The following is a 144,179-nucleotide window of genomic DNA, read 5'->3' as shown; positions in this document are numbered from 1 at the left end:
CACTTAGTTTTTGGTCAGGCATTAAAACTTAAGCGCTACTTCTATAAATCGATCACACTTATTATCAAGTAACTTTCCAATTTAAACTTTTGATTTTTATTAGTAAACGTCCAGATATATTTAAATTTTCTTGTTTGTTTCATTGTCTCAGTTAGCATTATGAATGTCTCTAAATAATAATATGTAAGGTATTCATTGAAAACTTTTGTAATAAATAATGTTAATTCATATTACTGGACGGAATTATAAATTTACTCAAAGTTTTTACTGCTAGTTAAATTTACTTCTGCCGAAGCTTAACTCTTTACACTCCAATGTCGCCGTCAACAGTCACTGTAATTCTCATAACTTTCTGAAGATTCAGAGTTTTCTTTTTTAGTAATCTTACTTGGTTTGAAACAAATTTTTCTTGATTTTGATTTTTTATTCTGCTGACAACCTTGTATTTCTTCTTCAATCTGTCTTTTAATTGGTGTACTTGTCAACATTTTTGAATAGCCTTTTTTTCTTCCTCGTGATTGTCTCATACTATGAACCGAAACTTTAGGAAATGGTTGTATATCTTCTGGCGTTAATATATTTGGTTCACCTGTAGGTGTGTTACTGCTTGTTGGATTTTGTGGTTGATCTGTAACATAAGATGATAAAAATTCATCTGAGAAAATATTTCTATTCAAAGGATAAATGCCTGTGATTTTAAATCCATTTATTATGTTAGTTGGTGTCATGGCTTTACGATAGGCAATTCCGATTAATTCAGATATTTGATAAATTGTTATCCTTTGAGCAGGATGATTATTCATCCAGTCTTGAGCTGCTACATTAACCCTTTCGGGCCGACTGTCACAAATACGTGCCAGCATGATACCGTATCTATCAGGGTAAAAAGATAAAACTGGTAATCAAAGTAATTCTTTAGCAGTTTATTTGTGGGCGGAGTTATAATTATTAGATTTATTTAATTCACCATTACTTTGTTCAAAATAAAACTATTTAGTTATACTTTGAATTAATATTGATTATATATATGATTAAACTGACAATAATTAAAGTAAAAGCAAAGTAAGTCTGTCAAATTAGCAACGACTACATTTAAGTTACCGTTTTTTATTTAATTACAACTTGATTCTGATTTTGTACGAATGCTTTTCTGAATCAACCGTCCCCAAGGGGTTAAAGTACCTTTTAAGTGGTCCATATACAGTACGATCTAGTGGCTGCAACTTGTGGGATGTATGTGGGGGTATAGTTAATAAAATTATTCCATTCTCTTTTGCATAGTTCAAACTCTCAATGCTTATATGACTGTCATGGTTGTCCATAATGATAAATACTTTGTTGTTTTGATTACATCTTAAATTTTTTACAAAGTGCTGTAAAAAATCTTACAAAATTAACACTATTCATCCAGCCTGTTACATGTGGCACTCCTGTTGTTCCTGGTGGAGCACCTTGTGTCATTCGGTCTTGCCACTTAACTCTGGGAAATATCATATATGGTGGTATTTAATATATATACAGCGGCCTAGGCCAATAGGCCCATACGCCAAATACAATGAATCATTTAAAAGGTCAACAGACCCTTATATAAATAAAATACAAAAATTATATGTATATATACAATACAAAACTTATTAACCCTCATATAAATAGAATACAAAAATTATATATATATATATAATACAAAAATTGTGAACCCTGAGACAACCAGTAAAAACTGAGTGAGCTGTGAGCCAGAGCTGGTGGAACCCTTAATACAAGACAAAAAATCTAACAATTCACCAAAAACAGCCGTAAATACAGCTCATAAAACCGCCAAAAGGTGGAAGGATAAAATGACATAAATGAATATAGTGCTAAAATTGAAAAGTTAAAACTAAGACAAAATCACAGATGTATACACTTGCCAATAGGGCATTGAAAGGATCAAGCCAGCTTGAATCCTGCTGGTGGAACCAAAATAGTGAGGGTGAAGTAGTAACAGGTAGTTAAAATGAAGAACAAGTAAAGCAGAGTAAATTCAATTAAAGTACAAAAAAACAGAGGACAAAATACCAATAGATACTAAAAGGTAAGAGTTAAAAGGGGTGTATAACAATCTAAAAACCATGTATAAAATACAATCGCAATGTAAAATACCAAATGTATTAAAATCCAAAGGTTGTAAACAAACCTAAAGCATGTATAAAATGCAAAGTCAAGTTAAAAGTCAAATTAAAACACTAAAATGGCAATGTGGTCCAAAAAAAAGTTTTGGCAAGGTGGTTAGATTAAGCAGGTTAAAATTTTAGTTATTGTCAATTTTGTTTATTAATTCCATTTGTTCCTCAAGAGTAGTTTTAATGATAATCTTGATAATTTCTCTACAAACCTTGTCTGCAAAAATTTGTTGGTCTGTTTTTTGGAAGAAATAATTCATCATATATGGTGGTATGTGATTCCCAGCTGCGTTTACAGCTGCACAAACTGTTACTAATTCTCCTGAAGTAACAGTTCCAATTTGTTTTTCCCCTTTTATAGCTAATATTTTAGGAGGCTTGTGAACAGTTGTAAAACCAGTTTCATCAATATTCCACACACATTGTGGGTCCAGTTTTTCTTCTTCGTATATTTTTTGCAAATTTGAAAAAAATATATTAACATTATGTTTATTGAAACTAATTGCACGATTAAGACTAGTTGCCTCAGGTGTGCGAAGTGCTAATGTTTTATTACGATCCATAAAGCCTCGATACCAGTCGTATCCAGCACACTTTTCTGGTTTCCAGGATTCTGGAATTTTCTTATCAATATTTATGGCATATTGAAATGCTAATTTTCTCAACTGCATGGGAGTAAGTCCATGGTGTAATTTACTCGATGTTTTTACATATTCACACAAAAGGTCTTCTTCCCTATCAGAAAATATTTGGGAGTGTTTGTAGTTAGATTCGTAGGAAATGCCACATTCTTGAGCTTTCTGTTTATTTACATAACGTTTTGAAGTCATCACATTTATATTATGTGCTTTTGCAGCACCTTTCAAAGTGGCTCCATCTAATACAGCATTTACTGCTGCCTGCAAATCTCCAGCATTGATATTTTTTTCTGGGTTGAACACCCTCTTTACGAATATAAATACGTGGCATATCTGTAGAGAAAATATGAGCATAAAAAGAATAAAATAATATCCCTTTTAAATTTAACTTAATCATTGAAAAAGTATCTAAAACTGTTTATACTATTTTACATTAATCCTAGGGACACATGATCCTAGGGACACACTTTATCCCCATACTATGGGGATAAAGTGTCCCTATATGCATATGTTTTCTAAAAATTATTCTTTAACCAAAAGTAAACAAACTATTTTAGTTTTAAATAGCATTAACTAAGCAGTAAACTATGATAGTCTATTATATCAGTAAGATTATTATTTGAATTATATGTAACAAAAATTAAATGAATCAAACTACTTACTCAAAAAAAGATTTGATTTTAAGAAATCAAAAATTCCATCTTAACAATAAAAATAGAATTGCCAGATTTGTTGATAAAGAATAACTTTATGAGTGTTGCCAGTTTAAAAAATTTAATTACATATCAGTTTTGATTTAAGATCTAGGGATCAACTTTCCCAGGGGATCAAGTCACCCTAATCTCCCCTATATAATTATTCATGTAGCCTACACTATGCCATATCTACAGTAACTTCTCTGTTAGTAGTTTTATGTCTTTTCTGAAACATATGAACTTAAACTTAACAATTTGCATACGGATGTGCACAACAAAATTAGGTTGTCTAAAAATACAATTTACATATTGCAATTTAAAACTTTACGTTTTCGGGACGTAACAAAAATTCGTCACAGCATTACTCAAACCTTTAAATACTGTATTATTGCAAGACACCAGTAACATTTATAATAAGTAATAAAAATCAATACTATTTAAATGTTTAAAAATTTTATCAGTTGCAAACACAGACAAAAGTTTAAAGAAAATGATAAATTACTTACTTCACTCCATTATTGATCCACAGTTTCAAATGTAAACAAAAATGGCTGAAAAGCAGCACAGCGCCACAGGACAGTACACGGCATGTTGCGCGCGCATAATTTCATTCTGACGTCATTGCTTAGAATCTCGTATTCCCGAGGAAGAGGGAAAAAGTTGCATATTCCCTGTCTTAAGGATTGGGAAGGTTATGATTTGGAATCGTGCGATCGGCGCGGAGTGGGTTTAAAACTATTTTGATCACCATTACACATGAAAAAGTTAAACTATATACAATGGAACGTTAGATATATAATGGTGTGTTCTTTCTATAAAAAAATTCTTCCTACGACTATGATTTCAATACCGCTTGGAAATATCATTCTCAGACAGAGTAAAAGTTGACATTAAGTGAATAACAACGGAAATAAGAAAATTGATTTCCAGAAGAAATGCAAGCCAAACGAGGGCAATATCGCTCATTTATCCTACTTCGTCGTTGATTAAAATCATAGCCACCGTTTTTAGATTATAGGCAGCTATTTCTTGCAATTATTGTGAGACTCAATAATTCTACGCAACAAATGGAGCATATCATAATGATAATAAAACGTTACTTCTATAAATATCTCACACTTATTATTAAGTATCTTTCCAATTTAAACTTTTGATTTTATTAGTAAGCGTCCAGATATATTTAAATTTTCTTGTTTGTTTCATTATCTCAGTTAGCATTATAAATGTATTTAAATAATAATATAAAAGGTATTCATAGAAAACTTTTGTAATAAATAATGTTAATTCATATTACAGGACGGAATTATAAATTTACTCAAAGTTTTTACTGCTTGTTAAGTTTACTTCTGCCAAAGTTTAACCCTTTACACTCCAATGTCGCCGTCAACAGCATACCTGCCAACTTTTAATCCTTTCGAGGATATTTTTTCTCAGTGGTATTAAAATAGAATTTGAATTACAATTTTGGTCAGAAACATACGTTGTAATTTGAAGAAGCTTACGTGGAGTACAACATCAATATTGCGTATAAATATATATGCTTAATTTTTGGTAAAATAGTGGTTGTCAAAAATATAATAAATTAGGTTTATAAATGCAAGGAATATATAGAAAGCATACATTTTACTACCACTTTAAATATAGAAATAAAATTTAACGCCAAATGCGTAAAAGTTGGCAGGTATGCCACAGTCACCCCTCTAAATTTAAAATTTTTATACCTTAATAATAGCTTACCACAATAATCTAAGAATTTTAAAAGTTATGTAAAAATACTGTACTGTATATATTAATTGATTTAGAGCTTAAATTTGCTTTAAACAGCTAAGTTCTTGAAGTGGTGAAGGTGAAGTTTTAGATCTGTATTGCGTTCCAACCTTTCGTCCACTTAGCACTTGACACTGATTATTTGAACAAACGTCTTGTGGGCTTCTTTCTGGTGCATTGTGTGTTAATTCATCAAGAAATTTAAAGAAAAAAATATTAAATGCCCCTTTTATATTATTAACCAAACATTTTATTTCATTGATTTAATTTCTACGTAGAATAAAATTTGCGCTAGTTCCTTAAACAAATTTGTCAATGGTCACGTAATAACATATTTTTATTTTTCTAAGTAAATTAAATACAGTTCTTCAGGAATTCTGTGGAAATGATGTTTAATGTTTCATTAGATTTATATATGAAGTTCTGAATGGCAACGCAATTTCAACAAAAGGAATTTCGTCTTTAACTTCCAGAACTATTCATTTCTATTGCGTAAACGATTATTATGTCGGAAAAGATAACTCTTATGTGGAATTCTTTCTTTTTTTTCTCTATTTTCGGAAGAATCTCGAAAGAAATAGGTTGTAGAGAAAATTAGAAACAGCAATTGTTTTATTGTTGACATTTTCTTCCTTGCCGTTTTATATTGCAATAACAAAATTTGCAATTTATTTTCATTTTAATCAGCTGTGAAAAATATTCTATTCCTATTTGTTTCCCTTCTGGTACCACAAATAGATTCTCTTTTTAATTAAATCTACTTCAAATGAAAAAAAATGGTTTTAATTCTATTCTTTTGTGCATCTAGAATATTACACTTACGGTTTGAGAACCGATTTATATTAATGATGTTTCGTGTAACGTCAACCTTTTTTTTTTTTTGGAAAAGCCACAAGTCGTTGAAAAAGTAGCATTTTTAAAATTTGATTTCTAAAGAACTATTCTACCAATTTTGTATTTTGCCATTTAAAATCGCATTCTTTAACCCTTTAATGGGCCCTTTATTTCTAGTAAAGGTAAATTAAAGTATTTTTGGAATTGAAATTGTTTTAAGAACAGTAATTGATATAAGAAAAAAAACTCATTTAGTTTATAAAAATACCATTTTTTTGGTGGTAAATATATTTAACACGACCTATTAGGAACTTACTGACTTTTATTTTTCTTTATTTATAAAATGAATTCCTTAAATGCTACAAACTTCAAAAGGAATTATGTATTTTATAACTTTTATACGTATTTTAAAAGTGACAAATGGTTACCAATTTTATTCAAACTCACTTCAAGAAAGCTGAAGTTATTGAAAAATGGAAACCTAAATTAAAAGTGGTAAAACGTGGTGGTAAGTATACTTACCACAGCCTTCAAAAGGGTTAAAATTATGTAAAAATTTTTTTAGCTCATAATTCAAATTGTTTGTTACTATTATTAAACAAAATAGTAAAATATAATAAATATTTAATAAAAGTTACATTTTGCATGAAATTTTCTTCGGATAAACGAAGTTTATGGCTGGTTGCAGAAAGTTATTGTTGAAAAAGTAGTATTTTTAAAATTTGATTTCTATGGAACTTCAAATTTCCATCTTTAAATTTGGAATACTAATCATGAGCGTTTTTCTCCCTTCTAGCCATGGTCTCCATGTACAGCACAAATATCACGAGCAGTTCTTGTGTCCTTAAACCTTTATTAAGAACAAAAAGTTAAATGTGTTGAAAATAATCGTTTTTCTGAACTTTAATCAGTAAATTAATACAAATTGATGCAAACTGACTTTCATAGCTTGACTCTAATGATGAATTGATGCTAATGTTTTTTCCGCTAAAAGAAAACATTATTGTTCGAATGATCTAAAACGCACTGCTATTATACATACTGTCAGGGTCACGTGATGTAATAACACGCATTTTCTGATGTTGCGAGCTAAAAGCTTGATATTATAGATATGATCATTTTTTTTCTTGTTTTTTTTTTGAACAATGGATGAAAAAGAATAATAAAATGGTGAATTAGTTTTTGTAGAATTTTGCGTTATTTCTTTTGTAAAAGGTTACGACTGACAAATGCGCGGGGAAACCCCAATGGATTTCGAAATAAAAGATTGGTAGTTGTTTGTTCTATGAATTTCAAGTTGTTTGATGGAAGATAGTGAGTTATTTAGATTGTCTTGAAATTGGTTTAGGAAGTGGCATTTTTTTTTGTAAGAAGGTGCAGTTTAGAAAGTAGTAGGTGAAAAATGGTATTTTTAGGAAGAGCTTTAAAAGTAGATTTGAAGTGTTTGGCGGAAGAGTTAGGAGAAACGGCAACGGAAGACATGAGAGTTACCGAATTAAAGAAGATTATATTGGCAAGTACGGAGTACGAAGAGGAGTTTGTGAAGGAATTATTAAAAAGAATAGTTAGTGGAAGAGAAGAAATAAAGCGCCAACAAAAAGAAGATGAAATTAGGCGACAAGAATATGAAATTAAGCAACAGGAAAGGGAAGACGAATTAAAGCGGCGAGAACAGGAAAGGGAAGATGAATTAAAGAGGCGAGAACAGGAAAGGGAAGGTGAATTAAAGCGGCGAGAACAGGAAAGGGAAGATGAATTAAAGCGGCAAGAAAAGGAATATGAATTGGAGAGGTTGAAGATAGAAGCTTCATTGGTACATACTGGTACTATAGGAGAGACGAGCAGCTCTCGAAATGAAGAAACAAGAGAACATGTACCTGGTGGATTGCAAAAATTAATGCGTACTTTTGATCCAAAAGAAGGTGATATAAGTTTTTATCTAATATTGTTTGAAAGACAAGCACGAAGAGTCCATATAAAAGAAGAAGATTGGGTAACGCATCTTGTTGGATTATTGCCTCTAGAAATGGCGAATTTAATTGCAAGGGAGCCTGAAGAAAAAGCAAATGATTATAAACATGTAAAATGTATGTTATTGAAAAGGTTTAAATTGAGCCCAGAAGCATTTAAAATAAAGTTTAAGAGACATTGTAAAGCGGCTGAGAGCACTTGGCGAGATTTTGGATTTGAATTGGCGAACTATTTTAACGAATGGGTTTCGGGACTAAAAATTAATGATTTCGACAGCCTGAAACAACTTGTCATTGTCGAACAGATAAAAGAACGAGTACCTGGAGACATTCAAAATCATTTTATTGATGAGTGGAGTAGAATTTGCTCAGTTGACACACTTGCTGAGAAGTTAGATGAGTACGAGAATGCAAGGAAATATAACCAAACTACTAAATTCATTGCTTCTCAATCATATAGGAACTTATACCGGGAAAAACCAAACATGGTTAGTAGAAGATATCATACATTTGGTGAAGGATATAAACATGAGCATAACAACCATGGCAGAATTGATAAGCGGAGTTCTTCCCAAAATCCAGTCACATGTTTTAATTGTGGACGAGTAGGACACTTGGCACGATTTTGTCGAGATAATAAAGAGAGGAGAAGAAACATTGAAGGCAAAGTGGCCGAGGTTCAAGTATCGGAAGGGCAAGTATCCGAAGTTAAGGTACTCAGAAATGGAAATATCGAAAGCAAAGTAGTCACTGCAAGATTTAACGGTGAAGTCATGATAGGAAACAAAAAATGTAAAGGCGTTCAACCAAAAATAGCTGCCCTTAAGAAAGTTAGAATTTCATATAATGGAAATGAATACGAAGCTGTAGTAGATTCTGGTGCACAAATAAGTGTATTTAAAAACGATATAGTGGGTAAGGAAGTGGATTACAAAGGACATATAATACTACAACCTGCGTTTGGCGAAAGTCTAAAAGCTGAATTAAAAGAAGTGGAAATCGCTTTGGTAACGGAAGGATATATTACGCCTATAATTAAAACGATGATAGCAGCCGTCAATGGGTTAAATGCTGACATTTTGGTGGATGCTGAAACTTATGAGGCATTATTAGAACAAAAAAGAGTATACAATCCCAGTTTTACTGCTGCTATGAAGCTAAGATCAGATTCCCGAAAGGAGCAGTTATATATGAGTGCAAGTGACGGAGAAGAGCAGCAGGAGCCAACAGTAGGTGAATGCGGTGATAAAAAGAATGGAAATGAAACCGAACGATTCAAGATACAACAACAAAGTTGCGATACTCTCCAAGAAGCATGGAAATTGGGGAAGCAAAATAAAGGAGGGTATGTGATACAAAATAATATACTATGCCATGAAGAGCTGTTGGACGGGAATAGAATACAACAATTAGTAATTCCCGAAATTAGAAAAGGTAAAATACTAGAAATTGCCCACGAGTCAGTATTCGGAGCACATCTAGGAGCTCGTAAAACAATTCAAAGAATTAAATTTTCCTTTTATTGGCCAGGGATGGTCAAGGAAATTAAAGCTTATTGTAGCTCATGTCATGGGTGCCAAGGTAGAAGAGTTGTTCGTTCAGTAGACAAAATTCCGATAACACCTGTGTCACGTCCTGAACTTCCATTCCAAGTGGTGAACGTAGATCTAATTGGTCCTCTAGATCCAGTATCAGCACAAGGACATAAATATATCCTTTGTTTGATGGACCAACATTCAAGATGGCCTGAAGCAGTCCCGCTCAAATCGTTAACGGCAAGGAATACATGTGAAGCACTACTCGAAATATTCTGTAGGACAGGAATTCCAGAAGTAATCGTGGTGGATAATGCGACAAATTTTACGGCAAGTTTAACGCAAGAGTTTTTGAAGGTTTTAGGAGCTTGTCCGCGATTTTCAACGCCATACCATCCGGAAGGGAACGGATTGATTGAAAGATGGAACCAAACTTTCAAAAATATGCTACATCACATTATTAGAGAAGTAGGAAGAAATTGGCATCGACATATACCATTTGTACTATGGGCTTATCGAGAAGTTCCAAATGCAACTACAGGAGTACCACCTTTTCTGCTAATGTACGGGAGAGAACCGAAAGGCCCGTTATCTATCTTGAAGTCAATTTGGGCCGGAGATATGTTTTTACCTTTGAATATGAAAGGATCAGCGGAGGAATATTTAAAAGAGTTAAAAGGAAAATTAGAAATAGCAACCGAAAAGGCAAGGTTAACAAGTGATGTGCAACAAAGTAATTATGCCAAATATTACAATAGAAGGAAAAAATACCGGGAATTTGCGCCAGGAGATCAAGTACTTGTGCTAATGCATGATTCATCCAATTCATTATATGCCAGATGGATAGGTCCAGTAAAGGTAATTAGAAGAGTGAAACCGAATTCGTATTATTTGCAAATGCCTGAAGGAAATTTAAGATTATTGCATGTTAACAAAATGAGAGAATACAAAGCGAGAATTCAAACAGTTGGAGTTGTCTATGATATTGATGATGAATTTGGTGAAATATACGAAACACCAACTCTTCCTACAGATGTGGAAAGCTATGAAGCATTGAAAGGATTAAATTTGGATTACTTACCCAAAATGCAACAAAATCAATTGAAAGATCTTTTACATAGACGCAAAACGTTGTTTTCGGGGAAGATAAGGATAGCTAAAGTTGGGAAACATGCGATAAAGCTGAAAGCTGAGGAGGATACGATGAAACCAAAAACGTATAAGATACCAGAAAACTTAAAGGGGAAAGTGGATGCACAGATCAATGAATTGCTAGCGTTAGGACTGATTGAACCGGTGGTAAGTGAGATAGCACACCCGGTAGTATGTGTTCATAAGAAAGACGGAACAATCAGGTTATGCATTGATTTCAGAAGTTTGAATGCTCTTACCGTTCCGGATGCATATCCAATGCAAAATATGATGGAGTTGAATTTCTTAGTAGGAAAGAAGAAATTCATTACTGTGCTAGATATGTTGAAGGGATATTGGGCTATACCGATGGAGAACGGCAGCAAACACCTCACAGCATTCCGAACTCACCGAGGCCAGTACCAATGGAATGTATTACCCTTTGGATTAAGAAATGCTGCTGCAACCTACCAAAGAGCTATGTCTAAAGTGGTTCAGTCCATGTCTGATTTCACTTGTGCTTATATCGATGATTTAGCAGTATTTTCTGATACGTGGGAGGAACATTTGATTCATCTTGAAGAAGTTTTTAAGAGATTGGAATATTTTAATTTCTCCGTGAACTTGAGAAAGTGCGAATTTGCTAGACAAAAGGTTAAATACTTAGGACATATTATTGGTTCAGGTAAACATGCTCCTGACAAAGAACGAATAAGAGTAATACAGAAATTAGAGGCACCCAAAACCAAAAAACAACTGAGAAGTGCTTTGGGATTATGCAACTTTTACAGGCAGTATATTCCAAACTTCGCAAAGATTGCTCTTCCACTAACAGAGCTTACTAAAAAGAAAGTTCCTAATGAGATTCCTTGGAGCGAAGAAGCTGAGAAGGCATTCAAGGAATTGAAGACGTCGCTATGTAAGATCGCAGAGTTACAAGTCCCAGACATAGAGAAACCATACTACTTGCATACGGATGCATCTCAAAATGCGGTCGGATGTTGTTTAGGTCAGTTAGATGAAGAAGGAAATATTCGTCCCATAGCTTTCGGTAGCCAGAAGCTGAATTCAACTCAACAGAAATGGTCTACAATTGAAAGGGAAGCTTATGCTATTATTTGGGCTTTGCAGAGATTTGAAACCTTACTCTGTGGTGCTAAGATTATTTTATTAACTGATCATAATCCCCTAGTATTTCTGACGAGTGCGACACCCCAAAGCCCGAGGTTGCAGAGATGGGCGTTAGCCATTCAACGCCATGATATTGAGGCAAGTCACATCAAAGGATCGAAACTTAGTAATGCAGATGCATTGTCCAGACTGTAAATATAAACTAAAATAAGACTCTGAACATTTTTTTCCTATTATTATTATTAGGTGATTAAAGTAAATACCTAGTGTTAAGTTAAACCTAAGATTCAGTGAATATTTGGGTGAATGTGAAACATAGTTTGTTTATGTGTAAAGTGTGACCCTTAAATTATTTGCCATATTCGATCTTTGGATCTAATATGACTCTGGGGGGAAGGTGTCAGGGTCACGTGATGTAATAACACGCATTTTCTGATGTTGCGAGCTAAAAGCTTGATATTATAGATATGATCATTTTTTTTCTTGTTTTTTTTTTTGAACAATGGATGAAAAAGAATAATAAAATGGTGAATTAGTTTTTGTAGAATTTTGCGTTATTTCTTTTGTAAAAGGTTACGACTGACACATACTATTAAATATATTTATTTGCCAACCTAATATGTAATATTAGGTAAATATGTATATAATTATGTATATAATTATGTAATATTCTTTTCTTTTACTTAAATGCATACATAGCAGGTACATATTGGGCATGCAAAGAAATTTTCTTATTTTTCTTCTTCTTTTTGTTTTACTTCGAACTGTTCATTTCATTTTTTTTTATTTCTCTCTTATTTTTAACTGAATGAACCCAAAATCAAATCGACAGAATTAATAGTTTAGAAGTTTTAAGGGTTTATTATGTATAAAAAGGGTACAATGTTAGACTAATGCTTATTTATGAGTGGCAGACTATAAGCAAGTGAGTATATATGTATGGCTCTATGCAGTTTTTGCGCTGAATAGAAAGAGAGCAAAAACAATTAAAATTTTTAATAGTTAAGAAGCTATTAGTGTTTTTTGAACAGAGAGTATGATATTTGACTTAACACTAGTTTTACGGATATTTCTTATATACCTATCTCTACGGACACACGTCAATTTGACGTATGAAAGAATTATGATTCTTAATTCAATAAATTCAATTTAGTAGATTTTAATCCACCACTATTTCTAAATAATTCGTAGGCCTATATCATTCCCCACTTCCTATTTCAAAATTTGATACCGGTTTTTCACTCCGGTCGATGAGTCGACGAACGTGGATGCTATGTGTCACGGATTAGATGCGGTGATGTCACTTTAAGGAAGAGTTTTTCGAAAAGATGCCATGCGAAAACGCTGCCGATAACTGATGCTGATCATGCTCTACTGACGTTCTCTTCTCCCTTGCGAAGCCGGTTATGCTGAATTGATGCTGATTATCCTGAACGTTACCAGGTGAGTGATACAGATTTTGATCTCGTCAGGTTCCTGAGTCGGGAGAGACAATACTGACAACTGGCAATTTTGATGTCTGGATTTTGAGCCCGCCATTTTGTTTTTTCAAGTCATGCCGTATCATAAAACAGCTCGTGGTGGAAAGGTCTCACTCTCCATTCGTAATTCACCGTCGCATTGCAAAGAATCCACGTCATTAGAAGAAATCATTGCTACCTGTGGGATTTCAAAAAGATATATTCCACCAGTTGAACATGAACATATTGACGATATTGTAGAGTTTTACACTCAGTTTGATACAGAGGAGCTGATTGGTTTAGATAAATTACTTAGCAAACTGCTCATTCAAATAAGATCAAGTTACTCTGGAGACTATGAATACTCCTACTTCCTAAAACTGACAAATGCAGCTTATCACGTCAGGTGGAAGAGGAAAAACTTTCAAGCGGAAGAAAACAAGGAGATGAATAAAAACTCCATTCAACTCGAATCAATAATGACTGAAATTAATCCAAGCACTGAAGACATAACCATGGAAAAAAAAGATGAAAACCTGAATACAACACCGAATACAGAAACAGACACGGACATCAATATTAACAATAGCACAGAACCACCTGCAAAGAAAAGAAAAAAGAAGAAAAAGCAAAATGCAATCAAAACAATTGAAGATAATTCTACACTCATATCTGCAAACAGCTGTCCTTCTTCTAGCCAACATAATTCAACAGATGACGTCACTATCTTGCCGACAACAAAACCTAAGGAGGATACCGACAAAGTACGGGATCCGCCCAGCAAACCTGAAATAACACTGCAAGCCAGATATATTAAGGTTTTGGTTCGGGGCCTGCCAGTGGACTTTGATACAGATGCCATCAATACAGAATTACAGAAAAACAGTATTGAAACCTTTAAAATTGTGCAGTTTAAGAAAAGAATGGGAGAGGCCTGTCGGCTCCTTCCACTTTTTCTCATAATCCTAACATCAACGCGAATCACCAAAGAATATTCGAAGTCAACAACATACAGCAGATCCCGATTAAAATCGAACGATTTCGAGGAGGTCGAGGACCTATACAATGTTACAACTGCCAAAATTATGGACATACACAAAGCCACTGCAATGCACCTGCAAGGTGTGTAAAATGTGCTGAAAACCACAGGTCACATGAATGCAACAAAGACAGAACTACACCTCCAAAATGCTGTAATTGTTACAAAAGCCACACAGCCAACTACACTGGGTGCGAGACCCGTCCCAGCAGAAGGAGCCCTCGAACAACATCATATTCGACGCCTAAACTTGCTCATCGATTAGTGTCATTAATCAAAGAATTACAGGAATTGCTCAAAAATGAAGAAGTGCTCCGTCTTCTGCGGGGGATCATCGGGGAAACATCTCAATCCCAGTGAGTTCTACTTTTATTTTCAAGACTCTCAAGTTAAATTCACTGAACTTTTCACATCAGACTTTTACTTAAGTTAAATTAAATTACATTAAGAATTATTTTCTGATAATATAACCAATTTATGCATACATATATATCAACTTTGCATGTTAAATTCTTTTGAAAATTCTATTGTATTTAATGAGCAATACTTCTCTGATAAAATATATTCACTGCATTTTCACCAAATATGTTATTTCATCATGTATCAAGGTATGATTTATCTATATTCATCAATTATGCCTTTCATTTTTCAAAAATCAATTACTGTACATATCAAATCATGTTTTATCTTTATTTTTAATTTAAGTCTACAATCAATATTTCTAGTGATAAGTCAATTTGTCATATTAAATTTCATTGTTTTATTATTTCACAAGCAAACGGCTTAATTTTTTTTATGGTTACCACAATGTATTCGAATGAACTTCAATGTATGTCACAATTAAATATGTGCTAGTTAAAATATAGAAATTTAATTAGTGAAATATATATCAATTTATGTTATTATTTATTTATGTCAACTTATGTATATATATGTCAAATTATGTTTATATTTATATATATCAACTTAGATTCGATGAATCAGATATTCAAATGTTATATTTACTCAAGCAAAGTGCTTGTTTTTCTATTAGCTACCACATCGACTGCTAAATTCAAAATGTTATTACTATAAATTTTCTGTAAATTTCTAGATGTATGGGATAGGGGCCGCTAAGTGGCCCAGGTGCCCAATTTTTGTAAATAAAGTAAGTAAGTATTTCAAAATTTACTTTGTTGTTATTTACAATTTTTTTAAAATTATTTTCGCGTGTCTGGAGCAATTGGCATGTATACTATAAGAAAAAAAAATGAAGATATGAGATATATATTTATGAAATATTCTAGTATTTTATGTTTCAATACTCGAACTAAGCAACTGAAACCTTCAAAATCTGACACTCTGACATCAATTGACATTCTGCGTTTGTTCTTTCTATTATTGCTTATCGGCAACAGTTGTTTATCACTTGTTTTATTTGAGATAACGAATCGAAGTATTGTCGGTACATTCCTATTTATTATTGATGTGATAATTGCTAGTTTACTTAAACTTTTGCCTAAATTATGATCGCGTCAAATTGACGCATAGGTAATAGAATAGGTATACAACATAGAAACATATAGGTAGAAATAGGTATACAACATAGAGAATTTCAATATTTCAACGCTTTTGAGGTAAATAGCATTTAATATATATTTACTTCGATCAATGGTTAAAAGTCATTACAAGAGATAAAATAAAACTTCAAACGGGTTTTATAATTTTCCTTACGAAAGTCGAAATCCGTCAAAATGACGTGTCCCGTAAACCTAGTGTTAAACAAAATTACGCGTAAATAAATTTAAACTATTAGTTTTAACAATTTCAATTTTCGACTAATATCACCTATATACGCGTCTAATATTCTTATTTAGACAAGTGAGACAGTGTCCCCCATGTTTTCTTATTTTTCTCTTAATCGAAAAAGATCGCGTTGATTGAATGAAAAATTATAAAAAAAGTCAAATGCTTTAAAAAAAACCACCATTACACATGAAAATATATATACATTGGAATGTTAAATATTTAATGGTGCGTTTAAGTTCTTACAATAAAAAAAAACACTCTCTGCAACTGTCATTTCACTACCGATATGGAATATCATTCTCAGATAGAGTAAAAGTTGGCATTCAGTGCATTGTAACTAGAATGGGAAAATTCGTATCCAGAAACAATGCAAGTCATATGCGAGCAATTTTAAAACTTTATTTTAGTCCTTGTTTTTAAAATGATACCTTCATCTTCAGTTCGTTCACCAGGATTTGGCACTTGGCTCCACCTCCTCGGACGCAGAGTTTCATTTCAGCGAGGGAATAAGAAGAGAAACATCTCCGCGCTTGAAATTGAGACAACCTTTAATGAGCGCCAAATACAAACAGTGACTTCTTTCACACTTACTTCGCTTTATCATCTGTTATTATATTTTTAGTTTCTCTAGCTAATTCAGGGCTGAAAGACCATATATATCGAGACAGAAAAGAGTAAAAACTGGTAACAAATAAATTTCATTTTTTAGTTTTTTTTCCCCAGAATAATAAAAATTCATAACTACCAATTGTTTTTAACGGATGCAATTTTTATATTGAATTGCTTCTTCGCTGTGAAAAAATTTCCTTACAGTAAATTGTTATTGTTGAGAATAGATTAACTCCTCCCGAATATATTTTAAATTTAAAAACTGCTGTTTTCCCATCAAAAATTCTCAAAAAGGACAAACTATTCACTCAGTAGAGAGAAATATCATGAAATACTTAATGTTAAAAAAAAAGGAAATAAAATTTGGGAAGTAAATATTTTTGCCATACGATCGCCAAGCAGCAACCTTCTCCCCAAAATAGTATCGTCGCATACCACGAGATGCTTGCGTTACCAAATGCAAACTCCTGATAAACGAGCTGTACCATTAATTCAAATCACAGCCGCCAATATATCTTTTCGGCAACTATACATTAACAATAATTTAGCATTAAACCTATCAGATATATATCCTGAACATATTAATTTTATAAAAAATATGAAACAATAATACCGGTAGCTTAGATTTGCGCATTTATTGAACTGAAACATTTTTGAAAATTTAATTGCTAAAAATACATCATATTCAATGCTTTCTCAATTTTTTGTTATTTACTTTTCACCGTCTGAGTTTTTATGTAATTTTATTTTTATCAAAATATTCTTTTTTTAAAAAAAATATTAAAAACTCTTAATAATCACGCGAAAAAGAATACTGTTTTATACTCATTTGGTTAATAAAAATATAGCCTTATTTTTCTATTTTATTTATAACGCGATAAAAAACAGCAATTTATTACTTTTATTAAATTCTTCTTCTAGAAATTATTAGAGAAACAAAGTCAAAAATTGAAAAACAAAAATTTAAAAAATTCTTTAAGTAGTACCGGTGTTAAATTCTTCGCGTTTTATCTTCTAAAGTTTGATTTAAAAAAGTTTTCAAATTCCAAAGCTTAATTTTGAAATTTTTTAATCAATTTACTTTATTATTATCTAGTTACATAATATTAATAACAAAAATGTGAACAATGTAACAGGAAAATAAAAAGAAGGGGTTAGACCTGGTACCTAAATATCGAAGATTTGTAGGATAGATATTTATTGTTTAGTTGCGTGCATCACGGATGAAAAGTCTGCGAATTGCATTACTTTTTTTATATATATTTTTTTCAATGTACAAAAAGTCAAATCAAAATTACTATCATAAATATTACCATCCAAAATATTTTTCATAAAACTTTCCATCCAGATTATTAATGTATCGATAACTGGCACATCATTTAATTTCTTCAAACATGATACATTTTAACTTAACTTTATTTAACAAAAGCTGGGCACCTGGGCCGCGCAGAACACTCATATCCCATTCATCGTGAAATTACTGACAAATTAAAAAATATGAATAGTTTGTATACAGAGTCTCTGGGGTGACTGATATTGACATGATACATTATGATTATGAAGTTGTTGACCAATTAACCAGGTAGATGTTTTTAAGTGGTAGCTAAATTTTGAAAAATATACATGCTTTGAAGTATTCATATCCATTTCTGCCAACTACTACTACTTTTAGAAAATATTTCATCATCATTTAAAAATCATAGTTATATGACTTTTTGGTCATTTTGTCAACGTTTTAAAAGTTTCACCAAAGCAAAGGCGGAACAATATGGCGTTGCATATGAATTTTTAAATTATTTATAAGTAGTAGAGTGGAAAATAAGTTCAAATAAATAAAATTTAATGCATTAAAAACATAAACTTAGCTACCACTACAATAATTTTTTACAAAAAGCGTCGAAAGTTGACAGCCCTGCATTTCCTCTAATTTTATATTCGTTTCGTTCTGCACGGTGTAAAAACTTTGAAACTTATTATATAAAATTAAATTGTAAGTTAACTTCATGAAAGTCTAAGCAGTATTGAGAAAAGTTTGTCGCCCCTGTTTAACAAAGTACTTTTACTCTTTTTAAACTTGCTTTATGAAACTAAATTGGAAGTTAACTAACTGAAAGTTTAAACAGTATTGAGGAAAGTTACTCACAATTTTACTCAAGAAGTTACTCACGCTTTTACTGCGAGTGAACACCTTAATGTGCCATTTATTTCTAGTAAAGGTAAATTAAAGTATTTTTGGAATTGAAATTGTTTTAAGAATAGTAATTGATATAATAAGGAAAAAAAACTTATTTAATTTATAAAAATGCCTTTTTTTTCGGTGGTAAATATATTTAACACGACCTTTTAGGAACTTATTGACTTTTATTTTTCTTTATTTATAAAATAAATTTTATAAGTACTACCAAAGGAATTATGTATTTTATAACTTTTATGCGTTTTTTTAAACTAACAAATGGTTATAAATTTTATAGAAACGCACTTCAAGAGAGCTGAAGTTATTAGCAAATAGAAATCTAAATTAAAAGTGGTGGTAAGTATACTTCCCACAGCCTTCGAAAGGGCTAAATATAATTCTGCCAGAGCTTAACCCTTTACACTTCACAAACCTTTACCATCAACAGTCACCGTTCTAAAATTAAACATTTTTATATTAGGTGTACAAATGAAATCCCGCTGTTCGTCACTCTTCTCTCTCTTAAACTTGTTTGTTCAATCACAATACTTCATTTTAATTTTCTCTCAGTAAAAGATACTGAACCCCAACTTTCACCTTTCAGTTGCGCTTCGGCTATTTATTATTTATTTCCACTCAGATGAATTAGTTAGAGCCCCTAGCGGGACTGACGCTAAGATAACCAACACATATGAGATGAGCGCTGTTCGTCACAAGATGGTACTACCGGAAGATTATGCAGAAATTGAATGGTGTTAAACATCTGATAGCAAGTTTGCTCATTTGGCAACTACATGATCTTAAAGTTTTAGTGACTCCATATTAGCATTACGTAATTATTTTCGTGCAAAAATGCCAAGTCCTGTGCCAAATAAACGTCATTTGCAGGAACTTTTGATTTACTTCTTCAATTTGAAAAAAATCTGCAACTGAAGGTATACATCGATTGCTTAGAGAAGCATATGGTAAGGCTACTTTAAGTGAAAGAAATTGTGAGTGGTTTCATAAGCTTAGAAACGGTGAGTTTGACGTGGAAAACAAAGAACTCAGTGGAAGGCCGAAATTGTACGAAGACAAGGAATTGTAAGTGTTATTGGAAGAAGATTCGTTCCAAACTCGAAAAGAACTTGCTCTTACATTACAAATGACTCAGCAAGCAATTTAACATTGTTGAGAAGGATTCAAAAACAAAGATGTTGGGTTACATACGAACTGAAGCCGAGAGACATTGAACGTCGATTTTGTATGAAAATTAATTTTTCTATTTGGAAACACTTCAATGGGAAGTTCTACTCCACCCGCCGCATTTGCCAGACCTGTCTCCTGCAGATTATCCTCTATTCCGGTCGATGACACATGGTCTGTTTGAGCATAAATGTGCATCATTCGAAGAAACCAAGGAATGAGTTGATTCGTGGATGTCCTGAAGAGTTCTTCTGTGGTATTCGAATGCTCACAGAAGGATGGGAAAAAGTAGTGGAGAATACTTTGAATAAAAGGTAATGCACCGTTTCTTCGAAACAAACTGCTACATTTTTAATAGAAAACGGCGGAAACATATTTACACTCCCAATACCGTAAAAATAGGTAACCACAATATTTTAAGAATTTTAAAAATTACGCTAAAATACTGTACTTAATACATTAAATGATTAAGTTCGTAATATCTACTTAGAATAAAATTTGTTGTATGCGAAGTTCCTTAAACAAATTGGTATATGGTCACTTCATGATATAATCTTTTTCTAAGTAAAGGTGCTTCAGGAATTCATACAGAACTAATGTTTCCTTAGATTTATATATGTAGTTCTGAATGGCAACGCAATTTCAACAAAAGTAATTTCATCTTTAACTTCCAGAACTATTTATTTGTATGGCGCAAAAGATAATTATGTCGGAAAGGATAACTCTTATGTGGAATTCTTTTTCTTCTCTCTGTTTGGAAGAATCTTGAAGGAAATAGGTGGTAGAGGAAATAATAAACAGCAATTGTGTTTTATTGTTAAAATCTTTCTTCTCCACAGATTTGTGTTGTAATAACAAACTTTACAATTTATATTTATTTAAATCAGTTAAGTATAATAAATATTCCACCAATATTTGTTTCTCTTCTTTCATCACAAATAGATTCTTTCTTAATTTATCTACTTCAAATGAAAATTAAATTTTCACTCTATACATTTGTGCGTGCAGAATATTACCACTTTCAGTTTGAATTGATTGTTTATATTAATAACATTGAGATAATTAAGAAGTAGTGAACCTTATTGGAAAAGCTCGGTTGTTGAAAAAGTCGTATTTTTAAAATTTAATTTCTCAGGAACTATTCTACCGATTTCGCTCAAATTTTGTATTTTGTAAACATTTTGTAAAATCTTATTCTTTAAAATTATGTAAAAAAATTGTTTGCAACTATTATTAATTTAAATAGTAAAAAGCAATAAATGTTTTCTAAAAGTTACATTTCTCATGAAATTATGTTAGAATAAACGAATTTTATGATTGGTTGAGAAAAATGGCAGCTCTAACAAAAATAAATTTGCTAAGTAGGTTCATTAGTTATGCAAGTTTATATACACCAAGACAAAAACCAGTAAGAAAATTATTTCATTATTCCTGGTTTTCGGGAAGAGCGAAATATTCATGTTAACAAAATAATTTTAAACACTTTTATACAATTATAACATACATACATTACTATTTCTTACCTGGAAAAAAGTAAACAGTCGTGGTTAGTTTATAGTAAAGAACAGTAAGATTATAATTTCCTTCTGATATAAATCAAATGGTTTTACTACCAGTATTTCTCTTTTGTAAAATGTGTATCTGATTTCGAACTGAAAATATTTAGACACTCGCCTAAATAAAAAACATATAACTTTGCAAAAAAATTTTCCGTGTTTAGTTATTTAAGAGTTGACCAGGAAGGCACAATCACAATAAATAGACTTCAATAGCACCAAAATCTATAAAATAATATGAGCGAAGAGATAAATATGTTTGCAATACTTTTTTTTTAATGAAACATTTAATTCATTTCCATAAATTCATAGGTCAGAACCAGAAATTTCAGAAAACTAATCGACTTTATGTTGCTGTCAGACCTATTTCTTCAAAAAAAATTAAAAATAGCGAAAACTAATTTTTATTAAGTAAAGAACTTTTGATTAAAAAGTTTAAACCATAGACCATAATCATTGCTAAATTAAAAAAAGTTTGTATTGTATGTCAGATAACAAAGGGGTGAGATCGATATCTAATCTATTCTTTTCCGAACACTGAAGGGTTCTGAATCATTTTCGAATGTTGTCTTCTCCGAAAAGCAATACACTTAAAACTGTCCCTAACATGGATAAGATATAGGTCAAGAGGCTGGGAGTCCCCTTATTTCGTTTTGCCAATCTTTGAGTAATTTCTGGCGAAGTGTCTTCAGTGAAGAATATAAAAGCAAAAAAGCTTATTAAATTACTTCATTCATATCAGCTGATCAATGTAACGAGCTGCTGAGTTAACAGCCAATAACTGTGCAGGCTGTTTTCTTTCTTCGAATTTAAGACTGAGTTGTGATTAGAAATCTTAAGGCTGTAGCAGAGATGCCAACTGCTCCGGACACGCCAAATTAATTAAAAAAAACGGTAAATAAATACAATGTAAAATTTGCAAATATTTGACTATTTTTGCTTGCTTTTTTCAAGTTATAGCATGGCATAAAGTATTATACAGTGGTGAATTATATAAGCCTACGAATTATTTAGAAATAGTGGTGGATTATAATCCACTAAATTGAATTAATTAAACCAAGAATTACAATTGATAAACTACCACTTTAAAATATATATTTGCTGTCCGGAGCAAGTTGGCATCTCTGCTGTAGTGTAATACATACAGGTGTTGGACAAACATATGGAACATTTTTTTAATACTAATTCTGCGTAAAAATTTTTTTTTCTGCAGTAAATGTTATAAAAGATTTTACATGGCAAGTCTGTTGACCCAATTAGAAAGATTAGGCTTGAAACTTTTAGAAATGGGGTTTTTCTTACCCATGCAAAATTTGCTTTGACCCAGATGAGAGCATGGAATCGAAACTTTTATCTTTTTTTCAATATCTCAATAAATAAAAAAGCATTTGTCATGCCTCCATGTTGTGATGGCGCTGTCATCAAGGTAGATGTTGTAAAAAGACAGAGGAGGGAACGCTCTGATGGAGAGCGGAAGCGAATTGTTTAGGTGGATTGGTTATATTAATTTTCTTCAAACTTCATTTTTTTTTCTTTGTTAATAAATATTTGTGTTGTTAACTTGTTACCATTTATTTGGCCAATTGTGATTTTGGGAAGTATCTGAATGAAGAAGGGAAAAGGAGGAAAAATTATACGTTATATCACAGCATTCTAGTAAAAATATTCTAAATTCAATTGCAGTGCTTTAGTATATTTTCAAAATTTGCTGGTATAAAAGCTATACAGAATTTATTAACTTTCTCTTCTCATTTTTGTCGATCCGGATTCTGTTTGAGTAAAAAATGCCATTTCTAAACTCTTTAAGCATTATCGTTCTAAATGTGACATAGTTTTTTCTCCTAACCTTCCAAAACATTTGCAGCTTAAAAATTTTTTGTTTTCTTCACTGTAAGTATAGAAGTGTTTCCACAATTTTCGTCAACATCAGGACTGAAAGTTTATATCGCTCATTTGGTGAAACAATGACGTAACCGCAAAATCAACTTTACGTCATTGTTTCACCAAATGAGCGATATACAGAACACTATTCCCACTAAAATATAGTAAAAGATAATAAAAAATAAAAAAATTAATCCGAATTTATCCTTTTTTAGCCATTGGTAGCTGTTTTTCAAAGGAAAAATAATATTTTTTTGTATCGATCATTTGGTGAAACAATGACGTAACTGCAAAATCAAGTTACGTCATTGTTTCACCAAATGAGCGATATATAAATATCAAGACGGAAAAGAGTAAAAACTGGTAACAAATAAATTTCATTTTTACCCTTTTTTTGGGAATAATAAAAAATATCCTAAATTACCAAATTTTTTAACAGATACAATTTATATATTCAACTGCGTCTACCCCGAGAAAACAGCAGTGAATTGTTTATTGTTAAAAATAGATTTACTCCTCCCGAATATTATCTATTATTGTAACAGTTTTACAACAAGTGTTTACTCTTTTCTGTCTCGCTTCCAGGCCTTGGTTTTACCGTATCCTTTTTCAAACTAAAACAGTGACAGTGAAATAAAAATTAAATTACTCAGATTTTTTATAAGAATCTTTAACACGTTCACGCCGTGGTGACCCACCGGTGGGTCACGCTAGATTGTCTCATCTTGGCAGCGCACCGGAGTAAAAACTGGTAACAATAAATTTCATTTTTTAATTTTTTTCCGGGAATAATAAAATAACTACCAATTGTTTTTAACGGATGTAATTTTTATATAGAATTGCTTCTTCGCTGTGATAAATTTCCTTACAGTGAATTGTTATTGTTGAGAATAGATTAACTCCTCCCGAATATTGTTGAATATTGAAATAGTTCTTCTACCAATATTTTCTCTTATCCCGTACCAGTATTTTCACTTTTCCCGGAGTGAACGTGCTAACCAAAGATCAAAATATAAATGGATAAATCTGCCTATCAAGTGTTAATCTGATTTGCAAGCTAAGAATATCGCTAATCACAATATTTAAATTAGATTACACATTTATCACACTCTCTTATCATAATGTATATAGTTTTATTTCTTTGAATAATATTTTGAATGTACATCCAATATAATAACAGAAAATGTAACGTTCTCTAAGATTCAGTATAATGTATGGAAGACATTTTTATAGATATTGGATACATAAATGAATGTGAAAAAAAACATATGGAAGTTAATATCCGGGATTATAATTTTATGAAACACTCAGAAGAAATAAAATTCAGTTTGTGTCAGAAGTAAGTTTCACTAATATACGTTTTAAGTACCTATATAAACTTTCAATTTTATTTTTACCCATCTCATAAAGTGTTAATAATATTGCAGTCACCAGATAAATTTCATCACATTTTAAAATAACATCTGTGCTCAGAATTTTTTATATATATTTGCTTTTATCTTTACAGGGACAATTTTTCCGAATAATAGTGAAGCAATAATATTTTGCTTATCAAGAATTTTAAATATTTATTAGAAATTGCTATACATTATGACGAACCGAGACAGTATTGAGGTTCAAACACCGTTATGATGATTACGAAGCCCCTTTAGATTTTATTTTATTTTATGACCATCGTCCAACAACGGACCCAATTTTTTTTAGGTTTATATCTACCAATGTTCAACTCCATAACCTTGTAATTTTAAACCCACTCCTGCATACGAGGCAACTTCTGGATTAAATATTGGGAGAAATTTGCCTGCGAGGAAACCTTTTAGATGAAACTAACCCACATTTGTGTTACATAGAGAGGCAAACCACGAAAACCTCCCTTGGTTAGCATGATGAAAAAGGGACTCTAACCCATGATTCGTCTAACACTGAGTATATTTTACGTCAGTACTATGTTCAGTGCAAGCTAGGTGCGTAATTTGATCAACTTCAAATTGATGGGCATCAGCTTGGTTATTTTAAAACACTGTTTTGATCTGACTAGACAAAAAACAATTCAGCAATCACCTTTATTGTCATGCTATTGACCTTCCAAATTGTTAATGCTAGTTCGCTTTTACGAGCGATTTTTTAGAGTCTTACATAAATGGTTAGCTATCGACCTTTTCAATTGTAAGTGCTAGTTCGTTTTGACTAGATATTTTGCTGAGTTTTATGTAAATTGTCATGCCATTGGTCTAATTTTTTAGTCTTACATAAATTATTAGCCATCGACCTTTTTGATTGTTAGTGCTAGTTCGTTTTGACTAGATATTTTGCTGAGTCTTATATAAATTGTCATGCCATTAATCTTCCTGCTAGTTCGTTTTTGACAGCAAATTTTTAGTCTTTCATAAATTGTTAGTCATCGACTTTTTTTATTCTTAATGCTTTTCCGTTTTTACTTCAGATTTTACAGAGTCTTACGTAAACTATCATGCCATTGATCTTCCTTATAGTTAATACTAGTTCGTTTTTTCTAGTTATTTTTTAGAGTCTTACATAAATTGTTATGCATTAACCTTTCAATTATTATTGCTTCTAGCGATTTTACAGAATCGTACAAATGCCATTGACTTTTTCAATTCTTAATACTAGTTCGTTTTTACTAGGGCTTCCATAGAGAGTTACATATATGTTATCATAAGGAGAATTTTTCCATAATGTTCTTTGATATTTTCTACCTTAAAAAAGGGATAAAAAGAAACAATAAAATAAAGCAATTAATGTTATTAATGACACTGATATTGTTGAAGAAAATGCTGTTTAATAAAGATTATTACATAAATTTCTCACAGTGTTTTGTAAGAAAAATATAAAGTCAAAATAGTTCTACATGATATGCACAACATTTTAATGTATAATAATTATACATCTTACAAAGATAATTTCCCAAGGTAAACTTGTAAAATTTGACAAAAATTATGCATTTGTTACAATCAGTAATAGAAATTTCTTTGATATCTAAATTCTGTATTGTATGTTAATTCAATACAGCAGTTAATATAGCAATACAATATGCAATACAGTATATTTTAAGAAAGTAGCAATCCCGTTTTTAAACAGGATTGCCACTTTTTGAAGAAAAAAAATAGAAGCGGTAGACAAATTTAGAAGACTCGAAACAATTTTAAATGGTTACTTCGAGTTAGCTGTTTTTTTTTATTTAAATAAATTGAGCAAGATATAGATGTTTGAAATTCTACGTGTAGACCAAAAACATAATTCAATTTAAAGAAACATAGAATACTGTATAAAAATCTTGGTAATATTTAACAATGCGTAAAAGGAAGCTAAATTATTTAATAACTCTGCAGAAACTTAGCAACCATCTTTCTTAGCTCGTAGCAAACCTGATTTTACGATATTGTAACTACTAAAAATAATATGAAAATTAAGTAAAATATACCTGGAGGACTAAGTTTCGAAAAGAAAGTTTAATGTGTGAAATTAAAACTCTTTAACAGGGAAATATTAACACGTTAACATTAGACACCACTTTTTAATTTTTTTCCAGACCGTTTCAAACTTTATTCAAGAATAAACAAAAATAATGTTTAAAATTAAGTTCAGGTTTCTTCAACTGTTTAGCTAGCAAATGTTGTCTCATAATACAGATTTAAAACAAAATCTCAAACCCGAAACTGAAATTTAGCAAAGTATTCTATTAAAGAATTTTTACAGCTTTTTTTTATCAGACATCATAATAAAAGTTCTTGTAACTAAGCAGTAACTATTTTTAAAGTCATTTTTATTTCTTTAACACTTGTAAACATTTCATTGAATTCTGTTTTCTTAAGAATGTTTTCTAATCAATAAACTTTACTTTTCTTAAACTTTGTTTGGAGGTTTTTTATTTTTAAATATACACATCTGAAAAAGGGATTATCCAAAAGAGTTCAACTAATTGATTAATCTAAGGAGACTCCAAAGATAAGTAGCTATTTTTATTTTTATTATTAGTCCATGTTTAATAGTATTGTGTTCAAAAGCTCTACTTTTAGTTTAATGAAAAAACCATGATTAATTAATGTTTAATGAAACTGACTCTTGAATATTTTTATTTACATTTAACTTTAGTTATTTGAATCAATGCTGTTTGAAAAAATTCGACCGAAAGTAATTGTTAACCTATTTAAATCAAATCTTCACCATTTGATGGTTTATGCTAAATTGTAACCATTTTATGAATTTTTTACTTAAATAGTTACTATTGATTTCGAAATTTCGGAATTTTCGAAAATTCATGTTTCATCAAATTTTTAAATAATATATACTTATAGCATGCCAATACTTTTTTTTATTGACAAACAATACAAATATATTTTTAATGCTCAAACAATCATTTTTTGAGAAACTGCAATTCCAACTACATTTCAGTTTCAACAGTTCCAAATATCATATTTAATTTGTTTACTATATACCCGAGAAAAATAATATTTATAAGGCATATCGATATTTACCCCAAACCTTTCACATGAACGAAAAAATGGTATTTTGAGAAGAAAGTATTTCTTATCTCAGAAAGTATTTTCCCTAGTGGTAGCAATAGTAGTGTATTAATATTTTATTAAATAAAAGAAACACCACTACATATAAATAGTTTAAATACATACAGGAAAGATTAGATAAACAGAAGTTCATATTTTTAAGCTCTGACAAAAAAGTAAAAAATCAATTTGTCTTAAAAATTTCTGTTGTAGTTTACTACCACTGGAAAAATGTTTTTTTTTTACATCAACTTCAAATGTTGTATAGAAATATATTTCCGATAACGATAAAATACTTTTATATGTGTTCAATTTATTAAAAACATATGGAATTGAGGTATCCAAATACATCAATATTAAGTGGTTGCTATATGAAATCAACGATGCAGAATCAATTATCTTACAATTACATAATTGCACAATCTTTTGATGTTTCCTAAATTTAATTTATTTTTGTATAAGAAGCAAGTTATACTGAATAAATAGTATTTAGTAAATGGTTTAAAATGCATGTAGTTTTGCTTTACAAATTTAAAATACTTAAAAATTGAACAAATGTGGCAAGAATGTAGCACACTAAAAAAGTGAAGCTCACAATTTTTAAATTTATTTATAATAGTCTTTATCTAATTTATTATAGTATTTAATACTGAAGTACATAAATCTTTAGAAAAACATTTAAATATACATTACATTAAAAAAGCCTTCAGCGATTTTCATTTGCAGAAAAATTGTTGTCCTCAAATTTTTTTAACTAGTATTATAAAAAACCTAGATTTATTGAGTACATTTTATATATTTAGTTTCAAAAAGGTATAAAATGTTAAAAAATAAACACTGCAAAATATTTTAATTAATTTTTAAATGGTTAAAAAAAGTGCTAACATGAAGAAGAAGAAAAATGTCAACAGATCGAAAATTAAAACCTGAATAATATCGAAATAACTCTTTTGCTGAGCAATCTGTAACCATCAATAATAAAACCATCTATCTTCCAAAGTGGCAGAATCGATTAAGATAGACTGAACTTTAATCTTTCTCACTGTTAAGCTTATCGCAAATTGAAAAAAAAAGAATTCCTCCAACAATTTCTCTTTAAAAATTGTTTATTCAAGGACGCTAGCATTAAAAATTACTCTTTGCGATGTCGGATAGAGAGAGGAAAAATAACTATTAACTTTAGTTTAAGACCCAATACTTTTATGTCATTTTATAGTTATGACAAATTATGTATTTATTTTGAACAGCAAAGAGAGTATAAATTTTCTATTTCCTACACGAAAAATCTTAGCTGCCATACTTCCGATAATGGTGAATTTTCGCATCTTATTTAAAAAATTTATAATATCCATAATCACCATTTTAATCCCGTAAACACCAAAAACAATTTGATACAGTGAAACCTCCAGAAAAGACCACCTCTATTTATGACCACACACGGAATTTTATTCCATTAATTTTGTATTGAAGAAAATCTTTAAGAGAAAACATTAAAACCTCTCCCAGCGATAGGGCAAACATCTGCACCAAATGCAAAAAAGGTCAAATAAGGAAACACGAAAAAATTCAAAACAAACTATTTAACAAAACAAATAAGTAGGTCAAAATGTATTCTAAATATTTGTGTGAGGCTCTTCTTTAGAGAGTTCTTTGTCATAGTGCACTAAAAACGGTGATTTACTTTTGGAGTTGAATGTTAAATTAAAAAAGTTCTTTTAGAAATAAACAAGCATCTCAAACGAGCCTCTGCTCATCTTTTAAAGCTAACTGATATAAAATTAAATGCAAACTTAAACAAAAAGACAAAATTGTTTATTTCTTTAAAATAGCTTTACCGTTCATAATTGGTAAATTTGTTTTTGCACATAATTATATCAAAAGGGATCAATTTAGAGACGCTAAATTTTAATTCACAAATCTATCTTTTCATGACGCCAACAGAAGTGGCATTTCTATACTAAGAAAATAACACTGACTAAAAATAAATTCGTTAGCGAAAAATCATGAACCTCCAATAGCAATTTTGAAGACACCGCAGGTAATCTGTAAGAACGATCTACCTATATCAACGACTATTTCACTGTAGAGTGGAAAGTGGTAGCTCCCGAGTGGTTTCACTGTAGTAGAATTTATTTTCAAGAGCTTGACTTTTATCCTTTTATAGTAATCCTGGGTTAAGCACAGAAGCATTTATAAAGGCGAACTGCTTCCAACATACACGATTAGCTAAAAAAAAACTTCTTTTATAACGTATTTTTATGTAGCTTGTATCAAAAAGTAGATAAAATCACTGATAACATTAAATAATGTAATAAGCGAAGAAAACGATCATTTTAATATACAAATGAATAAGGAAAATCAAAACCGAGTAACTTTGATTACATTTAGCGATTGAAAACAATAACTGCAATTACATTGAATGGAGACAACTGATCTTAAATCTGATTGATGTCTTGATTTTTGAAATTTCACAAAAAATATTTTATCCACATGATAGATTAACAAATTCAAAGATGTATCTATTAGTTACGCAAATATGCTCTTTGGAGTTGAGTAGCTTGCTAATATTTTTAAAAAATCTTCCTATTCTAATTTTTATTTTACAACCTTTTTGTAAAAACTTTTCCAGCAAACAAGTTGGCAGCTGTGCCGCCGTATCAAGTCAAAATGAGTTATTATGGGTCGGTGGATTTCTGTAATTTACTACACCAAATTCTACTACGTGATGGTTGTGTGTGATATAGTTAAACAAAAGGCTCTTAAAGCAGCCTAATGAAGACCAAAATCGTGAAGTTTTTAAATATACTTATATGTTTTTTTCTCTCCTTATTTTAAATTTATTTGCTGATATTTCGAATTTGATCTACGCCACCGAGTATTTTTCTTATTCAGATCTCGATCTTCCGATGTTGTTTTATGGTTAAAATTTCAAAAAACTGGTTTGACAAAATTTCATCACTTTTAAGTCTCTTTAGCTTTAATGGCACTGAATCTTTGACTTGGAATATTATTAATTATCCCAACTCAAGGTATAGGTTGCAAAATTTGTTTAAAAATAGTAGCCTATCTGGATTAAAATGTTAAAAAAGTTTTTTTTTTCTTAATAAGTGGAAGGCATTTCACTTTTAGCAGGCATAATGCATTTTTTGGAACATGGTGTAAAAATTGCTTCTTTTTTATACTTTTAAGAAATTAATATCTTCTGAATGTAAAGTTTTGTGTTTACATTTAATCAAAGAACAATACTTGATTAAGAATATAAAATATAGTGAATATATATGTATATATAGTGTCCACTTCCAATAAAACAATTTTTCACTTAAGTATATGTACATGATATATTTATACGAAACTACTTAAACATTGCTGTGTAATAAATGGAAAATACATTATTTGGACCGTTATCCTATAACAATGTGTAGTTTCACAAGGTAAGCAAGACTAGAGTCTATCAAAAGTCGAAAACTACAGACTCAAGCTTTAACCATTTCGAAATGGTTAAAACTAGAACCTGGGCGTAAAGTCAAAAACTTCTATGTCAAATAACTTGAACTTTACTTTGAATTTCTCCAGATCAGTGGTAAATAACATTGTTCATTGCTCTCATATACAGTATTATATAAGATAGTAAATATCAATAACCTTCTGGAAAACTTCTAACAATTATATTCATTTAAAACTTTATAGATGAAAATTGACTCTGAAATTTAAACAATCCGTTTACAGTTACAATGCAGTGAAAATTGTTATAAAATGTGTTGATAAATTCATTTTGAAGTGCTTGGTGCAGAAAAGGATACCGAAACTGCCTCCTTTTTGCACTGATACCTCCTTAGATACCTCATTTTGCTACTTTTCCTTCCTTTTTTTGCTGATTATAACAGGTTCCGGATTCATTAAAAAACACACAAGTACATTTACCACCACAAATGTGGAGCAACGATGTTTGCGCAATACTATCAACAATTTGCACTTGTGATAGAATCCGTTGGAACCGGTTTGTACCATCAAATTAACATGTTTTTTTCTTCTTGTGTTTGTTGGCATATGTTATGGTGGCAAAAAGTGCTCTAGAACTTTATTCAAAGGGCCGTAGGCTGCTGGAAATTCCTGTCACCAACCTGAATTACTAATGATTTAATGTCCTCAGCACTTTTTACTTTTCGGGGCATTCGGGGTTCTGAAAGCATGGAGCCGCTTCTACTTCTATAAGGACTGCCAACAAACACCGAATTTTGCCTGGATCGCATCCTGTTTATGTAGTACGGAGTAGATGCTGTGCCAAATTCCATGTTGAATCGTTCAAGAGGAGCCAAAGCATCATTGAGTGGCAATCGAGTGGGTTTAGCTATAACCGGATGCGAGTGGTACTGTGGTTGATAGGGTTCCAGCATGCGGATTTTTCCCCACTTGTTGAAGAAAAGTACTATGACGAATACCCAGACTGCTAGTACAAGCACTATGATGACCACTTCTTCTTCTCGAAATGTGAATGGAGTTGAAGATTTAGCTTCCATGTGTGCTTTTTGATTCCAGTTATCATTTTCTGTAAATATATAACAATCCATATATTGTTATTAAAATATAACATACAAGTGTTCTAACTACTGTATCGATTTCATACTTTCAAGTGCCACATATTATTGTTTTTTTAGTGTAACATGTGAGGTCACATTTTGCGGTAATGATAGAACAGATATATTGTATAAAAACTGTAATCAGTAACTCTTTATTTACAGGTGTCTCTAGCGGCTAGCCAGCAGCGTCAATTTGATTCACCTTAGTTCATGCAGAGCTCGGATAATAATCATCAGGAACAAACTGTGATATGCATAATGGAATTCAAATTTTTAACTGTTACTAATTACATAAAATTCATTCCACACATACAATAATTGCTTAAAAATAACTCCAAGAATGAGTAGTTTTTCTTAAATTTTGAAAATTGGAAAAAAGGATTCGCTTTATCAAATTTACGTCTTTACTGTCTAAGTCTTCCCAAAGTGCCACTCTTAGGCTTAATATATTATAGAATTCTGCTTGAAGAAAACCAGCCAAATTCAAAACTGGTAGTAAGTTTTTGATTAACTCTTTGACACAGATGGAATACCGGTGTCCCTTTTATATATGTTTTGCACCATCGAATTACAAGCAAAAAAATATACTTAATGTTACTAAAATATAAAATGCAAAAAAAGTAGTTATAATTTTTTTTTGCATTTCTATTCAAAAATTTATCAATAAATGGTTTTGTAAATTAGAGAAATTTTAACGATGAATCACGATTTTTTTTAATTATCTAAATAACTGCAGATTTTGAAAATTATTGGTTGGAAGTGAGCCGTGTGTGAAACATTTTTACCCCGAATGCAGAAAAGGACACCGGTGCTGCGGAAATTATAAAAATGTTAAATATATTTTCCACTAAATTAATAAAAAATGCCAAACAGTATGTTTAATAAACATTCTGAATCAAAGGATTAAGGATGATTGAAAATTTTTTCAGTTGATTATTTACCTTAACTAACTTTCATACTAAATTCTTTGTCATCAGGGATGCCAACTGCTCCGCTTTCTGGAATAGTTTAATAAAGTGGTAGCGAATTATATCTTAAAATTCATTAGAGAAGGATAGTTACGTTTTTCTTTTAATTTAGTAACCAGTAGATTAATGCTTTAACACGTTGCGTTTTATATGATACTTTTAATTTTTGATATTTAGTGGTGAAAAAATTGCTTAAAATGAAAAATACTAAACTAAATTTAACTTATACTTCGCTATATCACTAGAAAATACTATTTTACAACACGGAGCAAGTTGGCATCCCTGTGACATTTATAACAAATAGTAGTTATCAATGCATTATGCATTCGGGTTAAAGTACACTTAAAAAAAAGTGGTAGCAAAAAAAATGTTTCATTATCACAAAGGTTTTGAGTAAACTTTTTATAAAAATAATTGCTTACGTTTAATTTTTTAATTAAAATATATCCGTTGTATTTATTTATTTGATCATTTATTAATGTACAAACATAGTATTGAATAATAAAATTCAAACAATATAAAATAAATACTACGGATCCATTTTAATTCAATTAAATAATACGGAGTTTTTGATCCCAAGCTAAAACTTACGTGTAACATCAGGGGATACGAAGTGTACCTTGCCACTGATGTTGGTAGGATTTTCGGAGAGATCGAATGCCACTATGTGCAATTGATACTCTGTACCCGGTTGTAGCCTCTCCAGTATAAGTGATCTTTGCTCTCTCGGAATATCATACACCACCCGATACCTATTAGTGAGATTAAAGTTAAATAATGCAGTTGCTTAACAGATTACGAACAGCACTGAAGGTTTAATATAAAATGCAATTGTACAGTTTTATTGCGTATAAAGGATCAGCCATACCTGCCAACTTTTACGCATTTGGCTTAAAATTTTATTTTTATATTTAAAGTAGTAGTAAAATTTATGTTTTCTACATATTCGTTGCATTTATAAACTTAATTTATAATCTTTTTGACATTCTCTCTATTCTTTAAAAAAAATTAAGCTCATATATTAATATATAATTCTATCGTGGTGGTAACGCTCTTCTAAACACAGCGCATATTTCTACTTAAAATTATAATTCCATTTTACTACCACTATTGAAAATCATCCTCGAAAGGATTTAAAGTTGGTAGGTATGGTTATCCTTAGTTATAACTAGAGCCCGGATTTTGATGACCTAAAAAATCTCAACTAATGCCCTTAAAAAGGGCAAAAAATGCCCTTAAAAATTGCGCAAAAAATGCCTTAAATAAAGTAAAAATATTGAATTAAAAATATGTTTTGCTCTTTAAAATTATTATGACTCATTTAAAAGATATAAAGCAATGCAATACTTGTTCTACGCTTATTAAAGTTTGAAAAATATGTTTTATATCCTAAAATAACAAAAAAAGGAAAATATATTGACACCAAAATATTTTTATTTTGAATAGAAACTTTAATGGATATAACAACTTCCATCTCATAATATTACTAAATATCAGAATTACATTGGATTATTAAATGTTTTTTGATAATTTGAAATGTAAACGAGCGTCTCTTGTCTGAAAGTAAATTTTCATTCCTGCAAAAGCTTCTTTCAACGTCTACTGATGTTATAGGTTATATATTCTTTGGTTATAGGTGCGTACTTGAAAAAGACGGTCTCACTTACTGACAATTCTTCTTCAATTTGAAAAGATGTTGCTTCAACTGTTAATATCCTATAGATTTTCTTTATTGTTTGGAAGCCAGTGTAATAATGAAAATTGATAAAAAATAATAACAATTGTAAAAAATTAACAGAAAACTTTAAAAAATGCAAAATACGCCCCAAAATTTCAAGAAATATGCCCTATAAATCTAAAAAAATGCTCTAAATGACAAAAACAGTCCTAAAATGCAAATTTAAATATCATTTAAAATATCTAATTAATAAAGTGGTAAATATAAAACCATATAAACGTATTATCTTTAATTAGAATTTTCAATATACTCTAATATATAGCCTTGCAACAATTTTACCTTGGCTCCAGTTGGGCTCAATATAGGTCGTATAAGAACCGAACTGTAATGCACCAACATTAAGATGCCTAGATTTTTTAATATTGGTTCCAGAATGGCTTTTTTAATAGTGGGGAATAACAATTCCAAATAGGGCCGATATTGGTTGAAAAGTGCAATATAATATTGGACAGTAAAACAGCAGGTCGTGAGAAAGACAATTCTATACAGGGTCGATATTGACTGAATAGTGGATATGAAATATTAGGTTAATCTAACAATTCTACATTAGAAATATCGGTCCTTTTTTTCTTAAGTCAAGAGAAATGAATATTAGTCTAATGAGGGTCCAAGTTAATTTGCTGCTAAGGTAATGTAGATATTTTTCTAAATAATAATACGTATATCTAAATTTCTTTCCTAAGCAGGGCTGAAAGTTTATATAAATCAAGACGGAAAAGAGAAGAAACTGGTAAGAAAACTAGTTCATTCCAGCTTATCTTCCAAAAAAGTAAAATATACTCATTATTATCGAAATTTTTTAAACAGTTATACGCCTTTCATATATAGATATATGATTATTATGCGATGGTTGTATGATATATATACGACTTAAAGTGAAAAAGTAAATATAGGCTGTTACTTAGATTTAAGAATAGTAAAAAGTTATTTAACTCGTCCCGAAAACTACTTATAATTGAAGTCAACTACTTAATTTGACTTTGATTTGTTACTACTACGTCCCGAAAACTACTTATAATTCCTGCCAGTTTTATCTCTTTTTCCGTCTCACTTTCAGGGTTGATTACGAACTAGCTTTTTTTTTAAATTTGTTAACTGAAAAAAATCAGGTTGTCATATAACCTGCCAACTTTCCACGCTTTTTTCAAAAAATGTATTCTAGTGTTAGTTAAGTTTATGTTTCAGGTATGTTGTTTTATAAATTTTATTTAACGTTATTTTCCACACTTGTAAATGATTCAAAAGTTTAAATGAAAATCCACTTTGTTCCAGCTCTGTCGTGGTTCTTCGCAGATTTTCAATACACATTCGAATTCTCCAAAAAAAAGTAACCTTATTTGATCATAGGTTTATACACTTTGGTTCACAGATTTGCGTTTAGTACCTACATCCACTGCAATCTGCGAAATTTAAAAACTTGTCCAAATAAATTGGCGTCGTGTAATTAAGTAAGATTGACATAAGATCTTCTTCCCAGAACACACATTTTTCGAAAATATCACATAGAAGTTTCTTCTACGAAGTTTTTTGTCTGCGACAGATTTAATTGTACTTTACTTTTGTTTTTATTGAATCTAGTTTCCACCAGTTAAGTCTTGCGGATTTAAAATGCTACATTTAAATTTTCTAAACTCTCTCTCTTAAAAATTTTTTTTGTAGTGAAAGTGAAATATCGATGAAATTGACGAATGTAACAAAAATTGAGTGTAGTTGTTTTAAAACTTTTTTACATAAATTGTTTAGAAACTTTGTCAAATATTAAAGGCAAAAGATTTGCTACTATATTCAACAAAAAGAAATTCGCTCTTGAAATTCAGTAGAGTGTTACTTGCAGGCAAAAAAAGCCTTCGCTGCTACATTTACTCGGGTTGGATTCATCTGTGCACTGTGGGTCTCAGTTCAGTATAGCTGCCAAGTTAATCGAATTTCATTAGAACACTTTTATTACATATTTGAAATGTTCCTTAGAAAGCAATAAAAGTTATCTTTTTACTTTCTTTGACAATTTATTTAGCCCTTAACACATAAACCATTTGTCAAATCTTTATACCTATATCTGTTAAAATTATTTTAATGCAGTGTCGGACGAAATCTGTGAGTCAATTTTAAACGCAAACATAGGCCTTAAAAGATTTAATAGTGATAGTAAATATGTTAAAGCTAATAGAAATTTCATTTGAAGGCACCATCTGTGGATCAATTTTAAACGCAAACATAGGCCTTAAATTATTTAATAGTGGTAGTAAATATGTTAAAGCTAATAGGAATTTCTTTTGAAGGCACCACTTTAACATTTAGAGGTCTAGTAGGACAGAGTTCTTCTACAAACGTAATAAATTATCGAGATTAGTCTCATTTTGTTACAGCTTATTAAAACTTTTAAGGTTCTTGGAAACATTGTTTAAATATTTAATTAATAGGTTATTAGGGATTAGTTAAAAACTCTGTTTCCCTGATATTTTTCTACCAATTTTTAAATTTTTTCAGATTGTGGCCACCCTGAACCTTTGCGTTTCCTATATTTCTTTGCAGTGGTGTATTTAAGCATAGTATCAAATTTTAATTCGAAATTTTTTAGATCTGAGAAACTGTTAATAAGAGAAAAAAACTGCATACCTAGCGTTCAGTGGACGGTATGTTAACTCAAATCTTGCGACTGAGAAATTTGTGGGATTTAAATGCCATCGAACACGAACAGCTGGGGGTCTCCAAGAGATCAGGACGACAGAAACATTCCAGGATACTTTGCATCCATCGTTAACACCCCCTATGGGAAACGTATATAATTACCATATTTTATGATAGAGTGCAGCTGCAATTACAGAGAACAAATTGACAAAAATCAAATTAGGAAATATAACAAGGGAGAAAACAAGTACAATACCCATATTTCATTATAGAATTCCGTTGTTCTCACGATCAATTGAAAGATAAAAAACAATAGATTAGGAAATACAGCAATAAGGAAAAACATATACAAGGGTTGATCAAATGAAAAGGTACGAAACGACATAGAAACGTAACAGTTAAATATTTGCATATTCCGCCATGGGAAAACGTAGCGAGACATCTCGGGATGCGATTGGAGTCTCTGACTGAGATCGGAGCATGCGCGGGCGCCCGCATGCGCAGGAGAGAGCAGAGGCTCTTATCAAAAGAAGCGTCCAAATAATGCGGCAGTCCGCTGCTCACGGAGGATGTGGTTCTGCTCCATGATAACGCGCGTCCACACGTCTCCAGAGTCACACGCATGGAACTGGCCAAGTTCAAGTGGGAGACGTTAGACCATCCGCCCTACAGTCCGGACATGTCGCCCTGCGATTTCCATGTGTTTGATCCACTGAAGAAACACCTGAAAGGGAAGCGCTTCAACTCGGACGACGTACTCAAGTACGCTGTGAAGGACTGGGTCTCGTCACGGCCACAGGAATTCTGGGACAAAGGAATCCTGCGGCTTGTTCATCAGTGGGATCGTTGTGCTCAGGCCTATGGTGTATATTTTGAATAAAGTCTGCATTTGTATCCACCGTGTCGTTTCGTACCTTTTCATTTGATCACCCCTTGTACAATACCCACATTTTATTATTGATTTTCGTCGCTTTTCCAAACGCACAAAATACAATAAATTAAACAAGACAACAAATAAAACAAATTCAATATTCGCATTTCTTTAATTTTTACCAAAAATGTAAAAAATGCTTACTACGAATTAGTTTTACCATGCAGCAATAGAATTCACATTTTCGAAATCAAGAATCATAAACACACCTAATTATATTTCTTTCATCTGTATAGTGGTCTAAAGCAGGTCAGAGCCCTCCTAAATCGTGTTCATTTGGCTCGATCAGACGCTAGGTTTCTCGATCTATTGATGTTCATGGTTTTTACGATCTTTTTCCACAGAATCAATTTGGTTTTTTAATCCATCTGGTGCTTGGTCTTTCTCTTTTTCGGTTGCCAGTAAACATTCCAAAAGTCAGCTTTTTAACTGGGTCAGCAAGATTTCTATAGATGTGACCCAGTCATCTTAATATATAGGATTTAATAACACAGATTATGTTTGGTTGATGTATAATTAAATCATAACTGTACTGTATGTACCAAACAAATTATGAAATATATTTGTTTTTTAGCAGCTCCGAAGGCGACTCTGAATATTTTTCTTTTAAAAATTAGTAGTTCATTCTCATCAGTTTCATTTAAATTCCATCATTCGCTGGCATGGTGTAATAATACAGGTTTAATCAGAGTTTTATATAAATTAATTTTAATTTTAATGATAATAAGCTTCGATTTCAGTTGGTTTCTCAATCCAAAATAACACCTATTAGCCACCGTTATCCTGTTATCAGTTTACGTCTTGATCTCATTATTAACTATAACAATTGTCTCGAGGCACTTAAACTTACTAACACAGACAAATATATAATCATTAGTCACGAGAGATAAGACCTCACAAATTCGAATACTGACTGCCATAAATTAGTTTTTTTTCCTGATTAATAGTTAAACCCAATGTTTAAGCAGGTGCCTCAAGCATTGCAAAAGCCTCTGAAGCAGCCTGGTACAATTGCCCTATTAAATCAATGTCATTTGCATGAACCAATATTTGAACAAACTTTCGAATAATTCTATACCTTAGTATTTATAATGAGATAACTAATTGTTTTTTCCGGTGCAATATTAAATAGCATGCGAGAGAGTGTGTCCTCGTCTTGAAACTCTCTGCGTGTAAAATAGATTTGATAGTTGTGACATAAATTTCACTCTGAATTTGACATCTTTTAGAGCAATTTTTTTAATTTTTTGTACAATGCATTTGACATCTCTAATAATACATCACTAGAAATAACAAGAAAAGATACGACTAAATACCGCTATGAAAAAAAATTTTGCTTATAAAGCGGAGCAAAATTTCCTTACATTAACTATCAATGGTAAGCTGATAGAAATATGTTAGAAAAAACTGCTAATTTCAATCTATTTTAATAGATATTTGCTTTTTTCTAGGCACTACTTTTTACGATTTCGGGTGCGCGTACTCTCCTTGTGATTTATTTTATTTATACAAAGATAATAATGGGTTTTGTTGGCTTTCGTGTTAAGATATATATAAATGCGATTAGTTATAAATTCCTTTATTATATTATACTATGGTAGACAAAATTATCTTGTTTCTGCAAAAATAATCTTAAGAAGAAAAAAAAACTTAAGCAGATACTTCTTGTACATTTTGAGAAAAAAAAGGTATCGTTTATTTAATAATGGAGTAGACATAAATAAATAAACCAAATGTAAATTAACTACACAGAAAATAAAAATTTAGTACAATTTTCATAATCTTAATTATTTTTGAGGCACGAGACGACTGGAAAACGAAATACAGAGAACAAATAATCTTCTTATTCTTATTGCTAGCATATGGTTGTTGTTAGTTACCAAATCATTAGCCCATTTTCGATCGCTCCCTGTTTACTTACCAAACACATTATATTGAACCAATATTGATTTACCCTAAGTTATTGCTTCATTCGGGAAACATTTAAACAGAATGGGCAAACAGATATGAGTTGCCTTTTCTTAAACCTGGTTGCTTAATATTTATCTAATTATAAATATAAATCAAGGAAACAAACATAGCTCTTATATATTTTAAATATTTAATAGTGATTGATACTATTAAATTGATTTATGGAATTTAATTACTTGTTCAAATTGTTTAATAGTAATTAATAGCATTTAAATAATCATATCAAAGGGATTATTTTATTTAAGAGAAAAATTCAACATCCCTTGAAGTACATTAACCCCTTGGGGACGGGTGATTCAGAAAAGCATTCGTACAAAATCAGAATCAAGTTGTAATTAAATAAAAAGCGGTAACTTAAATGTAGTCGTTGCTAATTTGACAGACTTACTTTGCTTTTTCTTTAATTATTGTTAGTTTAATCATATATATAATCAATGTTAGTTCAAAGTATAACTAAATAGTTTTATTTTGAACAAAGTAATGGTGAATTAAATAAATCAAACAATTATAACTCCGCCCACAAATAAACTGCTAAAGAATTAATTTGATTACCAGTTTTATCTTTTTATCCTGATTGATACAGTTTCATGCTGGCACGTATTTGTGACAGTCGGCGCGAAAGGGTTAAGAGTTGCAGATAAATTTTAATCAAAGTTAACTATCATATCTAAATACAAGTTATAAACGCTTGTTTCAGACTTCGAAAATAATTACTAAGTCTTAATTTGTGTTATAAATGCAATTGCTACTCGTTTTATTCCCTTTCTACTTTCAAATTTCTTTAAAATAGCAAATACCCTGAGATATGGGCATAGCCTTTTAAATCTTTTGCTTAGTATTTAATATTATTGCACGATTTAATTTTTTTTTATTACCGATTACACTTACAAAGCGGATACACGATTTATTATCGTACTGGCCTCTCATATGCATGTTTTCTACTATTTTTGACAAAAAATTAATTTCATAAAAGTCACAAACGTTTTTGTTTCGAATATAAATGTTTCTGATGACTACTTAATAATGGTGAGAATGCGAATATCTCTGGTTTTTCAAATAAATGCTTAAAAGGAAATAATTTTTGCTACTATCTTACTTTTGTTCTAGTCATGAAATTGGTACTTCGAAGTACCGTCAATACGTAAAATGTTTAACATAACAGTCCGGAAATGAAAATTTTTTTATGAAAAAATTATTCAATTGTGATTTTTATACATTGATTTTCAGCTCTTCTTTCAAAAGACAAAAACTGGTAGCACAAATATATCACTTTTAAATTTTTCTCGAAATAAATTATGTCTATCTATCGTGAAATATTAGTAACAAAAATCTTCTAATACTGATTTGTAATAATGGAATTGTGATTTTCTTAACAGCTCCCCAATCATAATCTTAAATAAAACTAGTAAAAAACCAGTTTGGGAATGTAATATTTAAACAACACAATCTCGAAATTTGTTTTTAAATAAATTTATAAAAAAAACCTAGAGAACTGTAAATTGAAATAAAAAAAAGTAAATTAAAGTAGACCAATTTATTACAAATGCTCAGAAGATTGGCTATGAGTTATTAGTTCTCTTGGTCGCGAACTTTGAATTTTACAGCTTAAAAACACCCAAGTTCAGAGCACGTGTCAAGTTATGATTAAATAAATCAGATAGCCAGAAATAGATAAAAAGAAACATGAATGCAACAGAGGACTTCGCCCTACATGCATTCATATGGAATCTTTTCTGCGAGTAACTGTATTTGTATTCCGATGCCTCATATGAAAAAAAACATAGAAGATAATAAAATCAGATTTAATAAATGTAATACAATGCAAGACAATTTCTCAATCAAAAAGGAACAGAGTGCGAGATAAAACAATCAATAAAAACTCACCAAAAATCAAAATACTATTCCAAGGCCTGCTTTAGATTAGACGGACATATCGAATTAGCAGTCATGTAAATACCGTTGCCAGCAGAGAAAGGAATTTTAGAGAAATTAAAACAGAAAGATTATAAAATATAAATTACTATAGAACCGACTAAAATCTTATCCCCCAGTGTTTCTATTTGCACAACAGACTTCAGGTAATACAAATAAGAAAACTTCATCATAAATAAATCAAGCAATTAGGTCTGCTTACTTGGTCTTAAACATCGACCGAATTGGAACATTCGGCTAAAACATGATTGATCAATAGTAATTAAATGTAAAATAATCATTTAAGTTTAGTTTAACACGGTAAATAACTACTAACTAAATTTGCAAATATAGACAGATTATGCTAGTTTATAATAGTTTTAACATGACATTACTAAAACAGTGGTGAATTATCTATACCTACGAATTTTTTAAAAATAGTGGGGAATAAAAATCTACTAAATTAAATTTATTAAACCAAGAATCACAATAATTAAGTAAATTTTGAATAAATTTTCTGCAATTCCATAAAAGAGTGTAAATTTTATAGTTCTATATCATGTTATATGCTGTCAGCCAGCTGTTTTTCGCGGCCTATGTAAAAGGCGAGTGTCAGCAAGCGTGGTTGACGCAGCCTAAATGTAACTTCAGTGTCAGCCACCGGTGGTTGAGGCAGCCTAAATGTAATTTCAGTGTTAGCCACCAATGGCTGAAGCGGAGCTCAACGTGTTTAACTTATATTTGCTTTAATTATTTTAGAATTTTTTATTGTTTAACAGAGTTAATTTAAGCAAAAAGAACATTTTATGACAAGACGTCTTTATTTAGGACAACTTCTCTCCCATCTATGACAAAACGAAATAAAAAAATTTTAAAATCCCGTTCTCTTTTTTATTTAATTTATTTTCTTAAAAAAAATATTAAATGTTGTATTACCATCTCAGATAATGATCTATTCTAATTTTGTTTTACATTAAAAAAAATACATTTTCGTAAGCTGAGAGAAATGTTGGGGAACGAAATTGCCGTTTTCACCGCAAAGAGACGCAGATGCAACCATGGCTGCTTTTATTTTCAATTCTTTTTTATTGTACCCTTGATAATATATTTGCAAGAATAGATACTGACCTTCTGTAGCAGCTGTTAGAAGGTGAAGCATGGCCCATTGAAAGATAAGGAATACGCTCAACAGATGTTTTTGAAATAAGAAGATTCTAAAAGATGTTCTTCTCCCTCTTATGGCGAGGATCATCTTGCTTCTTTGCCATCCATTGTATACATTGGCAGTATTATTCCTAAGATATCGAATAACCTACAATAAGAAAACATATCTTTATTAGGTTCTCTTTAATTGCTCGTTCCACTTTATACAGTATAACGTAAAGTTGGTATTCAATACAGAGTTTATTATTAGACCCACTATAAGATTCTATTTAAAATCTTAATTATCAGGTGATACTATGCAACTTTATTGTTTTAACGGGACTGAAACCGGTTTGCACTTGTTTACGTTCGTGTATCAATAGGCTAAATGAAACGATATATAATATAAATTCGACGATATATCGTATGAAAATAGAATATTTATTATATCAGGTATTACGTTAGTATATTATAATAATTCGACGCACTGTAATTTCTTCATAATTTTATGTTTTGCACGAGTTTATATGCAATACTTTTATGTTAAACATACATGTAATGGGTTTTTATACAGGAGATTTTTTATATACTTCCTATTTGAATTTATTTTTAACGCATTGCATTGCAATGTTAACCAATATATACTCAAACTTAAACAAGTGCAAGCCGGTATCAAAAACAATAATGCTGCATAGGATCACCTAATAATTAGGATTTTACATAGAATCTTATAGTGCATCTAATATTTGGCGAGGGACTGTGCATTAGCAGTACTATGTCCTAGTATATTAAACACTCTAGAACTGAAAAAAAATGGATAAGTTTTAAATCATTTTAAGTCCTATTAAATATTTCACTTGCAAGGAAAAGTTATATTTAATTGAAATGAAATGTTTTCAAACTGTTAAACATTATTTCAACAAATTTAGAAGATATTCGAACTCTGTTAGCATTAAATATAACTTCTGTATTTGCAAATTTAAAAGGTATTCGAATTTTGTAAAGTAGACAATGCGATCTCTATCATGAAAATAACATATCTAAGTTACACTATCTACTACTCTTTCCAGGGTTCAATTTATAGTAAACATTCGACAACGTCATATACAAAACTGTTTTGATAAAGGACAAGTAGTGTTTTCTTGTTGATTTTGTTTCCTCGCCGTACCAAAACCATAACACCAATAGAGTCGCCTAAAGAAAAGCAGTTGGAACTTATTGAGATAATTTTAGTTTTCCAAAACGAGTCACCTTGCTGAAATATGTGGTAGATAAGAATTTCTCATAACTTTCTTCAATGAGGTAATTAAATTTATCACCTGTAACTTAATTAGACCACTGATGGTTACTGTAGGGATAGTTATGCTGAGTTCTCTCCTAATTTCGTTAACTGATTGCAATGAATCAGATGCTTCTCTGAGAATTTAATAATATATCTCCCTATTGGAATGCGCTAGTAGTTGCCCCTGACAACCTAATTACCTCCTGTTTTCCATATTACTTTGGAAGGAGTTCTTAGCACCATTTTTAGATTTTTTAATTTAACTTTAGTTTATGTTTTTATGCAACTATTAACACTCAAACTTTTACACTTCTTGCGGAACATATCTTCACTGTAAAAGTAATTAATTTTTTTAAATGTATTACTGCATAGGTGGTTTTTCTATAGATGTTTTTTATTTAATTTCATAACCGTCATTGAACAACTGAAATTAGTTTATCTGTCATTCAAAATGTGAATAAACGTTTAAGTTTTAGCGAAAAAAATGCAAGATCTGTTCAAAATAATGATTGTTAAGTTTCTAGGTTAATTTATGAATACTATCTACATTAGCTACTTTCTTCCCTACATAATTTTAAAATGTTGTCTGTTGAAGATTTATTGTTGATGCAGTTATTCTACAAACAAGTTAAATAATTAGTAAAATATTTTGTTTCGTAATTTTTCGGTAATTTTAGTTCGTCACAGAATGTTAGCCGGATGTAATAATTTTCAAAATTATTTTTAGATATATGTGTTCTACTATAGATATTAAAGAAATTAGGCCGGGATGGTCTGATTGGCAGAGAGTTGGACTCACGTTCTTGGGAACTGGAGTTCTAATCCAGACCACCGAAGACTCCCCATGTAGTAAATGGTGACTAGTGCATGTTAAATCTGTCGGGTCACGTCTTCCATGTTCCCATAACAAGTTATACCTTTGGAGGTACTGAATAGGAGATTGATCGTTCTTTGTTTAAGCTTAAAACTACGATTTCTGAATGGATGCATAAATGGGTCCGTCCTACAAATGGATATGACGTATGGCTGTGGCAGAAGTCGAATTCTCCGCCATAGATGGCGCCACTGGAAAAACAAGAACAATCTCACCCCCTCTGTTTTAATGGCCGACAACAACAACTATACACATAAGAAAAATATTTTTGTTTTAAATAGTTGGCATAAAACTACAAATTGGTCTGCGTTCTGAAAAACTAATAAAATGTGTTTTAAGTCTAGCACGATGAAAGTGGAATTAAAAATACATAATTAAAATCGTCAATTAAAAAAGTAAGTAGATTTTTGTTAAAGAATTTTAGGAAAATGGATTAATTGCCATCCATTTTTTAAATCCAATGTTAATTTAATTCGAGTTATTATAATTTCCGAATTGTGATCTGTTATTCATTTTATTTTACTTGCATAATTGTTCGATAAGTTTGGGTCTTAGCCAATCACAGACTGTGAGCCGGATATAGTAATTTCCATTTTTAACTATTTTTAGATATATGTATTCTACAATGCTATTGTAGAGTACAATACTAATGTAGAATACAATAGTATTTTTAGATATATGTATTCTACAATGCTATTGTAGAGTACAATACTAATGTAGAATACAATAGTATTTTTAGATATATGTATTCTTCAATATTATTTTACAATACTATTGTAGAGTACAATACTATTGCAGAATACAGTAGTATTTTTAGATATATGTATTCTACAATATTATTGTACAATACTATTGTAGAGTACAATACTATTGCAAAGTACAATACTATTGCAGAATACAATAGTATTTTTAGATATATGTTTTCTAAAATATTATTCTACAATACTATTGTAGAGTACAATACTATTGTAGAATACACTAGTATTTTTAGATATATGTATTCTACAATAGTATGTATTCTACAATTCTAGATATAAAGAAAATAAATTTAAATATTGCAAGCATCAAATTGTAAATTGTCCTCGTTCTGAAAAACTGATAAGTTTTTTCTTAGGTCTATCATGATGAAAATGGAAAAAAAAATACATACTGTTGTTGTTGAAAAACAAAAGTAAAAAAGGTTTTTTTTTTTTTTTAAAAAAAGAAATTTATTATTATTATTTTTTTTTTAAGAATGTGAAGACAATGGATCATATAGTGCACAGTTTTAAAATCTAATGTTAATTTAATTCGAGTTATTGCAGTTTCCGAATTGTGATCCGTTGTTTATTTATTTGTCATTTGCTTTGAGTTTTCAATTTCGCTATCTGGTTCTGTAACTTTTACAACTTGCCATTCTGTGGTTTATAATTGAAAAATATCTGCTTACTCTACGATTACGTGAGAAAATGCACTTCTAACAACACCCATCTTTTGCCTTTAATTAGGTTTTCAGAAACCTCGCATTCCCAATTAAAAGCAGAGACGATAGTTAAATCCTGTGGTTTTAGTTTCAGAAAATCATCGCCTTCAATTTAATTCAGTCCAAACAACTTAGAAATGCCTTCAAAGATGAGCGGAAGAAAGAGTCTTTTGCGAGCGGAATTTTAATTCCTACTTGTCAAATATTTAACAATCGGTATAGAGACGAGAAAAGCTCATTATTATCTTAGATAGCTTTTATTGGATGGGGAAAAAAAGAAAGCAATGGGGGAAAAGTGAAAAGGGACTTTCTATTTGAGTGATCAGTAATGAGGAATCAATAATGATGAATGGACAAAAGGAAGAACCAATAGTTCGACTTTTTTAGGATTTTGAATTAGCCCATTGATTTATTCATATTTTTCTCGAAGTTCCACTAGTCTTAGTTGCAAATTTATCGGGTTACATTAGCAACTGCGACCTCTCTCTGTGTAATCTCATCAAAGAGGCATACTTTGTGTATTTGTTATTTAAAGAATAGTAGAGTCTCGATGATTCAAGGTAAAGGGGGACAAGCTCATCTCGAACTTACGAAAACTAGAATTATCGAAAACTTAAATTAAAGAAATGTTTAAAGAGCTAAAAAAAATTTCAAAATGAGCAACCAATATTTTGAAAATCAGCAGCATTAGGTATTATTAAAATCAAAAGTATAACGGAAAATAAATTGTGATTGCTATTACGATCACCAGTCATGGTCAAACGCTTTTTTCTCTCTGGTTTGACTCCGATAAACGCCACAACGTTTCAAATCATGGCTTGCAAAAACTGTCTCAATTGATGTTTGTCGTCGGATTGGTTTTCAAATCCTGCCTCTGTACGTGTTTCAAGACGTCACAAAATACTTTTCCTTCTTCAATATTCATATTTATATTAAAATCACAGTCAAGACAGTAATTATAAGTTAATAGTAAAAAGAATATAAAAATACTTTAAATTATTATTATGTAAATACATTAAGAATGGCTGCTGGTAAAAAATTTAAAAAAAAGAATTCTAAAAAAATTATCAAACAGCAGCGGTAGCCATAGCAACGCATGCAATAACGGCGCATGCGCACTGTTTACTATTACTCTTGAACACAGTTGAAAAGTGTGATGATGTCCAAATAGAGTGCACACGCCATAAAACCCAAAACAAGACCCATTTTCGCCTTTTTGTTAGTCACCATTTTTTGAAATTTTTTAGTTGTCCTGATACTATGATCATTTAATACATTTGTGACCACCACTTAATGTTATTTAGTGGAGAAAATATGTCTGTAGAGAAACTCTACTCCACCAGGTATTATAATATTAAAGAGGTAGTCTATAAAAAAAAAAGCAATTTACACTAACATTTTAAAACTAATGTTGACCTAGCGTGACATGTACGTCTCAATCCCTCTTATCTGAAACAGAACTCTGTTTACATCAAGTAAATGTTTTTTATTCCTATCAAAAATAAAGTAAATAGTAGCTAACAAAAAAAATTCATTTAGTTAAAAAAAAAACACTTTTTTTATAGGAGTTTTTTTTTTTAGGAGGAGTCACAAAAAATTCAAGCTCTAATAGGTTAACATCATAAACTGCCCACAACTATTTTAATTTTTAAAAAAAATTATTTTTCTCTCTAAATAATATTTTTCTATTGTAAATAATTATTTTATTTTCCAGTATTTTTCTCTCTTTTTGGGGGGTTTAAACAGCTCTTTTTCTTTTACAAATGAGTTTAATCTATTAACAAAATAGACAACATTTTCATCTGATTCTTTATCCTGTCCTTTTTACCGTTAAATTTGTAAATCTCAAATCTATAGAAAACGTCCATTAAATATTCATCACCGCAACACTAAAATCAAAACACTAGGATTAGGCATCACCGCAACAAATGCAAGAGTTTTAAGTTTCGTGGTTCTGCAGTGAATTATAATAGTGAAACACAATTTCTCTCGTATTTAATCTAATTAAAAGATATTTGAATGCAGAATAAAATTCTTTTGGCATAACTGTCTCCAAATCCCTATCTTGTTTGATTTTTTACCTTCTTTTTATTATTTCGTATTCTACGAAAAGCGAATTCGCTTGGAGCTATTCCATTTAGTTAGATTAAATCGATGTTATTTGGAGATTCCGGTCCTCACGTGACTTGGATAAACTTTTTCGTAAACAACGATTGCTGCTTCAAGCAAAACTAAATATTTCCATCGCATCATAGGATTATTTTATGTCTACGCTAGAAAAATACTTTGCAATAATGTGTCAAATGGATTAGAATATTCTCATATGGCTTTTTGCCACTAGAGATATTTGATTTGATTTTACCGACAATATTTGATTTTCTGCTACGCATTGGCTGCCTTTTTGCTTCAAAATATCGCATTTGGATAATTTCAGCTCAAGCTGGTGAAGTTTTTATTCACATTGTGAACACCAAACGTTTCAAAGGTAGATCTCTAGAATGAAAAAATTACGATACTATAATTCTTTAACTTTGAGAAGTTGTTATTTATTACGAAACTCGTTTATACTAATTCAACAGATGTTACAAGCCACAAAAAATGTATAAGCAAATGTTTTTAAACGTTTATTAACTATTATTCTTTAACCCTTTCGCGCCGACTGTCACAAATACGTGCCAGCATAAAACCGTATCAACCAGGGAAAAAGGATAAAACTGGTAATCAAAGTAATTCTTTAGCAGTTTATTTGTGGGCGGAGTTATAAGTGTTTGATTTATTTAATTCACCAATACTTTGTTCAAAATAAAACTGTTTAGTTACACTTTGAATTATTATTGATTATATATATATGATTAAACTAACAATAATTAAAGTAAAAGCAAAGTAAGTCTGTCAAATTAGAAACGGCTACATTTAAGTTACCGTTTTTTATTTAATTACGTGCTGATCCTGATTTTGTACGAATGCTTTTCTGAATCACCCGTCCCCAAGGGGTTAAACAACTAAGGACTAAAGTATTTCACTTTAATTGAAATTGTTCTGTACAGCGACGCCATCTTGAAAAGTTGTTAGATATTACGAAACTCGTTTATATTAATTCAACAGATGTTACAAACCACAAAAAATGTATAAGCAAATGTTTTTAAACGTTCATTAACTATTATTCTTTAGTCAACTAAGGGCTAAAGTATTTCACTGTAACTGAAATTGTACTGTACAGCGACGCCATCTTGAAAAATTGTTATTTAATACGAAACTCGTTTACACTAATTCAACAGATGTTATAAACCACCATACCCTCCAACTGCTACGGAAATTCCGTAGTTTCAGAAATCTTCTTTTCAGACGGTAGCAAAATTAATGTCTTAATGTTTAAAAAAAAATAATTTTAGCGTAACTAGTCCACTATTACTTATAAAAGTGCAGGCCATATGGCTAGATTCTTAAGTTCTGATAAAAGTTTTATGAGAGATCCATTTGCTTTAAAAATTTCTACTTTGGTTCGCTACCACTAGAAAGAATTATTTTTAAAATCCTCATAAGTTGGAGGGTATGTAAACCACAAAAAATTTATAAGTAAATGTTTTTAAATGTTTATTAACTATACCCCCAACAGCTACCACATTGTCTGCTGATCTCAAAGAACTTATACCAATGATAAATAATACACGATGGATGGGATAGGGGACGCTGCGAAGGCCAGCTCATAAAACAAGTTCAGTTCAGTATATTAACTACCATTCTTTAAACAACTAAGGGCTTTAAAGTATTTCACTTTAACTGAAATTGTACTGTAAGAGATGTCAACTTACCACCCCGCTTCGTAAATAAATATTTTCTAATGGTTGCGAAATTGAAGTTAGTTTTAGTTTAGTATATTTCATTTTATGTAATTTTTCGTATACTGCCTATCAAAAATTCAAATTATCATATGTCTCACTGGTGAAACCGGGAAGCAACCCATCAGAAGCTGCGAGCAGACGCGGAGGAGTTGGGTCCACCAGCCGTGCACCAACATTTTATTATTTTAATGTTGGTGCCGTCCATATATTAGACTAAAGGCCTAGAGCAATGTCATTATATTATCTCTTTGAGTCATATTAGATCCGATGAATAAGTGAGAGCCCAGCCATGTCTGAAAGCGGTTATATAGCAAGACGGAAAAGAGAAAAAACTGGTACGTTAGACATTTCATTCCAGCATTTTTTTCGAGAAAAATAAAATATCTGTAACTATCAAGATTTCTTTTATAATTTTAGCATATATATAAAACTGCTTCTTTTCCAAGTTTAAGAAGATATTGTTGAATAGTTTTAAAAAAGAATAAGTAAACTCCTCCCCAAAACTAGCTATAACTGAAAAGGTTTAACTACCAGCCTTTCCTCTTTTCCGTCTCGCTTTCACCCCTGCCCCTTACTCATGCTAAATAAATTTAAGTTCAGTCTGAGTTAGGTTGTCTTAATTCTTTTTCATAGCGGCCATGATGCAATCACGGCTGCTATTTCATCTAAACTTTTAAAGATGAATAGAGATCGTAATTTGAATGACTTGAAAACAACTGCGCATTATATTTAATATTTCGTTTTTATCTTTAAAGTGGTAAGAGTTCTTATAACTTTCTTTTTAATTCTAATATTTATAAATTTCATTTAATATGATTTAGTCTACATCGAAATGCAAATAAATCAATTTTATTTATAAGAGCTAGTTATAGAAGCGAAAATGATACCTACGAAATTCATGAAAATGATGATGAATGAATGAAAATGAATTAAGTCATAGCAATTATGAAAAGATAATTTTATCTGCAATAGCATTTCAATTAGTCTTTACTATCATTTTGGAAATATCATTTACGAAAGAGTGTAGGTGGGAAGGCTTGTAAGTGAACACACACACACAGATAAGCTACTACTATAAATTAATAAAAGAACGTTATTAATGATAATGTATTATATTTATTACATTAAAAACTTTTGTTTCTAAAGTGATAAAATGACACAATCTATTTATTCAGTTCTAAGTAAATGAAATTGCTAATAAAACAATTATTTTCAGAAAATGTAAACATTTAATGATTTGCATGTTTATAAGAACTGAATTATAATTTGCTTTGAAATTCAGAAATTATATTCGAAAATTCTTGGAAAGGAAATGCTTGCATTTCCTCGTTGCTGGCAACTTTTCAAAAATGTTGCATGGAAATTATTTTTACATAAAAATAATCGATACTTATAAAAATAATCGATACTACATAAAAATAATCGATAATTTAAACGGTAGACTCTAAGAATACGAAATTCAACATGAAACTGAATGAGTACAATTGCAAACTTATTACGAAGTTCGATTCTCGATTATTAAATTCAGAGAATGGAATTTTCTCATTGGCTTAGTGGAGGCATAGCGTTTATAATTTTTAAAGTAAACTATAAACGATTAAGTTTTGTCAAATATTTTTAAAATAGCATCTATGATGTTAGCTAGCTTATAGCTCTAATTAAAAAAATTAGTTATTGTTGCATATTCCTGTTGTTTTGCTACGCTACATCAGGTCTAAGAAATCTGTCACTCTAAGAAAGTATAATAGTAGAATTAGTAAAAATAAATATGAATTTAATGCCCATTGCAAAATGGGTGTTGTTTTGGGTTTGACGTCATCACACGTTTCAACTGTGTTCGAGAGTGTAATAATAAACAGCTCGCATGCGTTGCTAGGGCGACCGATGCTGCTTGAAAATATTTTTTAGAATTCCTTTTTATTCATTTTTAATTTTGTTATGCATTAAGTTGGTGAGTTTATTTTTGAGACATGTGACCAGAGAGATTCCATAAATATTTCTTGAGCTTAAAATAAAAGGGAATTCCATCATTTAAACGATATTTTTTTGCTTTGTTTTTGTTTTAATTAAGAATCAGAAATTCTAACCTGCAGTACTAACTGGATCTTTTTCAATACTAATTCAGGTGGATATCACAAATAAAGAGGATCCCAATGCGTCAAGACGAAGCAAAATTTTAGACAACAATAATTTTGCCAATGGGGTGCGTTTTTTTTTAAATCATTACTTATGAATACCTTTCCTCTTTTCCGTCTCGCTTTCACCCCTGAGCCCACCAGGTCCTTCACCCCCTACATCATAAAGCTTGCACATGTAATTTCATAAGTAGTCTGCGCAGATTATTTAAAAAGCGAACCAGTTGTGCACATAAACCCAAATTCTCTTTTAAAAGTATTTGGGAGAAATTTATCATGTATACTTGAGAATGGAATCAGTAGTGGTTGACAAGTGTATTGACAAAAGACAAACCAAACATATTAATAAATTAAACAATTTTTTAGAGATATATTTGCTACCACTTTCTAATTTTTAATACATTTATTATTGAATGGCTCTTTCTCAAACTAATTTACCTTCATGGGACTACCTGTAAGAAACCGCGTGGAGGTTTTAGTTATAGGAAGTATTGAGAGTAAAAAATCTAAGTATAATGCAGTTAACTCGTGATGACACTTTAATTTATTTTATAACCGTCGTTGAACAGCCGACCCAATTTTGGGTTTACGGCTACTAATGTTCAACTTCGTAGCCTTGTAATTTTGAACCGATCCAGAAGAGGAGGAAACTCCTGGATCAGTACCCCCAGATGTATTGATTTGTTATGGGAACATGGAGGACTTTGCGACTCGACAGATTTTACGTACACCAATCACCATTTACTGTACGGGCCGAAGACAATCACCATTGTCTTCGGCCGTCTGGGATCGAACCCACGAGGTCTTGGACATGGGGCCAGTGCCCTACCAACCAGGCTGTCCCGGCCGTGATGACACTTTAAAAGAGTATGCGTAATTATTGCAGCAGTTGGCGTCCCTGTGCTTACTGGGTCCTTACTGAAAATTATCTCCAAAAGATAAACGCCGCATGAACATAACATACATTAGACCGAAAATAGCATATGTATCCCCAGGCTGGTGCAATCCAAATAAAACACAATTTAAAAAACTTAACACGTTTCTTAATAAATTACTCAGAAGAATGAGTGGTCTTCCGTATTTCATCAGAAATAAAGTCATACACAATGATTTCAAATTAAACACCTTAACAGAAAATCTAATGACTCTAAATATTCAATTCTACAAGAATTCTCTCAAATGTAAGGCAGCAAATTAATATAAAATATTTGAAGCCGAAATGCTCAGTGAAGATGCTAACATGCGGTCTCTTGCACACTTTTTAACAAGCAACACAATTTAATCTAATTAAATGAAATAATCGATATTTTTAATTCCCAATTCCGTCTACTAACCGGACATGATCGCCTTGCAGATCACCTTTGCCGTATTCGGATCTTCTCAAGCCCTTACGGCCCCCACTGTAACTCTAATATCCCTATGGATAGACACCACCTCCACTACTGTGCAGTCCTTAGGGGCGATTCCGAGACCGGGCTATATTGGAAGGCCAGAGAACTTATGAGGCAATGGCTTCGGTCAATTTATTGTTGTGTTATCTTTACTTTTGTTCCTGTTCATTTATTTTTATTTTTGTCTTGCCATTAGAAATAAATAAAATAAATTTTTTATTAATTCCTTGATTTTTTACCAAAAGGTCAGTTTTAGGACCAATTACTTCAATTTTTTAACTCTACAAGAGCTGCGTTCGATTAAAATTAAATTTATAAGCACTGCAGTCACATTGATTGACACTGCAGTCGTTATTTATTTGCGCTGTAATCGTTGCACTTTCAAGAAATGTATCCTGCTTCAACTTAATGTTTTTAAGAGTTTAATTTTCTTTCTTCCTTGTTAAAGCTCTGCCAGACTTCCAAAAGGGGTAAATGCTCATTTTTCTTGCATAAATAGCTCAAAACGTTCTATGAACATTAATCTAAGAAATTAAAGATAATCCATGATCACTAAAATACTTTATGAAATTTATGATCTAATTTTGTGCTTGTAATAATTCTAATGTTTGCAATAACTAAACTGTAATGTTAAGAGCTATTTCCTCCGTATTTCACGTATTCCTGGTTATGTACATAGGTTCTTAAGGAGTTAAGTTTATTTGTTTTAAAACTTCCTGCATAAGTTCAAACACACAAAAAAAACAAAATTTGCTGAGACATCAAATGTCAGAGGATTTGAACAAAACTAATATTTTTTTCTTTTAGAGCAGGGGTTTTCAACTTACATGAGGCCGAGGGCCGCAATTATGGCAACCATTCAGATGGATGGCTGCAACTTTATCAAAATTTTATATAGGACTCTCTTATGTTTGAAGGAACATTAAATATTACTGCCAGATTTTTATCAAGTTGTGCAAAGCAAAAGTATTGAATTACAAATTTAAATAGGAAGTAGATTTTTACCTGAGAAATAAATTTTTTTGCACCGTTGGTACGTTAAATTTCACAAGAAACGAAGAAATTAGTTTTTTTTTAACGAAAGAAAAATATTTTAAACCCATATAGATTTTTCACGAAAATTGTCCCCAAAAAATGACAACTAATATATTTTAGTTCACGAACCGCAAAAATAGGTTTCGCGGGCCGCCATTTGGAAACCACTGTTTCAGAGGTTAAAGTTTTATTGCCAAGAACACACATTTGCCGGGTGTTCTTAATACTGTAGTTTTTCTTAAAGCGTAAGGGCCATTACACAGTATTATATACACTGACATTTGTTTCTAATCTTAACTGCATGAAATTAGTTGTCACCCCCAGAAATAATTATACCAACTACTGAAAAAATTTAATGTATACAATAATTCAAAATGTAAATTAATATAAGGTGGCAAAAGAGACATCTGCAAGAAATATTAAAAATGTATTTTACTTGGTAAGAAAAAAAATTTTTGTTAATATTTTTTTGTTTCATTTAATGAAAATTTAAGACGCGTTTTTTAAGGAAATAAACTGCAGTAAATTATTAGAAACGTTTCATTATGTAGATTTATTCAAAATTATTTAGCTTATCAAACTATGCATTTTGACAAAAATACTGCACAAAAAGTCTTTTGTTTTCCATGAAAAAAAATGCAATAAAGATTTAAAAATTGTAGTCCCTAAACAATTCTTTTACGAGTCCATAAAAAATTTTTTTAAAAAAAGAAATAACTTGTATCCAATTTCCTGAGCTCGGTCTCTCAGTTTTTGTATTTTATTTCGTAGGAAAATTACATCAAAGGATGCCGGAACTTCAATTAAATTCCTTTACAATATTTTAAGAGCCTTCAAGAAAGTTAGGCAGAAAATAAAATTACCGGACTAGTTTTAAGAAGACAGCTTCATTGTTTATAAAAAAGAGAGGGTTATTTCTCTCTCTTTGTAATGATGTAGTAAGCTTCTGTTTAATGTAGTCTAAGTTTTTATTTTACGAATAAAACTTGATGAAACGTTAAGTGTTTTAGATCCGAAAAATTAACACATTATTATTATTTTATTTTAATATGGTACAAAAAAATCAAACTTTAAAGTTTAATATGATCGTAAACTTTGCAACGCTAGTTCTTCATAATTATAATTAAAACGTTAAATTAAAAATAATGAACAATGTATAAATGTATTCGTTTTTCTTTTTTAATTAAGTGCATTTTATGTTAAAGATTTTAAAAGTATAACCATTGTCAGAAGTTGTAATATAGCAGTACAATAACTGTTTAAAAAAATAAGCTCAATTTGTATTTTAATATGTAATTTTAACAGTACGGGAAATTTATAGCACAAGTAGCAGCTTTTATATACATATTTATATATTTGTTTAAACTGTTTATATATTGGGGAAGAAAATAACCCTTTATTGAAACAAAAACAAATTTATAAATCATTAAATTTGTGACTACTTTAAACATTACCTCGATATGCGAGCCACATTTTGGGTCGCTGTCGTGGCACTATTCAATTACTATTTTCCAGTAGAAATGACAAACTCCGCAGTGGACTGGAAGCCTACATATATACCAAGACGGAAAAGAGCAGAAAGTGGTAGGAACGACATTTCATTCTAGAATATTTTTTTTCTGAGAAAAATTAAATTTCTGTATCTACTGAGACTTCTTTACAATTATAGCATATAAATAAAGTTACGCTGGCATACTACTACGTATGCTGCCAATCCCTCACTACTATAGGCAACAACCTGAAAAAGAAGCTATCTACAACTGAAGGTAAATTTTTCCGCACAATGACTGGCTCCCCAAGGGCGATTAGTAATAGATTACTCAGAAAAGACTTAAACATGGATGATATAAATTGCTTTATAGATAATTAATTTGACCCCAAAATTTTTTGGCGACGCAAAAACATGCACCGCGTCAGATTTTAATAAGTTGTTCGATAATTATATAATACCATAACTGCCAACTCTTCCGGATTTTCCGGAAGATTTTATTTTCATATGTAAAGTGGTAGCAATACTCAGGTTATTCCAATTAACTTTTTGAATTATAATGATAATTATAAATGAGTTTGACCACCACTACATATAAATAATTACAATAAATATATCAAAGCATAATAATCCTTGCACATGCCCTCCAACTTATGAAGATTTTGAAAATAATTCTTTCTAGTGGTAGCGAACCAAAGTAGAAATTTTTAAAGCAAATGGATCTCTCATAAAACTTTTATCAGAACTTAAGAATCTAGCCATATGGCCTACACTTTTATAAGTAATAGTGGACAAGTTACGCTAAAATTAATTTTTTTTTAAATATTAAGACATTAATTTTGCTACCGTCTGAAAAGAAGATTTCTGAAACTACGGAAATTCCGTAGCAGTTGGAGGGTATGCTTGCGCAAGCGAATTTCAACGGGATCAAAATATAAATATATTTTTGAGTCAGATTGTTTTTCGTTTATTGTTTTGCAACCACTCTGAAAATCCATTTTCGGAAAGAGTGAAAGTTGGCAGGTATGTAAATCCGTGATAATTCGAATTTCAGCCCAATTACAGCCTTTTTATGCTCAGACTGCATACTATCAAAATACTATTAATTTTATCATACAACTCTACGCAAGGGGATCTCCCCATCCCAATGATGATTTTCACTTCTGAATTCAATATTTACTTCTTTAAGGACTTGATTAGCTGTTACAACATACTACAACTTCAATGATATTTAGGACCTCCTAGAATACGACAAAAAAGATTCGATGAATCGGTTAGTGGCTCTTCGCGCCAAACGCCGAGATAACCCCTATATCCAGCAGGCATACTAATAATAGGCATAAATTTATTAATTTACATGACTTTGCACCCTTATTGTAAGACATTGTTCTAGTGGTAGCTATGTTAATGATTAAATGTATTGTTTTGTATTCATTTAACACTTTGAAAGCCATGGGGTGACCGGTACTGAGTTTGTTCGTAGCGCCACGGGGATTACCGGTGAAGTCAAGATTATTAGAAACACAATTCCAGTAGATTTTAAATTTTTTTACATTATTATCTTTACTAAAATGGTGTGAGGAAATTAATGCAATATACTACGCACAAAAATAGTTTTATTTATATACACAGAGATGCCAACTTGCTCCGGACAGCGAATAAATATTTTCAAGTGGTAGTTTATTTATTGTGATTCTTGGTTTAATAAATTCAATTTAATAGATTTTTATCCACCACTTTCTTTAAACAATTTCTAGGCTTACATGATTCACCACTTTTTACGTATATGTCATGCTAAACCTTTTAAAAAACTAGCAAATGTAGTTTGTAGTTATTTGCCGTTAGGCAAGGACGGGCAAGCCATGTTAAATTTTCGTGGCATTCAACGTGTAAAACTTGTTTCCACGACACTACATATAAATGAAATGATTTAAAAGTTCATATGCAACGCCATTTTTTTTTCAGCCCTTTCGTGGCGAGACTTTAAAAATGTTAGCAAATTGACCATAAATTCGGACAGCTTTGATTTTTGAATGTCTACCACTCTATAAAATACTTTACAAAAAGCGTAGTAGATTGCAGACCTGCATTAATACAAAGATGCCAACCTGCTCCGGACAGCAAATATATATTTTAAAGTGGTAGTTTATCAATTGTGATTCTTGGGTTAATAAATTCAATTTAGTCGATTTTTATCCACCACTATTTCTAAATAATTCGTAGGCTTATATAATTCACCACTTTATAGTAATTATTTCATGCTATACCAGGGGTAGCAAACTGTCATGCACCAGCGTGCCATTTTTTTCTAAAATATATTTTAATGCGGTCAGAGACGTGCCGACAAATAGTTTTTACTTGGGTAAATAATAATAATGCTAAATACTATCAACTCAAAACTCTTTATTTACTACGAAAAACTGCAATTCTCAACTTTTGCAATGTCTCAGTTATACGCGTAATTCAACTTAAAGTAACATTAGTGTGACTTCTGTTGTTGCAGATTAGATGACAAATAACTTATATTAGGGTTATAAGATGTTAGTTTAAGTAGAACTGTTATTTTTTGCCAGTTATTTATTGTTCGCTTGTTTTTTTTATGGTTATTAATTGCTTTTTTGGCATTAATTGTTCTTTTTCTCGTGAATTTTAATTGAATTGTTATTATGCTTCATTGTAAACTTTGTGATCGGTGGCGTGCCCAAAATATTGTGTCGCGTGCCATAAGTGGCACGCTTGCCACTGGTTCGCCATCCCTGTGCTATACCTTTTAAAAAGCTAGCAAAAATAGTCAAATATTTGCAAAATTTACTTTGTAGTTATTTACCGTTTTTTTTAATTATTTTGACGTGTCCGGAGCAGTTGGTATCTCTGTTAATACCCAGCATCCAAGTAAAACTAGATATTGTTGAATAGTTCAATTTACTATCAGTTTTTTCTCTTTTCCGTCTTGCTTTCACCTATGACCCAGAAACGAGTGGTAATCACCAGGACCAATCTTATTCAAAAATTAAACAAATATTTAGACATATATTATTTGCTACCACTTTTTTATTTTTACTAGATTTTATATTATATAAATCTTTCATTAATTGTTTGACCTTGGTAATGGTTTGATCAGATTACCTATAAGATATTGTGTGGAGGCTTTCAGTAATTTCATTCAATCGATTTGAGAGAAAATGTAATTTCTGGAATTAGTTCTAGTTTATGGAACTGATATTTGGAGTTCAGATGCATTTTCATTTTATTTCTTTTTCTGTAACCGAGTTAACCTTGCTCACCAGATATTTCTTTTCATATCAACCAGGAAAATCTACTCTTCGGAAATGTTACTTCAGCAGGGAACAAAATGGTCAAAAATAATATAAATTATAGAGTAAAAAATAAATAAATTTGGGTTAATAAACGCTACTTAATCATACACCGACACATATGATTGAACTTTTTTTTTCTAATGGCAGATACTGAACATTTGTTCTGCTCCTTGGAAGATGCCAGAAGTGTTACTTATTTAACGTTACTCAGTGGGCAACCGTGAACCGAAGTCACGGAAGCGAGCAACATTACCCACGCCACACTGCCGCAGATACCCGTTCATAGGGTGGGCCTCATTCACACACAACAGAGGACAGCACTGAGAGATAAACATCCATGCCCACAGTGGGATTCGACCCTGCAGCCATTGACTTCGCAGTCAGGCACGCTAACTGCTCGGCTACCTGGCCGGCTATATGATTAAACTAAAACAACTCATTTTTATTTATTATTATTTGTTTCCCTTTTTATTGATTTGACGTTAATAGATTAAGCAAAACATGGTTTTAGAGCTTCCACTCATAGAAATCTAGTCATTTTGCTCAGCAACCATTGGAATTCTATCCCCTAGTTTTTCCTAGTCATATTTTTTTCACAATTTTTCGTTCCCATAGCAGATGAATTAGTCGTAACCTTTGGATTGGTAAAAAGATGTAAATGAAAAGGTAAATAAAGAAAAATGGCGATCATAAATTTTAGAGTAGCGCAAAAACGACTTATCGTTATATTACTTTCAAATATTAGAAAGAAACACCACTTTTAATAAGCAGTAAATAATGTTTAGAATGGTTGGTAAATAAATATTACATTGATCAATATGTGATATATAAATAACTTACAGGGCGATATCTATATATAAGTTATATCGATTTTATATACTGATGATAACCGAAGATATCTAAATCTTTTTTGCTTATTAACAGTCACATCATATTATTATTCTGACTAATGAAAATACACTAACTGGTAGCTAATTTACAATCAAGCAGCCTTTAACAACTCATTTTTGGAGGTTTTACTTCTTGGATGTAGTTGGTCAAAATTATAATGTAAGCTTTTATTTTTATTAAAAATTGTTACTTGCACTGATTAAGTCAAATATTAACTATTTTTTAGTTAAGAAATTGTCAAAGAGGATAGCGGGTCGCTATAGACTACTAGATATAAAAATAACGAACCGGTTATGGTTATTTTTTATGATGCATAAAGAAATTGTCAGTGTGGGAAACATATTTCTCATTTCCTGATAACGGTTGTTTAGAACTAAATCACGTAAAATGTTTTTATTTTATTTGTACCATATTTCAATTCCGATTTAGCACGTGAAAATAATTTAATGAGCATTTACTTGTCGCCCAGAGCGTCTCGTTAAATGAGGTACTGCAGTATTAAAAATGAATTTCGTTGCATGTAATATTTTACTTAGAATTTGTACACTACGAAATTTACAGACAACTTAACCATTAGTGAAAAAAATATATTTGTTACCTTAAAATATAAATAATGTTCTTTTTATACAAATTGAGACCATTTTAATTCACATTTCATATTTGAAATGCAAATAATAAACTGCTATAACCGTTATCGTTACTTTTATTCAATAAGAAAATCTTTTCGAAACGACATTCACTGTGTAAGTAAAAGAATAGTGGAGCGAAATACAATTTACGAACGATACTAAATTTCTATTTATACGGTTACGCTCCAACAACTTTTATCAATGTAATGCCATTTTTTTCCCTCGAAAAAGACATACTCTTGATCTTTCCAAACGATTTTTTAGAAGGTGCCCGGACTCTGAAAAAGAAAAATAATGTCATAGGAAAGTGATTTAGTGTGTTTCCAAATATTTTCTTTTGAAGAAAAAAAAGAACATTTGTGAGACAAACAATTATTTTCCTCGAAAATCCGCTTTGGTAAAAAGGATTTTATTTGCAGATTCACACTTCGTTTCGACACAATGTTTATTTCGTTATGTGCGGAAAGAATAATAAAATATTCGCTCGACTCTATGTAACATAGAACCATTATGGTTTAAAACTATTTTTCATTCAAGCAAACTTACTTGTCAGAAAATTAGATAGTATGATTCTTTAAAGAACAAAGAACATCCATATTTCTTTGATTTTCAGCAGCAGAAAATTAATAAAAGTTATAAAGGTATTGTTACCCCTGAAATATTTTTTTTTATTGTGCAATATTTTTTTATGTTATTTCACAGGTAAAAATACCTTTTATACCTAATTTATTTATTATTGAATGGTATTTTCCTGTAATATTTATTTTTCATCAGTTTTTAGAAGCATTCTCGGCTTTTATAGAATTATTAATTTTGATTAATTATTCCTCTAAAAAATAAAGGTTTAAAACTAAAAGCACTCTCCCTCTATTATAAGTTAATTCTATAATATTATCGAATTATCCAATATTTTATGATAAATATATTTTTAACAGTATCTAACATAAAAACCGTTTATTTCTCATTAAGTAATAATCACATTGTATTTACTATTTTAATAAGCTTGATGTAAATTTGTGTCAAGTCAACCTATACAATTAAAAAAATATGTATGTCGTTATTAGGTATTAATATTTGTATTATCATCGCTGCCAACTTTCTATGCTTTTTTGAAAAATTTCTTTTAGTGGTACTTAAGCTTATGTTTTAATGTGCACGCACTATCATTTGTTTTTAAAATTTGATTCCAAGTCATTTTCCACACCACTGCGTGTATATGATTCAAATGTAGCCAACTTTTCCTCCATTACTTTTGCGTCAACTCAAATGTGCTCATTACCCACTCAAATGAATGAGTTAAACCCGCCGTAAGGCTGGGGCTTAGATAAACAATGCACATAGGCATAGGCCATTACTTTTACGGTGAAGCTTGTAAAATTTTGGGTAATTCGGATAAAATTTTTGGCAAAAGTTGTAAAAGTTCTGAAAACTTTAGTTTTTAATTGCCAACTACTCTGTAAAACATTTTACAAAAAGGGTAGTAGTTGGCTGCCCTGTATTAGTAAGTAGTCTCTAAATCAAAAAAAAAAATATATTGTGACCAAAAATTAAATAAGTATTTAAAATACAGAACTGCAGATAAATCTGAAGTGATAATCAAGAAAAATGATTAACTTAGAGATATCATCACCATATAATCTAGAAATAAATTTCAAATCTGTGTTTATGCAACGAGTACATATATATATATATATATATATATATATATATATATATATATATATATATATATATATATATATATATATATATATATTCTGTTTTGTGTATAAAATCGTGTGGGCTGATGAAAAGATTATGTCTTTTTTTTCTCGTTCGTTTTTTGAAATAAAATTTCATCCCTTTTTTTTTAAAACTGTTGTTTGTTATTTTTTTACTTATTATTCCCCCCCCTTTTTTTTTCATATGTCTATAATTTTTCTTTATTTTATCTTCATTTTGAAATTACGACGATTATATCCGCCCACACGATTACATCCGTAAAAAAGAGTGCTTTCTGATATTGTATCAATATAGCCAAAGCAAAATATATTAATACAACAGTGTAAGGAGCACTGAAAAATTTTTTTTACAAAAATTACAACAAGTAAAATAGAACACAAGTAAAAATAACTCGTAAAAACAGAAAATAAAATTAAAATTGTTGTATATATATATATATATATATATATATATATATATATATATATATATATATATATATATATATATATATAAATATATATATATATATATATATATATATATATATATATATATATATATATATATATATATATATATATATATATATAAATATATATATATATATATATATATATATATATATATATATATATATATATATATATATATATATATATATATATATATATATATGATGTTACATTCTGTTTACCATCAGTAAACAACTACAAAATAATGAATGCTTCGGTTGGAAAACGAGGCGAACAGCCTAGGGGCCGTTCAAAAAGTACGTACACAAAAATGGAGAAATTTCAAACCCCTCCCCCCCTTCGTACATTACCGTACATAAGGTCTTACTCCCCCCCCCGTTAGAGTACGTACATTTTATTAGTCTACCCCCCTTTTTCATAAAAATTAAAATAATTATGTTTTAAATAAAATTAAATACTTACTTAAGGAGTGTGTAGGATAAAGTCAAATTTAAATTTGGTGTATGTTTATAAAGTACGTACTTTGTATAATACCTCCCCCCCTCCCCATCGTACAAAACCGTACATAATAGCAAATCCCCTCCCCCCCCCCTTCGGGATGTACGTACTTTTTGAACGGCCCCCTAGTAACAAATAAAAAGTAACTACTCTACCACTTTTTTATAAACAACGAAATTAATGTTTTACAAAAAAACAAGACACTAATTGGAAAGATTAACTATTTTGATGCCGATATGACTGGATACAAAGTGCGTGTCCGCGTCAGCGGACATACACTTTTTTATGTCTGGTAAGCCATTCACTATATCAGAAAATTTCAACACTGTTTTTGTAAGTAATCTGCGCAGATTATTACATTAGATAAGTGAACCAGTTTTGAACATGAATCAAACTTTTATAAAAATTCTTGTAAAAATGTATCTCACGTTAAAATTTGTGTATTTGATGAATTAACCGGTTAACGCCCAGTTTCATATATTTAGGACAGTTCCTTTTTTCAAAGACATTCATTGTGATGGGAAACTTTTTTCAGTATTTTCATTTATCTGAGTGAATTAAAAGATTATCAGATACCACAATGATTTAGTTATTTCTGATTAGATCTAGAATTATAAGGAGCAAGTACTTTTTGATCTATCAAAGACTTTTTGAATGCTCTAACAGTAGAAAAACCAATTAATTTTGATAATGTAGTATACCACTTTTTCCATAAAACCACTTTTTGTATCATTTCAATATATAAAAAATAGGGACAAAACGGGTTAATGCGTGGTGGGACAGAATTAATGTATGGAGTGCATCAGGGGAATAAGACAATATATATTGTATTATTTAATCAAAGAGATTTTAAAACATATATTTGCTACCACTTTCTTGTTTTTATTGAATTTTCTATTTCTATACTGTCAATTGATTTAATTGCATAGTAGTCTGAATGAAATACATTAAAAATATTTCGTGGAGGCTTGCAATTATAGAAAGCGGCAGTTCAGCCTTTGAGAAACTGTACTATGTGGCATTTAGTGATCAACAAATACGAGACAAATATTGTCAGGAAATTATTTTTAAAATAAAGAAAGGCTAGTTTTTAATTACTTCATATTTGAAATTTATCTTGGAAAAACATAGATTTATGTTCAATATAATGAATCAATAACATAATTGCATATTTTTTTTATCTTGTGAACATTTACTTGTTCAGATGATGAATTATACAATTGCATACCTGCCAACTTTTGATCCCTTCCATTATGATTTTTCCCAGTGGTAGTGAAATGGAATTAAAATTTCAGTTGAAAGCAAAAAAATGCATTGTATTTGAAGAAACGTTAGCTGACAAACATGAAAGTAACGCTTAATTATCTATATGCTTAATTTTTTTAAGAATAGTGGTGATCAAAATTATTTAAAAATTTGTTTATAAAAGAAAAAGTTGTATATGTTTACTGCCACTTTAAATATAAAAATAAAATTTTACGCCAAATGCGTGAAAGTTGGCAGGTATGCATTTGGTCATGAAAAGATACACTTTTTATTTACAAAAGCTTTTAACAAGCTTGTGCTATTTATTAACTGCAATTGAAAAGGGTCAATTGCAATTTTTTTTTTTTTTTATTTACAAAAATTGGGCACCTGGGCCTCTAGCGGCCCCTATCCCATACATCTAGAAATTTACAGAAAATTTATAGTAATAACAATTTGAATTTAGCAGTCGATGTGGTAGCTAATAGAAAAACAAGCACTTTGCTTGAGTAAATATAACATTTGAATATCTGATTCATCGAATCTAAGTTGACATATATAAATATAAACATAATTTGACATATATATACGTAAGTTGACATAAATAAATCAATTGCAATTGATATCATTTAAATGACTTTTCATTTATTTATTTATATTTAGTGGTGGTGAAAATCATTTTAAATTAAATTAAAAAAAACGATTATTAAAAAGAAATTTATAAATTCTATTATCTCTTTAAGTATAAAATTTAATATGATAAATCCATGTCGACAAATTTAGTGTTCAGATAAATTTTTCAAGTCACAATCCTATATAATGACAGTATGTCATGAATTAGTTTTAAATATACAATTTCTTTCTTTTTTACATAAAGCTACTTTCTACATGACTAAAAATTTTGTACATAATGCATACCTGCCAACTCTTCCGGATTTCCCGGAAGATTTTATTTTCATATTTAAAGTGGTAGCAATACTCAGGTTATTCCAAGTAACTTTTTGAATTATAATGATAATTATAGATGAGTCTGACCACCACTACATATAAATAATTACAATAAATATATGAAACCATAATAATCTGTACGCAAGTAAATTTCAACGGGATCAAAATATAAATACATTTTTGAATCTGATTGATTTTCGGTTATTGTTTTACAACCACTCTGAAAATCCATTATCGGAAGGAGTGAAAGTTGGCAGGTATGCTTTATGGAACTGTAGTCTTTATACCGTAAGTCCATAAAGAGCGATGTCATCTCGTCAGTGCTTTTTTTTTATGTTGAACTTCGGACTGGGCCAGGAATATCGCTTACTTTCTTAAACATTATGTAAGCATAATCATTGCCGATCAAAGGAAGGGGGGGGGGTCTAAGATCGACATGGGTGAATATATTACAAATTTTTCATACTTAAATTTCGAAACGACAAAATGGTAAAACATAGGAAAGGAATTATTAGCATATATTTACATATACTAATATATTCATTTATAAAAACCGTGGCAACCGTTTAAAAAGAAATTTCTTCCTTTAAAGTTTTTATGAGAAAAGATAAAATGAAAAAAAAAAAAAACGATTCATGCAAGTGAATGACTTTACATATTACCAATTTATTTTTACTCATTTGTTAATTCTTAAAAAAAATAATACTCATGAGATAGTTTGAAAAGTGGAATAAAACTATGTCCATTTTTTAATCACGCATTTTGTGCTGTTGTTTCTTAAATGCCATACCTGGCAACTTTTAAGCCTCTCGAGAATGATTTTTCCCAGTGGTAGTAAATTGGAATTTAAATTGCATTTTTATGCAGAATATATACTGTATGTTAAAACAGCTTCAGCAGCCTACCATGATAATATTAAATATTAGTATATATACTTAATTTATTTAAAAATAGTGGTGGTTAAAAAGATTATAAATTAAGTTTATAAATGCAAAGAATATATAGAAAGCATACATTTTACTACCACTTTAAATATAGAAATAAAATTTCATGCCAAATGCATATTTCGAGCTATTTTCCTTTGCTTAAGTAAACATTTTGAGCAATGTTTTTTTTTTAAAAAGTTATGCCCATATTCATTCGTAACACGTTCACGCCGGGAAAAGTGAAAATACTGGTAGCAGAACTATTTCAATATTATATAATATTCGGGAGGAGTTAATCTATTCTCAACAATCACAATTCACTGTAAGGAAATTTATCACGGCGAAGAAGCAATTCAATATAAAAATTGCATCCGTTAAAAACAATTGGTAGTTATGGATTTTTATTATTCCCGGAAAAAAACAAAAAAATGAAATTTATTTGTTACCAGTCTTTATTCCGGTGCGCTGCCAAGATGAGACAATCTAGCGTGACCCACCGGTGGGTCACCTCGGTGTGAACGTGTTAAAAATATAGTTTGAGGTAAGTGCTAAATATGACGCTCACCTATGTAATGTGTACTTCCTTCAAAAAATAACTTAATCATATTAATAAAAGTGATTTGAAATTTCTTTCATCAGCATAACGTATAAGTAATCCAATGCTTCAGCTTATTCATGTAAGGACGTTAATCTTTTTTTTAATAATTTTTTTAACGACAGGCTCTGAATTTATTGTTCTTCGCAATGGAAGTGCCGTAAGAGTTGATCATTTTGCTTTGCATGGCGAGCATCTTGAGACCAAAGTCACGAAGGCGAGCAACATTACCCACTCCACAGTACCCGTTCATAAGGTGGGCAACATTCACACATCTAAGCACAACACACAGATTCGAACCCACAGCCATTGGCTTCTTTCCTTTTCTCTTTTTTTTTAGTATTCTTCAAAATTTGACACAATGAAAATTTAAAAAAGGAAAAATTACGTTTCTTCTTGTCAACAACTACATATGCTGTTTTTCATATCCATTTGCTGTTTGCTGTTCACCTATATGTACTGGTGTACTCACTATTGTTCTTGCTTTATTTGTTGTTTCCTCTTTTTTTTATTTTTTTTTTTTATTTTTTTTATTAACTAATGTGATACGCATTATTGTCATCTGCATTACGCAATTGTGCTTTGTAATCGTGGTGCAGTTATGAATTTTGTAATTGTTTGCTTATGTGCTGTGTATTGTGCGAGCTAGACTGTCGGCCAGACGTGGACTATACGGTTAAGGGTTTTGCAAACCTAGGTACGTGTCCACGTCTGGAAGAAAAAAAAAAAAAAAAAAAAAAAGCCATTGGCTTCGTAGTCAGGCACGCTAACCGCTCGGTGACCTGGCCTTCAAAGACGTTAATCTCTCTCTTTTATTCTCTTATGTTTAATTTTCTGCTCTAAGTGAAACCAAATGAATTTGTGTTGCACATACTGTTTAAATATGTGTCGCTTATGACGGTATTCAATGCAATTATTGCGGTTCAAGTTCTTTTAAATCTTGTAAAGTTCTTTTAAATCTAACTTAAAAAATATTTCTCTAATTTTATTTCTCTTTCAATGCTACTTAAAATAGTGACAAAGATAATAAATGCACCTAAAAGTGAAGAAAAAACAGGCAAAAGTACAGTTCGTAATTCGTTTTTAGTAACTTATGTTTATTAACAACATCAAAATCAGTTTTATTTTTGCTAGTCTAAATAACAAATGAGTAAAAAATTTTGCACTTCTAAAAATCTAAATACAGACCTAAGTTAAATGCGAATAATTAAAATAATATCACCTTAATGACTTTTGATCTTATCATCACGTTCTAAGGCTTAATCTTAACGGTTAGATGAGCCCGCCTTAATTATGCTGATTAATGGTTCAGAAGATATTTTAAATTAAAAAATGTGTGTACAAAAATATCATTTCTCTGCATGCAAACTAATTTTCCGAGTAATTTCGATTCCTGGCCCTCAAAGTAAGGGGAAGGGGATAGCCGTAATCTTGAAAATTTGGTCTTCATAGTTTAAATAGGAGGGCAGCGAAAAATTAATGTTAATTCATTATTTGCGTTTCTTGTCATAATCAAAAGATTCTTTCAGATTTAGTTATTAGTAATATTATATTTAGTTGTTTAAAGTAATATTAGATTTAGTTGTTTAAAATTACACAGATTTATTTGGATTAATCTTACTGATCTGAGAGTATATCTTACTATTCAAAAATTTTTCAACAATAAGTAACTTAAGTAATAAACCATTATGGAAAATAATTTTTTGCATGGAATTATTTTGGGATAAACAATATTTATGATTGTGTGCTAAATTTTTTGATTCCCTTCATTAGTTCCGGAGATATGGCGAAGAGTTATCAAAATTTCCGACTTAATTAAGTGAGTGAATTAAGAGTACGTTATCCAATTTCCTACTCTGTCTTAACCAAACTATTAGGACCGTATTTCCTAAATCACGTCTAACCCGTAGATCTTTAAGGTTTAGAATTGAAACCTGTCCAAATAAAGGTCTGGTTTTTTAGAGAGATTTTTTTAATTACAAATATCATTATTACGACTTAATTAACTAAATTATGATTTCGAATTCATTAAATTGTATGAATGTTATGATATGATTTCGAATTATTTAAATTGTATCTTATTATGTTAAAATCTGGTCTTAGTACAGAGGTTATTAAGGTGTTTAGTCTTCTGTTTTTGCGCAGTGTATATTATTAAGTTATCCGACCGGAAAAACAAACAGCACAATTCCGTCGCATTAAATATTAAAAGAGAAACATTCGTAGAATATGAAACAAATTTGGCGAACCGACATGCCAAAAACTTTATAGCATTGAATTAGTGGAGTCGAATTCGTAACCCTGGAATCATGTCTTATTTATTTTTCTCATTTTTTCAACGGTTTATAAACCGTACTTGTAATGATCACACAAGCCTGTGTGTGTATTTATATATATATATATATATATATATATATATATATATATATATATATATATATATATATATATATATATATATATATATATATATATATATATATATATATATATATATATAAATAAATAAATACAAGAAAACACTAAGAAAGTTAAGAAAAACAATAAGTAACATTTATTGCGCTTAAGCTGCAAGTAAACAGCACTCATTAGATAAGTTCAAAATGAAGAATAAAACAAAGAAAAATTATTATTAGGCAAATTTTGCCTAATAATAAGAAAAGTTTAGATAATTTATATTTCGTTATTAACTTTCAAAATCCTATTTTCGATAAGATCAGGTTTCACAACATTTTTGAAAATTTTAAAGCTTTATTTCCATTAAAAGATTTTAACATTATTAAAAGTTTTAAATATAACAAATCACTTGGTAGAACCATTTTTAACTATAATGATATAAGCAAAAATTTAGGGAGTATTAATATATCCGATTATGAATGTCACTGTGAGGAGGATAAATATTTTGATTTTGTTGATAAACATCATAAACATATTATCACTGGTAATTTAAATATTATAGAAAACTTGGAACTTAGGAATTTAATGATAAAAGGCAAAAATTTAGACCCATTTACCATATATCAATCAATAAGATTCTAAAATACTTTCTTAATGATCTCATAGTTTTTGTTTAAAAATATCAATAGATTCTCTTTACCTTTAGGTATGCTAACAGAATGGAAATGGGAAGTTTATTATTACTTTAAAAACTTTATTTTCAATAATAAGGATAATTTAAATAAGAATAACAATTCAACAAATTTTCTAATATTGTTCAATCAATTAAGCAACTTCAAAAAAATTTTGTAATTACTCCCATAGACAAAGCTAACAATAATTATGCTATATTCTGTAAAAAATTCTATGCTGAACTTTTAAATACGGAATTAAAAAATAGTAAAAATTTTGAACTTAGTAATTTCAATAATAATATTGCCATTAAAAAAATTTTAGCTTTTTACAAGAGATTAAAAATTAAAATTAGCAATATACAATTTCCTTACTTAATTATCAGTCCTAAATTTCATAAAATTCCAGTAAAATTTAGAACTATCACATGTGGGTCTAATACTTATTTAACTAAACCTGGCACCATTTTCTCTAACTACTTAAATAAGATTATTAACTATATTACTAAAGAAGGTTTCTCTTGGATAATCACTAATAATCAACCGATTTTAGATTTCATTAAACATAATAAAATTAATTCTATTGCGACTTTTGATTTCCAGGATCTTTTCAATAGCATTCCCCTTTCTAAACTAAAAGATGTCCTTTTGAATTATTACCATGATTTTAAAAATATCCTTTGTTGCGATTTTGATTATTGGGAAATTCTGATTAATTTTTGTCTTTTTAGTAATTATCTTTACAATGGAAGGGATATCTTTCTTCAAATTAATGGAATACCACAGGGATCTAATTATTCATCTCTCTTAGCTAACTTATTTTTGCATTATTATGAAAAAAATTTTAATCTGAGTATTAAATTTCTTTTTAGATATATTGATGACTTAATTATCTTTAATTTCCAAGATTTTACTGTTTTATTGAGTGATATATACCCTGAGGATTAATCTTACTTCGTAATCATGATGATAATATTAATTTCAGTTTTTGGATTTGGGTATTATGAAAGTTGAAAATATCTGCTTTGTTGATTTATATGATAAAAGAAATGATTTTAATTTTAATATTAATAAACTAGTTACTTGGAATTCTAATGTTTCTAGGAGCATCTATTTAAATACCACTTTTAATGAAATGAACAGAATTAAAAGAATATGTAGTAATATTTATTATCCAAAATACAAATCGATAAACTCTTTCAAAATCTGATAAAAAACAATGGATACCCAACTAATGTAATAAAATTTATATAAAATCATTGAATTAATCGTATATTTTGGTGGATATATTTTCTAAACATTTTTTTTGTTAATTTTTATGATTTTCCCATGTGCAAATCCATTTCAGGCCAAAATTCATTGCCAAAATTATTCACTAAATAATTTCTTTGTTATTTATGTAATTTTTCCATGTGCAAATCCATTTCGGGCAAATCCGTGGCTATAATTATGTACTAAAAATTTTTTCTTTGTTATTCTTTCCATGTGCAAATCCATTCCGGGCAAATCCGTGGTTAGAATTATTTACTAAAAATTCCTTTGCTAAATAATTTCCCTTGTTAATCTATACAGTTTTTCCATGTGCAAATCCATTTCGGGCAAATCCGTGGATAAATTTGTTTGCTAAAAATTTCTTTATTAATTTATACAATTCCATGTGCAAATCCATTTCGGGCAAATCCGTGGTTAAAATTATCTGCTAAAATTTTTTCTTTGTTAATTTTTCCATGTGCAAATCCATTTCGGGCAAATCCGTGTTAAAAATTATCTATTGAAAATAATTTTTTCTTTGATAATTTAAATAATTTTTCTATGTGCTAATCCATATCGTGCAAATCCGCGGCTAAAATTATTTGCAAAGCAGGCAATTTATGTTTCTCTTTTCTATTTTATATTTTTTCTTAAATAAACATCTATCTTCTAAAACTATTTATGATCAATTTTTAAAATTATCCAGTATAATATTACCTTGTGCACATCCATTTCGGGCCCATCCTTGGTAACTAACAAATCAAAACTCAGAATAACAAATCACTTCAGCAGTGCAGTAAGAACGACACTTTAGAACCCTTTTGTTACACTCGATTTGCACTTTTGTTTTCATATTTTGTAATCTGGCAATCTTTCTGCGAAAAAATTTTTAAATCATTCTTGAAAAATAACTGTCCATGTAAGTTGTTATGATTTTGCTACTCGCTTTATAGTCCCCCCTTTTTAATGTTTTTTCTTTTTATTTTATTTTTTCTTTTTATTTATTTTATTATCTGTTTTTACATGTTATATTTACTTTTTATGATCTATTTTTATGTAGTTATTTTATAAAAAAATTTTTTTGAGTGCTCCTCACACTATTGTATTAATATATTTTGCTTTGGCTTTATTGATACAATATCAGAAAGCACTCTGTTTAGCGGATATAATTGTGTGGGCTGAAGAAAAGATTATATCTTTTTTTTTCCGGTTTTTTAATTAACATTTCTCTTTTTTTTTTTTTTTTTTTTTTTTTTAATAAAATGTTGTTTGTTGTTTATTTACTTATTATTTCCCACCCATTTTCTTCATATGCCTATAATTTTTCTTTGTTTTATTCTTCATTTTGAACTTATATATATATATATATATATATATATATATATATATATATATATATATATATATATATATATATAACAATAAACAAATAAAACCATGCCTTGATCAACCTTTTCTATAAAGGACACTTTACTATCGAGTTCGACTGTAACAAAAGCTTGTGAAGGGCACATAACAATTTGATAAAAAAATTCAATCAAAAATTTTACCTCACCAAATCAAGATTGTGAGAGAAGAATGTTTTTAAGAGTAATTCGAGCACAGAGAGGCCAACTTGCTCCGGACAGCAAATAAATATTTGAAAGTGGTAGTTTATCAATTGTGATTCTTGGTTCAATAAATTCCAACAATTATTTCTAAATAATGCGTAGGCTTATATAATTCATCACTTTATAGTAGTTATGTCATGCTATACGTTTTAATAAGCAAGCAAAAATAGTCAAATATTTGCAAAATTTAATTTGTAGTTATTTACCGTTTTTTTAAAAAATTATTTTGGCGTGTCCGGAGCAGTTGGCATCTCTGCAATTAACTTTAACAGCATTTGTCCTCTTCTACAATGAATCTGAATCTAAGAAACTATAAATGAGTTGCAGTTTTTTTATTTGTATATTTTATTTTTATATTTCGGTTTCTCTAAAAAATAATTCATTCCCCTCTCTCTTTGCAATAGTTTTAAGAACAATGGATAAGATTTTCATATCCCCTAACTGTCATGTGCATTCCCTGCTTTTCAATGGAAACATGATTTTAAAAACGATCTCTTTTGTTTGAGAGAAAGGAAAAGGCAAATAATCTTTATCTAAAAAATTAATTAAACGCATCAAAAGATTGAAACTAGAGTTCATAGAAATAAAAGTTAAAGCAAAAGAAACTGTTTGTCCATTAAACAAAACAAAATTTACAAACAGATTTACTGTGAAAGAATACATTATGATGAAAATTACTTGGAAAAGAAATGAGATTGGGTTGAGTTGAATAGTTTTTGACACCGTGAGTTAAAAATTTATTGAAAAGAAGCATAGCCGTGCTGATGTAGGCAGGCATAACGCACAATGTTAGAACAACACTACACATCTTTAAGCGAGGAAGCGCTACATCCTAGCGGTATTAAAGAAATTTTATTCTGGATGTCTTTTTAAGGGTGTGGTTGGTTCAGAGTTTCTGTTTATAAACGACAAAGAGCAGCCGCACAATAGAGTTTTGGTATCGGACACACTATAAAGTATTGTCCGTTTGCAATGGCCTGCCTAATCCTCGGACCTGAATCCTATGGAGCCAGCTCTTTGCAGACGTGTTTCACAAAAAACACGCTCTCCCTGAACTGTGTCAGAGCTGATAACCGCCTTGAGAGAGATGTGGGACAATATTCCCTAAGACACTCACATAGTTTAGTGAACAGCATAAATAAAAGATGCAAAACATCCATTATTATCCAAGGTAATCATATATCTTACTGAGATTCTCATACCTGTTTCATTCTGGCAAGAAGACAAATTTTTCATTTTTTTTGTTGATGTGACAATATTTGTACCATTTTGCATTATTAAAAATACACATATTTTCCATATAATGTGTACTTACAAGGGAAACTAGGGAAGTGTGACTCGCCAATTTTGAAATAAACTAGTGGGATGTATGCCTTATGAGGAATAATTTTAGGGGGCAACATTCGTTTCGGCCCATAGAAGATCCTGTGAGAGATAAAAAATAATTCAATATATAGAAAAATAGGTATTTTATTACTTCAATGCAGACTATTAGTTATTGTAATTGTCACATAATCCAATTAATTTGTAATTAATTGGATAATTAACTGATTTGTTAATTAATAAATTAATCAGAAAATTAATTAATTATTAATTTATTAATTGATTTGCAATTACATACTCCAATTCATTTGGAAAGTTTCTTGGAAAAAAAAAATTTAAAAATTTGATGTAATTTTTTTTATTTTTAAATTAGCCTAACAGGTTTTTCTGAAAAACTACAGATATATAAAATTTTCGAAATCAATTTTGACAATCAATGTGCATTATATAACTAGTACATGAAAGTACCACAAAATTAATCGGAGTATGAGACAATTACAATAATTAATAGTCTGCACTGAAGTTATAAAATACCGATTTTTCCATATATTGAATTATTTTTAATCTCTCATAGGACCTTCTATGGGCCGAAACGAATGTTGCCCCCTAAAATTATTCCTCATAAGGCATACATACCACTAGTTTATTTCAAAATTGCCGAGTCACCCTTCCCTAGTTTCCCTTGTTAGTTTCATTTCTTCAAAACTAAGTCTATTATTTATTCCGGGAAATGTAACTGTTATTATCAACAATTATCAAGCTATATATGTATAAATATATATATATTCGTCTGATTCTTCTCCCTAACTTTGCGCTGTTCCCCGAGTCAAGATGAAACTCGGCAAGTTCATTATTCAAACTACTAATAGCCATTCTAGAAAATTAAGTTATGTGAAATGCGAAAGGAATTCTGGACGTCAAAGAAGATTTAAAATCCATCGTTAATAGAACGAAGTTGTTTAAAGCTTTGCCTTTATCTATTGATTGTTTTCCACTTCTTGAAAGGCCGCCCTCAGTTCAATAATTGTGCAGATGGCTTTGAAATGCAATGATAAATTAGTCGCGATCTACAAGCAGACGGAACGGAACTGCTGTGGTTATCTTAGGTTTAAACGAAAAATAATGAGCAAATTCTAATTGGAGAAATAATTGCACAACTCTGGCTAATAGGTTATGGAAAATAGGTTATGGGAATTATAATTTTGTATAATATAGATTTAGCTACAAATAAATGTTCTGTTTATGTTAAATGCCGTTAACTTTCTATTTTTTTAAAAAACTCTAATGGTATACTGTTTGATTTGAGAAACGGTAAAAAAAGGTTTTTTTCTCCAAAAAAATGCCTCATGTAAAAAAAAAAAAAAAAAAAAAAATTCTGTTACAAAGTTTGGATCATTTTATGATTTGAAGGTCTTATATTGGAATATTTAAATTAATATATTAACACGTTGAATGCTACGCTAATTTAAGAAAATAAAAGATGTAAATAATAAAAGATAAAAAAATTAAAAGCATTAAAAATTTACTTGAATTATGTGTTTCGAATAATCTCGGCTTCGCAACCGTTTCAAAGAAAGGTTTTTTTTAAAATTTCCCCTCAAGTTATGATGTCCTGTTTTCAAAAATGTTTTAGTTCAAAAATAATTCATTTGCATTCATGCTGAAAATTGTTAAAGAAACCGGAAAAATTGTTTTTCATTTGATTTCCAGCCAGCAGTCTTCAAAAGTTAACTATTAGAGCATTTGTTTTCCCCAAATTCAACAATAAATAAATCAATAAATAAATAAAACTAACTGCATCACGGTTTAAAATTTAAGAATGAAAAATTAGGCAAAGAGGTTGCAAATTCTTTTATTATGCCTTTCTCCAGCAAAAAATACATTAGATCTAGAGGCTTTTAATTCTGATTTATAATGCAATATCAATTTAATAACAAGACTGCGTGCATTCAAATTAAAATCAATTCAGTCAGAATATATTATATAAACTTTCGAAGGAGGTTCGAGAAGCTTCTTATTCTGCATTATAGTGAAATAAAAAAAATAAAACTAAGACTGCGTGCATTCAAATCAAAACTCAATCAGAAAATACTAAATTAAACTAGAGACCATCAAATAAAATGGTTACTAAAAATGTAAAAACTTTAACTTCAGATTACTTATGGTGCCAAAGAGAAACTCTCGAATTTAAATTAAGTATTTTAAATGACTTACTCCAAAAAAAGGGAAAAAACTCAGTTTAATAACGATTTTTATAATGCAAAATTCATATTATATAAGATAACAAAACTTAAGTGACATTTTACTTTAAATATAGTTCAGGTCTTAAACATTTCTAAGCTCGAGATAATAAAAAAAATTTGAATAAAGGCTTTTTAATGAGCTTTGTGTTGACTGAGGCATAGCTTTAACGAGAACAGGCTTCTAATGACTTTCTAAAAGTCCTTATGACTTCCTAATGACCTTAAGCTCATTAAATAGAACAGAATTTAAAAGAGGGAGCTAATTAAAGTAATTATTTTAAATTTGAATGCTTAGCGAAGAACCATGTTTTTATGGTATTGGCGATAAACTGCCAAGAAAATGATTTACTTATGTTTTGCTCAGAAGTTAAGCATGATATGTTTATTTAGTTTACATATTAAAAATAATAGTTTTCAACTAAGATTTAAAACTTGTGAGGAAATTGTCGATAAATTTTAACATGTTTGATACAATTATTTATAACCTGAATAAAAAATCAACAAAAGTCGAAGAAAAGCACTTAAAAAGGAAAAAAAAACTAAACTTTTTTTATTTTATTCCTATCTCAATAATTAAGTAGATATTAAATACAAATTATCAATATTTTCCTCTTATAAGCAATGAAAAGGTCTTGACATTTTAATAAATAACAAGAAATATTTTCTTTTAATCAATTAAGGTGGATTCTATTTGTTCTTGCGGTGGTGATTTAGTTTTTCAATAACCAAAAGTACCCAAGTTAATCAAAACAAAAATAATTTGAATGAATAAATCAACAAATAAAAACTACATCACAAATCAAAATTCTTGATGGTCCCATCAAAAAACTTTGATAATTTATGTTGGTTTCAGTGCGCTTCATGATGGTCCAATATCATTTGATGGTCGCCATCATCCAACATTTTTACTTATGTGTGCATGGTTTTTGATATGTCAACAGACTTTCATCATTCTGTGATGGAAAATGTTACTTTAATACTATGATGGTTAACCATCAAGAGAAGTTTGACTCTCATGGACCAAGAATACGTGATGGTTCCAACTAAAGATTTCTATGATGTTTTAATGGGAATTCCTATTGGTTCTCAGGATTATACCATCAAAACCATCATAAATCAGTCCGTATTCCTATATTGGGATGATGGTTGTTCATGATCGTTCCAACATTTGATTTCTAAGATGCTATGATGAAAATTAGTGAAGGACCATATTGGTACAACAATGCATTTCCACGATGGCTTAATAATAATTCTTGTTGGTTCAGCAGGAATATACTATCAAAACAATTAGACTATTTTTTTTATGTTCGTCTATCATAAACCAGTCTGAATTCTTACATTGAGGTGATGGTTGGTGATTCATGATCGTCCCAAAATTTGATTTCTAAGACAATATGATGGGAATTTCTGATGGTTTCACATGAACAAACCATCGAAATAAGTTGTTATTTTTATGTTGGACCATCATAAATCAGTCCAAATTCCTACAGTGAGAGGTGATGGTTACTTATGTTGGTCCATCAATGGAAAACCATCAAAAATTTTGACTTGGGATAACATGCTGAGGCTAGTAATCTTAAGCCTTCCTTTCATTTTCGAGCAAAAGATACACTTTTATATAACACATTAGCACTCACTGTCAGTGAGGAATAAAAGTGTAAAAAAAAAAAATCATTTCTGACTTTGTTTAAATCTTGGTAATAAAATTGTCATTGGAAAATTAGCTTTTAAGTTCATGCTTTCATACATAAATATTGACCTGATAAACGTTGATCAACATGCATTGCAGGAAAACATTTAATATTTAATTTTCTTCACTTCAATGAAATTATTTATCCTGAACTGATTTTATTCAACAACAAAAAAATCTGTGTGAAATTATTTTTTTTAAATAACGTATATTCAAACTTATTTTATTCATATTTGCTTTCTACAGAAATGCCTTATCTCTTCTGTTGATATTTAAGCAATTATTCTCGCTTTATTTAAAATATTTCTCTACCGAATCTTAATTAGTATCGAATAATCGAATATAAAATAGTTTAATCTACGGAGAGTTAATAATTGGCTGCTTAACATATGTTTTAATTATCATGATGCCAATAATTATATCAACTTTCAAAACTAAAACATTGAATCGACCCAGGGAATATAATTTTTTTAGGATATAGAAAAGAAAAAAGATTAAAAATATTTTTTTAACTTTATTGCTTATTTTTTCCCCTCAACATGTAAATACGTTTGATTTTATAGATAAAAACTTCAAGCATAATCTGCTATGCTTTTTGAAGAATAATAAGTTTTCCGAGGAAAAACAAATTTATTTTATAATTATTTATACTGTAAGCTGATTATTATTCAAGATAAATTATGCAGTTTTTTTTAAGTTCTGAGATAAATTATTAAATGTTTGAGGAAAAGAGAATATTTTGCTAAGAATATTTGGGTGGGTGTGTGATTATTAATTTAATGAAAAAATTTTAATAATAACGTATCACAAATGATTCGAACATATAAAGATTAGATGAAGATAGCTTGCATACTTTGTGCTACTTATAAATTAAGTTAAGCAATGTGAAAAAAGTACAAACAATGGCACAAAAAATGAACTAACCCTTGTTTCGTTTTTATAAACATGAAACTTCTACAGCTAATTAAATAGGGTCAAGCTTGAATACAGAAGAATACATAAGAAACAGGTGAGGGGATGGTGTGAGAAACCCAGGTCTGCAAGATGTAAAGATTAAATTAATGAGTTAGTTTTATTATTAGAGTTTTTAAAAATATTGCAAGTCCAACAAGTCAATATCAGAAGCTGAAAAGCATTCATGAATATCCCCCCTCACTTGTTTCCTATCTCCCTTCTTTTATGATCTAGTTCAAATTTCCCTATTAATTAAACTACTTTTTGCAACGTCAAACGTTTTCTTTAGTAATTTTAGACACTGAGAAAGATTCTTACTCGTAAGCCTTAGCATGTTCATTTGTGTGCTTTTTTTCATGCTGTTTTATTGCTTTATTCGCGTGTTCAAAGATTGCCCGAATGAGAAGTGTGCTGTAGCTTCAAAATACAGCAGCATTAACAGCGCGCATGGTGCGGACAAATTACCTCAAAAGAAGTAAGACGCAGATTGCGTACAATTAAATTTTTCAGATAACATGAGAACATAAAAAGTGAATGTAAATGACAAATTAATGTGAATTTAAATAATAATGTCAATGTAAGAAATCAAGCTTAAAATGGCTGAATCGAGAACAGAACAATGTACAGAGGGAGCATCAGTTAAGACTCTTATATCTTCGATTATCAAAACTTACAGATATAATGAATTCACAGGAGATCCTGATGTTTATTTGTCCTGATCTTGACAGATCATATTTAAGAAACTTTTATTTATATAATTTACTCACTGCAGTTCACCCTAGACAATGATCATCACAAGCACCCACCATTTGACTATAAATAATCGCTGCACACTCCGTTACTTCAACTAAACATTGCACTGCTGTGCGTTATTCTGCAATGAAAGCGCGCATCATGACATGACTTTACATTCACTTTCAATGCACTCAGAGAAGTGGTTAATAAACTTTATGAAATATAGGGACCATTCTTCCTACCTTCCCTTACAATCCTTAATCATGCCTTCATATACTCTACTGTATTTTAATCTTTTATAGAGACAATTATTTTATAGTAGTATTATGTCGAAATATATATGAGATTGAGTTGTAAAAAGGAATTCATTTAGCTTATTACCCAAAATTAATTAGAATTTTAATAGCATGTGTTTGTTGGGAGAAGGCGGGATTTTTAAAAATTTTATTTATTGTACAAAATTGCTCATAAACTTGAATTTACGTGCTTATAAATAATCAAGTTTATAAATTCCATAATCTTTTTTAACCTTTGAAAATTTTAATTCCTGCTTGGTCAACCTATTATAAATAAACTCAGTTAAAACGCTCAAATAAACCTCCTTATAACACACAAGTGAAAAAAGCTCCTTAATGTTGTCCTCTCCTCTTGAATCAAAGCAAATCGTTTAATGTTGTCTAAGTTTACGCAAATGAAGCCATTCTTAGGTATTTTTTCTTTTGTATTTTCTGAAGTTATCAGCAGATGACCGAATAAATCATAGGTGGGAAAATAGAACCCCTTCAATACACAAAAGTTCATAAAGTGGGTGGCACACATACTTCCCATGGCCTTAAAAAAATAACGTATTTTTGAGGTTAACAGATTTAAAAAAATACACCTGATGTAAAAAATGAGGTTATAATTTTTTTACCAAAAATAACCTTTATAATAATAATAACGAAAATTGAAGAGAAAAAGTATAAAATACATAACTACAAATTGCGACAGCGCTAAACTGCTAAGGTCACAACTGGACGAATATTTGGAAAAAAATATTGATGAAATAAACCTCATAAGAGAACTTAAAGAAGCACCACAACAAGAGAAAACCGTAAAATATTAACACGGAATAACAAACTAAATATCACCTTTGAAAAACCACAACAGGAGAAGCCGGAAAGTTTGAAAGAGGAAACAACATCCTGAAAATCAAGAAGGAAAAATACTAAAAGGAAATTAAAGTGGAAGCACTAACATACAAGGCAGCTTCGTCTGGGAAGCATTATCATGCAGTCAGTAGGGAGCAGTTTCTGCGTTTGGCGATAAATTACCACAAACAACCGTAGACAGGTCTCAAGAAAAACGGAAAAAACCAAGAGCGGGTCAAACGATGACTATATACCGTAATCTGGAAAGTAGAAGTGGAAATGCAGAAATTACCAGGAAACATAATTTTTCTGATGAGCTTAAAAAGTTGCATATTTGAGTACCAAATGAGTAAGTGGGTTCGAGTATTAAACTAGTATGTGTATAAAGATTTAGATTTTAAGTCTAAGAATGAAATTTTTATTAAAGATATAGATGAGAAAAAATAATAAACTTTATAAACATTAAACTTAATAAATAAATATACACTATAAATTCAATATACTCCCTAAAAATTGAGCTTGATAAATCGATTGTAAATACAGACTGTAACCCTATTAATACAGACAGTAACAATGTTGATATCATAAAGTTATGTATTACTTCGCCTCAAAAGGCGTTTCTCCTCTGAATTAGGTACCTGTCCATTAATCTATTAAGGATACCATTATCCAAGAGAAATTTACGTAGAGATTTACAGTTTTTTTAAAACTATTATTGCAAATAAACTTAATTAGTTTAATATGAGGTATATTAATATTTCTATAGATACTGATAGATATATGGCTAAACTAAACTCAGTTACACGACAGCCCACAAAGGGTCTGATCAGTCTATTGTGTCCATTTCAGTTTTCTTGACCTTAGGACTCTAGGGTGCAAGAACAGATGTTCTGGTTGGGTGGTCAGCCCAACGTGGAACACCCCCCCCTTCCCAGAGTTTAGTTCCCAAGCATGCTTGGTACTCATTTTATCGAACCACTGAAGAGATGAAAGGCTAAATCAATCTTGCCCGGATGAAAATAAAATTCTTCCCCAATTATTGTTCAAAATATATAAAAAAACTATAGTTAAATAATAATAATAATTTAAAAAATATATCTCTTAAAATAACAGTATTCACAAATGATTTCTGATTTTTGTTATTTCTTAAATATAACTTACATTTCTTTTCCTAATAAAATACGCTTTATAAATAATTTCAGAACAAATTTTCGATTACTCAATATGTTTTTAAGAAAGAAATGAGTATAAACATCTAACTTAAATATAGCAAGCAAGAGCATTTACAAAAATATATATGCACATCTTTTTTTTTTTTTTTTTTACTTTTAACTAACTCTATTGTCGAAAAGCGTGTTTTTTCCCCACTTACTTGAAACGAAACAATCTTAAAACACAAACCTTTCAGTAAGAAAAAAAAAAATATAGATTCTAAAAGCAGTTACAACTTCCTCTATCACTCTCTCTCTCTCTCTCTTGCGAAAGATGAATGACTTTAAAACACTTTTTAACGAGAAGAACACTAAAAAAGTCATTCAAGAGGAAGTCTATTAATACGATATTTCCATGTAAAACAATTAGTAGTCTCAAGTCTATTGATAGAAACAACTCCTTCGCTTCTGGTAATCGAGATGCCATAAAAATACTTGAAATTGCTTTTCCATAATGCTAAAAACGTAGGAGGTTTAAATTACATGGCTGCCAATTTTTACGGTTTTTTCTAAAAGTAATTCACATTGACATAGATTTGACAGAGTAATAGCATCAATATAATTTAGCTTTTTATTTAAATTTTTGTGAATATTCTCAACTGCAGAGATGCCAACTTGCTCCGCTTTGTAAAATAGAATTTTCTAGTGGTAGCGAAATTTAAGTTACTTTTAATTTCGTATTTTTCATTTTAAGTAATTTTTTCACCGCTAAACATCAAAAATTATAAGTACCATATAAAATGCAACGTTTAAGCATTAATCTATTGGTTACCCTTATTAAAAAGTAGGCGTAACTATCCTTCTTTACTAGATTTTACTACATAACATGCTACCACTTTATCGAACTATTCCAGAGAGCGAAGGAGCTTCATCATTCGTTATTGCAGAACGGGGCATTTAATGCATACCTGCCAACTCTTCCGGGAGATTTTATTTTTATATTTAAAGTGGTAGTAAATATATACTATTTTTTCTTTTATAAACTCAATTTTTAAATGATTTTGATCACCACTATTCTTACAAAAATTAAGTACATATATTAATATGCGTTACTACCATGGTTGTCAACTTAAGATTTTTCAATTGCAACGTATTTGTTTGCTTACAATTGAAGTTTTAATTCCATTTTAATACCACTGGGAAAAATGATAATGGAAAGGATTAAAAGTTGGCAGGTATGTTAATGTATAAACAGCTCTTACCGTTCAACTAAAGCTATAGTATTTTATTTGTACATTTTTATTTATTTTTTTACTTGGTAGTTATTATAATTTTAAATCAAAATTACTTAGTAATTATTATTTAGTATTTATTATTATTTCAATTATTTTATCTATGCAAACGTTTAATAATTTTGAAGAATATTTCATGCATTTTTCATAGTTATTATTACACATATTTATGCATGTTTGTGCTCGCTCTGAATACAAAAACGGCTTGTAAGGCCTTGTCAAATTGCAGCACAGATTGCACAAATTCGAGAAGACTTTCACAATGATGCAATCATGGTTACCGCGGGATTCGAACGCGGTACCTCCACTCTACAAACCATTTGGTCAATCGGTGATATCGCTCCGCCAGAAAAGGTCACTATTTTTAAAGAGTGTTTTTTTTTCTTCAGAAAATTTACATATTGATTTAAATTAATTATATGTAATAAAAGAAATAAGTATAAATCAATTTTGTTCCCGAAAGATAAAAGTACTAACGGATATAGCTAGTTCTTACTTTATAATTAAAAGTAAAGATTAAACGAAAAGTAAACCAGAAGATGCTACAGCTTGTGTCATTTGCCCTTATCAAGATGGAGCACAATTGATTTTCTTGGCAACATGCTTATTGTTTACTTTTTAACACGTTGAATGCCATGGGGGTCACCGGTGACCGGCGAAGCCAAGATTATTAGAAACACACAATTAGAGTAAATTTCTAATATTATTATCGTTACTGAAAGGGTTTGAAAAAATTTATGCAATATAGAACACACAAAAATAGTTCTATTTATATACACAGAAATGCCAACTTTGCTCCAGACAGCGAATAAATATTTTCAAGTGATAGTTTATTACTTGCGATTCTTGGTTTAATAAACTTTTATCCACCACTATTTCTAAACAATTCGTAGGCTTATGTAATTCACCATTTTGCTCATTAACGTCTTGCTAAACCTTTTAAAATACTAGCAAAATCTGTCTAATGTTTGCAAATTTAGTTTGTAGGTATTTACTGTTTGGCCACAGACGGGCAAGCCGCGTAAAATTAACGTGGCATTCAACGTGTTAACTATAATCTATATTTTTAACAAGGTAGTTATTGACCATTTCAAGGCAATGAAATAAAAACTGCTCCTCTGATTTTTGATAACATTATAAACCTCTAAAATTGAAATAGTTTTTATATCTTACACTAGGACTTTATGACTCACTTTAAGTTTTGAAAAGTGAAGCAAAAAACTTATTTTTAAAATGCATAGGGTCATAGTTTTTATTTCTTTTCTTAATTAAAATTTCGGTTCAAATTTTTCTCCTCTTCCTCGTTTGTAGAGTTTTGATCCATTATACAAAATCAAGGATTTTGTTGGATCTGTAGTTATTTTGACAATAACTAGGGACAAATAGTACTGGGAAACAATTTTGTTTCCAGTTGTATGAGAGTTTTTGAAGCGATGACTAGTTTATGTTTTGAAAAAAGTTCATCAGAATCTTGGCGCATAATTATTGCTTCCAATTTCAGAAAGCCTCTACACTGTTTTTTGAGTAATTTGGTTAGTTGGTGTCGTATCCACTATTGAATCATAACTCATGGTGTCTTTGCTATCTCTATGGCATTAAATGAATATAAATCTTCCTCTGTAGGGTAGTTTAAGAGGTGAAGGCCTGCAGTGCTGTTAAAAACATGATATGGAGTAAGTTCCACATTAAGACAGTTGCCACAGTTTTGATATTTACTAGACCCATCTGCAGAGATTTTCATGTTCTTATGATGTTTTGTTCTTAGTCTGATGAGAGTGGTGGCTGTCTTCCTGTCGATGTCAAGATTAGTTATTTGATCGTGGGCCTTGATTTTTAAGGGGGTGAATAGTCTTGTCTTTGCAAAAGTATTTGCATCTGCCAGCGTAGTGGGGATTGTATTTTGATTTGAGTAATTTGCGCAGACTATATAAAAAGTGAGCCAGTTATGCGCGTGAACCTAACTTCCATTATAAAAATACATGACATAAATTTATCTTAATTTAAAATTCATTTATTGGAGCAATTGTGGTAGTTGACAAATAACTATAAGGCAAACAGATCATATTCATAAATTAAATAGATTTTTAGACATATATTTGCTAGTATATTTTTTACCAGATTTTCTATTAAATGGCCATGGTATCAACTGGTTTACTAGCATGATATTTCCGATCAGACTGCATTTAAGAAACCGTGTGGGGAGGGGGCTTGCAGCTACAGGATGCGTTGTTTCAACGAATGCCTTACCACGAAACGAATAATAATGTTTTAATGAATAATTTCTCTTTTTGGATTTGTCTTATTTTAAACGTTTTGTGAAGATATAATAACAATTAGTGACAACAGTTTAATTTTGGCATTATTTTATTTGTGTAGAAGCAAAATCTGCGCCATATACTCGGTATATAATTATCCCGAACTCAAAGTATTTCTTTTCCCGTAATTTATTATGTTACATGAAATAGAAATTAACTTTAACCGCTGTTTGGCGCAGCATGCCTTTTTTTTACTTTTGTACAGTTAAATCCTTCATTTATTTCAATTCACTTCATTCTAATTGAAGAGATCAATGTTTTGAGCAGATAGCACATAGATTTGTTTTCCATGTCTGGGGAGATGTTTGCATATTTGTGTTTTTATGTGAAAAAGCAATTTCACAGAAGCGACATACGACTTACATAAGTAGTTTTAACTAGTAAAAAGTAATAACCAGGGTATTATTTATATTGTAGAGAATACTAGTAGATAACCAAGTTTGAGAAGAGTTGGTTTAAGTTTCGTTCTTTAACTCCATTATTTCTTGAAGTAAGATAAGAGAAATTTTCCTTTACATTTATCTTTCGTAAATTTATATATTCAAGAAATATAAATTAGTTTATATATATATATATATATATATATATATATATATATATATATATATATATATTTAACCCCTTTTCTGTAATCGCAAATTTTGATTGAAAATTTTAGGTTAGACAGGACATTTGCAAGCCGGGACCTTAGGCAGTAAATTCTAATAAGTAAAGTAAACAGTGGTTGCTTAACGTTTAAAAACAATTAGTTTTACATTTCTAGTGGTTGGAAACGAACTAGTTTTATAAATAAAAATAGCTCTTTAAACTTTCCGCTCTACTTAAGATTTTGTTTGACAATAGAAAAATCCATGCTTTTAATGATTGTTTCTTGGTCCAATACATTTTATTTAATAATGATTCTGACCACCTCAATTTAAGGTGGAGTTATTTTTAAGTACTAGGAAAACTAAAAAATACTTCTTTTCTGAACTTACTTTTAAAAATGCTTTCTTACTACTACTTAATATTTTTATCGAAATATAACAGTATTAGCTGTTTTTAGTTTGAAACTTAAGGCTCCTCCCACTTTTTCTCATAACTCTCAGAGAAACACCGTCAAATCTTCGCCATCACCAACATACAAAGCATCCCGGTCGGAATTGAAAGGTTTCTCCGCGGGCGAGGTCCGATTCAGTGTTATAATTACCAAGAATTTGGCCACACTCAAAGAGTATGCAACGCACCTTCTAGATGTGTGAAATGCTCCGCCAAACATCGATCATACGAGTGTCACAAGGATATCCACACACTGCCTAAGTGTTGCAACTGTGGAGAAACTCATACTGCTAACTACACGGGGTGCAAAGCTCGTCCCTACAGGACTCTCATGCTATTCCATCCACAACAACTGGACTAGCTCACAGATTGGTAACAATAGTAAAAGAACTACAAGAACTCTTAAAAAATTAAGAAGTGCTCCGACTATTGCAGAAGATCATGGGGGAGACCACTCTTGTACAGTAACATTTTATTGCCTAAATTTGGACTTTTCATTGTAACTCAGAACTCTAATTCGTATTACTATTACTACACTGCTTAATATAACAAATATAGAAAATAATTAAGTTCAATAAAATTGAAGTTGTTTACACTAGATGTCGCCACTAAGGTTTGGCAAAATTTCTGAAATATATTCATGATTATAGATTACGACTTATGTTTATATTTTTATCAACATGTTCAATTTTACTTAATGCTCAATATCAATATCACTATTCATATATCTATGACAATTAATGCATATTTTTCTTATCAAATTTGTATATAATGACGAATGTATATTTCTTCAATCATGGTTGTATATAATGACTAATGTATTTCTCTAATCATGTTTGTATATAATGACTAATGTATATTGCTCTAATCATGCTTGTATATAATGACTAAATTCAAATTGATTGTACTTTTTAAATGTTTTTAATTTATCAAGCAAAGAGCTTGACCCCTAGAATTAGCTACCACAATGTTGCAAAACAAAATGTCTGTAATCCAACTATAACTATATATATTTTTATGATGTATGGGATAGGGACCGCTGCGCGGCCAGATGACCAGTTTCTTGTAAATAAAGAAAGAAAAAAAATTGAAATTTAGTTATTCTAATTTGGGACAAATTTACCGAGGAAAAAATTTAAAAGTACCTTCCAAAAATGTAGCATTATATTTTTGCTAAATTTGTATGTTTCCTGGTTTAAATTCGATTGGTATTAGGTTTTTACTCACCACTTCTGAGTAATTCAAAGCCTTATGTAGTTGCGGCTTTACTTTGTTACAGCTATGCCTTATTGAAAATTTTAAAAACTACAGTTACAAGCTCAAGATGGAAAAGTGTTTGATGGAAAATCTTATTGGGTAAGAAAGTATTTGTGCTGATTTGTCCATATCTCATAATTGAAAGAATCCTCAATTCAATTTGCAAATAATTATTTGTTGTAACATCTGGTCATAAAAACACTATTTTTTTTCGAATTCAGACAATTTAGGTCAACTGTTCACACAGAATCCTGTTTTAACAAAGACAGGAGTTTAAAACTGACGGAAGAAGATTCTATACATTCGACAACTTCCTACAGAAAGAACTTACAGCCTCGTCCTGACTATCAAAAAGTTGCTGAATTGATGGTTTTTATTTCTGACTGAGACACCTGAAAGAGGAATGCACTGGCTCAAATCCGGTGCAACGCATCGTTGGATGTCTTCCATTTTGAATCTTGCTAGTAAGTTTGCTTTCAGTGCTTAAGCAGGATATGATAAAATCATGGTCAGTAAATTAGAAGCTAAAAACTGTTCTAAGTTAAAAACTGGCTCTCTTTATCCGGTGGGATTGTGCATCGTACAATCATCTTAATCTTCGGCATAACTTGAACAAATATTGCAGGCATGATCCACTTATTTCAAATGCATCTATTAAAGCTTGGAAAAGTACTGAAGTACTTTACCGAAGAATGCGTCGTGTTCGTGCAATTTTCAAACTGACTTTCTTCCTTCGAAAGAACCGATTGCTGAAACATTGCTCTTAATTATTCTTAATCACAGAACTAAACTACGATCTCTTATTAGGCCTAAATCCCGGTTTTGAATCACAGCATGGAAATTGGCCCCAAGTGACTAGTTAAACATGTCTGCGAATGGAATAATGATCCCATTTCCCAAGAAGGATTTGTTCGACGCGAAAAATAGAGATTAATTTGTCAGAAAGGTATGTGAAGCTAATTCAGACCTTTGAAACTAGTGTTACGAATGATGAAACGTAAAAACAGCTTTTATTGCAAGTGGTCGATTGTCATCGGAAACAGATTTACAATTTTCAAAAATCCACATTGGATAGAGTTTAAAATGATTGTGATAAAATTTCATTTAATTAAATGTATAATGCACTATCTAAACTAATGTCAGTACAACTATATATATTTATCTTGCTTCTCTCTATAAAAGAACTGTTTTCGATTTAAAAACATTTTGTGCTGATTTTATTGTGTATGAAAATGATATGGCTTACAGACAAAATCAGCAAAATCAGTGCTGTGCAATGGTCCAAACATCAACAAATGACTTAAAATGTTATATATATTCATATTTTACCAATCGAAACATGGGAAGGGTAAATTCATCTACATTCAAGCAACGATTTCCTGGATTAGTTATGTTAAAATTAAAGAGGAAGTAATAACAATTCTGTTATATTAAAATATCAATATTGAGGCGAACACTTTACGTTATTTGCCCTGATTAATAAATAATTTCAGTTATCTGCTTAGTAAGAGCTATTAATCTCTTTAAATGCGTCTTACAACTGTTTATTAATTATTGTAGTCATAAATATTTTACTGATTCAGAAAATAAGCTAGAAGTACAACTTGAACTACTAGTTTTTTAAAAACTTCTTTTCTGTATACAGTGACTTACAAAAGTGTTCGTACGCTTATAACTTTCAATGAAATAAGGCTTTATTCGTTAATTAAAATTAATATTTCAGAATGGTTATTTAATATTAAGATATTTAATATATTCTTAGCAAAATTGCATTGGAATATTTTTAAAACAAAGCAAAAGTAAATAAAATGTGGAATAATATTGAAAAATATGCAATATTGAAAAAAATATTTTAAAAGTAAAAGAAAAAATTATAAAAAAAAAATGTATTAAATTTTTTTTTTAAATATTTAAAAATGAAAACCTGAAAACAAATAAAGAAAAGATAAAATCTCGTTATCATCTCACACAATTATAAAAAAAAATACTTATATATATATATATATATATATATATACACTTTGATTTTCTCACTTAGGTTATTTAGATTTCTCAATTGTAGCTAATGTGATAAAACAATTGGGGAAAAAACTACCACAAAATGCGTAAAACTTTGAAACTATGTAAACTGTTTAAAAGTTGTTGATTTATTTACAAAAAGAGAAGAAAAAATCAATTTTATAATTTATATTTGTGAATAAGTATATCCCATATACTATATCCCTATCCTATAACAAGTGGTTGAATGCAGAGTCGAATTCCTTGGGTTATGCTGCCGTGGAATTGAAAAAAAAAAAAAAAAGTATAAGTGCTTCACGATTGATTTTGAGAAGAATGGTTTAACAACTATCTTCCTTCTGTTGCTAATGCTATGAACGTTTAAACAGAATGTCAATAAACTGTTAAAACAAAATTTATTTTTGAATAAAATTTTCTTGCCAATATGTAGCTTATCGTACAAAGATGCCAAATATATAAAAATCTCAATTTTGAATTTTCTGTCGCTTATGTTGATTTTTCAATTGCACGGCAGGCTTCGCCAAACTCAAACACTGTTTTCTGCTCTACGAACAATGCGACTAAATCAAACGGTGTTATAAACTGAGTTAGGTAAAAATAAAAAAGGCAAAGTGTAAAGAAAAAGTGTCACTTAGTGCCCGCGATTGCAGAACTGGTATTTACATAAATATTGTAATTCTTTGTGTGTTTTAAAACTTGAAAAAATTTGGAAAATTATCCCATCATCATGGCTTTGAGTGAATATGTTATAGTAATAGTAATGTAATAATTATAGTAATGTAATAGTTATAGTAATGTAAAAACATTACTATAACTATGCTCCCTATATTAGGAATTAAACAGATTTTAAATCCCAGAATTATTTCAGCGTTAATCGTCTCCTTTGACGAGTGAGACACGTTATGTAAATTATGCCATGAATACGCTTCCAGTTATTATGATACTATATTCTCATTTCTATGTTTCCTATGAAAAGATTTTCGCGAAATTTTAATTTAATAATTCTTTTATCTTAACACCTTCGTTTAGCGAGTTAGAAACTTTATGCATTTATTACAAATGGATAAAAAGTGATTTGAAAAATATGTGCTGTCAGTCTATTTCAGAGATAAATAATGCATTGATAACTACTATATTATATAAATGGCAATGTATTTAGTGCAGGCATCGGTTTAGATTTAATAACTCATCCACTAAAAAAATTTCGTTTATCATTCATTAAAAACTCAGTATAAGTTTCTAAATTTGCTGTTCCCTCCGGTATTTAAAATAATAAATAAAGTGGGTGTTGAATATTTATAGCGCATTTATTTTTATTGCGGTCAGATGTAGTTCTAAAAATTAAATTTACGAACTATGGAAGAAACGATAAAAACTGTTTTAAGTGCATAGCATTTTGTTAAGTGCAAATCATATTGTTTTAATTTAGTATCGAATCTTACCTATTTTGAAAAAGATTCGATAATGACAACCCTTTGCTTTAACAAGAGCTTGTGTTCATAGCATAGTTCACGCAATCAATAAACACCAAACGATAATCCATCCAGGAGCACAAAACAACTCAGTGTAACTCCGAGCATTATTATAACTGTCCGGTTTCGGGAGATGCATTTTCAGTTCTGAGGAGAACCTTTAAGTCGCGCGGGAAACACATGCTCTTAAAGGTATCCATGGAAACAGTCTCGTGACGTCACAGACCAGATAGAATATAAATGTATTCTCGTAATTCTATTCTTTTTTTCCCCCCAAGACTCCTCCAGAGACGATAACAAAAACAAGAATTTCTACGGATTGAACACCTTATCTATTTTTTAAAAAGTATACATCCTCCTTTAACTTTTCAGATAAAAGAACAACAAGTCTGGGATTTCATTCCTTGAAGAAAAAAAAAAGTTCTATTTTCAGTTCTTTGTTTGCGAAAAAAATATTGGAATATTTTATTCATTTTCGATTTCAGAAACATGAGAATTCAGGACCTCAAGACAGGTGGCAAAAGGGACAATAGCATTGGGGTCCTTAACTCCAGTAGGGTTCTTGCACATAATAATTAACACAAAAATTTAACTTCATTAAAACAAATCTTCAACTTCGAATTAGGAATTTCGAAAACATAAATCGTTTAATGGAGTTAAATTACTAATTTTCAATATCTTTTTAAAATTTTTTTCTTTAGAAAAGAGTAAAGTGAATTGTTTACACAAATCTTAGAATTTTTTTTACACAATGAAAACTTTTAATATTCGTAAATGCATTTTGCAACGAGTAAGAACTTAATCTTCTTCTACAGCTGAAAGTCTCCACACAGTTTCTTCAAGATAGTCCGATCAAAACATCTTGCAAACAAACCAGTTAACACAATAGCCATTTTATAGAAAATCAAGTAAAAACAAGAGAACTCTAGTAAATATATGTTTTAAAACCTGTTTAATTAATATATTTGACTGGTTTGGTTTATTTACTTGTCAACTACCACAGATTAATTCCTCTAATATATGAATATTTAAGCAAGATATTTCCTTTTTCAGAAGGAACGAGTTCTCTTTTTAAATAGTCTGCGCGGACTACTTATAAAAAAACACGTGGAGGCTTTCGAATGTAGGAAACAATGTCTGAAGTCGCTTTTTGTGACAATAAATAAAGCACTTTTCGGGAAAAAGTGGTGGCACATTTGAAATTAAACTAAGTAAACATTTTCTTTATTTAGCTACCAATATGGTTCGGAAATGTATCAACAGGGACATTTAAAAATCAAATATAGATTTAAGTATTTTTAAAATTATAATTTGATTAATACTATTGTCAACGATTCTTTTAGATTTTGAAAAAGGGACACGTTTCGAAAATGGAAATAAGGTGCTTAAATGGACATATTTAGTTTTCAAACTAATTATTATTTAAAGTGAAGATTTAAGTTACGTTATTTTATAAATTTTAAATATAAATAAATTTCAGTTAATGAATTTTCTATAAGACGCTGCGACCATTGCTATAATCTCCGCAATATTTGTATAACTCCAAGTAAATAAGAGCGTTAAAGTGAAAGATAATTTCATCGTAGCTTTCCAAATAAATTAAGACCCTTTTAACATTGATAATTATTACAGAGAAGCATCAGGATAAAGCACAGTTGCTAGTACAACTTATTTATATACCATATACAGTTACTTCCAGTTATCACAACTTCAACCAAAAGCTAATAGCTGACCTGTGTAATGCAATTATCTTTGAATACTTGTTACCACTTTCTTTATTGAAACCGTCATCTTGATTGATCAGATCAAAACTGCAATGTTTACTATATAAAAAACCTTTACATTGAAATTGATACAAATAACCAGTTATTTGAAATTTTCACACTTGAAGTATTCTGTTATACAATTTATTTACATTATTTTCTCCTTTCAGTAGTTTAGAACTATAGAAATTTCTGGAAAAAATAAGACCGCAACCCATTGATGCAAAATTGTGCAAAGTATTTTTATGAAATCTAAATGATACTCCCTCTGTCCAAAATTAGTTAATACATTAGAACAATAATGAATTGATTGTTGATACTGATGATTTTATGATTTTGTTAGAGTAATTTTCAGAGATTTCAGGATGCCATGCTATCAACCAGCAAAACATTTTCGTCCTAAATGCAGCAACTAATCTGAAAAAAAAATGTTCATCCTAAATGTGGCTACTAGTGAGGAACAAAATTTTCGTCTTCTATATGCCAACTGATTTGAAACAAAATTTTCGTCCAATGTATGGCAAACTAATTTGGAACAAAATTTTAGTCTTTAACCCTTTCGAGTCGACTGTCACAAATACGTGACATTAAAAAACCGTATCAATCAGGGAAAGAAGATAAAACTGGTAATCAAAGTATTTCTTTAGCAGTTTATTTGTGGGCGGAGTTATAATTTTTTGATTTATTTAATTCACCATTACTTTGTTCAAAATAAAACTATTTAGTTATACTTTGAATTAACATTGATTATATATATGATTAAACTAACAATAATTAAAATAAAAGCAAAGTAAGTCTGTCAAATTAGTAACGACTACATTTAAGTTACCGTTTTTTATTTAATTGCAACTTGATTCTGATTTTGTACGAATGCTTTTCTGAATCACCCGTCCCCAAGGGGTTAATGTAACTATTAATTTGGGATGAAGGGAGTGCTTCATTTACGTTTAAACTGATTGCATATTTTCAACTAAGGCACAAAATGTATAAACTTAAAAATATCACCCTTGCTTGATTTCAAACTGAAATAAAGATATTTATATTAATAATTAATTTATTGTATTTGGTCATGAATAAATAGGGCTAACAATGATAAACAGCTACAAGTCTTTATTTATTTTTCGAATAAAAAAGGATCTTCTTTCCCTCAATATAGAAAGATTCACACCTAATGAATTAATGGCAAGTAAACCAGACCATAAAAAATACAATCATACAACAACCACGTTTATAAATCCCAAAATAAGCCATAAAAACAAGCTGTAAACATAATGATCCGAAAACTATCACTTGGTTTAAAGATAAAAAATATATTTTTTCTAGTTTCAGTAAAAGTATTATTTTTAAGGCAAAATGGAGGGGAAAAAACATTCCTTTATTACTGCTCCTTCATCGACTAAGGTTGAAAGTAACAACAGTTTTAGAATTAGATTGTGTAAACTTTCTTTCTTGATGGGCCAATCAGGTTTGGGATGAAGTGCTCTCTTGAAAGCATCTGCGGCTTGGTTGACTGGAAAACTCAATTTCGGGGCTTTCTTTTTCGAACAAACATTACAAATCCAATAACGAAAAATCTAATTTTCTCTTTTCATGATTCTAATGCTACTTTTTCTATGATGACGGTTGTTTCTTTCAACTTGTAAAAAAACGGGATATGAAGCAGCTCGTTATTATTGATTTCTCATGCATAAGATATGCTTTGCAGGTGTAAAAAAAGTAAAGTGGAATTGTGTTTTTTTTACTAATATTTCTTAATAAAATGGCAACAAAAATATATATAAATCTGTTTTGGTGTGAAATAAAACAGATTTACGAAAAGGATAAAAATTTCATGCAAACCTTTTTCATTTTAGCGTTTTTTTTATGACTATATTTTCTTGAACATTTGAAGTGTTTTTTAGAAAGCCAGCATTTTATTTATGATTAAATAAATTTGTTATTGAATGGTTTTCACCAATACTTTATTTAACACGTTCACTCCGGGTGTTGCGCCTGAAAGCGGGACGGAAAAGAGAAAATACTGGTAGAAGAACTATTTCAATATAAGATAATATTCGGGAGGAGTTAATCTATTCTCAACAATAACAATTCACTGCAAGGAAATTTATCACGGCGAAGAAACAATTCAATATAAAAATTGCATCTGTTAAAAACAATTGGTAGTTATGGATTTTTATTATTCCCGGAAAAAAAACTAAAAAATAAAATTTATTTGTTACCAGTTTTTACTTCGGTGCGCCGCCCCATGAGACGATCTAGCGTGACCCACCGGTGGGTCACCCCGGCGTGAACGTGTTAAACCATATAAACAAATATATTCGAACTCTTAACTGACAAAATTGAACAAATTAAGTTAATGTTAATTGTTTTCCTGAGCAGTGTTGTATGCCTGAAAGTGTAAAAAAAAAGAACCTACCATAACACGAAAAATCTATTAAAATTTAAAAAAAGAAATCTTTAACACTTTCTAACATACTTTTTTCAGTTTATAATTAAAAATGAAAACAAAAATGATTGGCGGGGTTGCTTGTGTTCTTAAAGAAAGAAAGAAACTTGTAGTAAAATTATTGCATATCTTGTTTATGGTAGTATCTAAATGGTAGTAATAACTAACGATGGGAACCGAGATAGCCTGTTGATTGAGCGTAAGGGCCCATGTCCAAGAGGTCGTAGGTTCGATCTCCGCCGGTCGAAGACTCCCCGTGTAGTAAATGGTGACTGATGCACGTTAAATCTGTCGAGTCACAAAGTCTTCCATGTCCCCGTAACAAATCATCCCTCTGAGAGTACTAATCCAGAAGTTTTCTTGTCTTTTGGGTTGGTTAAAAATTACAAATCTACGGAGTTTAACAATAGTAGTCGTAAACCCGAAATTGGGTCAGCCTTTCAACGACGGTTATAAAATTATGAAAAAAAGTAACTTACGATAAATACGAACATTTATTCATTGCGAAAACAAGCTAGAAAGGGAATGGTTGTTTAACCAGTTTCAACATTTTTTTCTGGAGTACTAACAGACCTGTCATGGTGGAAATTACGAATGCCTAGTTAAGTTAATTGAGACATTAAGTATTAATAAGTTATGTTTCTATTACTCTTATGACACACGTTTCATAACTGTTTACCACGCATTTTAATAATCTAGGGAGCTAGAGCTTTCAACTCGGTATCTGTAGAGCAAAACATTTGCCGACAATTTATGGCACGCTTGCTTACATTTTTAAAATTTGGGAATGGCTTGTATTTGGATTCAGTGCAGACAATGCTGAAAAGTTAGACGGAAAAGAGTTATAGCTGATTTTAGAGAGGAATTAAACGAACTCTTATTTTCCTTAATTATTAAACATTAACCACTCTATACTTTGTCTCGTGTAAGAACATTACTTTTGAAATAAATTCTAAAAAAATTGTGGTTGTCCTGGACATTTTACTCTTCCCGAAACCAAGCTAGTTTCGTGCAAGTTTGATTCACTTTTCTACCTTGATATATGTTTTTAGCTCTGAGTGCAGGTGAACTAAGTGCAGAAGCAGATGCAACTGGAATAAAATGTTTTAAAAAGTTTATTAGCTTCATGTTTCCGTTTAGAAACGAGTTATTATTTTTTTAATAAATAAAGATTGATAGTTTGATCATTCAATTCTTACTATTTATTCTCCAAAATTCAGACGTGTTTACTTTAATATGTTATAAATGTAAATACTTTTATGTAAATATAATTGTATTTTTTGCATTTTTTTATATTTACAAGTGGAAGCTAATTATAAAAATACCCACTTTGTTTGTAAAAAATGTTTTTTTACAATCACAAAATATTTTATTTATTCCTCTTTGACAGGAAATGGGTTATTGGCTTTAAAGTTTCGGGGTTACCTGAAATATTGTTACAAATGATAATGACATCCAAATTTTAATTAATTTTGATAAGGCATAAGCTCGAACTGTTGAAAGTTAAAGATAAGCTCGCGTAGTATAGAGCTTGAGGCCAACTTCTGCAGTAAAAGTGATTTTTTTATTTTCTATAAAAATCTTTAACACTTATGAATGAATATTGCCACATTTGTGTCGATATAAAAATTTCAAAATTGAATTTTGCCTTGGATTTCATTCGGTGGTAAAAATTACAAATTGAATATCTCTATTATTGCAAAGAATCTTAAGTTCTTTTTAATATTAGTTTTCTTCGCTGTCTTTATAAAATTTTATAAACTGGTGGAGAAATGAAGAGTTATATTAATTAAACCAGCACTTTGGAAATTTAACCCCCATTTTACGGAATTTACGAAGTATATTATATGAGCTCATCAATTATTATTTTTATGTAGTTGTTGTTTAAATAACTTTGAATCAAATTTATTAAATAAAGAAGCATGTATTTTAAAGTAAATTGTTCCACCGCTATAAAAATATTGCCTTCACAATTGAGCATTTCGGCATCTGCGTATTTGAATTAAATGGCTCTTTCGTATGCTGGTTTGCTTTCATTGTGGTCGAATCGGACTACCTATAAGAAACTGTATTGTAGAAGGCGTTGAAAAATAAGCTTAAAGATATAAAGAAATCATGAAATTCATATGTTAAAGACTGCGAGTAGGAAAAAAAAAGGTGAAGGAATACAAAAAAAATTAAAAATTTCTGCAAAATATTTATTGATTTTTTAAAGTTCCTAAAATGTTAAAATGATTCTTAATTTGTTTTTTTTTATTTGAAAAATTCAAAAAATGCGTGGTGCAAATGCGTTATAAATTAAAAGTTGTATTTCTAAGAGATGTCTCAGGCACTAAAGTTATTGCTGGTTTCGTTTAAATGCGAAAATTTCCAGGAACGTGTGCCCTGGGCAATATCTCTTAGAAGAGAAAACTTCCCAACTTCACACCTCCTTATCGAAGTAAACTTTACAAACTACTTTGAAAGTTAACTCATTTGTGTAATCTCCATCTTTTATTGGGAAGTGAGTAAACATAGGAATATATAAATTTATGGCAAAGTATGTATCTTAAAAACTATTCTAATGTTTTATATTTGAATATTTCTAAATAATCAATATTTCTGAATAATATCTTTGGCGAAAAATATATATAATGGGTTTTTTACAGTTATCAAATATAAAATAAGACTTTTAAAAAAATATTTTTTGGATGAAATTACACTGAGAACAAATTATTAAATTTTAAATTTATTAAAATTATTAAATTTATCTTAATAACTAATTACTTTGGAAATAAAGTCTGCGAAACCATATTTTGTTTGAATACAGTAAAAAATTATAGTATTTTTAAGTTGAATATATATTTTTCTTAAGTTTGAGGCCACAGTTTGTTTGAAGTAACAAAAATGATTACCAATTGGTGCCCAGTTAGTCTAATTTTGATTAAATTGCCGAATTTGAATAACAATTATCTGTTGAATCTGACACTCAGAAATATAAATTAGTTTTAAAAAAAATTCACCCACAAAATGAGGCTTTTGTTTAAGACGGAAGATAATATGAGGAAGGCTACGGCTATCAATTGCAGCAAAGTGTTTTTTTTTTTTTTTTTGCATCATACATTTGAGATACTTGCTAAATATTTTTCCCACCACTTGTTGAAACATATTTAATAGAGTGGTAGACAACTAAAATCTAAAGCTTTCAGAATATAATTGGTAACTATGACAACATTATAAAAGCCACAGCACGAGACAGCAGGAGAAAAAAGTGGCGTTTCCTATAAATGTTTGAAACATATACATATAGTGATGAGAAAAATGACTTAAAATCAAATTTTCAAAGCAAAGAATAATACATTAAAACATAAAATTAGCAACCACTAGAAAACACTTTCTCCAAAAGCGTAGAAGGTATACCCTGACAACAACATAATCTTTAAAATGAACAGAAGTGAAATAAATTGAAGAATATAAAATGCATGCATGCCAACTTTCTACGCTTTTTGTAAAAACTTATTCCAGTGGTAGGTGTGTGTATATTTTAATATATTATTTGTTATTCATTTAAACTCATTTTCCCCACCATTGTAGGGCAAATGGTTTAAGAGTTCATATGCTACGCCTCTTTGTTTCGCTCGTTCGTGATGAGGCTTTTAAAATATTGGCAATGTTGCCAAAAATTCTAAAAGCTTTGGTTTTTAAATGTCTACTCCTCAATAAAATATTTTGCAAAAGGCGTAGTTGTTGCAGACCTGCAACTACTACGCTTTTTGCAAAATATTTTATAGAGGAGTAGACATTTTAAAACCGAAGGTTTCAGAATATTTTTAAATTATGACAACATTATAAGAGCCTCACCACATGAAACCAAAAACAAAGTGGCGTTGCATATTAACTTTTAATTCATTTATATGTAGTGGTGTGGAAAATAAGTTTAAATGAATAAAAAAATAAAACCTTAACATAGCTACCACTAGAGTAAAATTTGATAAAAGGCGTAGAAAGTAGGCAGCCCTGTAAATTTTATCTGTCTGCATTTTCATACATTTTTATTACATAGATGGCACAGGTGACTGTAAATGTAAAAAGAGTGGTAGAAACTCAATTCTTTTTTATTTATTTATCTCTTTAATTATTCAATAATAATTATCGCAATGCCTTTTCAAATTAATCGTATTTAAAACAAAAGCATACACTTTCCATTGTAAATTTAATCTCTGTTAATAAAATGATGAATATTATTAGTCACCGCTTTTTCCATTTTTAATCGCCCATGGCAACCCAGTTAATAGTACCGGTGGACACGGTTTTGTTCATTCTAATTTATTAACTTAATGAAATATTACATTTTTTAACAGAAAGAAAAATATTTTCTGAAACTACAGAAATCCCCAAGTATTTGAAAGGAATATGAATTCATTTAATCCTTAACCGTATAAACAACGTCTCTCCGCCCCCTCAAGACCAATTCACTATATCAGATTTATTCAATTAATAACAGATTCTACTACCAGCTTTCCGATTTTGCGACTCTAATCAATCATTTCAATCGGATTGAGAAATCCGCATTGACATTTAGAGGAGGATGAAATTATAACTATAGGTCCTTTGATGCTCCATTTTCATCTACGGCATTATCTTTTATCCCATCTACACAATAGAGATAAAATGTAGTTTATTTGGGATTAAAACCAGGTTGAAAGCCAACTAAGCGGAATAAATGGCAGTGATTAGACTGATCAACTAGTCTTTTAATTTGATCGCCAAAGCCTTAAAGCTAAATCGCCAAGCTCATTGAAAGTTATGGAAATAATGAGTGTAAATTGTTCTGAATGTTAATTCTATCTCCATAAATCAGATAATAATCTTTTTCATCAAATGGGCAGTCAATTTGTATGCATATTTAGAACTTCGTAAATGGACTATTAAGGATTGTCATTTATCTATCAGTAAAGTGCTTAAAATAAGGATTCATTATATTTAAGTATTCCAAACGTAACTTTAATTTATGTCTTCAAATTAGCCTTTTGATCTGATTAAAGGTCTACTGCGATAACGAACTTTGACTCGCAGCACAAATTTAAACGTAATCGAGTTTTTGATAATGGAGCAATGGAGTAATTAAGTAGTTAACAATTAAATAGTTGCCAACTTTTCCATTTAAGCTGTAATTTTTTCTATACTTTGCAAATAATTACAGAACAATGAAAAACGGGAAAAAGAAAAATAATAATAATAAAAATCCAAAAAAAAGGAAAAAATTAGTAAAAATCCAGAAAATAAAAGATATAATCTTTTCAACAGCTGATACGATTATATCCGCAAAAAGGAGTGCTTTCATATATATATATATATATATATATATATATATATATATATATATATATATATATATATATATATATATATATATATATATATATATATATATATATATATATATATATATATATATATATATATATATATATATATATATATATATACAGGGTGACTCTAAAAGATGGGCAAAATTTTAGGAAGTGATAGTACACACCCAAGCAAACAATTTTTATCAAAGAATGCATGGTCGAAAACAAAACGCAAAACCACTAGAGAACGTCAAAGTTTATGTTCTAATATGAGGCAAAAACACACAAAGAACGATGAAGTTAAGTTATAAAAGCAAATTTAATGGCATGTGATTACAATAAGTGTTCAAAACGATGGCCGGCAGCGGCTATGCACACAGTACAACGGCGAAGAAAAGATAGGCGAACATTCTGAAACACTAACTTTTCCCTGCAGCGGCCGAAAGCTTGGCGACAAGTAACGCAGCGCAGTAACTCGCAACAGGAATGGAGCTTTCACGTTTGCATCAAACAACTTTCCAAATGCGCCAGCACCTTTGCATTTTGTTTTCGACCATGAATTCTTCGATAAAAATTGTTTGCTTTGGTGTGTACTATCACTTCCTAAAATTTTGCCCATCTTTTCAGAATCACCCTGTATATATATATATATATATATATATATATATATATATATATATATATATATATATATATATATATATATATATATATATATATATATATATATATATATATATATATATATATATATATATATATATATATATGAGAAAAAAGGGACGGGAAACATTAGAACCAGTTTAATTACCTTACGAAAAATGAAAGCGTGTCTCAATTCTATTATAAGTGATCAATTCGCTTATATTTCGTCAAGTAATGAAACAGGCTTTGACGATTCTAGTCTAGCTTTTTTCTTTAATTTTTTTACTGAAACATGACCCTTCATGTGTATTCCTGGGCTGCTAATTTTTTATACTTCTTGAAAAAAATAATTGTAGCGGTAGCTAAATTTATTAATTATTTTTATCAATAGGATATATTACATTTATGAATCAGAATGCTTATTAGAAATTTTAGTGGATACTTTAGATATATGCATCTTTCATTAACTAACAATGAGTTGAAAGAAATAAAAGACTTCTTAAGCCTAGCGTGGACATGCAGTCAGATGTGTGCATGTTCTCTCTGTTCTTGCAGAATTTCAATTTCGGAAGTAAATTTCCGATACTGATAGCAGAAATTTTCTTTCTGAAAATATAACCTAAACGTGTAGAGATATAGTTAGGCAAGTTTATAAACATATATTAAAATATAGTGTAAATGCCTATTTTTGAACTAAAAACTGGATTCAATCGTTATTAAATTTAGATTGTAATGAAAAACTAAACTCATTATTTTGTGAATGGAATAATCATATCTTAAACATTTTTTTTATTAATTCTTAAGTTTGTAAGTTTTTTTTCAGCAGCAGCAACCCCCCCCCCCGCGCCAGTAATCAAAAAATTCATAAATCTAATTCTATGAGTCCTTAGGGGTTCCAACTTTAATCAAAAACATCACGTTGAAATTTTATATCTGCAACTAATTTATATATCATATGCCATCGGACAACGCTGTGCCAAGTAAATTGCTGCTGAATAAAAATATATTTTAACGACAGAAACTCGATTTTGAATATTATTTCTCTTTCCAATTTTCCTAAGAGGAATTAAACTCTTTAAGCACGTTCGTAATTGCTAAAATATTTTATAAATTTAAAGAGCAAAAACTTCAATGCAATATCCCTTTTTTGAAATTTTTTTATTCGGGAGTTGAGACTAATAATGTTAAAATTTTAATAATGAAATATACTTAAAATAAATACATAAAATCGATGAAAATGTTTTATTCTAAACCCATATCGAAGTACTGCTAACAAAACGCAACATAAATGTATAAAGTATTTTTATGAAAAAAAGTTTACTTAACAATTACGTTTAGATATCTTTGGTATTTTCTAGAATTAGCTACCACTAAAACAAAGTAATACCATGATGTTTTGATAAAAATATTATTACCTGATTCAGTGTTACATCTTCTTTTAGAAAATGAGATATATGTCCTGAAAAAACGTTGCTGTATTTCCTCACTGACTATAGCCACCACACGGTTTTTTACAGGTATTCCGATCAGACCACTATGTTGGTAAACCAGTTTACGAAAAAGCCCTTTAATAGAAAATATGGCAAAAATTAGTAAGTGGTAGCAAATATATGACTAAAATTTTTTCAATTTATGAATATTATTGGTTTGTCTTATTTACTTGTCTACCACTACATATTCAATTATCAGATAAATATGATAAATTTCTCTCAGGTACTTTTAACCGGTTAACGCCTAGCGTCATATATATTTAGGACAGTTCCTTTTTTCAAAGACATTCATTGTGATGAGAAACTTTTTTCAGCATTTTCATATATCTGGGTGAATTAAACGATTCTCATATACCACAACAATTTAGTTCTTTTTGATTAGATCTAGAATTATAAGGAACAAGTACTTTTTGATCTATCAAAGACTTCTTGCATGTCCTAACAGTGGAATAACCAAATAATTTCAATAATATATTATACCACTTATTCCTTAAAACCACTTTTTGTATCATTTCAATATTTGATTTCGGGACAAAACGGGTTAATACAGAATTTGGGTACATGTGCACAACCGGTTCACTTTTCAAATCGTCTGCGCAGACTACTTTTAACCCCTTAGGGACGGATGATTCATAAAAGCATTCGTACAAAATCAGAATCAGGATGTGAATAAATAAAAAACGGTAACTTAAATGTTGGCGTTGCTAATTTAATATACTTTCTATGCTTTTACTTTAATTATTGTTGGTTTAATCATATATATAACCAATGTTAGTTCAAAGTATAACTAAATAGTTTTATTTTGAACTAAAGTAGTGGTGAATTAAATAAATCAAACTATTATAACCCCGCCCACAAATAAACTGCTAAAGAACTACTTGGGTTACCAGTTTTATCTTTTTACCCTGATTGATACGGTTTTATGCTGGCACGTATTTGTGACAGTCGGCGCGAAAGGGTTAAAAACCCGTATGGAGACTTTCTGATGTAGGAGGTGATTTGGTCATCACCTCCTACCAAGTTCCAAAAGCTTTCGGTCTAGTTAGATATCCGATCCGAACTAGATTGGATCAGATCGTGAAACTGGATCAGGATCTTGATAAATATGTTACTATGACAACAGTGCTGTTTCTATTAACTTATCAGACGAGACAAATGCTTTCTCTAAATAAATTTCAAGAATGACACGACTGAGTTACTAGTCTTTATTATTTTTAAAATGCTTATGCGTGCACCAGAGTTTAATAGTGTTGCGTAATCTTCATCCCACAAAGAATATAACAGTAATCAACTTAAAGAAGTTATATGCGTAATTAAATATTAGATTTTTGTATATTTATTAAATCTTTCATAAATTTGGTTGACGACTCATGAAATTATTCACAAAAAATCGCTTAAAAATCTTCTACTGCAGACCACTGTCTTGGAGAAAAAAAACACAACAAAAGTTTAAAACAATATGCAATGATCTATAGTAAAAGTTCATGGTTTAAGCAATCTAACCCATATTAAAATATACAATAATGGTTATAGACATCACGACGCCAATTTTATAAGATATATACTTAAGGTACTTTCATGCCAAATAAGGTATATAAAATAAGGTACTTTCATATCAAGTAAGTTATTTATAGTGCAGCACTTTCATAACAAGGTTTTTGATGTTAGGATACTTCCATACCAAATAAGGTATGTATATTAAGATATTTTCATGCCTAACATACTTTCATATCAAATAAAGACACATTCCTTAACGTACTTTCAAACTTAATAATTTGAAAATTCTGTAAGCTTTGGTTTTTAAATGTGTACCACTATATAAAATATTTTACAAAAAGTATAGTAGTTCGAAGGCGTAAATAGGAAGCTAAAAAGACAAAACAGAATCGATGAATCGGTTAGTGGCGCTTCGCGCCAAACGCCGAGATAACCCCAATATCCAGCATCCAATAGGAAGCTAAACAGATAAAAAATAATTTTAATTGCTGTAGTTTTGAAAATTGGCAAAGTCAATTATTTTTTAAATCTGAACTTATCGAATACTTTGAGTGAAAAATCTTACTCGCTTAGTAATATATGCGTAGGAAACTCTACGGTTAAACAAGAAATTATGTTCTAAACAATAGAATTACTTAACTTTATATGGCAGAACATCACTGTGAAATCAAAATAACTGACATTTAAAAAAAATAATTCATTATAATTTAAATACACTCCGATAACACCAACAGATTCTTATCAATTGAGTCATCTTGTCAAATTGAATCACCGAATCAATTTAATGATTAATTCGAATCACCAAATAATGACCGAGTTCTAGTATATACCCTAATGTAATTTTTTGAAATGCAATCCTTCTCAAACTAGCATGAACAGTTCCTTGTAAGTGACGTATAGGCGATCGGAGCGCTCAAATTTGCCATCTGGAGAAAAGATCAATTCCATGCTTTTGGTCCTTCTCTCTTCCCTCTCCTCCTCTTTTCATTTGTATAGGAATGTACTACGATATTTTTCCTTTTCTTAATATTTTTCGTTTTTAATTATTAAAAATATTTTCTAAATTTCTATGATGCCTTCTTTTAGAACTATGTTTAATGTAGTTTTCAGTTCCATATAGTTTCCCAACTTAAAAGATTTTAATCTATATAAAAATGAAGACAGCAACTAAAGTACTTCCTTCTTCTATGACTCTCCACACGCTATGGTGAAAGTATGAGAAATGTTGCCATGGGTAGAGAGTTCTGCTCAACGCCACCTGTCGCCCATTTCGATCACCAATTGATCCTCAGCATCAAAAAATTACTGAAAGAAAGGTATCAGTACTACGGATAATATCAAAAAAAGTTTAAATACATTTGAATACTTACACTATTGAAGCAGTTAAGCAATACTGGTCGATACTTCTTTATTGATACTAAATTTCGATTTATGATTTAATTTAATGGCATTGATACCAATTTGTTTCAATAATGTTCCATTCTTGATAATTATGTAAGTAACATTATATGAATACCATATTCTACTGTTAAATTATAATAAAAGTAAAGTTATAATTTTTTGATACTAGTGATACTACTCAATACTATAAAAGAGATAATTTATCGATACTTTTTTCCAGGTATATTATAGATACCCGATAGTGTAGATACTTTTTCAATGTCAATACTTCTGGAAACTTCCAATATAGATATAATTCATCCCTATCTAATATTTTTCAGTAAAATTCTATATAAATATTTTATGCATTTTTTTAAAAAAATATTTTATCTGAATATTTTTGGATTATTATTTTTTCAAAAAAAAAGCGTCTTTCTGTGGAGTTCGTGTTTCCCAGAATGGTTATTTTTTTTCTTTCTTTAGTTTTGATTCACGCATATCGATATCCGATAATCTTGCCTGAAATTCTTGAAAACTTTCTTTATGACGTATACTATATATGGAAATCCGATAGGATAAAAAAAACTGTGGGATATATTTAAATAAAGGTCTGCATCTGGCAGAACAGTAAACCTTCAGATGAATGCAGGGTTATTCGATCTTATTTGAATTATATTATTTCATATGTTTGGAAATATCAATTGCAAACTGTACTTTTTTTTTGTCATCGTAAAAGAAAAGAAGTCTTCCTTAGAATTTCTACTGTTTTTAATATATTACTTAAATGAAGGTAGCCAGCTAAAAAGATAGAATAAACAAAGATTTCAACTCTTTCGCTTTTCCCAAAACTTCTTAAACTATGATATAGAACTAAATTCTAAAACTTACAGAAATTTAGTCTTATTTGCTATTATTGGCAAAGGCTCATAACTGGAACAATATAACGTTAATATGAATTATAGTATTATTTATGGGTACTGGCGGACAAACAAATTTTTTAATCAGATTGTAACCAATAATTATGCAGTAAAATGTGAATTTTGGTATGTCTGGGAAAAAAATTCCGCTGTTATGATTGTAACACCTACAACAGCTGTTCCCAATTTTTTTCCCCGCCTGTGGAACCTTAAACGATCGACCATATTTCGGCGGAATCCCGAGACTGAATTACGTAATATTGGCGATAACGCGGTTTTTCGAAGCTCTGTCGCCAAAGAAAATAAATAAAGCCATATTTTCAGTGCCTTACAATTGAAGCAATGCGATGATATTAAATTTTATATATAATTTTGCCCTGAAGAATCATCTCGGCAAAAAAACGGAAAAATAACTTAAATATTTTAAAAGTCATAAAACTTTTTTAAAAATCACCAATTTAGAGACATTTTTCCACCTTGATGTAAATTATCAAAAATCACTCTGCCTCATTCTCAGTTTTTGCAAATTTTTATGAGCCCAGGTAATGCAAAATTGGAGTTAGTTCTTAAGTATGAAAAAAAAATTAGACCACAAACGCTTTTCATTTTCACAAAACTGTGGTTTCTTCCTATTTTGACGTTTTGTGCCATTTTCAAAATAAGCATATTAGATGGGCTGAACTTGACCTAACAATCATGAGTAACAGTTGCAAACTCACTGCAGTTATAAAAATACCATATTATTCCCCCCCAAAAAGCATAATTTTATATTACGACGGAGCCTTAGAAAAACAGCAGTAATTTACGAAAGAATATAAATTTTTTTGAAAATATGTGATGATTAATTATTTTTTCGTTTATTTTTAATGAATTAATAGAGAACGAAGGTTCTTTTAGATCACATCGTTTTTATTTGTCCTAAAATTTATTTTTATGTCAGACAGTTGAATTCAGAGGTCTAGAGCGGTATCTAGTCTAGTTCTTAATTTAATTCTATTGCATGCATAAATTGAAAATAAATTATCTGAAATATAACCATATTTCATCCATATATAACTATATAACCACCTAACCATATTTTAACAATATTTCCGCTCAAATAAATACGAAAAAGTACGGAAAGAAACTTAGAGAATGTTTTACCAGAGAAAAAAATTTCTTTGCTGTTGAGTTTGGTTATTTTTATTCTATGTCAAAATACTAATGCAATTTTTAAAAATGTATATCCAGGTCATTATATTGTTAATAGACAAAAAGCATTACTTTGAATTTAGATTTCCTTCTCATAAGAATTTCAAATAAATATAATTTTATAAAATTAACGGAAATATTAAATGAATGGTTTATTATTTCGATACAAATTTAGTTACAACTAACTTGTTAAAAAAATGTCGTAACTATCAGAACCTTTTATGAGTCTTCCACTGAAGGCTAGGCTCCCGCAGAACACCTTTTGGGAGCCCTTCTACATTTTGATACACAGGAAACAACAAAAAATACAATACAAAAATAAGCAGCTGTTCGGCTGCTTATTTTTGTTAAGTGTAGAAATTAGGGAATCTAAAGAAAGTAAGAGTGAAAATAGATTTTAGATTCGTTTTATCATGGCATACATAAGTTAAGTTATACTCTTGTGTTGAATAAAAAGTTGCATTTTACGCAGACGTTACCTTTATTGTTAAAAAAATATAACTATTTATAATTGCTTTTAAGAAATGGAATAAATTAAGTACATAATTTGTTTTATTAGAGCGGGTTTAGTACTTAGAGCTGTAATGCAAATAAAGCAAGCTCGCTGTTATACCTCCCGATCTCTCTTTGTCCTAAACTTCAGAATACCTAATGTCACGTGCTCGGTGATTTTATGATTCGGTGATTTTAGAGAAGAGCTACTTTGTGCAGGGATAGGAATTCAGTTTAATAATCATGTTTTTAGTAAAATATTGATATAAAATTGTTAAAAAAGTTAATTGTTGACATTTTTAATAACAAAAACATCAAGATATGTAAAGATATTAGTTTGAAAATAATTTTCAGCGTTAAAAAACCATTTTTTATAAAGAATTTTTTTCTTAAAAGGAATGTTTATTTCAAAACATTTGAGTTTAAACAAAAGGAAACCATATACATTTTTGCACATTGAAATGGATAAAATTTCAAAAATAATAATTATTACATATTCATTAACATTTATAATATTGATAAATTTGAACATAACATGCTTGAATGAACATGACAGAACTTGCTCTTCAGTTTCTGTTAAAATCACCTGATGTCCTATAAAATATATTTTTATGTGTTAAATCGTTTGATTAATTCATTAGAAAAATCCTTGTAGAAGAAAAATAATAGTTTATCAGCACGTTTCACGTGTTTCTTATGAATCTTAGAGATAGTATTTCTGTGGATTTTGTACCCTCCAGAAGCTTCTGCAATCGACATACCACCAGCAACTGCTTGAAAACATTGTTGCAGATTTTCTAAAGTGTAATCACGGTAGTTTCTCGTTCCAGGTATTTTTTTATAACGTCTGACAATTTTTCTGTCGAAAAAAAAAACGAATGAAACTTTGCACAAAGTAGCCCCACAGTGCGTTTTTCTTCATTTTCCGTTTATTTGTTATTAATTTTCAAATTTTATTTTTCATTTGTTATTAATTTTCAAATTTGCTAACATGATATAATTGTTTATTAATATATGAATAAAAATTTTTGCACTTACGACAATTGTTTTATCAACGTCTTTGCATTTCACAGCTAAAATTTCCAAGCACACTTTTCGACATCCGATGCTCTCGGAAAGTTGTTGGCATTTGATAAACAAAACGCACTCTGAGATTGTTTTAAAATTCGAAAAAATGTTTGTAGTAATAGAGGAGACTTCTATCTTCAAATTCCACACATTTTTAACGTGAAAAAAACATAATACTGAATAGCAGCACTTGAAAAGTGCCTATTTCGAATTTGCACGAAATAGCCCCCGCTGCACAAAGTAGCCCCACATGACGGTATACATCTGTAATGATAAACACCTTAAGTACTTCTGAGAGTATTCTCGATTTCTTTTGTCATGTTATATTGTAATTAATGAAGAACTGACTCAATTTTTTTTAAAAAAAAAAAACCTGATTGTATTTTTAAATAACTAATAAACTTTTAAAATTTTTGATCTATTTAACAAATTGTTTTGTATAAATATTTCATAACCATTATTTTGTATGAGCCAAGGTGTCTTATAAACAAAACTATTCAAACAGCAATTTTATTTTCGTGTAATGGTGAAAAATAAACTCCTAAAAAATAATATCAAATGGAAATGGGCAATGAAAAAGATGTAATCCCTTCATTAAAAACCATATTACTTTTAAATTTTTTAAATTACCACTACATATATCAAATATGAAATTAAATAAATTTAAAATTTTTTTCAGTGGTCGATAGTTTGCGAAATATTTCGTCGTATTTAAATAGCATAATCCTTTGTTGATCTTGGGATGTGCTTTGCTCCTGAAAAGTAAAACCTTTGTTCCGATGGCAAGGATCGTTTTATGTTTTTCCATACTGATTCCAAAATTAACTACTTACTACTAAGTCTTAAAAGAAGTGGTGATCTTTATATCTGAGAGTCTCGTAAAAAGAAGACACACTGTATAAATTACTTTGCCTTTGAATGCTGATAAAAGATATTATTCATGGTTATCTTTATAAGTTTTTCATAACAAACTAACATCATTCCTTAATTACTATTTAAAGGTGCTGTAATTAACACGTTTACGCCGGGGTGACCCACCGGTGAGTCACGCTAGATTGTCTCATCGGGCGGCGCACCGGAGTAAAAACTGGTAACAAATAAATTTCCATTTTTAATTTTTTTCCGGGAATAATAAAAATTCATAACTACCAATTGTTTTTAACGGATGCAATTTTTATATTGAATTGCTTCTATTGTTATTGTTGAGAATAGATTAATTCTTCCCGAATATTATCTAATATTGAAATAGTTCTTCTACCAGTATATTCTCTTTTCCGTCCCGCTTTGAGGCGCAACACCCGGCGAGAACATGTTAAAGTAGTTAGCTTTTTCAAATAACCCATAATTGCTATAAGTATAAGATACAAGCAGCAGCTTGCTTTTTCCTTTGATTTACTTTGGCTGTAAGAAAAATATTTTTTGTATATATATATATTAATAAACGGTCTGCTTCTTTTGGTAAAAGTGAGAAATAAATATGGGAAATTTCCGTTTTAAGATGTGTGGCAGAATAAAATCGTCAAGTCTTGATACCTTCCAGGCAGCTGCCCTAGAGAAACTAAAAAAAAAAAAGCATCACAGAAAGGAACTAATTCGAGGAGTATAAGTCATAGCCACCCCCGGGCAAAAATCTACATTTTTTTTTTAAATTTAATTTTTCCATTTTAAAATCAGCTTGGCGACAGTAGTTGGCGCTGCAGATCACGATACGGAAATATCCCCAATAAAAACGCGAAGAATGACATTGACCAAACTTCATTGGTTATTATTAATATTTACGAGTTAGTATTAATGTATATATATAGTTCAAAATGAAGATAAAACAAAGGAAAATAATAGACATATGAAAAAAGGGTGGGGAAATAATAATGAAAAAAAAAATAACGAACAACTGATTAAAAAAAAGAAAAGAAAAAAAGGATGAATTTTTTTAAAAATACAGGGGAAAAAAGTAGTGCGTGGAGTCCCTCCGCGCGGAAGAAGTTAAACTTCGCAACCTGCGATGTTGATTGTAGAAAAATCAGCAGTCGTAGAAGGATCACTAGTTCTATTCAACGACTCTTTTTCCTGCTCCGCTCGCTTCCGTGCTCTGTAATCACGGTAATATTGTGCACTTTTCCCTCCTGGACCTCTTGAACCAGTGGCAGTGTTTGTGGTTCGTCTCGCCCTCGAAAATGTATTGGTATTAATAATGTATGTGAATGCGTCATAATGTAATTTCAAAAGAGAAAACGTAACAATCAATTGATATTCACAAGAGACAAACCTTGACATACGTACCTTGACATAACCTTAAATCCGTCGCATTGTCCGTGGGATTGTTTTACAATAGTTATCCACTAAATTTGAAAATAAAAAATACTACCCTATTAAATTATATGTGTATCAAAACAAACTAAAAAAATATTTATAGAAAAACAATACTTTTATGACTTTTATTATTTTTATGCTAGTGAGAACCAAAACAATATGGAAATGAATGAGGGAAAACTGGATCCTACCACGTGATTTCCCGGCCAATAAAAATGTAGCGCTAAACGTTTAACGCAACCTTTTTTGAAGTCGCATAAGAAGTATAACTTCAATAAAAGATATAATCTTTTCATCAGCCCACACGATTATATCCGCTTCGTGTTTTCTTGTATTTATTTATTTTGTTACACACACACACACACACACACACACACATATATATATATATATATATATATATATATATATATATATATATATATATATATATATCAGAAAAGGCAAATACTGAAAATTTGATTTTTTAGAGACTATTCAACTTATTTTGCCCAAATTTTGAATTTTCTATATAAATTACATTCTTTAAAATGATGCAAAAAATTCCTTTCAGTTCAAATTTTTTCGTTTATTTTTAAATAAAATAATAGAAAGTAATAAATATTTACTAAAAAATATTTTTTGCTTGGTGTTATCTTAAAAGTTCTCGAGGCAGTACGCCAAAAACAAAATTAACATTAAGGGGTCCAAACTTTGGAGCACTCGTCTAACCAAACTATTCGGACTAAATTTCGCAGTTTGCGGCTACTCCTGTATTTTGGGGGTCAGAAATTTGAATCCATTCAAAAAAAGTTATGTTTATTTAGAAAAAGTACGTTTTTGTGTCTGATTTTGTAGCGTAATATATCGACTGCAATTATTTTTTAGCATATTTAAAATCACCATCTCATAGCATTACGAAAGAGTCCTAGAGCGTGGAGATCCGATCATGAATCCGATCAAAATGCTTGCTTAATTAAAAAAAAAGTTTTTTTTTTTTTTTAATTTTTGCTCTCCTTGATGTTTAAGATATATTAATTATATGCATCCTTTATCTTAATGTATATCTTTTTACATTAGATTACATAAGATTTTATGACTTATGATTTTTATGACTACAATAAGAGCTCAACTATGCTACTTTAAACACCGAATCAAAGTCACCATATAATTTAGCGTAAACTATTGCATGATATTTTTTTTTAACATAGCGGATCTTAATTTCTGTTCTACTAGTCATCTTTACAAAATTTGCAGTTTAGCAAAATCCAAAACATTCATGAAACTTCAAAAATGACCGTTTTTTGTACGGGGGTAAAAAATAACACCTCTTGGTTGTTTTAAAAACTGCTACGATTTTTTATTTTAATGATCATAAAAGATGAAATTTTGATATAGAAAACTTGAAAAATTTAGAAAATAAAAAGATCAAAATCACCCCAACAGCGCTTCCATCATTAAACAAGCATTTGAGATATGTCTTTTTTTTTTTTTAATACGCATTTTGATTTGTTTCCAAAACAAAAAGCTCGCCAAGACATAAAGCATATAAAGATATCATACCTGCCAACTCTTCCGGATTTTCCGGAAGATTTTATTTTCATATTTAAAGTGGTAGCAATACTCAGGTTATTCCAATTAACTTTATGAATTATAATGATAATTATAAATGAGTTTGACCACCACTACATATAATTGATTATAATAAATATATGAAAGCATAATAATACTTGCGCAAGCGAATTTCAACGGGATCAAAATATAAATATATTTTTGAGTCAGATTGTTTTTCGTTTATTGTTTTACAACCACTCTGAAAATCCATTCTCGCAAAGAGTGAAAGTTGGCAGGTATGATATATATATACATATATATATACCAAATGGAAATGGACAATACATACCTGCCAACTCTTCCGGAAGATTTTATTTTCATATTTAAAGTGGTAGCAATATTCAGGTTATTCCAATTAACTTTTTGAATTATAATGATAATTATAAATGAGTTTGACTACCACTACATATAAATAATTACAATAAATATATAAAAGCATAATAATCTTTGCGCAAGCGAATTTCAATGGGATCAAAATATAAACATATTTTTGAGTCAGATTGTTTTTCGCTTATTGTTTTACAACCACTCTGAAAGTTGGCAGGTATGATAATAAAAAGAAGAAATCACTAACCATTAAATATGAATTTTATTAGTTACCACTATTTATATTAAATATAAGTTTTTAAATATTTGAAAATTTAAATCATTACTACGTATTTATTTTACCATAGTTGAGCTAAAAACAGCATAATCCAATCTAATTATTAGTGGACTGTGCAACAATTTGAAAACTATGAATTATGTATGAGAATTAACTGAACCCCCAAAGAGAACTATATTTGAAGGTCTCGTAAAAGGGTAAGCTTATTATATACATTGCGTTGTCTTTGTATGATGATGAAAGAAATAATTCATAGTTATCATTTAAACTAACGAATCCTTAACATCCCTTAATTACTATTTAAAGTGCTGTAATTAAAAAAAAAAAACTTCATAAAATTTCACGTTACAGCTGTTATTGTCAATTCTGCAGAACTAGAATCAATTTAAATGTTCTTAAATGTTAATACAACATGTGAAACGCTTCAATATTGTGTGGCTACTGTGATAACGGCCTTGCACCGAGTCGGCATAGAAAATATCAAATTTTAGATATGATCCTGTGTCATTTCAGTATGCCAAACAATATGAATAACTTTCTGTAACTCACGAGGCTTCAGTGCAGAAATACAAAGATTTCTGCACTGAAGCCTAGACAAAAGTTTTCAAATCGATGCCCATTAAATGTCAATAATTTTTAATGGGACTTCAATACAGGTACAACTTATACAGGCCAGTCTAAAACCTTAATACCAGGTTCTTTTTAGTTAAGCCTGCATATAAAAATGAGAAAATTTATTTGGAATATCTGTATCGTTGTGGAGATGAAAATATAGCAACAAAACTAGGCATGAATTAGTTTGTGGGGGAAAACTAACATGCGCCATCGAGTAATGAAATAAAACTAAATTGCCAAAATAAACTATTTATTAAAAACTTTAAATTAAAAACAGACCTAGAACATACTTTAACTTCCAAAATAGCTTGGAAAAGGAATTATACTCCTGGAAGCTCGTATAAAGGTTAAAGTAATAAAAATAAAATAAAACCTTGAAAAATTTGACGATTGAATTCTAAGGTAAACACACTATACGGAATCGCTAATCCAACTGACCAGCAGACAAAATATTCCAGTTGGCAAGAGTTTCAGAGCGCATGCGTTACAAAGCAACAAAAAGGAAAAAAAATTCTTCTAACAAGTTATTGTTGAATTATCCATCTACGGCGAAACATAGTTAGATCCTATTTACCGATTTCTCTATATGGCATAGCGCAGAGCCTTGTTGCAAAAAGCAATTTTTATTATGTTTAAAATCATCTGCTTTAAACATTCCTTCGAGATGTTTATAAAAACGGAAGCATCAACATTTCCAGTAAAGCATTTCAGGCGTCCAACACCTATGCTCGATATACTTCGCTCCTAGCCATTTGGCTTACTGAGAACTTTACAGTATGGGATATACAATCTGGAAGATACATACCTGCCAACTCTTCCGGATTTTCCGGAAGATTTTATTTTCAAATTTAAAGTGATAGTAGTTATATACTATTTTTTCTTTTATAATCTTAATTTTTAAATGATATTGATCACCACTATTCTTACAAAAATTAAGCACATATAATAATATGCGTTACTGTCATGGTTGTCAACTTAAGTTTTCTCAAATACAACGCATTTGTTTGCTTAAAATTGAAACTTTAATTCCATTTTAATACCACTGGGAAAAATAATAATGGAAGGGATTAAAAGTTGGCAGGTATGAAGATAAGCTTCTTCGCCTTCTTATACATACCACTTACCATCAAATCCATGTTAATGAGATTTGGATTCGCCCGGAAAAATTGCTGAGCTCTACCGAGCCACTGTCCATGAAACATGCATACCTGCCAACTCTTCCGGAGGATTTTATTTCCATATTTAAAGTGGTAGCAATACTCAGGTTATTCCAATTAACTTTTTGAATTATAATGATAATTATAGATGAGTCTAACCACCACTACATATAAATAATTACAACAAATATATGAAAGCATAATAATCTTTACGCAAGCAAATTTCAACGGGATCAAAATATAAATATATTTTTTAATTAGATTGATTTTCGGATATTGTTTTACAACCACTCTGAAAATCCATTCTCGGAAGGAGTGAAAGTTGGCAAGTATGAAGGGGGTTATTAAGTCCAACTCAACCCCTTGGGGACGGGTGATTCAGAAAAGCATTCGTATAAAATCAGAATCAAGCTGTAATGGAATAAAAAACGGTAACTTAAATGTAGTCGTTGCTAATTTGACAGACTTACTTTGCTTTAACTTTAATTATTGTTAGTTTAATCATATATATAATCAATGTTAATTCAAAGTATAACTAAATAGTTTTATTTTGAACAAAGTAATGGTGAATTAAATAAATCAAACAATTATAACTCCGCCCACAAATAAACTGCTAAAGAAATACTTTGATTACCAGTTTTATCTTTTTACCCTGATTGATACGGTTTTATGCTGGCACGTATTTGTGACAGTCGGCGCGAAAGGGTTAATCGTTAATTTAGGAAAACACCATTTTAGTATTAAGCCTATTTTTGACCTTTTCAGATACAACCTAATTTGGATATGAATTGGGGACATTTATCAAAGAAAAATGAATAAAATTGTTAACAAAAATTTGATTTATTAAGTAAATATTAAACATAATATGGCCACATTCACAAATACAAAAATGGAGAAAAGAAGTCTCTTAAAGTGTTTAAGGAAATTAGTCTCTTAACATCAAGAACTTTTGTTAAGATTATGTATTCAACGGTTGGGACTGAGATTCACATAAGCCCCCCAGTTCAAATGCCAATAATTCAAAATTGAATAGTTCCCAACGAACAGTTAGGAGCATGAGAAGAGATCCATGGTTGGCTATTTATCAAAAGTTAACAAAAATAGAGCCAACCCCTATAATCAACATTAAATTTGAAAATAATTTGTCGAAGCGAATCACCGAAAAAGTCGTGAGAATTAGTATAAACATGTAACTGAAACATTTTTGTGGTAAGAAACAATGAGTTATAAATAGATTTTTTGTTCGATTTCGTCACGACAGTGAATTAATGAGTCTTACATTAGTATTGAAATAAAAAGTTAGCAGTTACATTGTTTGTTAAGAAAAAAATAAAATATTTCCTCTTCGCTTTTTTAGAAAATGTAATAAAAATTAAATATTTGGTTTAATTTAATTAAAATTCGGTTAAGAATGATTTAAAAAATAAGTTAAAAAAATTTTAAAAAGTAGGAAATATGTAATGTCTATTGTAGTATCAAACATGTTTTCTTGCCCAAGAAAGTCGCTTTAGAATCATTTTTATTTAAGTAAAGGCTTTTCTTGGGGGGTTATGTATGCAGACCGCTTTTGTACAAGTCATTGTTTGATTGATTGTTCGTGTGTTTACATTAACACACCACGGGCTTCTCAAATTCAATTTTTAAATTAGGTTCCCAAGAGGGACGATAACAGAGAGACATTTATTTCAGATATCTATGATCAAACTATTTCGTCGCCCTCCTTCAGCCTGATTAGGCCTATCTCTCAATAACACCTGTTTAGTGCTTTGTTTATATCAATCTCGAGAATGCCGATTGATGACATCAAATTTTTTTTTAGCAATCACACTCATCGAATATCCTTCTTTTGATAAAGCAAGTACCACACATTTATTTCTTGGCGTCATTTGAACATAGAGAGCCATCTTTTCACATCATCAAGGAATAGATAAATAATGACTATATTTAAAAAATAGTTAGCTAGCTAAATCACTAGAAAAATTTAATATCCTAAAATTTAGCTTAATATATATACTCATTGTCTAAGTGCAGAAGTAAAGCTTGCAAGAAACAAAAATGCAGGCTTACATAAATGATCGAAAGTTGATGAAATAGTGTTAAACATACATACGCTTATTCCTATTTGCCCAAAAGGTATTTCGATTTAAAGATTTGTAAACTTATTACTAGAGCCCGGATTTTGATGACCTAATAAATCTTAATTAATGCCCTTAAAAAGTGCAAAAAATGCCCTTACAAACTGCAAAAAATGCCCTTAAAAGTGCAAAAAATGCCCTTAAAATGCGAAAATTGCGCTAAAAATGCCTTATGGCATGACTTAAATAGAAGTAAAAATATTGAACTAAAACAATGTTTTACTCTTTAAAATTATTATGAGTCGTTTCAAAAAATATAAAACAATGCAACACTTGTTCTACGTTCATTAAAGTTTGAAAAATATGTTTTATATCCTAAAATAACAACAAAAAAAAGGAAAATATATTGACTCCAAAACATTTTCATTTTGTATAGAAACTTAAATGAATATAACAACTTCCATTTCATAATATTACTAAATATCAGAATTACAGTGGATTATTAAATTTTTTTTTAATATTTTTAAATGTAAACGAGCGTCTCTTGTCTGAAAGCAAATTTTTATACCAGGAGAAGCTTTTTCAACGTCTACTGATGTTATTGGTGCGTACTTGCAAAGGACGGTCACATTTACTGACAATTTTTCTTCAATTTGAAAAGATGCTGCTTCACCTTTTAATATCCTAGAGATTTTCTTCATTATTTGGAAGCCAGTGTAATAATAAAAAATAATAAAAATTCGAAAAAAATTAACAAAAAATTTAAAAAATGCCTTAAAATGCAAAATACACCCCAAAATTTAAAGAAAATGCCCTATAAATCTCAAAAAATGCTCAAAAGGACAAAAAATGTCCAAAAATGCAAATGTCATCAAAATCCGGGCCTTACTTATTACTAATGCTAAAACATTTTAATACCCGCTATTAATAATAATAATCAATTCTTCGCATCTTTTTTGAGCATGAAATTTAAATTCTTACACTTCATGTTATTATCCTTTAAATGAAAATATCATAAATTTTATTTAAAAAAATCAGCATTTATCTGTTATTGGTACCATAAAGTCAACAAGTAGAACAATTCCTGATTCTGATTTATACAGGGCACCGATAATACACATAGGTGTGCATAGAATGTGGCAATATCGTGAATATTATACATGTGAATGTTGCTTAGTGTTATTTATGTAAAAAAAAAAAATATTGACACCAATGTGGAAATTAGATTAATTGAGAAAATTTTGACATATTTTTGAAAATGCATCAAATTTTAATTTGAAATCATTACTCATGGACGTTAATGTTGGTGTGTCTGATAATTTGAAAAACAGTTGCCGATTAATGGTCCTTTTAACCGATAAGTAGAAGATGAGACGTTGGGTACATACAGCAAACGTACATAAAATATACATTTCTGAAAAAATTTCGAGTGGAAATGGACAATAAAGGGATGTAATCACTAAAGTAATAATTGTATTACTTTTAAATTTATTGAACTACCGCTTAATATATTAAATATGAAGTTTTTAATAAATATTTTAAATATTGGAAATTAATTTTATGATATGAATTTCTAAGAAATTTAATAGAGCATAAACCTTTGTTGAAATTCATTGGTATGTGCTGTGTACCTAAAACATCCAACCTATGTTGAGGCAATCGTGTATTTTGGACGTAATTTCTTTAGCTAAGAAGAAATTTTTCTATCGGAATGAGAATATGATAGAAGTGGTGATTAACAGAACCACTAATGAGATATTTGTGAGTCGCGTAAAAGATAGCGGCTCTTTTTTAACGCCTCCTATAACTGAAAGCCACCACGCGGTTTTTTGTAGGTAATCCGATCGGACCAAAATGTAGATGAACAAGTTTACGAAAGAGAAAGAAGCGTTTAATGGAAAATCTAGTAAACATAAGAAAGTGGTAGCAAATGTATGTCTTAAATTTTTAAATTTATGAATATGATTGGTACATCTTACATGCTTGTTAACCACTACAGATTCAATTCTAAAATATATGTGATAAATTTCTCTCAAGCGCACAACTGGTTCACTTTTTAACACGTTGAATGCCATGGTAGTCACCGGTGATCGGCACTGAGTTTGTTCGTAGCTCTTTGGGGGTGACCGGCGAAGCCAAGATTATTAGAAACGCATAATTTGAGTAATTTCTTTATATTATTATCGTTATTAAAATGGCTTGAAGAAATTAATGCAATGTAGAACACACAAAAATAGTTTTATTAATATACAAAGAGATGCCAACTTGCTCCGGACAGCGAATAAATGTCCGTCAATGTCAAGTGGTAGTTTATTAATATTGATTCTTGGAGTAATAAATTCAATTTGGTAGATTTTTATTCACCACTATTTCTAAACAATTCGTAGGCTTATAAAATTCACCACTTTTTTAGAAATGTTATGCTAAACCTTTTAAAAATTGGGAAAAATCTGTCTTTGATTTGCAAATTTAGTTTGTAATCAATTACCGTTTGGCCAGACGGGCAAGCCATGTCAAATAGTCTGCGCAGACTATGAAAAACAGTGTGGAGGCTTTCTGATGCAGGAGGTAATGTCAGTATACACTGCGTTGTCTTTGGATGCTGATAAGAGAAATATTTCAAAATTTTTCATATGAATTAACACATCTCATTGTTACATCCATTAATTACTATTTGTAGGTGATGTAATTAAAGTTAGCTTTTTCCTAATAGCACGTTACAACTGTAGCTATGCAAAACAAAAATTATTATAAATATCAGTTTCAATAAATCAAACGAATTTGTAGCAGAAGCTTCCTTTGATTGGCTTTTCTGTATTGAAAAAAAACTTTTGACATGCTATAGTTTAGATAATAATTTCATTCAGATGTTAATTAACCATTTTTATCAAACATGTTTGAATCATATAAAACATTACTTCTCTTAGCAAACATTTTAATTTTAAAAACATTAATGACAAACATAAACCAAGATTTTTACAAATTACGAATATATTCTAGTGGGAATAACTTATCTTTCTTCTCTTGGATTAATCCTAGTAACGAAATAGCTTTCACAATTATTTTTTTTCGATTTACGCTTTTTTACACGAGAAAAATAAGTACTTTCAAATTACATCCGGTCTCCCTGGATGCATGTCCGTTAATAACTCGAGAACGGAAGCAGAGATTTGGATCGTGTTATTTTCCGTAGTTTTCAAATGTGGTTTATAAACAATCGTCTCCTTACAGTGCTTTGTAGTTCGGCCACAGTATTGAAAATATAAACTTTCATTGATGAATATCATAGTTGTAGATTTTATCATGAGTGGAAACAACTTTCTGACAGAATATTTGAAACATAGGCTCTCGAAACCATCACAAATCCTTAAATCTAACTAAACTCATAGTTTAAATGCAATAGTAAAGGGTGCTAGAAACAAAAATATAGGCTGAAAATTAAAAAAGTGGTAAGAGAGTTATGACATTTTTCGTTTATCTTTGGATAAAACAAGATATTTTAAATACCTTGTTATGTTAACAATATAAGTAAGGATATTTAATTCTAAAAATGAGTGCTTTGCTAATTCACCAGTCAACTAAGTGCAAGCCTTTTCAACAATGCCAGAAATAGCACCACTGCAGACTTCAATTTAATATTAGATACGGAACTTATCCAAGATACTAGACATTACAACCCTATCGTTAATTTCCTGTTATCAGATGGGATAATATCAAGTAGATATAATAGATAACCCCCTCTCCTTTTTACTCACATACTCCGGAGAAGAGGAAAGGAACAAAGGTGATTCCCGGCTCGGGAGTATACCACCCCTATATCCCCCCCCCTCAGATAATTAAATTGCTTATAAACTTCAATACGCATTATTTGATATCTATTAAGTTTTTCTATATATTTTATCTCATTCTATATCCTTACTTAAAATTCATTTCTTGAGCTTGTACAAAGCAGGCTATTGCAGCCGCCAACTGCGTCATTTTCCACCGAATATCTATGCTATTTAGTCTCAGTTGTCCTAGGGCAAATTTCAGATTTAGAAGTTTGGTGCCCACTACCGAGGGCAAGTACTTCGCCAATTACCAGATCAAGTCAAGTCAAAGGACTTTGCTAGTTTACGGTGTTGACATTGTCTAATAGTTTAAAGCAAATCAGCTTGCTTGCAACATGCTTTCGGCATGCCACATTGTGGGCCCCCTAATAAGTTGGATATTTTATCCGCTGTTATAAAAAGGGGCTTGACCCCTGGTGGTTAACTTGAAGCTGCTAAAGAAACAAATGTAATTTTCGAGCTTATTTTATACTTTCCTATTGTGAAAAACCGTTCTACTTAAAAAGTGACAATATGTTTATGTTTTAATTAAGTGAATTAGTTCTATTATCAACTGCTTTAGGTTTAAAAAATATCTGAACAATTTCAAATCCTAATATTATAAATAGCCCAATATATTCTTATATTATTTAATAATAAGTACGTATGCGTGGCGGTTATTAATTTAAAAATATATTGCTTCTTATTTAGAAAGTATTTTTCTTATTCCTGAAAAATGTTAATACAGAAATGATGTATAGTGTTTAAATAATGATGAAAATCCAAATCTTTTGACAAGGTTCCGCATTTAATTAAAATCAAGCTAAGAATTCGAAATATTCAATTGACAAGAGTTAATCAAAAATTCAAATTCCTCTGTCTCATTTAATATTCCCATTCATACAATAAAAGGCAATTATTTTGTTGAATAGAATCTACTACTAGTATCACTGAGATACTCTCAAACTCATTGACTATTTTCTATGTCCTCAGAAAAATATTTTCAAAGAAATAAAGAGTATCGTGTGTTCAAAGAAAATAAAAGTAGTCCACCCGTCATTAGGAGAAAAATTGGGACGTTGCCAAACGATATCGATGTAACTTTCCTCTTGGATTTCATTCTGCGAGAAAGTTTTGTTGCTTAAATTGGCAGTTTTATTTCGAACTAAATTAAAACTTTCTTTTCAGCGCAATTTGCTCCTTTCGTTGGAATTTCTATCTTTCTGTTTCTAGAATAAAATTTTTTCTATTTAACTTTGAATAAGCAGAAGCTTTGCTTGAATATTAGAATTATTTTTGGAATAAACGTAATTAATTTTATTTATAATTTTTCATAAGATATTTAGAATATGAGTAATTATGTAAAAATATAAATGCTTTTGTATGATAAAATGTTTTAGATATCGTAATTAAATAAGATAATCAAAGCACTGCTTACAAATTGAGAAATTGTTTAAATTCATATAATGGTATTTACTTACTATCTAATAGGGTATTATTTAGTAAATAGTTATCTATAAATATTTATTTAACACGTAGAATGACATGGGGGTTACCGGAGACAGGCACTGAGTTTGTTCGTAGCGCCACGGGGGTCAACGATGACCGGCGAAGCCAAGATTATTAGAAACACATAATTCGAATAAGCTTTTAATTTTTTTATATTATTATCGTTACTAAAATGGTTTGAAGAACTGAATGCAATATAGAACACACAAAAATAGTTTTATTTATTTACACAGAGATGCCAACTTGCTCCGGACAGCAAATAAATATTTTCAAGTGGTAGTTTATTAAATGTGATTCTTCGTTTAATAAATTCAATTTAGTAGATTTCTATGCACCACTATTACTGAACAATTCGTAGGGTTATATAATTAACCACTTGTTCAGTAACGGTTTGTGAAGTTGAATGAGTGTGCAAAATTTGAATGAGATCCTTGACGATTCCGGTCAGCTCATTTGATGTTCCTGACGAGGAAAAAATTTTGATGTTTTGAGTTATTGATGTTTAATCCTTTTGGTGAGTAGTTCTTAATAATTCTCTCGAAATTATGTTTGGACGTGGCAAAGTTTGAAGCTCGTAGTTTAAAGTAAAGTACAAAAATTAAGTTTAAGTTTATTCAATTCAATTTTTAAAGTACTGCAAAATGAGTCTTCGACGTTGCGGACGTGGTGGAAAGACAAGCACGCCTACCGGGCGTCAAAACCTCAGTGACTCTACGACGGATGAGGAATCCACAGAATTCAAATCACGCAATATGGCTACATATCAAAATCATCCACGTGGCGGAAAATGCCAAACCGAAAAGACTTCACGAGAACCAACGGTAAATGTGGAAAGCATGAGTCCAGGTGAACGAAAGTTATATGAAGAATGGATGGAAATGATAAGGATGACCAACGAAGAAATTGAAACAACAGCGAAAGAGCTCCAGGATTGCTCGCAACTCAAAACTCAACTTATGGAAACTCAAGATGCAGGCCAAAATTTAGAGCAGAAAAGCGAAATGACAACCGATACAGAAAATACAGCTAAAAATAATGCAGAGCCTCCTACAAAAAAGCGAAAAAGGAAGAAAAAAAAGCAAAACAAAGCCAAAAATATTGAGGATACACAAATCATGATTACAGAAAGCACCTCTTCTTCACCAATAGATGCCGCCACCTCCTTGCTACTATCTGAAACAATAGTCAACTCCGACATAGCTCCACCCATGGAAGTTCCCAATGAAGAAACAGACACACCCATAACCTCTGCACAAGCACATCCAACCATACATATGAAAGTATTACTCCGTGGACTATCAACAGAATACAAAACAGATGAGATCTCCCATCAACTGGCAAAAACAGGCATTACAACTCATAAAGTCATACAGTTTAAGAGAAAAGTGGGCGAGGCCTATAGGCTCCTCCCACTTTTTCTCATAATTCTTAAAAATACAGTGCAAAATCATCAAATTAACTCCATCACCACTATTCAAAGTATTCCAGTCAGAATAGAGAGATTTAGGGGGGGGGGTCGTGGCCCAATTCAATGTTTTAATTGTCAAGCATTCCACCACACTCAAAGATCATGCAACGCTGCCTCAAGATGTGTGAAATGCGCTGGCAATCATCGCTCCCATGAATGCAGAAAGGACAGACACACTCCACCAAAATGTTGCAATTGTAGTGAATCCCACACCGCAAACTACACTGGGTGCATAGCCCGTCCCACTAGGAAGGGCTCCCGCCCGATTTCCACAACAACAGCCGGTATGGCTCGCAGACTTGTCATAATAATAAAAGAACTGCAAGAACTCATAAAGAATGAAGAGGTACTCCAATTACTGCAAAGAATCATTAGAGATAATGCTCCATAATGTCATAGTCATGCCCAATTCCGGACTATTCATTCTGAACTCTTGCATTAAAGTAATATGTAGATTATCAAACTCTTCTTCAATGAAAAAAGTAAAACAGCTCAATTAAATTGCAAACTGTATCCGATAGATGACGACACCAATGTTAAACAAAACTTCTGTAAATTTATCATATATCATGTTATAATTGTTTTACAACTTAAAATTACGCAATTCTAACTTTATTCAATGCTAAATTGTCAATCGCATTTGTATATATTCTAATTTTACTCATAATTTATCACAACTTATGAATGCATCAAATTTAAATTCCATTCAATGCTAAAATATCAATTGTAATTGTTTATATATTAATTTAATTCATATTTTAATCACAACCTATGATTGCATCGAATTTAATACCAATTAATGCTTAAATATCAATTGTGCTTTTTATATTCACGAAAATTTCTGATTATTGCATAAATCATGACTTATATTAAATATCAAATCATGTTTAATTTATCAAGCAAATATGCTTGATCTTCTGTAATGCTACCTAAATGCTGCATAATTTAAAATGTTTTTTAATTCAACTTGTAAATACTTCATGATGAATGGGTTAGGGGCCGCTGCGCGGCCCAGGCACCCAGTTTTAGTTAAATAAAGAGAAAGAGAAAGTAACGGTTTGTTTAATAATACAGAAAAGAAGAAAAAGAATCCAACAAAACTGTCAACCGAAATTATTTAACACCCCAATACCAATAGTTAAAAAAGCGACATATCTCGGACTAATAATGAATAATAAACTCTCCTGGGCAGACCACGTCAAACAAATCACAGAGAAAGCAATAGCAGCAACAAATATCATCCAACCACTCATCTGTAATCCAAATGCTTCCTTACTAAACCGAAAACTACTATATACCAGCATGATAAGACCAATATTAACATACGCATCTCCTGCCTGGGCTACAATACCAGACCACCTCATGAAAAAACTCAATCAGTGCCAAAATAAAATCCTAAGAAAAATCACCCGCGCTCGTTGGCTCATTAGAAACAAAAATATCCACATCGACCTCAAAATTCCTCCTCTATCCGAATTCATCAATAAACTAAACGCAGATTTTTACAGAAAAGCAGAAGAATGCAAAGCAGCAAACTTTAATCAAATCCTCTCATATGAAAAATACAGCAAAGATTCTCACCTCAGACCTGTCGCAGCTTTTTACACTTCAGACGCATCTTTTCATCACCATCAACGAAAATAAAAACAAGCAACCATAGCCGAACAGATAGAACAACCGACTACAACCCTATAGATCACAGGTTCTACCCCAGTTGACGACACTTCAGAATCAGCTTCAGAATCATTCATCCTTCCAAAATTACACCAGATCATCAGAATCATCACAGTGAATAAATCATCGACCTCAGCAAAAATCACCAACGTTCTCAATGCATCCTGTACTTCATCAACCTTGGTCATCCTGCAGCGCATCCAAATCATCTGTGAATAAAAATCAAAAATATAAACTATGAACTCAATAGACTTTAAAAAACCTAAAATAATAAAATATACTGTATAAAATAATAGAAATTTCTTCCAACAGAATCTATCACTATGTAAATAAAAATCACAATCATAATTTCATACAATGTAAATAATTTTAATATTTATGTTATTTTTCTTTTTTTGTTATTGCATACCAGAATGTTGCAAACTCAAAATGTTTTTTACACACTGTACAACTGTACAAATTCATGATGTATGGGTTAGGGGCCGCTGCGCGGCCCAGGCACCCAATTTTTTGATAATAAACGTAAACGTAGTAACGGTTTGCTAAACCTTTTAAAAACTAACAAAATCTGTCTAATATATGTAAATTCAGTTAGTAGATATTAACCGTGTAAAATTAGCGTGGCATTCAATGTGATAAACAGTCTGCGCAGACTACTTATAAAAATTGGGATCTCTTATTAATATTAAGATAAAGCGAAGCAATTCTTACATATCAGATTAATTTTTTGAATTATCATAATTATATTTCCTACTGTATTTACTAGAATATCATTATGGGTGTAAATAATTATCTATAAATATAAATTTGAATAATATTCTATTGCGATATGAATTTTTAAATAATATTAAGGTCAACTCAGCTTTGTTTGCATATTAAAGCAATTGAATTAATTATAAAACATCAATGAGTACCATAGAATATATAATTGAATGTCATATGGAGTAAAATTAATAGTATAAAAATATATATTAGAATTATACTTCTGAAAATATCTCTTAATTATTAGGAGTACCGGAAAGTAATGTCGTTTGGGTGTATTTGATATTTGTTATCAAGACTTTATTTTTAATCAATAATGTATTCACCCTCGTTAGATGGTTTCAATGCCTAATCGGAAATGGATCGTAAAGACTAACCAATATTTAATGAGCCGAAGCGACATTACTTTCCGGTCCCCCTGATATCATGACTAACTACTAAGATAAGTCCAGCTTTACTAGCAATTTGTGTATTATAATTACATTTTTCATTTAAAATATAAATAATTACTCAGAAACATAAATTAGAATCATATTTATGATAAGACTACTAAGATAAGCAAAGCATTGCTTGCTTACATGGATAGAATAATTGTTTGAATTAATACATATAATTATATTAACTTACATTTAATAGAATTTCGTTTATATTATAAATAAATATGAATAACAATCTCTGTTATGATATTATCTTTTAGATATTGTCATTAACTAAGATAAGGTATATTTGTTAAAAGAAAGATCTATCGACTAAAAAGAAAGATCTTTTAAGTGTTCAATATCCGATATTAAGATTGGGAAGACTTCCGGTTCTGCCTTGTTTTATTATCACTTACAAGAGGGGAGAGAGAAGATTGAACCTTTCATTTCCTGGCAATTTTCCTCTAAATAGAGGATATAACTTACATACTACGGAATTTCCGAAGTTCCAGACTATAACTTTCATATTATGTTTAAATATATTAATAAAGTATAATTTTTAGAAGCTTTTGTCCATCGCGATTTATAAATAATTTCAACAGATAAATGAGAGATCAAACAAAAACAAGGTTGCATTTTATGTTTCATGAAAGTTTGTTGAAAAATTCTTTTTCTTTTAAAAAAATATATGCTCTGATTCGCAACCAATTGAAAAAATAAATTTCCAGTTAGTTTTTTGCTCATCCCTATTTAATTAATGAATTAATGTTTGAAAAAAATGTATTAACGTCATCCACTAGAAGTTTAAAAAAATGTATTTGAACTGGAGTTGGTGAATAAAAAGTATTTTATATACGATTGAAAATTTGAACAGGATATAGGGAAAGTGTGAACTAATAGTATTGGAAAAAAAAGTGTTTATTTTTATTTAAGTCCCTGTAGGTCCCAGCTGGCTAGTTGGTGAACCAAACTTTTGGCGCGCCTGGGGTAAAAGCTGCAAATAATTTCTGCTCTGCTGATTTCTCATCTCAGCAGAGTGGACTGGCTTCGTGGGATTGGTTCGAAATATCTACGGAATTTATTATGTCTCATTATTCACTCTTGAAGAGCAACGTTGAGTTTAGATGCGCCGAGGTTTAATTAAACTTGGGACTTTGGAAACATAGAGATGCCGGATTTTCTGTTTCGTTTTAATTTAGTAAGTTCTCCACTGTTTATTTTGCGGTTTTTTGATTCAAGGAATAATTCTTTCGTGATGGGCCTCATTTTTAATTTATATTAGTAATTTGTCTGTCTGAAATTTTGTCTAACGATATTTTTTTATTTTGTCCTGATATACAGGGTGTCTATAAAAGAACTCCGGGGTTTTGAGGCAAAATATTTTTATGAAATAAAAAAACATACATACATGTTTTATACATGACTGAAAAGCTTACATTATCAAGTTTTTTTTAACACTTAGTAAAGTTCTATATGAGCCCCGTTAGTGGCACGGCAGACGTCTAAACGGTATTCTACCTCTTCCCATGTCCTGGCGAGCATGTCTGGGGGGACGGTTGCCACACAATTGACTATTCGTTCCCTGAGATCTTGGTAACCCCAACTCCAGGCTGCATCTTGTCAACGATTTCTTAGGACTTCGAAGGCATGAAGCTCGGATTCTGTCCACTTTCTCCTGAGACACACTCGGCCTACCCGGCGACTTTTGCTTCAAAACACTTCCTGTTTCCTTAAATGCACTGAACCATTGACGAATGGTTTTGTCAGAAGGCGGGTTAACACCATAGTTACGTCGAAAGTTTCTTTGTACGGTAACTAAAGACTTCGTTTCTATGAGCCAAATAACACATTGAGCCTTTTGTTGCGGAGTCACCATCATTTCAAATTTCGCGACGTCATTTCAAGGTCAACGCCCTGCAGCGCCGCCAACAGTTGATTCAAACATTCCCAATTGGTATGAGTAAAACTTTTTGAGCTACTCTTTTCAGATAAATCGACTAAATTTTGCTATCTTTTATAGTTAGTGAGATATGAATTTTTAAAACCCCGGAGTTCTTTTATAGACACCCTGTATATATTTTCTGAATGGAATGCCAGCAAGTGAAGTAGTGTGGGTATCTCGATCCTGATTGGTTGTTGAAACGTTTATGTTAGCAACTGTTCTTTCCATTCTATTTCGATTAAACCAAGCTCATCAAATATCGATTCTCTTAAGTGACAAATTTTAAATTCTTTTAAAACAATTCTTTCTCAAAGATTTCAATTCCCTACCTATATATTTGCAGAGAGATTTCACACAAAGCCACGTGAAACATAAACGAACTAATTATGCATCAAAGTTGCCAGGTACACAACGCAAAAATGCATCACGGTTACAATAAACATAACAATATACACAAACAAATATTAAATCTAAGTTAAGTAAAAGAAGTAGACAAGGAAGAATTATGTTTCAACTTATTCAATGAACGATACGACTCTGTATTAAATTAATTTATCGTTAATTATCATTCTAATATAGAGAAACTTTGATATGCCATTTTACTGATAAATAGAGCCCCTGAATTAGACAGGCCGACTTATCATTTATTGTTGGAGCAAAGAGCTGACATAAGCACAGCGAATAAATATTTTCAAGTGATAGTTTATTAATTGTAATTCTTGGTTTAATTAGTTCGATTTAGTAGATTTTATTCCACCACTATTTCTAAACAATGCGTAGGCTGAGATAATTCACCACTTTATATTACTTATTACATGCTTCACATTTTTAAAAACAAGCAAATATTGTCAACTATTTGCAAAATTTACTTTGCTGGTATTTGCCGTTTTTTAAATCACTTTGGCGTGTCCGGCGCAGTTGGCATCTCTGTTATAACAAAACTAATACTAACATAACGTTAACTTGCGAACTTTTTTGCTCCAATATTGCTTGATAGGTCAGCTCTGATAGTATAGGAGCCTTACTGATAAAGATTATCTGGGGCTGACGTCATAGGTCATATGTATTGTTATGGGAGGTCTTCTTCTTTTTAAAGTGCAAGTTCCTAATTGGTCTTTCTTCCGTGATATTTTGTTTCGGTGAGAATCTCTAATACGATATTTTGTCCGAGTGAGATTGCATCTCAGGATACTTTGTCCACGATGCTGATTTTAGGATTCTGTTACACAATTCTTGCCAAACCCTCCTTTATTTTCTTTCGTTTTGTGTGTGAAGATGGAACTTTGCATTTGAATTATCGATTACTATTTGATTCATAGCCCTTAAATTAATATAAAGCTGATTCTGCAATAATCATTTTCTGATTATTGGCATTTTATTGCAAAACAGAATTTATCGTTAATCATAATTTCCACTCCTTTCCAATCAATTAATGTACTGATATACATAAGAAGTTTTTTTTATGTGCTGGCAAAATATAAACAAATATAAACATATTAAGAAGTTTTTAGGTGATGGCAAATATAAACAAATTAAGCTTACCTTAATTGTTATTTTAATGCCACTTTAACCCTTTGACGGTCAGGGAAATGAGCAGTTTTCGTTTCCTTAATTCATACAGTATTACGTGCAAACAGTAGTCGAAAGTAGCATCTGTTTTCCACCTCCGTTCTTCCGAAAATATCACCCTTCTCTGGCGATGCCAACTGCTCCGTCTTCTGGAATTGTTATAATAAAGTGGTAGCAAATTATGTAGAAAATTTCGTTGGAGAAGAACAGTTATACGCCTACTTTTTAATAGTGTAACCAGTAGATTGTCATTTCATATGTTACTTGTAGTTTTTGATATTTAGTGTTGAAAAAATTACTTTAAAGGAGAAATGCTAAACTGAAAGTAACTTGACTTTCGCCATCTCTAGGAAATACTATTTTACAAAGCGGAGCAAGTTGGCATCTCTGGATGCGGTAGATAGCTCGCCTCACGTGTTTTAAAAATTTCTTAAAGTATTCGTAGAACATATAAATAACAGTTTTTACGTACTTTTCGTTTTTAACATAGTCAATGCAGAATAATAATGGCGAACGAGCTCAGCTCGTCAGCGCGCATTGGGGAAAAATTTCACAACGCGAGTAGTGCTCGTTACTAACCATTACGGTCAAAATCTTGCTCCCGAGCGGAGCTCGTTTGCGCGCATTATGAGGCACAATTCGATTGCGAGCTGAGCTCGTTCATAACCGTCAAAGGGTTAAATATTGTGGGGAGCTAGGACTTATGGATTGGGTTATGTCACATTTACACTTAATGTAAAGTGTAAATGTAAAGTATGTAAAAAATGTAAAGTGTTTAATTATATCTAATCCTTTAATTTTATTAAAACTTAATTTTTTTCTTCAATATAGCAATTATATTTTATTTTAACTTTCTGGTTGACCTTTCTCATGGTCAACGCGGTCATCGCTCTTCCTTTGGGGAAAGTCGACCCCTCTTTCTTTTTTACTTTTATTATTTTAGGGGGGCTAACTTAACCAATCTCTTTCCTTTTATTTTTCAAACTCTCCTCCTCTTTAAGTTTAATTGGCTGTACCTTTTCTGGTCCTACACTAGTTAACAAAATTTTACAACATTTATTAATACATTCTCTCTTTCTCGAGCCTTCGGGCAGGTTACCTTTTTTTCTCCGAGATGCGGACTTCGGTCCGTATCGAGGATAATAATTCTTTTTCCTGCATCCCGATTCTTATTACTTAAAATATTAATGTAGAATCTTTAAAATCGTTATAATTTTCAATAATTTAATGTTCTTTATATCAACCCTTTTGTATCTTTAAAATTTCCTCGTAAATCAGTAATTTCTATAAGTTTAATGATTTTGTATTTTTTCTTATCACTCTTAAAATTAACCTTTGATTGCGAACCTTTATATTACCTTTTTCTAACTTACTCTTTGTCACCCGTTTCTCCGCCTAAAATCTTATCATTGGTGAAAATAATATCTCTAAATTCATGTTCAACTATTTTATTTTGTGTGTGATTGAGTGATTTAGAACATGAATAAAAATATATTCAGTTGCTCTTATGTGAATCTTCAATTCGTTGTTTGTTTCATCAATTTCTCTTGTGGTGAGTACTTTTTTATTGTTATGGGCATTTACTTGTGGGGAAACATCACAAAAATTGCTTTGAATGATATATTTATGTTTGGATATAGCATGTCATTTTCGTACTTATCATTAATCTTTAATTTTTAGTTTCGCCCTTTTTCCAAATTTGGTGATTCCAATTTATCCAATTTGTTCAAACCTCACAGGTTAGAGCGTATAGAACTAATTTTAGAGTGCATAATAACAGGCAAAACTCTTTTGTTACATTAAATTCTTCAAAATGTCAATTTCGCGCTATGAAGCATGGAGTGAAGCTTTCAAACAGCTTTTTATTTATCCAATCTGATTGGTTTCTGTTTCCGAAAAGGTAAGTTTAACGTAATCTACTGAGATTCGAACGGGCTAAACATTTTTTCTTCTAACAATTAATGAATTTCTCGTAACAATTAAAGGCTTGCGCTACTTTTCTTTTGTGGACAAAGGAGTAGTCTTTTTAAAAGTATACCAGGCAATCATAGTTTAGTTGTTAGAAAGAAAAATTGAAACAAATTAAAAATGATGCAACTCATAAGTTAGTTCAGGAGTGTATGAAAATCCCTTTTGTTAAGTTAAATGCTTCGAAAGGTTCAAATGATGAAGCATGTTCCGAATCACTTTTGATTTGTTCACACTGATAAGCTTCCTTCTCCGAAACAGGCAAATACTGTTTAATTGTTCGAATTAGAAACGATGTTTTTCATAGGCTGGTTTTGGAATGTATGAAAATTTCTTTTGTGAAGACATTATACTTCGAAATGTTTAAACTAAGAACATGTTACGAATAGTTTCTGTTTTGTCTATTTTCTTAAGTTTCCCCCACATAAAAACATAACTAGATTATAGCCTGATAGGAATAGCTTGCGCTGCTTTTCTTTTTTGGAAACAGGTGTCTTCTTTTTTAAAGTAATTCCAGGCAAATGATGTAGTTTAAAAGTCACAAAGAAAAGTTGAATAAATTAAAAAAGATGCAATAATTAGTTAATTCTGGAGTGTATGAAAATCCCTTTTGTTACACTAATTGTTAAGTTAATGGCAAGTTTAATGGTTTAAAAGTTCCAAAGAACTAAAAGAACAAGCTAAAAGTTCAAACTAAAGGAACAAACTATTCGAAATGTTCAGACTATGAAGCATGTTCCGAATAGCTTCTAATTTGTCCACTCTGATAAGCTTCCGTCTCCGAAAAAGTTACTAGATAACCTAATGGGATTCACTTGCGCTACTTTTTTTTTCTTTTATGGAAAAAGGAGTCGCCTTTTTAAAAGCATGCCAGGCAAGTATAGTTTAATAATGACAAAGAAAAAGAGAAACAGATCAAAAACAATGAAATTTATAAGTTAATTCAGGAGTATATGAAAATCCCATTTGTTTAGTTAAATACCTCGAACTATGAAGCATGTTCCGAATAGCTTCTGATTTGTCCACTCTCATGGGCTACCGTCTCCATAAGGGTTACTAGATAACCTAATGGGATCCACTTGCGCTACCTTTTTTTTTTCTTTTATGGAAAAAGGAGTCGCCTTTTTAGAAGCATGCCAGGCAAGTATAGTTTAATAATGACAAAGAAAAAGAGAAACAAATTAAAAACATTGCAGTTTATAAGTCAATTCAGGAGTATATGAAAATCCCATTTGTTTAGTTAAATACCTCGAAACGTTCAAACTATGAAGCATGTTCCGAATAGCTTTTGATTTGTCCACTCTGATAAGCTTCTGTCTCCATAAAGGTTACTAGATAACCTAATGGGATCCACTTGCGCTACCTTTTTTTATGGAAAAATGAGTCGCCTTTTTGAAAGCATGCCAGGCAAGTATAGTTTAATAATGACAAAGAAAAAGAGAAACAAATTAAAAACAATGCAATATATAAGTCAATTCAGGAGTATATGAAAATCCCATTTGTTTAGTTAAATACCTCGAAACGTTCAAACTATGAAGCATGTTCCGAATAGCTTCTGATTTGTACACTTTGATATGCTTCCGTCTCTGTAATTGTTACTAGATAACCTAATGGGATTCACTTGAGCTACCTTTTTTTTTCTTTTATGGAAAAAGGAGTCGCCTTTTTAAAAGCATGACAGGCAAGTATAGTTTAATAATGACAAAGAAAAAGAGAAACAAATTAAAAACAATGCAGTTTATAAGTCAATTCAGGAGTATATGAAAATCCCATTTGTTTAGTTAAATACCTCGAAACGTTCAAACTATGAAGCATGTTCCGAATAGCTTCTGATTTGTCCACTCTGATAAGCTTCTGTCTCCATAAAGGTTACTAGATAACCTAATGGGATCCACTTGTGCTACCTTTTTTTATGGAAAAATGAGTCGCCTTTTTGAAAGCATGCCAGGCAAGTATAGTTTAATAATGACAAAGAAAAAGAGAAACAAATTAAAAACAATGCAATATATAAGTCAATTCAGGAGTATATGAAAATCCCATTTGTTTAGTTAAATACCTCGAAACGTTCAAACTATGAAGCATGTTCCGAATAGCTTCTGATTTGTACACTTTGATATGCTTCCGTCTCTGTAATTGTTACTAGATAACCTAATGGGATCCACTTGCGCTACCTTTTTTTTTTCTTTTATGGAAAAAGGAGTCGCCTTTTTAGAAGCATGCCAGGCAAGTATAGTTTAATAATGACAAAGAAAAAGAGAAACAAATTAAAAACAATGCAGTTTATAAGTCAATTCAGGAGTATATGAAAATCCCATTTGTTTAGTTAAATACCTCGAAACGTTCAAACTATGAAGCATGTTCCGAATAGCTTTTGATTTGTCCACTCTGATAAGCTTCTGTCTCCATAAAGGTTACTAGATAACCTAATGGGATCCACTTGCGCTACCTTTTTTTATGGAAAAATGAGTCGCCTTTTTGAAAGCATGCCAGGCAAGTATAGTTTAATAATGACAAAGAAAAAGAGAAACAAATTAAAAACAATGCAATATATAAGTCAATTCAGGAGTATATGAAAATCCCATTTGTTTAGTTAAATACCTCGAAACGTTCAAACTATGAAGCATGTTCCGAATAGCTTCTGATTTGTACACTTTGATATGCTTCCGTCTCTGTAATTGTTACTAGATAACCTAATGGGATTCACTTGAGCTACCTTTTTTTTTTCTTTTATGGAAAAAGGAGTCGCCTTTTTAAAAGCATGCCAGGCAAGTATAGTTTAATAATGACAAAGAAAAAGAGAAACAAATTAAAAACAATGCAATATATAAGTCAATTCAGGAGTATATGAAAATCCCATTTGTTTAGTTAAATACCTCGAAACGTTCAAACTATGAAGCATGTTCCGAATAGCTTCTGATTTGTACACTTTGATATGCTTCCGTCTCTGTAATTGTTACTAGATAACCTAATGGGATCCACTTGCGCTACCTTTTTTTTTTCTTTTATGGAAAAATGAGTCGCCTTTTTGAAAGCATGCCAGGCAAGTATAGTTTAATAATGACAAAGAAAAAGAGAAACAAATTAAAAACAATGCAATATATAAGTCAATTCAGGAGTATATGAAAATCCCATTTGTTTAGTTAAATACCTCGAAACGTTCAAACTATGAAGCATGTTCCGAATAGCTTCTGATTTGTCCACTCTGATAAGCTTCTGTCTCCATAAAGGTTACTAGATAACCTAATGGGATCCACTTGTGCTACCTTTTTTTATGGAAAAATGAGTCGCCTTTTTGAAAGCATGCCAGGCAAGTATAGTTTAATAATGACAAAGAAAAAGAGAAACAAATTAAAAACAATGCAATATATAAGTCAATTCAGGAGTATATGAAAATCCCATTTGTTTAGTTAAATACCTCGAAACGTTCAAACTATGAAGCATGTTCCGAATAGCTTCTGATTTGTACACTTTGATATGCTTCCGTCTCTGTAATTGTTACTAGATAACCTAATGGGATCCACTTGCGCTACCTTTTTTTTTTCTTTTATGGAAAAAGGAGTCGCCTTTTTAGAAGCATGCCAGGCAAGTATAGTTTAATAATGACAAAGAAAAAGAGAAACAAATTAAAAACAATGCAGTTTATAAGTCAATTCAGGAGTATATGAAAATCCCATTTGTTTAGTTAAATACCTCGAAACGTTCAAACTATGAAGCATGTTCCGAATAGCTTTTGATTTGTCCACTCTGATAAGCTTCTGTCTCCATAAAGGTTACTAGATAACCTAATGGGATCCACTTGCGCTACCTTTTTTTATGGAAAAATGAGTCGCCTTTTTGAAAGCATGCCAGGCAAGTATAGTTTAATAATGACAAAGAAAAAGAGAAACAAATTAAAAACAATGCAATATATAAGTCAATTCAGGAGTATATGAAAATCCCATTTGTTTAGTTAAATACCTCGAAACGTTCAAACTATGAAGCATGTTCCGAATAGCTTCTGATTTGTACACTTTGATATGCTTCCGTCTCTGTAATTGTTACTAGATAACCTAATGGGATTCACTTGAGCTACCTTTTTTTTTCTTTTATGGAAAAAGGAGTCGCCTTTTTAAAAGCATGACAGGCAAGTATAGTTTAATAATGACAAAGAAAAAGAGAAACAAATTAAAAACAATGCAGTTTATAAGTCAATTCAGGAGTATATGAAAATCCCATTTGTTTAGTTAAATACCTCGAAACGTTCAAACTATGAAGCATGTTCCGAATAGCTTCTGATTTGTCCACTCTGATAAGCTTCTGTCTCCATAAAGGTTACTAGATAACCTAATGGGATCCACTTGTGCTACCTTTTTTTATGGAAAAATGAGTCGCCTTTTTGAAAGCATGCCAGGCAAGTATAGTTTAATAATGACAAAGAAAAAGAGAAACAAATTAAAAACAATGCAATATATAAGTCAATTCAGGAGTATATGAAAATCCCATTTGTTTAGTTAAATACCTCGAAACGTTCAAACTATGAAGCATGTTCCGAATAGCTTCTGATTTGTACACTTTGATATGCTTCCGTCTCTGTAATTGTTACTAGATAACCTAATGGGATCCACTTGCGCTACCTTTTTTTTTTCTTTTATGGAAAAAGGAGTCGCCTTTTTAGAAGCATGCCAGGCAAGTATAGTTTAATAATGACAAAGAAAAAGAGAAACAAATTAAAAACAATGCAGTTTATAAGTCAATTCAGGAGTATATGAAAATCCCATTTGTTTAGTTAAATACCTCGAAACGTTCAAACTATGAAGCATGTTCCGAATAGCTTTTGATTTGTCCACTCTGATAAGCTTCTGTCTCCATAAAGGTTACTAGATAACCTAATGGGATCCACTTGCGCTACCTTTTTTTATGGAAAAATGAGTCGCCTTTTTGAAAGCATGCCAGGCAAGTATAGTTTAATAATGACAAAGAAAAAGAGAAACAAATTAAAAACAATGCAATATATAAGTCAATTCAGGAGTATATGAAAATCCCATTTGTTTAGTTAAATACCTCGAAACGTTCAAACTATGAAGCATGTTCCGAATAGCTTCTGATTTGTACACTTTGATATGCTTCCGTCTCTGTAATTGTTACTAGATAACCTAATGGGATTCACTTGAGCTACCTTTTTTTTTTCTTTTATGGAAAAAGGAGTCGCCTTTTTAAAAGCATGCCAGGCAAGTATAGTTTAATAATGACAAAGAAAAAGAGAAACAAATTAAAAACAATGCAATATATAAGTCAATTCAGGAGTATATGAAAATCCCATTTGTTTAGTTAAATACCTCGAAACGTTCAAACTATGAAGCATGTTCCGAATAGCTTCTGATTTGTACACTTTGATATGCTTCTGTCTCCATAAAGGTTACTAGATAACCTAATGGGATCCACTTGTGCTACCTTTTTTTATGGAAAAATGAGTCGCCTTTTTGAAAGCATGCCAGGCAAGTATAGTTTAATAATGACAAAGAAAAAGAGAAACAAATTAAAAACAATGCAGTTTATAAGTCAATTCAGGAGTATATGAAAATCCCATTTGTTTAGTTAAATACCTCGAAACGTTCAAACTATGAAGCATGTTCCGAATAGCTTTTGATTTGTCCACTCTGATAAGCTTCTGTCTCCATAAAGGTTACTAGATAACCTAATGGGATCCACTTGCGCTACCTTTTTTTATGGAAAAATGAGTCGCCTTTTTGAAAGCATGCCAGGCAAGTATAGTTTAATAATGACAAAGAAAAAGAGAAACAAATTAAAAACAATGCAATATATAAGTCAATTCAGGAGTATATGAAAATCCCATTTGTTTAGTTAAATACCTCGAAACGTTCAAACTATGAAGCATGTTCCGAATAGCTTCTGATTTGTACACTTTGATATGCTTCCGTCTCTGTAATTGTTACTAGATAACCTAATGGGATTCACTTGAGCTACCTTTTTTTTTTTCTTTTATGGAAAAAGGAGTCGCCTTTTTAAAAGCATGCCAGGCAAGTATAGTTTAATAATGACAAAGATAAAGAGAAACAAATTAAAAACAATGCAATATATAAGTCAATTCAGGAGTATATGAAAATCCCATTTGTTTAGTTAAATACCTCGAAACGTTCAAACTATGAAGCATGTTCCGAATAGCTTCTGATTTGTACACTTTGATATGCTTCCGTCTCTGTAATTGTTACTAGATAACCTAATGGGATTCACTTGAGCTACCTTTTTTTTTTCTTTTATGGAAAAAGGATTCGCCTTTTTAAAAGCATGACAGGCAAATATAGTTTAATAATGACAAAGAAAAAGAGAAACAGATTAAAAACAATGAAATTTATAAGTTAATTCAGGAGTATATGAAAATCCCATTTGTTTAGTTAAATACCTCGAACTGTTCTAACTATGAAGCATGTTCCGAATAGCTTCTGATTTGCACACTCTGATATGCTTCCGTCTCTGTAATTGTTACTAGATAACCTAATGGGATTCACTTGAGCTACCTTTGTTTTTCTTTTATGGAAAAAGGAGTCGCCTTTTTAAAAGCATGACAGGCAAATATAGTTTAATAATTACAAAGAAAAGAGAAACAAATTAAAAACAATGCAATTTATAAGTTAATTCAGGAGTATATGAAAATCCCATTTGTTTAGTTAAATACCTCGAACTGTTCAAACTATGAAGCATGCTCCGAATAGCTTCTAATTTGTCCACTCTGATAAGCTTCCGTCTCCGAAAAAGTTACTAGATAATCTAATGGGATTCACTTGCGCTACCTTTTTTTTTCTTTTATGGAAAAAGGAGTCGCCTTTTTAAAAGCATACCAGGCAAATATAGTTTAATAATTACAAAGAAAAAGAGAAACAGATTAAAAACAATGAAATTTATAAGTTAATTCAGGAGTATATGAAAATCCCATTTGTTTAGTTAAATACCTCGAACTGTTCTAACTATGAAGCATGTTCCGAATAGCTTCTGATTTGTACACTCTGATATGCTTCCGTCTCTGTAATTGTTACTAGATAACCTAATGGGATCCACTTGCGCTACCTTTTTTTTTTCTTTTATGGAAAAAGGAGTCGCCTTTTTAGAAGCATGCCAGGCAAGTATAGTTTAATAATGACAAAGAAAAAGAGAAACAAATTAAAAACAATGCAGTTTATAAGTCAATTCAGGAGTATATGAAAATCCCATTTGTTTAGTTAAATACCTCGAAACGTTCAAACTATGAAGCATGTTCCGAATAGCTTTTGATTTGTCCACTCTGATAAGCTTCTGTCTCCATAAAGGTTACTAGATAACCTAATGGGATCCACTTGCGCTACCTTTTTTTATGGAAAAATGAGTCGCCTTTTTGAAAGCATGCCAGGCAAGTATAGTTTAATAATGACAAAGAAAAAGAGAAACAAATTAAAAACAATGCAATATATAAGTCAATTCAGGAGTATATGAAAATCCCATTTGTTTAGTTAAATACCTCGAAACGTTCAAACTATGAAGCATGTTCCGAATAGCTTCTGATTTGTACACTTTGATATGCTTCCGTCTCTGTAATTGTTACTAGATAACCTAATGGGATTCACTTGAGCTACCTTTTTTTTTTCTTTTATGGAAAAAGGAGTCGCCTTTTTAAAAGCATGCCAGGCAAGTATAGTTTAATAATGACAAAGAAAAAGAGAAACAAATTAAAAACAATGCAATATATAAGTCAATTCAGGAGTATATGAAAATCCCATTTGTTTAGTTAAATACCTCGAAACGTTCAAACTATGAAGCATGTTCCGAATAGCTTCTGATTTGTACACTTTGATATGCTTCCGTCTCTGTAATTGTTACTAGATAACCTAATGGGATCCACTTGCGCTACCTTTTTTTTTTCTTTTATGGAAAAAGGAGTCGCCTTTTTAGAAGCATGCCAGGCAAGTATAGTTTAATAATGACAAAGAAAAAGAGAAACAAATGAAAAACAATGCAGTTTATAAGTCAATTCAGGAGTATATGAAAATCCCATTTGTTTAGTTAAATACCTCGAAACGTTCAAACTATGAAGCATGTTCCGAATAGCTTCTGATTTGTCTACTCTGATAAGCTTCTGTCTCCATAAAGGTTACTAGATAACCTAATGGGATCCACTTGTGCTACCTTTTTTTATGGAAAAATGAGTCGCCTTTTTGAAAGCATGCCAGGCAAGTATAGTTTAATAATTACAAAGAAAAGAGAAACAAATTAAAAACAATGCAATTTATAAGTTAATTCAGGAGTATATGAAAATCCCATTTGTTTAGTTAAATACCTCGAACTGTTCAAACTATGAAGCATGCTCCGAATAGCTTCTAATTTGTCCACTCTGATAAGCTTCCGTCTCCGAAAAAGTTACTAGATAATCTAATGGGATTCACTTGCGCTACCTTTTTTTTTCTTTTATGGAAAAAGGAGTCGCCTTTTTAAAAGCATACCAGGCAAATATAGTTTAATAATTACAAAGAAAAAGAGAAACAGATTAAAAACAATGAAATTTATAAGTTAATTCAGGAGTATATGAAAATCCCATTTGTTTAGTTAAATACCTCGAACTGTTCAAACTATGAAGCATGCTCCGAATAGCTTCTAATTTGTCCACTCTGATAAGCTTCCGTCTCCGAAAAAGTTACTAGATAATCTAATGGGATTCACTTGCGCTACCTTTTTTTTTCTTTTATGGAAAAAGGAGTCGCCTTTTTAAAAGCATACCAGGCAAATATAGTTTAATAATTACAAAGAAAAAGAGAAACAGATTAAAAACAATGAAATTTATAAGTTAATTCAGGAGTATATGAAAATCCCATTTGTTTAGTTAAATACCTCGAACTGTTCTAACTATGAAGCATGTTCCGAATAGCTTCTGATTTGTACACTCTGATATGCTTCCGTCTCTGTAATTGTTACTAGATAACCTAATGGGATCCACTTGTGCTACCTTTTTTTATGGAAAAATGAGTCGCCTTTTTGAAAGCATGCCAGGCAAGTATAGTTTAATAATGACAAAGAAAAAAAGAAACAAATGAAAAACAATGCAGTTTATAAGTCAATTCAGGAGTATATGAAAATCCCATTTGTTTAGTTAAATACCTCGAAACGTTCAAACTATGAAGCATGTTCCGAATAGCTTCTGATTTGTCTACTCTGATAAGCTTCTGTCTCCATAAAGGTTACTAGATAACCTAATGGGATCCACTTGTGCTACCTTTTTTTATGGAAAAATGAGTC

The 144,179-nt window shown here is 30.4% G+C and overlaps 1 protein-coding gene across 1 annotated transcript; it reads right to left on the bottom strand.

The window, feature by feature from the left end:
* Nucleotides 1-30,910: 30,910 nt before the first annotated feature.
* LOC107457052 (uncharacterized) lies at nucleotides 30,911-93,387 on the bottom strand. The gene is made up of 5 exons (XM_016075094.4): nucleotides 93,196-93,387; nucleotides 43,927-44,110; nucleotides 37,974-38,124; nucleotides 34,211-34,371; nucleotides 30,911-32,620 (listed from the first exon to the last, which is right to left on the bottom strand). Exons 2-5 carry the CDS (start codon nucleotides 44,048-44,050, stop codon nucleotides 32,157-32,159), a joined length of 900 nt encoding a protein of 299 aa, XP_015930580.1. The 5' UTR covers nucleotides 44,051-44,110; nucleotides 93,196-93,387; the 3' UTR covers nucleotides 30,911-32,156.
* Nucleotides 93,388-144,179: the final 50,792 nt, after the last annotated feature.

The sequence above is a fragment of the Parasteatoda tepidariorum genome, chromosome 9 (genome assembly GCF_982258835.1).
Source record: "Parasteatoda tepidariorum strain Cologne lab strain chromosome 9, Ptep-v5.0, whole genome shotgun sequence".
In the NCBI taxonomy this organism is placed as follows: domain Eukaryota; kingdom Metazoa; phylum Arthropoda; class Arachnida; order Araneae; family Theridiidae; genus Parasteatoda; species Parasteatoda tepidariorum.
This window is presented reverse-complemented; position numbering and strand designations above follow the sequence as displayed.

Bases quoted from the DNA above. Each gene is read 5' to 3' on its own strand.
- LOC107457052 (XM_016075094.4), bottom strand. From the start codon at position 44,050: ATGATCCTCGCCATAAGAGGGAGAAGAACATCTTTTAGAATCTTCTTA. The intron at 34,372-37,973 runs GTATGCAGTTTT...TCTCACTAATAG, and splicing joins TACCGTCCACTGAACGCTAG to GTATCGGGTGGTGTATGATA. The intron at 32,621-34,210 runs GTAAGTTTTAGC...ATATATTTACAG, and splicing joins CGTATCCCCTGATGTTACAC to AAAATGATAACTGGAATCAA.